This window comes from Pyxicephalus adspersus, chromosome 5 (genome assembly GCF_032062135.1).
Source record: "Pyxicephalus adspersus chromosome 5, UCB_Pads_2.0, whole genome shotgun sequence".
Lineage (NCBI taxonomy): Eukaryota > Metazoa > Chordata > Amphibia > Anura > Pyxicephalidae > Pyxicephalus > Pyxicephalus adspersus.
This window is the reverse complement of record NC_092862.1, coordinates 106,899,308-107,040,733: the sequence shown is the minus strand read 5'-3', so window position 1 is coordinate 107,040,733 and position 141,426 is coordinate 106,899,308. Positions and strand designations below refer to the sequence as shown.

General features: G+C 37.8%; 2 protein-coding genes across 2 annotated transcripts; one reads left to right on the top strand and one right to left on the bottom strand.

The window, feature by feature from the left end:
- Nucleotides 1–42,343: 42,343 nt before the first annotated feature.
- CMC1 (C-X9-C motif containing 1) lies at nucleotides 42,344–73,373 on the top strand. Its single transcript, XM_072412386.1, has 4 exons — nucleotides 42,344–42,478; nucleotides 47,603–47,695; nucleotides 69,832–69,922; nucleotides 72,204–73,373. The coding sequence occupies exons 1-4, from the start codon at nucleotides 42,460–42,462 to the stop codon at nucleotides 72,322–72,324; spliced, it is 324 nt and encodes a 107-aa protein (XP_072268487.1). The 5' UTR covers nucleotides 42,344–42,459; the 3' UTR covers nucleotides 72,325–73,373.
- A 9,657-nt stretch (nucleotides 73,374–83,030) lies between these two features.
- Nucleotides 83,031–115,333, bottom strand: AZI2 (5-azacytidine induced 2). Its single transcript, XM_072412385.1, has 8 exons — nucleotides 114,997–115,333; nucleotides 104,081–104,304; nucleotides 102,522–102,641; nucleotides 100,706–100,805; nucleotides 99,869–100,011; nucleotides 97,471–97,532; nucleotides 85,710–85,834; nucleotides 83,031–83,607 (listed from the first exon to the last, which is right to left on the bottom strand). The coding sequence occupies exons 2-8, from the start codon at nucleotides 104,297–104,299 to the stop codon at nucleotides 83,210–83,212; spliced, it is 1,167 nt and encodes a 388-aa protein (XP_072268486.1). The 5' UTR covers nucleotides 104,300–104,304; nucleotides 114,997–115,333; the 3' UTR covers nucleotides 83,031–83,209.
- Nucleotides 115,334–141,426: the final 26,093 nt, after the last annotated feature.

The window sequence follows — 141,426 nt, the reverse complement described above, 5'->3', positions numbered from 1 at the left end:
TCCGTCTGAGTCCTTCTGAGTACTCTGTGAGAGTCACGCCATGTGTGGGGATTTCTGTTTGGCAGCCATTTTAACCTGAGGCTGCGGGGTCTGAGATCGAGAAACCTGATCTTTTAGTTTGCCTGGCTTTTTTCTGACCATGTCTTGTGGGCGAGTGCAATCCTGAAAAGGCCCCCCGTCTGATGAGCCCCTGCAGCTGCAGAGTCTGCAAGTGTGAAGCCGGGTACAGAGCTAGAGAAGAGTATATCTGCCTACAGCTAAAGACGCGGGAGCATGCCTAAATACACAATTTAAATTGTGACTTAAATGCCTCCAATTAGTATCTATTTTTCTTTTTCTCAAAAGTGTTTCATTTTCTAAAAGTAAATAAATAATTAATCCCTGTAAAGGTATGTACATATTTAATTGTCATTGTCACATCTAATTTTGTAAGAGTTAAAGTGAAAGAAAGGGTTTTAAAGTTTAAAATGATTGGGAAAAAATGGCTGCCCAATCCACAAAGTAGAGAAGAAAAATCACACGAATGGCTAATTGTAGGAAAAAAATATATATCCCCTTGATGTGTCATTTTGATCGCAAGCCCAACTAAAAATAAAATATGCCCTGTTTTATTTGTCATATCATTCAGGGAACATGGCACTGCCATCATATTATAATGGTAATACATGATTACTTCTAGATTCTACTTATAAAATGCTCCAGTGCCATTAAGTCTGGTAGAGATGTACTGATAATGGGATTGAAGGACTCAATTAACACCTTTTAGGCTTTTCACGTCACACTCATAATTCATAATTTTTCTCACTTATGTATGTTCTCTCCCACTGATTGAATCGTATCACCATCAATGTTAGTCTTACTTTTACATTTAGTACCAGCTTTTTCTCCCTGCAATAATATGTAAAATAATTTTTACAAATTAATTAATGAGCAACAAAATGAGTAAATATAGCAGTTACTGTGTTACTAATATTGAAATCTATATGAGTTTATTTTAGGTCATTTAAAGGTGGTTTAGTAAATAAAAATAGCAATAATGTAGCAAGTTGGAGTACTACTCCCTTCCCCATTTTTCCCCTGCATTTCTTTCTGCAACAACAGGATCCCCACATAGGTTTGTATGGATAACCATATTTAATAACAAAAATTTAGTGTTTGTAAATGTTACACAATGAATGTTTGTGTAATGAATGAATGTATATGCCATATATGCAATTGCATAAGCTAATCTAACTCTAGTAAACTGAAATTTGATTAGCTGTTATGAGTCATTGGGCCTGATTTATTAAAGTTTTCCAAGACTGGAGAAAATACACTTTCATAGGTGAAGCGGTGATCTAGCAAACTCGGAATGGAATCTTAAAATTATTTGCTATTTGTTAGCAATTGTTTTCAATCCTGGACCAGATCCATTCCAGATTTTTGTATCACCCAGCCTCACTGATAAAAGTGTATCCTCTCCAGCCTTGGAGAACTTTAATAAATCCGGCTCTATGTCCTTTGCATAGCAGAATTACTGTTTATACAAGCCTGATAGTAGAAAACATATTAATAAGTAGGAGGGTGTATAGCAAGGGGTATAATCATTTCACTTGGAAAATTTTAAAGGATACCTATCATGGGATAAACTTGGGGGCCACAATTGCTGATCTTTTCCTCTCTAAATTATAATTGCTTGGTTGCAAGTTTTGACTTATCTGCATACTTGTTTCTGGAAAGTGTCTCAAAGAGCATGTAAACCATGGAGTCAACATAACTGTAATCATTTGTGACATCTCACCATAATTTGTCTTGTTGTTCCATTGGCCCTGATATATTAACCCCCCTAGCGGTATTCCCGAGTGTGACTCGAGGTGGATTTTACCTGCAAATAGCGGTAATCCCGAGTCACATTCGGGGTAGCTTTGAACTAAAAAAAACCCACTTACCTTGCTCCGTTGTCGGCCCCCGTCATCCTGCTGGTCCCCGCGGGTCCTGGAGACATGTCTTTCCTCCTCGATCTCCAGCCGGCCAATGCAGCGGCGATCTCTGGAGTTTCCCTGTGACTTTGGTGCACGTGTCGGTGCCAGCGGGTGGATCATTGGGAAATTCAAATAATTTTGAATTGGATTCAATACAAAATAGCTGTATTGAGTCCAATACAAAATAAAAAAATTCATATAATATATATATAGTTAAATTATATATATAATATACATATATACATGCTACTGTACACTTACATTACATGTTTAAATATTTTTTTATTTTTTTTAACAGATTTTTGTGTTTCGTTGTTTAAAGTTTATTTTTTAAATGTATTAAATTTATTAAATATCAGTGAGTTAGCGCTAGGGAGGGTAAAGTTCTCCAAGGCTGAAGAGAATACACTTTCAGCAGTGAAGCTTAGTGATACAGCAAACCTGAAATGGATCTGGTCCAGGATTAAAAACATTTGCTAAGATATAGTTAATGACTGAAATCCATTCCAGGTTTGCTGAATTACCCAGGTTCACTGATGGCAGTGTATTCTCTCCAGCCTTGGAGAACTTTAATAAATCAGGGCCATTGTATCAGTCTATAAGCACTACTTCATAAATGTGATTCTTTGCAATACTCTTAGGATGACCATCTCTATTGTGTTTCCCATTAATTAAATGTGGGGATTTTAGCCCACCACACCATAATGAACCATTAGGAGGTTGGTCAATTTGGAAGGAGGAGGAAGAAATGGCAGCCCATCTATTCTTTTCATGACATGTTACTTTTTACTAGACAGTTATGACAAAAACAGCATGAACTGTAAACTAAACTCTGAAATTTTATTTGCATAATTTTTTTCTTCATTTTTTTTTTGCTGCCATTTAGTTTGTACATCTTAAGAATTGGGATCCCCAACAACTGACAGTTTTCAAGGTACATATAGCTTAATTAGTATAGTAAGATAATCAACATCACTGCCCAAGCAATTACACGGACCTATAGGTTTGATTATGAAACATCAAAATAGAATGTGGTTGAGTAAACTATTACACACAAAGTTTGGGATTAAAAATGTATACTGAAATAAAATACACTATAACTCCATTTTAATGAAAACCTTTGTTGGAAGATATATGAGACAGTTGACTGATTCTTACTTCAAGCATGCAATGGACCTGCTTTATCAAAGATAGACTATCATGGGTGAACCTGGGCGATCCATCAAACCTGGAATAGATCTGGTCCAGAATTGAAAACATTTGCCAAATTATAAGAAATGATTTTCAGAAATCCATTCCAAGTTTGCTAGATCACCCAAGGTTCACCCATGATAGTCCATCTTCTCCAGTCAGGGTTTTAATAAATCAAGCCCATTGAGTGACTTACAAAATGCTTATCCTGTATACATAGAGGTCATTAAATCAGTAAACACAGAAACCCTAAGCACCTATTGTAATGCATTAACAAACACACTGCCATGTATCACAAAACAAGCTAGACATGGAATTGCTGCATTTTTTTGTTTCAGTAAGGGTGTTGTGGGTTACCGTGCATGTGTGTTGGCTGCTATTGTATTAGTACATTCAAGTGCCATTTAAAAAAGTGGTGTGCATCCTTTTGTGCTATGCTATAAAAATCAAGGCATTTAGATTTAGACTTGTATTGGACCCAAAAGCCCAAAATTGTTATTGCATATTATGTGCATATTCTTTTTTTGAAATTTTAGTTTAATCTTTTGTATTGTTGAAATACATTACGCGAGAATTATTGATTCCGATGCATGATAAACGTTTAGCAGAGAAAGGTATTTACTGTTACAGATCATTATATTTTCCTACACTAGACATTGCATGAACAGAAAATCAAAGAACAAAGCTTGTGTGACATGGAACCATACAGTGTTTATAATATAACCGGGATATCCAATAATTACAGAAGTAACAAGATACTATGAATAACAAGATATCTGCATATATATTCCATTGATATTAAAGATGTTAAATTGAACGTTGGCTGTGAAAGCAGACTAATGCATTTGCGCTCTAAAAAAGGTTAGCACGCTGTTGGCATGGCCGGTCATGCATAAAGTAATAGGCTTTAACTTTGCTAAGCTTTTCTGCCAGGCCCCCAGGATCCCCCACTGCTCTATTATATTGAACTTGTAAGATTCGTCCTCTGCCAGGCTCACCCAGATTATTCCTGCATTAAGGGCCCTGCTGAGTGACTAGTGTCATGATAAAGTGCTAAGGATGGAGCTCACCATCTTGGCGTCCTGTTCTCATCTTATTAAATTCAGCTTTGTAGAAGCAGGGAGCCTGCCTCTCATCCCTCCCTGGCCCCAGCTCAGGCCAACTGCAACTGTCTGACAATATGAAAATCGGGAACTCCATTGCTAATGGCAGGTGTTGTACCTCTGACAAGGGAAAAAAAATCTGTGAATGCTTTCTTCTAATTTAAACAGATAAAAGCAATGATTAACTCTTTAGGTGTCAATATGACAAAGTACACATTACATTAACTCACTGATGAAATAAAATACAATGTTGCATCTCGGAATGTGTTATAAAAATATAGAATAAATACTGTCCCACATTAGAAGGAATTACACTTTGTATTCACTTCAAAAAGTATGACAATAATTGATTGTTTCCTGTTTTTTTAAGTGTACATGCACCCATTTATTCGTTTAAACTAAACATAGCTACACTAGTCTACATTTGTAAAAATTTACATTTGAACATTAAACCATAAGATATTTGTTATGTCTCAATAGAAGTCATTCTCAATCAGTATTCCATGGAACCCTAAGAGGTTGCTAGAGGAACCTCTAGTTCCTCCAGAGGTTGCTAGTGGTTCCTTGGCCATTGGTTGATTGACTTCTCATCTAATGGTGAATGGATAGTTCCATGCCTTTTTAACTGTTTGCATCCTTCCCCCAAACTAAATTAACCCCCACCCTTTCACTGAAATCAAACAGCATCTACAGCCTCAAGTCCTAAATGCCCTGGCGGTGACTCCATATTACAGCCCAGACACCTAGAGGGCTGTGTCCTGGGGCTAGAGATAATTAAAAAAAATATTTTAATTGATTGTGAAAAAAGCTCTGGTGAACTAAAAAAGTGAAAGTGCAAAAAAACTAACACAAATAAAGTGCACAAGGTTGCTTTTATAGTTCTCCTCTAAAGAGAACTCACAGGCCCGAAGCTTTATTAGAGTTCATTTGACTTATACAAGAAATGCTTGGGGAAGGGGGGAGAGGGGAATGGGGGGGGGGTCCATAAGGTGATAGTCTGTGAGCAGACTGAGGGCCAGACTCCCAATAATGGAGAGCAACCAACCATAAGGTCATTCTTATAAATGAGTGCTCAGTGCAAAACTTGGCGGCAGCTAACTCTAAATGAAAGCAGAGTGCTGAAATTAGCTGTGAGCATGCCTAATGCACTAAAAATCTCCATGGGTGGCCACTCTCAAGGTAATTTTACGGTGACCCGGGTTAACACATTCAGGGGGACAACACACCACAGCATTCACCGCTTCTCTTGATCCCTGGCAAGATCGTCAGGTTCTGTGTCCCAGTCAGTGTGGATATGGGTCCACCTGGGAGCTCTTTCCCGGGTCCGGTCCCTGGCCTCCAACAGCCTCTCTTCTACAGGAGTTAGGCCTGGGTCCTACAGCCTACAGAGCATCACCATCTGGTGTCACATACTTTCATGCAGTACTGATCAGTCACGAACAGCAGTGTCGTTACCACTCCTGAAAATTGACAAGAACAGATACTACACTTGATTTTAGCCAAAGGGTCAGGAATAGATCATTTAAAACTGGTCTTATAGAAATTTATGGGGCTGTAGTGAACAATCTCAGCCAGGATAGTGAAGAGCTGTAGAATCCTGGTAAATATGCCACTATGGGGGAAAAGGGTAGGTCAATTTTGGTCAGTTAAATAGACAAACAGATTAAGTGCACTTATCCTTTATTATTTCTACATTCTTGTTCTTCCATATTATTATTATATTTTTATTATTATTATTAGTAAAAATTATAGAGATTTGTAGATTTGTAGTTAAAGTGAGAAAGCAGCTAATTTGATATCAACCACTAATGGAAATCATTGCCTTAAAACAGGCAACTGACTCTTTGGGGTTGGATTAATCAAAAAGCTTAGGTTGTACACCTACCAAGGGGAATTATCCTCATGTAAAGGATTACTGACTTGGCTTAGTAAAGGTGGTGTAAATTCACTTTGCAAATAAAACCCAATCACATGCAGGGAAATATAAACAAAATAGGAATTTTCCTTGCAAAAGATTGGATTGTTGCAAAGCCTTATCTCATTTACTAAGTTAAGTGAAATACCCTTTTGCCATGTTAACGGTCTATATTCATTTACAAGATCAACCTCACTGGGAAAAAAAAAAAAAAAAGAGGTAAAAAAATAATAGACAAGCCTGTTCTGCACAACTCACTCACATTCACACAGACATACACACATGAAAACACAAACTACACATATGAAAAAAGGAAAAGGTTTATATGAATGGAACTGGCTTGCACCACATCTCGAGCAAGTTTTACAAAACAATGGTTTTAAGGTGCACAAAGTGCATGCAAAATGCACTCTAAAAGTCCCATTGTTTTGTACAATTTTGCCACAAACTTTACATATATAAAAAAGATATTAAATACTTTAACACATACTGTTACTATTTATTAAATGTAGTGGATATCTTATAGGCGTATATAGTGATACCTGAAAACGTGTGAACTCTTTCAAAAGAACAAATATGATGGCTATTATATTACTCCATTAACACGGGAATGCCGAAGGAACATTTAAAGTAGACTTTGCTACCTTCTGAGTTAGCATTTAATTTGTATTCAAGCCAATTTCATATCAGAAGAATAACAGTGTTTTCAAATATATGTACAAAAATCAGAGTAATAGGCATATTTCAGAAGTAAAAAGCAGCACCCACAAAAAAACAGCAATATCAGAAAACAAAGAAAAGCTCCACTTTATCAGCATAAGTTTATTTGACAACTTTTTTTAACTCTTTCAATTAGCAGTGTAACTTTTTTTTTTAACAAATTGGATGAAAGTTGGCAGGTGGCATTAGGAAAAAGTGATGTGATATAACTGTACATCTTTTTCACGCATTTAACTTAAATGTGGCAGCTCTGTCAAAGCTGAAATGTTGTCCTCAGTTGGCAAAGTCTTTTTTTCTATAAAAGATCTAGAAAAATCAAAGGATTTTTTTTGTGTTTTGTCTCTAACACCTCCAAAAAGACAGCACTGCATTTTGCAAGGCATTCATAGAACGGCAAAGTAAAAGTCTCTATTATACTTTTGGTACGTACAGCATGTTAACGAAAAATAGATTTCAACGGCAAAGGGTTGTGCTTTTAATACACAGTGGATTATCATCTAATGAGAAGTTGTTGTGTAAAGTAGATAACAAAATAACAGTGATCAGAGGGGCAATTGATCTACTATAGACCTAATTGGAATAATTAATCCACCAATGATATACCACAAAGAATCAAGCGAAACTGTAACACATCACAACTCCCTTCCCTTTTTCCTGTCTTCTGTATAATCCTGTCCATAAGCTAGACATGTTCTATACTCATTAATCAGATTCAACACAGCTACAGCAATGGGTGATAGTTGTGGCACCTCGTCAATGATTGTTAGACATTATATACATGACAATGGTCAAAAAATTGCAAGTCACTTTAGATGACCATCCACTGTGCATTGGTATCATTAGAGTAATCTGCCTTGGATAGATTCTCCTCTTTTCCTATGTGGGTCATAAGTAAAGGAAGTGGGGTAAAACTTTCTTGAAAGGGGTACATAAAAAAACATTTTCACCTAATATTCAAAACCTTCAAACACTTCTTTCTTCCCTCTGTCTTTAACTAAGTAAAAATGTTTACCAGATGCAGGCAGAAGCTATCATGCCAATGTTATTTGTACAGCACTACAGATAAGGTTTTAGAGATTACTTAGCAAATGTTGGTGTCTTACACTTACCTTGTTAATGCATGCCAATCAGAACTGCTTCAAAAGATTAAAAACCAAAGATGGACCCATTAGGAAGATTACAATTGTAAATATTAGACTGGAACTTTGCTTCATTTTGCCCCACATCCAACTCTACCTCTATCTGGATGCAGGTGTGTTCACACTAATCAACCAGGACAGCCATATAGAGGAAACTGTGGGTGGGATTACATTTTTGACAGATCCCATACAAACTAGTGACAAGTGGTAGGAGAAAAACTAAAATCTCCCTTTTGAATGCCCATCTTTCATTTTCTCACCAGTGTTCAAAGAGTCTTTCAGATCAGGAGTGTGCCAGCATCACAACCTGTGCTGTTTGGTACCACCTGAACAATTAAATGTCACTTACTATATATGCAGTCCATTTTCACTCTTTTGTGAAGAATGTCACTGCTTATTATTTACCAGAAACTTCTCCATATACCTATACTCATAATTGTAACTGGGGCTCATTAGATGCTTTATCCCATCCTAATATTTTGACCTTCTGACCATGTCTACTAATGACAATGCCATCTTTAAACTTAATTTATCATCCAATGGATCAGCACTGTTAGCTCACATCATCATAAACATATTCCCATATGGTGGATCTGCAAAAAAATTCTGAGGTTTTTCACCAATGCAACACACCAACTTGGGAAAAATTTAGACTTGTTCCTTTATGCTTTCAAGATCCATGCATATCCAACTGCAATATTAATAAAACTAGAACATACAGTAAAGGACAGAGCTCAATAAAAAAGAAAAGCTTTTCAATAATTGTAGCACCAGGCTGCAATTTTAAAAAATTGAGTGAAGTAGGTCGGAATACTTTCTGAAGCCCCTAATATATATATATATATATATAATATTGTTATTATTAATATATATATATATATATATATATATATATATATATACATATATATATATATATATATATATATATATATATATACATATATAATATATATCTATTTATATAACATTGTATGTATGTGTGTATGTATGTATGTTTCTATGTTCCACCATCACTTGGAAACGCATCGAGACATTTCAACCAAACTTTCTAGACATATGACAGCTGATCTTTGTACAGTGCTGTGCTATATATCCAAGCTATATTTGGTGAACACTAGGAAACGCATGAAGACATTTCAACCAAACTTTCTAGACATATGACTTAGACTTATGTGTGTGCACCGCTAATCTTTGTACAGCACTGTGCCATATGTCAGAGCTATATTTAGATGTATGCATGTGTTATATATAAAGATGTGTGTATTTTATCACTAGGAAATGCATGGAGACATTTCAACCAAACCTGCTATGTTCCACCATTACTCGGAAATGCATCAACACATTTCAACTAAACTTGCTAGACATATGATCTTTGTACAGCGCTGTGGTATATGTCAGAGGTATATTTGCATGTATGTATGTGTGTGTGTCTTTGTATTGCTCAGTGACAGTGTGCCTTTTGGTTATATTTTTACATATTTTTTTTGGATTCTTTTACAAAATTTCTGGCCTGTAATAATGCCTTCGAGAAAATGTAAGGCAGTGGTCTGAGTGCAATCAAAGGCAAAAAAAATGAAAACACCGTAGAGAAGAAATTCCAGAGGACAGGAATAGAAGACTTGCCACGCTGCGCGAGAGAGCTACTACATCTAGAGCTTTAGAGACAGTACAACAGCGCGAGACCCGACTACAGGAAATGAGAGAAAGAGCTACTACATCTAGAGCTTCAGAGACAGTACAACAGCGTGAGACCTGGCTACAGGAAATGACAGAAAGAGCTACTACATCTGGAGCTTCAGAGACAGTATAAAAGGGGGAGACCCGACTACAGGATAACAGAGATAGAGCTACTACACCTAGAGTTTCAGAGACAGTACAACAGCGTAAGACCCGAGTATAGTAAATGAGAGAAAGGGCTACTACATCTAGAGCTTCAGAGACAGTAAAACAGCGTGAGACCCGACTACAGGAAATGAGAGAAAGAGCTACTACATCTAGAGCTTCAGAGACAGTACAACAGCATGAGACCCGAGTACAGGAAATGAGAGAAAGAGCTACTCCATCTAGAGCTTCAGAGAAAGTACAACAGCGTGGGACCTGACTCCAGGATAACAGAGATAGAGCTACTACATCTAGAGCTTCAGAGACAGTACAAAGCGTGAGACCCAACTACAGAAAATGAGACAAAGAGCTAATACATCTAGAGCTTCAGAGACAGTACAACTCCATGTGACTCGAGTACAGGAAATGGCAGAAAGAGCTAGTACGTCTAGAGCTTCAGAGACAGTACAACGGCATGAAGCCCGACTACAGGAAAGAGAGATAGAGTTACTAGTTCTAGAGCTTCAGAAACAGTACAACAGCGTGAGACTTGAGTGCAAGAAATGAGAGAAAGAGCTACTACATCTAGAGCTTCAGAGACAGTACAACACCATGAGACCTGACTGCAGGAAATGAGAGAAAGAGCTACTACATCTAGAGCTTCAGAGACAGTACAACAGCGTGAGACCCAAGTACACGAAATGACAGAGCCAGACGATCATTCATTCCATGGCTCACAAGAAAGCTCTTGAGGCCCCTCATTTCACGCTGAGAGATCTGAGAGGAAATGACCACCTGATGGGAGCTCTGTGGAGACTTTCGTCAAACTCTGCCCGTCATCCCAAAGTCAACAGCGGCTGATGAGATCCACACATGTTTACAACATTCATCTTTGTGGAGACATGTGCAACAGATAACTTTAAAGCAAAACATGAGAGTACATCTGGGGGTCGAAGGTGCTCTAATTTTCTCTAAAAAACTACTCAAAATCGGGCAAGATAAAAGTGTCATCCGATTTCTGTAATCCGGTGTCGTCCATTGCAGAGCTGATAGATGCAGTCTATCCAACAGTTTTACAAAACTATCACAATTTTACCTGGTTGCCAGAGAGGGACATTCTTGCTGCTAAAAATAGGAGAGGTCCACAAAATAAACAATCAAATACTTGCCATGTTACCAGGCGTAGTCACTGAATACAAGTCTACTGATACAGTAGTAGATGCCAATGAGGTCATCAATTTCCCAACAGAATTCCTAAACTCACTTGATCCAGCTGAATTACAAGCACATTTTCTTTTACTTAAAGTTGGCTCTCCAATTATTTTACTACACAACCTCCACCCACCAAAACTTTGCAATGGCACAAGGCTTTGTGTTAAGAAGCTGCTGGACAATGTAATTGAAGCCACTATCTTAACAGGAAAGAGAGAGGGTGAAACAGCTTTTAACCCACAGATACTATTCATTCCCACTGATCTCCCTTTTCAGTTTAAGAGATTACAAGTTCCAGTGAGACTTGCGTTCTCTATTACAATCAACAAGTCACAGGGGCAGACTATTATGTACTGGAGAGTGGATTTGAGATCACTATGTTTCTCCCATGAACAACTTTATGTTGCTTGCTCAAGAGAGGGTTCGCCCAAGAATTTATTTATTCTTGCTCCTAGAGGTGAAACTAAAAATGTTGTTTATAATCAAGTTTTGTGTTAAAGTAATATTTTAGTCAATTTGTCAAGGATTTTACATTATAGTTTGTATATTGTACTTATACTTTTGAAACCTGTAAAAAAATGTCTTCAATTTAACACTATAGCTTTATTTGATTCCTTTTCCTGTATAATATAAGATTGGAATAAATAATTACGCGGGCAACGCCGGGTAATCAACTGGTATATATATATATATATATATATATATATATATATATATATTAAAATAATAAATTGCTGGTATATAAAAATTGCTAATTGCTGTAAGGCTCCAATGTACAAGCGAAATCATTTCAGACACACCAGATCTTCTGGCACTTACCATAGTTGCCAGATGGCCAGTCTGGAACTCCTAGTAAAATTGGAATGTACACAGAATGCTTCAAATATGTCAATACCTTTATAAAGAAAATGTATACGAATTATAACAATCATATTTTTTTCTGTTTCCCCTGCTAAGCTGCTGACTGTACATTCTTATGTTACTTTCTGCAATGAACTGGCATTCTCTTTTCATCTACTAGAACCATATGGAAAGGTTGGCATCAAGATCTCCCTACAGCTGGTTTCATACAGTGCAGACAGTAGGATTTACTTTAACATACTACTTGATCTCTACCGACCAGATACTAATATTGAAGATGCAGACAGATATCTTTGGCTTGCTTCCTCAACTAGTTTTTAGATCCAGCTGGCATTTTGACCAAATGACTAATGCTAGCAAAGAAATATAAATTAAAGAATATTAAGACAATGCTCTAACTTCATGTTTGCTATTAGCATCTACAGGTAAAATTACAATGAAACCTCTAGTGTAATAATAATTTTATTCATATGCAATGTTATATCAATAAAACAGTGACATCTGTCATAATTAATCTACATTAATTTTATCAACTAAATCAACTACAGTTGCTAAATTAAAGTGGTCCTAAGATTAAAAAGTAAAGATTTTCTAATTTATGGGGCACATTTAGAAATGTTAATTGTGTCAAAGCAATATTAATCAACCTTTTTTCTGGTATTGCCTCCGGCAAAATTGGTATTGCCTCTGGCAGAATTTTCTGGTAAGTGAGTGTACCTTGGCACTACCAAAGCTACAGCCTTATAGGTGAGCATCTATAGTTCTCTGAAATTATCCCCTTTTGTTTTCTTTCTTTATCTATGATAAAGGTTTGTAGTAGAGTATTCTGGATTTCAATTAATTTAGGAGACATGTCCTACTCACAGAGTGGTAAAACATTTATTATTTATTTTTTTGTGTTGTGGAGCTAAATAAATATATTCCACTATCCAGCATAAAACTTGGACCTGAATCCGCGGCAAAGAAAGTTAGCAAATTCATTGATTCAATCATGAAAACTTATATTACCATTCTGGGTGGGCCTACATTAAAACTAGGTAGGTGCAGGTCCAGTTCATCACTAAGAGCTTTGTGTTAGTTCCCACCCATACTGCCATTTCTGTGTTGCTGCCCAGGCGGTCTTTAGCCTCGTTTGCCAACTGTGTAGAGGTGAGTGGCATACATGCCATATATAGTAGGTCAAAGGGCAGGGGATTCTGGTTCTCCTGTCTCTTAAGCCTGCCCCCTCTCCGTTGTGACCTGCCTTAATGTTTGACCCTTGATTGGCTAGTGGCCTATTTAAGGCTGACCCATAGCCCCTTTGGCTGTGATAGCATTTAATCCTGTACAGTGCTGTGTGCATTACTGTTTTCTGTTGCTAACCACCTCCTGCCAGACCCTTCCAGCTCCCTGCCTGCCCTGACCTTTACTTGATCTTGGTCCTCCTCTTGCTTGCCTATGATCCCTTTAGAGACCAACTTTGGCTGACCATTACCTGTAGATGATCCCAACTCCATCTCCTGACCACTCTATCGCCTCTGACTCTTTGGATACCACATTTGGCTGACCTTCATCTGTGTATGATCCCTGTCTCCTGAATTTTTTCTCACCTCTGACCCCTTGGATACTATGTCTAGCTGATTGTCTCCCGTGTATGACCCTGGTTCGGTTTCCTAAACACTCTTTTGCCTCTAACCCTTTGGACACCTCGTCCAGCTGACTGTCTCTCATCTTTGACCCTTGTATGGCCTTTTATCTGCCTTATTCCTGTGTTTTCTGGACTTTCTCGCCAAAAGTTCCGTCCTTGCTCCTTGTTCTCAGTCAGTCCTAAGGGCAACAAGGGTTGGGACGGTCCTACTTGTCTCCTAGTAAGAGCTTTCACCTACTAAGCTGGAGCTTTCAATAGTGCAGGTGTGCCATGGAGATTGGGGGAATGGCACCTAACCTACACTGTCACCAGACCAGGGCATAACACCAAATATGTTGTACGCATATAGATGATTGCACAATCCAGTATAAATGTTGCAACTCTTCTATTATATAAACTTTGGGTGCAAACAGGCAGACACATTTCTGATGCTGTATGATTAAAATAAATCAGAGATCGATTCATCACTTACAGTGTTTTTTAGATGGCTTTAGCTACATACAGGCTGACTTGCTGCATCAGTACACCCATTCAAATACAGAAAACTTAGCTAACAACTACATGGGTATACAGAAAAATGTAATGAGAGTACTGCTTTCTGGGTCAGATAGGCAAAAGATAACACCACAAAAAAACCAATGCATAACAATTGGCGCTCAAGACCTTAAAAGCTAAAGTACAACATTTAAAGGTTACAGAAATTTACAAAACATTCTTGAACAGTCTACTATTTCCTTAAGGTATTGGCTTCTTCAAGGCTTCACATATAACATGGAAATTACTTCAACACATTTTCAAATCTGTGTTATCCTATTTTTTTGTTTCTTTTAATAAGTCCCTTTACTTTTCATGACCTACGCAGGGACTGTAACATATTCCCTAATAACCCAAGCAGTTACAGATCGGACTTTGAGGAAAAGATAAATGCATTATCGTGTGAAATCAGTCCAAATGGGCCACAAGTTCAATGCATAAAAAGAATGACACTCCAAGGTTTTCAAATCTTTGGGAATTTGAAGTCGCTCTGTATTATCCCAGAGAAGCAGAACAGAATGCTAAAACCATACTGTATTATCAGATGGGAAAAGGGAAACACTTTTTTTGTGAATAAACACTTAGTGCTGTCATTCAGGTGTGATACAGTATGGCACTAATGTACAGACTGGGGCCTGTTTATGTCTTCATAAATTGCTTTGTTTGCTAGATTCAGCCACAAGTCATTTCCTTGGATACACAGATATTTTGGAAAGTTCTCAAACAAACATTTAATACTTTATAGCACATCAAGTGTAGTTTGCCTTCCATGCTCAGTTTGTCTGTATTTGATTAATGCCAACACTTGGACAACACTGTACACTAAGCTGACGTTAACTCAATTTGTTCTCAGAAATACTTCTTTATTTTGAATTTGTATGGGTTTTGTACTTTTTTATAATGAAAATACATTAAAACTGATTTAGCATAAAAAGTTTTGTTGTTACAAGTTTTTTTATTATATTAGTGCTGAGATTGCATTCAGAATAAAACCCTGTTGGTTTTTACAAAAATAACGAGATTCCTTTACCACCCCTAAGTTAATCAAAAAAGCCTTAATGCATTAGGTAATAATAAATATTTTGTGACTGCCCCTTTATTTCTGAAAAACATTTTTTTGTTTTGTTCACAGCATTGACTTCAATTTTTCTTGTAAACCATTACTGTGAAGATTCAGATGCCAGCTTACACCAGCCTTAGCATCTCCTTTCTCACAGCTACCATGTCATTGCTTACATGTGCAACTATCAGGGTAGCCTTGTGTGACTATCAGAGGTCCCATCACCGTTTTTATCAGCATTTAGGCTTTACAGCCTCTTTTATAAGGCTAGCTACACACATACAATAATTATCGATTAGAAACGAAGATCAACGATTATACCCGATTATTTTGAACGATCATATTGTGCACAATTCTTTTTTTTTTCAAATCAAATTTTTATTAAAGGTTTTTACTTTTTTAAACAGTACAATAACAGTAACATTAAAACAGTACAATAAAATAAAATAAGAAAACAGATACAAAAGAAAACATGTTAAACAAAATGTAGGAAAGAAAAGAAAAAAAAAAAGTTAACCAAAAGAGGTTCACAGTCGGAAACATTATATATCAAATAATTAATTTGAGTTTCACATTAAAGTAAGAATATGTTTTTAGGCAATATAGGGTGGGTTAAAGGACTTCATCCAACCACATTAGAAATAGTAGACCATATGCCCCATTGATAATAAATTTTTTTAGAAGTTGAATTACTATATGCAAAGGCTTTTTCATGACAGTATTGATAGTTGACTCTCTCTATCACTTCTAAAACTGAAAGGGTAATGTTTTGGTTCCATTTACTCACTATTGTTAGTCTTGCAGCGATTAAAATATGAGAAATTACCACCCTGTGAGAGCTAGGGAAATTATCTATTCCTATATTTAGTTGAGGGGAGATATTGAAGGTGCTACCGATAACTTTCTGTAACAAATTGGAGATTTCTAACCAAAATGAGTGAATTTTGGTACATTCCCAGAACATATGCATATACGTACCAATGTCCCAGCACCCTGGCCAACATAATGGAGAGTAGTTAGGGGAAAATTTTGCCAGTCTATAAGGGGTTCTGTGCCATCTTAAAAGCGTTTCTTGGTAACACTCCCAGTGGGATAAGCACTTAGTAAAGGAGATCATAGAAATAATGGCAGCTTTCCATTTAGGTAAAGTGATTGTACACTGCAGGTCCTTCTCCCATATCGAAAAAATTGGGAGTCTCTGCCATTTGTCTTTAGATTGTAAAAGGTTATAATAAATAGGGATACCCTGCTTATGGGATATGGTACCTTGACAACGATGCCAGACTTTAGATGGTACCTTAATGGTAGGGAACGAAGAGGATTTTAACAAAATATTGTGCACAATTCTGTACATGCTGTAACGATACGATTGTTCAAATCTAATACACCAATAATGTACACCCTAGATACATTCGTTTAAACGATCGTTTGTGAACGATCGTTCGAATGATGCAGGAAGTGACATGTACTCGAGAAAGTGTATCACAGAACAATCCACGATCACTAAACGACCGTAGACACAATAGATTAGGAACGATCTTCGCCCAATCAGATCCGCCGGGACGGTCGTTCGTTTTCAGCGAGATTCCTTGTTCGTTGGCAGTGTTGACCAGTCATTGTGCACTTTTTTTGTTAGCAATGATGGAACGATCTGTTGCGGATCATTCGTTTCCAAAGACAATTATTGCACATGTGTACGCAGCCTTAGCGCACATGCAAGGGATTTAGGAGAGAATCACTATAGTCACAGCTTTGAGACTACTGGATCAGTTGCATTCAAGATGGTGGAATCTGCAGTCCCATCTGCAGTTCTGGACATTCTAGGTAACATTCACAAAGGAGGACTGAAAAAAAAAACTAAATAAATGCTTTTTTTTTGGCAAGTGGACAAAGCTTGCAATGGGAAGAATTGTTTGATAGATTGATGTGGAAACAGGGTTGTTTAATGCAGACTAGGAGGTTGTTTGCTAAAGGAATATAAGTAACTATAATTTATAAACTATAAGTAACAGGTTCCAGGGCTTAAAGTAGAACTTGTATTGGGGAGAATTCAATTTACCTCCCGTGCCTGTAATTGAAAAATCTAAAACAAAAACATAAATTAAAATTACATAGTTAAAAAATACATAAATTAATAAAATATAATTAAAATTTCATTTTAATTAGCATGGGGCTGTAACTTACAACATGTTTTTTTTTTCTGAAAACGTTGCATGTAGGAGTTAGGGCAGTGTTAATGGCAGGCTACATTGTGTCAAATTCAAAGTCATCTAAGTTTGCCACAAGACTCATTAAATTGAATGGAGAAGAGTTAGAACCTGTTTTATTTTTATAATTGTCTGCGAGCCCTCATAAATTTATCCTCAGTTATGTTTAAAGGACATCTTTTGGGTCTATCTACTTAATAGATGTTCTGAAATGGTTTAACTAATTTGGCTATTCATGTATTTCTATTGACACCTTGATTTGTAACATAACGGCAACATTTAACTTTGTCTACTTCCTAATCATTAATATTTATATATGTTGTCTGTTTTATATTTATTTTATTCATATTTATTATTTAATATCCACAGAGCTAGCTACAGTTTCTGTCCTTCAACAGAATTGTTTTGGAGGTCTCCGAGGAGTTTGGGACAGCAGCCAAAGTTTATGCAAGGGGAAATGGGGGAGCAGAAATGAAGGATATATGAAGGAGGTCTGCTGAAGCATTATAAGCTGCTCCGCTGTGTGACTCATTTTATTATTAACCATGGCAGCTGTACACAGCAGATGTACAGGGCCTGTTTTTCCCAGCCCAAAGACCATTTTACCTATTTCAATCAATTGTTCTTATATATTTTGACAAACATAAAAAATAATCAGCAAGAGAATGCAAAGTTATATGACTACAGAAAATAAATATAGTCCCAGAAAATATTAGTAAATAATTGGCATGTTTTACCCTTTCATGACCATGGACTAGAGGCATTCCAAGCATAAAGCTTCTATAACCTAATATATATATAACATTTCTAAATATAGGCAATGCTTACTTGCATACAAACCTATTTTTAACTGTATAACTGACAAGTTAACTGAACATATATTACAGAATATGCTGTAGTTTAGCGGACATATATATATATATATATATATATATATATATATATATATATCCTGGCATCTGGTCTGGCTCCTCAGAAGATTTGATGCAAATAATGCAAAGAAGTATGGAAGAAGACCTTTGCTGTTGTTGACAGAGGAAGAAGGAGTTCTGTATAGTGTTGGCATTTAAGTAACTAAACCATATGTGAAATTGTTCCAGACTGGTAAACATCTCCCTTTGGAGTCAGATGGGCAATGCATAAAGACTTGATGTAACCATTTCTACAGGAGTTCTGGGTATGTTGTGGAAACCTGTTTGCAAAGCATAAAGAAATTAACCAAAATTCACATTTTTAAAGTTCCTGTAAATAAAATGGGTTTTAGGCTACAATATAAAGTAGGCATTTTTTTAGAAATTCTATGGCACACCATGGATTATGGATTGTGATTTAGAATGGAGAATATTGGACCCCAGAATGAGAGACCATCATTTAAGTGAAAGAAAGATGGTCTGTTCTCACAAGGGAAACTTCCAGAAGCATGGGTGACCAGGTAGCATTTGTGGCCTTCCAAATTGGCAATTGGCCCCTCTTTTTTGGCACTGTGCAATTTAATGTCCTGCTCAGTAAAGGCTGGTTTGCACCTTGAACACTCCACTTAGCATTACAGAGTTTCACAAATTTGTTGTAATTGTAAAATGTTTTTGGAAGTCATTTATTATTTCAGAAAAGCAATGCAAACATGCGTTTGTGCTTGCAGAAAGCTAGCAGATAAAACAAATATATTAATATATTAAAAAGTAGATTTTTAGAATTATCACCTAATATCAACCATCTAAAACTATTTGCACAGTAGCACAATAGGTGAGTAAAGGAAGGACTATAAATTAATCAGATCTCTCTTGACTTGCACATAATTAAGAGGTGATAAAGTGTTTACAGGGATAAAGCCCTTCATGTGTTTGGGATCTAAAGCTGCGTACACACGTCAGATTTTTCTCTGAATCTGGCGTGTGTACAGTCGGGGTCGTTCATCGTCCGTGGATCCGTCCTGGCGGATCCACGAACGATGAACGATCCTAATGCAAGGGAAGGGGGAGAGCGCACAGCAGGGTGCCGCTCCGTCGTTCTCCCCCTCCCCTCTCCATAGAGTAGAACGGTCCTGTATGTACAGCACTCGTTCATGCATCGTGTAGTCCTTTGTCGTTGGAAAGGATTGTGAAAGATCCTTTCCAACGACAAGAATTGTGTGTACACAGCTTAAAGCTCACTATAACTGGTTAAACAATGGGTGAACAACAGAATATTCACCAGTTGGAAACAAATATAGTGTCGCGCCCCCCCTCCCCAATATTTAAATCAAGCTATTCACTAGTCATGGAACCTGGCTATACAGCAAAATAGGGCCAGTCAGTGGATGCCTTCCATATCCTGGACATACCAGGCCTATAGAAATCTAGCTGCCCTGGAAATGGGGGTAGTGGAAAAGTGTACCCCTTGCTGGACATTCTAGATCTCCATGATCAACATAGTTGGGAGACCAATCCTTGTCCACACTACCATTCACCCAAAGATGTGGGGGTTTGTGAGTGTGGGGCTTGACAGAATTGATTATGTAGAACTTATGAAATTCTAAAGCCTGCATCCTAAAAAACATAACTTACATTAAAGAGGGTGTTACTTAAACACCAAATTTTTAATTGATGGCATATATGATATAAGTTACTCTTTTTGATTGTGTTTTCAAGTAATAATAAATACTTATTTGTTTTATCCTTTATTTGGTAAAAATTTGAGCTTTTGCTTTTAAATTAGGTTTGGCAATGTCATGTGTGTGATCCTGACACAGGGAATTAGCTCCCAGCACAAGCATATCAAAGAGTCTTCTTGCCAGAGATTTGCTCCCTTGCTCGCAGGGCTAAGTACATCACATCCCAATAACTAGTGATAGAGATTTGCAGTGTTTAGGGTCAACAATGGTGCATCTCATACATATGTAGGAGGAACGTTTTCCTGCATGACATCAAGGTTTAGGTAGCAGACCCCGTTATTGTCTTGGAAATATTAGTAAAAGAAACACATATCTCCTATGATAAAATTTCAATGCAGAAGTTATATTTATTATACTAGCATACAACACTTTACTAGCAAAAAAATCCAGTTTCCAGTACACTTATGAAAAGCATTAAACAACATTTAGCAACATGTAGTTACCGAACCCTTGTAAACAAACAAATAATATTTTTATGGGGAACAATAAATAATCCAACAAAGGCCACATAACAACTTATCAGTCAAGTCTTCCTTTCAATTTTAATGATTCAGATGCAATATGATTAGCAAAATATTGTAGAGCAAATGAAACACTTTCACGCTTCATTTGTTGTAGGTGTAGCAATGTATCGGCACCTTTAGAGAGGCGTGAAGAGATCTGTATGCTGCATACAGTAAAATCTGAAATACCATAGCTACATCCTATATTTTCTCAGGAATCCACCTACTTTACTCTGTCAAAATAAATGAAATCAAGCATCTGAAAATGACAACCTTATTTTCACAATTAACAGTTCACAACGACAGAATAAAGAGAGGATGATATTGAATATTATATTCATGAACAATCCTCTTGCTCTTGGGTTTGCAGGGCCATTTATACCATGAGTATATGTGAGAATCTTGTCTTAAGTGCAACCTGCTAAATCTTTGTTCCTTTTGCTCATGTGGTTACAAATGAAATTGTGCATTTATGATCAGTACATTGTGGAGATATGAAATTGTGGTCCTATAAGGCCCCTACATATGGAATGCAATAGGGCACCGTGTCACAATATTTATGATGGTAGAAGAAAGTGGTGTGACTAGAAAGAAACGGGTTGGACTGAAAGTATAATGTAGCAAGAGGGAGCTCCAAAAGACTAGAGGCAACTTGGCAATACAAAAAAGATGTAACTGAATAAAGCAGTTGGCGCCCTTTATTGTTTTACAAATGAGAAACTGGTTTACACAACTTAAACCATAGGTGTATCTTTTTAAAACAACTGTACAGGTTAACCTACCTCCTCTTAGGTAGTATCCCCGAAGACATATCTCAGGTAAGATGCAGTCTTTTGCTACATTGCCAGACATATGCGCACACAGAACAGTGATAACTTTCAGTTTTCTTCCTGGTGTCTGAGTTGTGGTGTTAATAACTGTGTTTTTAAATGTGAATTATGAATTTTTTTTACAATATCCTATTCTGAAGCGTAACTAAACCGTTACTTGCAATCATACAGGTAAGGGTCTGGATAACTTAACTCCCCACGGGAGTTCATTCAGTCCCAGCAGGCATTAGGTTGATAAGCAGATATGTGAACTCATATTAAAATCCAGGGGGCAACCTAGATTTTTTTTATCCCTCTCATCATGTCTTGCATAATCATTTACAAATCTCTCTTGATTCTTCTGATTATCTATAGACTTCACCCATCCTTGTTTTATTTTGTATGCCGAGTGGTATTCTGAGTATACAAAGTTTCAAAGTTAGGTTGAAAAAAGTCCATCAAATTCAACCACTAGGGAAAAAAACATACTAGAAACCAGCATTTTCCAGAAAGAACTATATATGCTCAACTGATCCAGAGGAAGGCAAAAAACCCATATAAAACATGGGTCAATTTACTCCAACAGGGGAAAAAATTCCTTCCTAATTCCGTGATGCATTGGGATGTTCAGTGGATCAACAGTCTCTGGTGTCCAACTTTAATACCCAGTTATGTTCTCTGCTTCTAGAAAAGCATCCAGCTTTTTCCTAAAGCATACTATAGAATGTGCTAAAACTACTTCCTGAGGGAGCCTATTCCACATTTTCACAGGAAGAAGAATGTGGTAAGAATGTGAAGAATCCCTTCCGTATATTGAGACTAAACTTCTCCTCCGGACGCAAAGAGTGCCCCTTGTGCTTTGCAATGACCTTAAATCCTTTTACAGCAAGTTCTTAATATAGACCATTTATATATTTATATTAGGTAATCATAAATGCCTTTTCTCTATAGGAATATATATAACTCAGCTAATATTTCTTCATGCCGAAGCTCCTCAATGCCTCTTATTAGTTTAGTTGCCTTTCTCTGCAGAAGATGGATGCTGCAAATTACCAAATACCATACCAAATACCTTTGTATGTAGTATAATTATTATTATTTTTATTATTGTTAACTAGTATTTATATAGTGCTGACATATTACATAGCACTTTACATTGGCTTATCACTAACTGTCCCTCAAAGGGGCTCACATTCTAAAGTTCCTACCGTAGATATATATATATATATATATAATCTATATATGTCATTATTAAAGTCTAAGGACAATTTTTGGGGATGTGGGGGAAAACTAGAGTACCTAGAGGTAACCCACGCAGACACTGGGAGAAGATACAAACTCCTTGCAGATAGAGTCCTGGCTTGTGTTGAGCCTGTGACCTAGTTCTACAAAGGTGCGAGTGTTAACCACTAAGCCAGCCAAGCTCAGTAGTTGTTCCCATCCAAAACCATCCTTGTCACTCCTAGAGTCACTGCAAAGTACATGGGTATGGTGAAAGCAAAATGCCAGGTAATTGTGATCCAGAGGTTTTTAGGGGTCTATGTGGCGGGTCTAATATCAGAATCTGAAAAAAGAAAAGTGTTGCCTGTAAGCTTTACTAACAAACTGTTACTAAGCTGGTGTGAATGTTAATACTAGTATTGAAGAAACACTCTAAAATGAGTAAAAAGCTTTAAACCCTGTGCAGCACTTTCCCACTTTTCTGGCCTGGGTGAGACTTGTGAATTATTGTGTTAAGATTACAACTTGTCAGTCACACCAACATAGTACCAGTGTGAAATCTAAGCCATGTACAGTATATCACTGACATGATGTACATTTCAGAATTTTGTCATCTCCATAGATAGTCAAGCATATTTATATTTACTGTGAGCATTTTTTCTTTATGATGTTTATGACAATCAAAATAACACAGGTAATGAATAAAATGCCTGCCTTCATTCAGTAACCCTGATGTTGTCTTTAGAATTCAAACCACATTGAAAAGCAGCTTCTGTGGTTTTACTATTGTTTCCACAACAGAAGCCTAAAAAAGCACTTCCGCTAGTTGGCCTAGATCTTTAATACACTGCTTTGGTATTTTTTATCTGATGTATGTCTAACATCTAGATTAGTTAGTCATGATAAAACATTGCATTACAATGACTTTTAAAATGATAAGATATTGCTATACAATTCCTTTTAAATGTACCAAATTAGAGTATATCTAAAGGTAGAACTTTTATTAGTTCTTATTAGTTTTATTATTTAGTTTTTGCTGTCAAAAATACTTACCTGCCTGTTCACTATATTCTAAAAGAACATACAATGCTGCTATAAATCGAGTATTGAATGTTACATCATCCCAAATAAGATGGCCAAAGATCTGGAAACTTGAAAAAAGAAGTAGAAGATGGAGGCACCCACGTCAGAATGAGGACAGGTGATTGCATTAAAAAATTTGTGATCAGGCATGTTTATTTTATTGCAGTTAGGGGATGCCTGTCCTTTAAGTAACTGGTTCTGCCTGGGCACATTTTTTTAATTTTTAAAGTGGAATTTTTATTTTAAAAATGTGTATCTTCTGCAATAAAACAAACTTACTTGCCTGTTTGCAATCTTTTCTATAATGTACACTGGGCTGTGCATGCCCCATGTCTTTCCTACCAGGCCAATCAAGATGATCAAAGATCCTGAACTTGGAGGAGGACCATGCGAAGATGGATTTTATTTTGTTCCAAATATAGAGATGCACATTCTCAGTTTTTAACTGAATATTTATATAATATTTACAGGTTGACAACCAAAAATCCGGCAACCTCCAGACCGAGTTGTGCCGGATTTTCGAAAATTCCGTTTTTTTATACTTACCTCCACACACAGACCAGCCTTCCTCTCGCAGCACCTGCCGACATCTGGCACAGTTCTAGAGACCAGACAGCAGGGACATCTTAACGTGTAATTAGTGTAGCAAGCAAGACCTAGCAGCTGTTTCTGGAGAACAGCGCCATTAAAACATCATTGGCCAAACGATGTACTGCAGTCCCTGTGTTGAAAATGCGATCCAAAATTCATCCTGGAAATCTGAAAGAAAGGGATTATCAATGGCCTGGTTTTCGATTGTCATCCTGTATATTGTTTCTGGCAGAACAAGTCTAGGTGTTATACACCCATTCAAACTGGCTTTAGACATAGTACTTATCATCATTAGATGTTACTGGGCAATAAGCACTATTTTTACATTAAACAATTTGCTGATAAATGTATATATACAAGAATAACTATGTTTCTATGGTTTGTAGCATAGGCTGCATTCATTGGATGTGAATACATAGTTACTTAGCCACTAGAAGCATAGTAAATTAGCTATAACCTTTGCCTTACTACAACAGCTATTCAGAATGTCAGTGCATTTTAAAAAAAAGTCAGTTGACGTTTAGCACTGCAAGAAGAAGCAGTAAACACAATCACTGAGTAGCACTGCAATACTCAATTAGATCTTGAGTACATAATCATTGGATTGGAAATTGGATTGGAAAATATGGCTGCCCTATACATATATAGATACTGTAAACCAGGGGGGCCTACACTTTTTTGGCTTGCGAGCTACTTTTAAAGTGAAAGTCAAAATGATCTACCAACAATAGAAATGCTAAACATGTATTTTTTTTTATATATACCGAGTATGACACAGAAGTGACTGGAGCTAATGAGACATTGAATGGCAGAACATTGCACAGACATTGCACTACAAGATTATAGTTACAGGAAAGCTACAGTTCATCTGTCATAGGAGAATTAGGTGCTGCACAAAAAAAAGAACTGCTAATTTGTACAAAGGTATCCAACCTAGCACTGCTCACCTCTCACCCTCTCTACCTTCTTCCCCACTCCCCACTGTTACACAAGCCTTCTCATGCACTGAAAGACATCCCCAGCATCCCTATAGATGTACAGCAGGGCTGCTGGTAAACTGCAAGGAGGGGTAAGGCAGGGATCTGCGATCGACCTGCATTGCCTTTGCAATCGACCAGTAGATCACGATCAACGTTTTGGGCACCCCTGCTGTAACCTTTTCCAGGTTTCAAAGTTTTTTGAAACAATAACAAATATTGTTAATAAAGTAATATAAAATTAATAATCTCAATCAGATCTTTTTTTATAGCTGTATTAAAAGATTTCAATGACAATATTTGTAATAATAATATTAACAGCAGTGACAAATTTTTATTTCCATGGATCCTGGACAGCAATCTTTCAACTGATGTCCACTGAAAACATATCACTCAAACTTAATTACTTACTGATGAATTGATGTACTTAATTACAATAAAAAAGATCATCTTCTCAATTTTCACCAAATGTATCTTTATTCAAGTTTTCAGATTTGACAGCTGATCCTTAGCACAATCACATTTCCTCTGATGGCCATATTTTTAATGCTGATCTTCATGAAAAAGGTCTGGAATTCCATTTAAAGCCCCTGGCCCTCTAGTTTACCACCCACTGTCTCTTTTGTAAGCCACAACTGGCTAGGAGATACAACAGACCATCTGTCCTGCTGGACCTAAGACAAGTGTCCACTCTGTCCATTAAACAAATTTAGATTGGCTCACCATGCTATCTTTAAAATAAAGGTATTTTGCCAATCTTTGCTATTACAGAAAATGAAAAATTTCCAAGATAAACTGAATTCCTTTCAAAATTATGTGTCTTACAATAGCTTTATGGTGTTAAATAAATAATATCTCCAGACAGGTGCAAAGAAATCACTGCTTTTTAATTTAGAAACCCATTTTTTTTAAGTAGGACACCAATCATATTAAAAAAGCTTATTGATTTACTAAGGAATTTTCTCAACATACATTTATTCCTGAATAATAAATTCTCATACAAGATCCTAAAAGGTAATATATTGATATAAATTCCAAAGTCATTTTACAATTTTGCAGCTGTAGCTTTAAAATATGAAATTAGAATTATGCCCTTTTGTATATTTGATCTGCTGTGTTGTTATCCAATTCTCACTTGGGATTGTGATGGAGAAAAAGTGTCCTATAGTGTTCTATATGTAGTGCTGCCATGGTCCACTGATGACATTTAGCAATGGTTTAACTGTAATAAATAGCAGAGAGCAACAAAATAATACTTTTCCCAATTTTTCTTACAGTTATTTTGGGTGTTCATGAACATCCATATACTTAATGATTCTAACTGAAAGCTAACATAGAAGAGAACAGGTGAATCACTCATTGCATTATGGGAAGCTTGATACTTTCTGGATCTGCCAAACAGTATTTGAACTTTAGCGATTTAGGCATGTGTTTATTGCAGAAAGGGGCAAATCATGTCTCTTCTGCAATAACTGTACTTACCTCACTGATAGCCACCCAGCCATCAAATTTTGCTGAGCTGTGCATGGTTTCCTTATGCTTGCTGGGAATGAATGAACTCCAGCAGGTCTACGGTATCCCAGCACAAAGGTCACTGATGTTCGTTGCAAAAGGATGAAGGAAGATAGTGGCACCCTGCAAAAAAATGAGTATAGGTGAGTATCGCGGGTTTAGTTCAGTGTTAAGGGTAAACCAGAAGCATGGGAAACATATATTGTATACACTTAAATATGAACCAATCCAAATATAAAGAGGTAACCATTTTAACCTAAAAAAAGGTAATAAATAAAGCTCTCCAAAACTGGAGAAGATAGAATTTTTTGGTGAACATGGGTGATCCACCAAACCTGGAATGATTCAGGTCTAGGATTAAAAACATTTGCCAGCAAATAGCAAATTACTTTTAAGAAATCAATTCCAGATTTGCTGGATCTCCCAGGTTCACCCATGAAAGTATATCATCTCTAGTCTTGGAGAGCTTTAATAAATCAGGACCATTGACTATAATAAACATCATGCACAAAATGCATCCGTCACAGCTAACATTCAAAACAGTAATCAACAGAAATGCCAAAAATAAAGTAATGCAAATAAATACATTCACAGTGTCTTATTGTTAGGAGAAAAATAAAATCACATGGGCTCGGACTGTTTATCTTTTTTTAGATTTTACAGAGTATTTTTTTTTACTTTTGAGTTGATTATAATTGGGTCACTTGCTCTTAAATGATTTTTTGTTTAGAGTTGTTGGTCACCAGTGGATGGTGCTGTGTTCTCCTATAAAATGTGTAACAAACAGTAATAATGTCTCAGACAGCAAGGGATTGTTGTACATTTTACATGAGAACACAGCCCCATCTAGTGGTGCATAAACCAAGATTATTTTATTGCGGCATTTTCACGTCACAACTCCTGGTTTATACAAAACTAAATATGATAAACATATTTGTTCTTGTATTTAATTAGATTATACCATGTGATACACTTAGATAAAGTTCTTTCTGTATAAAAAAAAACCAAACATTTAGCCATAGAAAAAAGGTCTGAAAAACATTTGATGGCTAAACCTTCTGTATTTATAACTCCTATTAAACCAGAACTGTCAATTTAATACAGCTGAATTCCCAATGTACAAGTAGAGTGAAATGTCTCATGCTCTGTGCATGAAAAGGAAAGCCTCACATACACATTTGAAAAATGTGTTATTAGCTCTTCAGATGTGTGGAAGTTTATTTTCATGTTAGTTAAAGGGTTAAATAACTTAAGAAGATGAAGAAATGTGTTTAGATCATATCAAGTGTGTCAGGAAGATTCTCTTCCTCCCTTCTGATATCCTGTTTCTCAGGTTTCTATCTAGGTGTCAAGTTTAAATTTGGAACCTGAAGACTGCAATGCAATTAGCTAACATACATCAGAATCTCTGATTAAGACTTCAGAAGTAGATTTTGTGTTAAGTGTGAGTCTGAGATTTTTCTTCAGCTGCCCCAACAGCTGTACAGTAGATGCAGCATTTTGTTTTAAACCATAATAATATTGTGGTTGTATATATGTGTTTGCATAATGGCATATTATATTTTACCTCTGTTTATTGAACTGCTGAGATATTCAAGTCAGTGTGGGCAGAGTTAAGGCAGAAGTGCTTGGTGTAGGTTAAACTGACCCCAAAATTGTATCCCTATTTTATTTCCAATACAGGCCCTTAAAAGTAGGCACAATTATCTAAACAATAAAATACACATTTTTTATATGTATATTATAAACTGCCTTCGTTTATGTCTGTTTTAATACAAATTTGTATTTACTAGTATATTTATCATAGAATTGATAAAACAATGAATCTGACATTTCCTGACATGTTTTAGGAATGAATTGCTCCAATTGAAACCCATGAATTCCACGAGGGAATGTTTAAGGAAATGCCTGATCTCCTGTTTTGGAAATAGGAGCCCTAGGTAGATTTAAAAAACACAAATAATGCAACTTTGTATTCATTATTGTATCATTCAATGTATGATTTCAATGCAAGAGGTTTGAGTACTTAAAAATAAATTAGTATCAGACTCAAGGCATGGAAGGACTAATCAGCACAATAAGTCAACCTATTTGTGTGCTTATAAGAAGACTGGGAGTGGAAAGTAAAGTGACAAAGAGATGAGTACATAATTTTTGGGAATTTTGCTTCACTGATGATTTTTTGTTGGTCACCAGTGGATGGTGCTGTGTTCTCCTATAAAATGTGTAACAAACAGTAATAATGTCTCAGACAGCAAGAGTTTGTTGTACATTTTACATGAGGAAACAGCCCCATCTAGTGGTGCATAAATCAAGATTATTTTACTGCTGCATTTTCACGTCACAACTCTTAGTTTATACTAAAGTAAATATGATAAACATATTTGTTCTTGTATTTAATTGGATTATATTATGTGATATACTTAGATAAAGTTCTTTCTGTATAAAAAAAACAAACATTTATTGATGGCTAAACCTTCTGTATTTATAACTCCTAATAAACCAGCACTGTCAATTTAATACAGCTGAATTCCCAATGTACAAATAGAGTGAAATGTCTCATGCTCTGTGCATTAAAAGGAAAGCCTCACATACACATTTGTGTGCTTATAAGAAGACTGGGAGTGGAAAGTAAAGTGACAGAGATGAGTCCATAATTTTGGGGGATTTTGCTTCACAGTCAATAGCTAGAGTTCATGGCAGCCTGGGCACAAAGGAAGTAGGTTGAATAGGTATTGCTCCCCTTCAATCCGCAAGACTGACAATATCAGTAGTAGTATCAACAATATCAGGCAGTAGTAGCAGAAAAACAGCATATGCAGGAACTGAAGGTAAGTATTGCAGCAAAAGCTACATTTTAATTTTATTTTGAATAGGCTGATGGAAAGGGGGCTGAGGTTCTTGTAAAAGTACTGTTTTTGACAGCACACAATACCAAAAGCTAGCTCAATTTCATACTTTTCTTTCTTTCTTTAATTTTTCCTATACACACAATTAATTATATGACACATAACATCTATAGTATGAGCCTAATTTATTTAAATTATCCAAGACTGGAGAAGATTCTCATGGAAGAACTTGGGTGATCATGAGTGATCAAGCAAAGCTGAAATGGATCTGGTCCAGGACTGAAAACATTTGCCAACTAATAGAAAATTATTTTTACGAAATACATTCTAGGTTCCCATGAAAATCTATCTTCTCAGGTTTTGGAGAGCTTTCATAAAGTAGGCTTGATGTGTTCTGTTATCTTTTTTTCTCATCCAGTTTTGCAACTTTATCATAAAAATGAAAGCAACACCTCCTTTCCTTCTCTACCTTAAAATTGCCTTTAGCTATGCTTCCCCATTACTCCGTACATAAAAAAGTATATTTAAACTTACCAGAAATTCACAGTATTTTTTATTATAACTATATTTGGCCTAATGATTAGTGCATGATGTCCTGTTTTCCCCCCATACATGGATGTACCAGGGCTTTTACTTTGTGAGATATGGGGGAAAGGGGACAATAATGTGTACTTATGGGTAAATTTAAGCACCAGTGATTGGAACAGATTAATTTGTCCTGCAACACCAAGTCATGTCAAAGAAAATAACCTCCTAAACTAATAAGTAAATGTTGACCATGGGCTTTACTGTGCACATATTACATTACATTTGCTCTTGGCATGTGGTACCCTTGTAGTCTGAGGTGTATAATAATTATCTTGGCATGGGATTTCTTTGTAGTCCAAAGTGTATAATGATTATCTTGGCATGTGGTATCCTTGAATTTCAAAGTATATAATGATTACATTGTGGTATAAATATCTAGGGCTGTCTTTTCATAAGCACTACACTGAGAAAAAAATTGCTGTAATGTGCATATCCCTCCTCTTTATTTCTAAATAAAATCTATGAATAAAATATTATACATCCACATCTGTTACAAAAATTAAATCCGTCTGTCCAAAAAAGAAAACGGTATGCTGTTGTAGATACATGTGGTAAGTAATTGGCCTGAAACTGGTACATCTGAAAAGAAGTCTAGAAGATGCAGTGTTTACAAGCTGGACTCCAAAGAGGCGCATGATAAACATTAGTTGGGGATTTATTAAACAACTGGCAACACTATCTAATGGCTTGTACATAAATTCTGCTGTCAAATGCTGAGTTTACACTTTTAAATTAAAATGCAGCACAGCCCTAAATTATGCCTTTAAATGCAAAAGGCTGTTTGATTTGCTTTCTGTGCAATGCAAAAACATATCCAAGAAAGCAGTGTAATACAAATTAAAATTATAATCCAGCTCTAATGTAGGTCCCAGAGTACCTATGCAGCAGTGACATTCTCCTTGTCCTGAGGCTTCCAGTCCCTGTCTTCCTGCACACAGAATCAAATTGGGTGGTGTGAGGTGCTCTGTCATGCTTTCATCCAGAGCCAAAGGTGAGCAGAAACAGAGATATAGGTTGTACGGCTTTTAAAGTGGAACTTTATTTAAAATAAAATACCACTTAATTTACTTCCGCAGAACCCTTGATCCCTCCACAGCTGGCCCCATTTTGGTCCCGCACCTTCCTGGATTCTTCATTTATCCCAGAATGGAGGAAGTGCAGGCCGCCTGTATCTTCTTCCTTCTTTTGCCTACATCGCCTGATCTTTTTAGGTGACATATCTCTACATATGCTCTAAAAAAGAATGCCGATCTCATTGCACATGTGAGAGATCAGCACTTTTTTGTCAATGCCTTGAAAAGCCCCTTTTGTACATGCCTGTTATTGGGCATGCCCAGAAGTAGCAGCCTGAATCCTCTTGGGATACATGACTTAGGCATCCCAGGAGGCTCTGCGCTCTCCTTCCCCCTTTTTTTTAAAGGGCATTTGTGTGTGTGTGTGTGGGGGGGGGTTGGACAACGAAATTTTTACTATATATAAAAGGGTTATCTAACCTTTTATACAAAGTAAAAATTGTGTTGATGGGTCCACTTTAAGGTGTACGGGAGTCTGTAGGAAAGTGAGGTAAGCTTCTGCAGGCCCTTTGTCAGCTGAAGATGTTAGTTTATTGCCCAGTTTGCCAACCCCAAAGCCAGCCCTATACATTGTTTCCTGAAAAAATCTTAGCATCCTGCTTCAATACTTTTCTGTTCTGATACAAGCAGGGGTGACACTTATATAAATATATGCAAATACCATATTGCCTTGATATATGAAGAGCACAAGGAGGTCCTTGCCAGTCATGCTTACCCATAGTGCAGTAAGCAATTCATATATGAGAATTTCCCTTTCCTAATGGGGTGAATTTAATAGCAAATGTCCACTTAGCAAAGTGATTTGGTTTACACTCAGTACTTTTGACATACGATGCATTTCTTCTTCTCATGCATCATATTTTTGTACCTGGAGTTTTTAATACAAAAAGAACTATTACTTCTCAGCCACCAATCAGCTTCAAACATTTATTCTCAACTTGTTATTTGCCTGTCCACATCTGGATGTAATCAGTGGCAATATGAGACAAGACAGCTTGTTCTTACCTGGGAAACAAAAACAAGAGTAATATGCACAAAAATATTCTCATTGCTGTTTTTGATACAATAAAAATTTACTTGAACAATTTCCCCAATATATACAGTATAATTTGCATTTCAAATGGAGATCAAATATTTATTGAAAAAATATTAAAGGCGCAATGACAAGTTTATATCTTTTAAAGGCGCCATTTAAATAAAAAAATCCTTTTAATCAAGTATCACACCTGTAGGCAGCCATAACCTCTCTTTCTTTTTTGATAACCAAAAGGTGTGGGATTTCTGCAACAGATAATTAATCTCTGTTGTTATCTATAGTTTCATAGTTAACACTGTCTTAAAAGTGTAAAAACACATTCACACCTCACAAAACAGATGATTAACTAATCAAATGACAATATGGATATTTGACTAGAGCTTTGGAATGAATTCTGCAATGAGAGTTCCAGAAGTAGCATTTTTCTTCTAAACTGAATATTGCATTTAATTAATTTTAATGTAAGATGGTGTTTTATTTTTTTCCCCAAATATTTGACTGGTGATGAAGGAAGCCTGGCTGATTTGGTGGAACAGAGACTAGAGTGGTAACATCTATCCAGTTTTTCATGAACTAACATAGCAGTTCCTTGAAGCCTCAAAGTAGTTGCCTTGAGAAATAATTTAAGATTAAGGGTATTCCTTTTCTGGAAGTACCCAAGGGGGATCCCAGTTTTATTCCTTGACTAACCATACAAGTGTATGGGATACTATTCCCCCACTCCTTTAGGGCCACAGTCAAAGACGAAAATTGTTGACCCTTTTCAACAGGCAAACATTAGTTCCTCCAAAAAGTGAGAGAAATAATTAAGAATTTACAGTCTACGCTTGCTACAGGGCTTGCTACCCTCTCTTACTTTCTCTTCTAAGGACCAGTCAGCAGAAAACTGAAGCTTCAGGCTCATAAGATTCAAAAGAGCCCCCACCATAAATTTCCTGTTATTATGGGGTTTCATTTTTACTTCTGGGTATTTTTACAATTGGGAAGGAAATAGAAAATTACCCCAAAAGAAGCACAAGTACTACCTTCATTACACTAAAGCTCCTCCTCTATTTTAAAATTTCTATATAAACATTAGGGATGAATGGAATAAAACAAGAGAGGAAACCAGGCAACACAAAATATTTATTAAAGCTTTATCCCATTAGACATTGTCTTTTTGTCAATACTGATTGTTAATGCATTACTGACAAGGCTGGTATGCCACTCAATCATGCTGATAAAGGATACAGTTTTAATAAAGGGTTTACAAAATAAGCAAATCAGCACAGACCTCAGAAATGTGTTCACTTCGCCAGTAGAGTCTGCACTAGCCTTGACATTAGTTACCAAGGTCATGCTAAATTCCAGTGGGGATACGGTAGACAAAATTAAGGTCTTGTGCATAGGATTTATTTGCTAATACCTCAAGTTACATTATTTGGTGGGCACTCTGAGTTATGTTGGCAACACAAACCCTGGTTGGTGGATTTAGGTTCAGTCAGTTGATGGAATGAACCACTATCTTTCAGGATCACAGTGCTGAGACTTTTAATGAGGGTGCTGCTTCTTATCGTATTCCACATGGGGTAAGAATTTACAATACTTAGATGACATTGTCCTATTTACCAAGGATGATTATGCCCCTCTCAGGTACATAGTTTTCACTACTGAAAAATTAAAATTTCATATACAAGCCATAGTGATGGAATGTACATTTTGGTACTTTTGCCCAAAACATGCCTAACATGCCAGAAATCATAGCTTCCTTTCTAACTTTCTGAGCTTTTCTCCATTTAGTTTAGAACAACAGAATGAACATCTAGCTGAACAATTGCATGGGAGTTGCATACATATAGCTTCAGTGGAATGATGAAACAACTCTCAGCCTGAGGATGATGCAGGAACATGCTAGAAACAGTCATGGCTCTGGCTTGGTCATTCCTGGAGGATCGGACGGCCATCTACATCTAAGTTAGTCAAAACCAGGAACAAATGGTCCCTGAAGTAAACAGTCTTCCTCATTTTAACCTAGACCTAATTGTGACAATATAAAACATTAAATGCAGTCCCTACCTAGATTGGAATAGTTTTTACATTGAATCCATTGCCCAGCGGTAACATAATGTAAATCATAATGCTGACATCTTAGTTCCAAGGTAAATTGATTTAAACTAATGATTACTATCATACCTTGGAACTAAGATGTCAGCAATATGATTTTTTCCAATACTTAATGTATGTTACCACTGGGCAATCGATTCAATGTAAAAATGCAAATTAATATTGGTAGTCAAACATCTTAAAAACATTGTATTAGAATTTGAACACAATTATATCATATTTTAATTTTTAATGTTATATGTTTATACTTTGTATCTGTACAACATATAAATCATCCAACCTCTGCAACTACATACCCCTGAGGAAGCCTATAATTGTCGAAACGCGTCAGAATTTACGTGATCGCAACTAGTCCTTTTTGTTTTCAATTTTTATATTGTATGATGTTAGAAAATTTATGTCTAGATGAAGTATCCAAACCCTGTGACATTAACAGTCAATTGGATATATGGTGAAAAATGTAATCTGTACCATTGATGCATGTACCAACTGCAAATTGAAAAATACACATTTTACTCTTTTGCACAAAAACTTTGAGCCTGAAACCTCTTTCTTTCCCCTGTACCTGCACAATATGTTCTAAACAATTAATAAAGAGGTGGCTCTACACAACACTTATCAAGCAGAGACAAGAACAAACACCGATTACGAAGTAATGTCTTATACATGTAAAACTAAGTAGAGGCACCAAAAGAGCTATTTTCCAGTAAGAACCTAATCTCTCAAGGTATTTTCTATTGCAACCTGTGGTCCACAAGAAAATTTTGGTGATCCACGGCTCTGGCAGCTGCAGATGCAGATGCAGCTGCGGGGCCAGGGGCACCGACCATGTTTCCCGTATGCATTGTAGGATAAGGGTGGTGGGTGAGTTGTGTCCAGAGACACTCAGAGCTGCGATGAGAGAGTAGGCGGATTCTGGCCTCATGACTTTACTCTGGGGGAAGTTTCTTCCCCTTTGAGTGACACACGGCTCCCCCCTGCATGCGCGATCTGAAGTCCGAAAATTTAGTGGTCTGTGACATCCAAAAGGTTGTGGACCAATGTTCTATTGCATGTACGAAAGGGTGCTGAGAAGTTCCTGGCTTTGCCCCCTTCCAGATGAAATAGAAAAAAGAGTATGGGGGCATATGACAGCCTAACAGCTTAGTATGTAACTGTGCAAATATCAGGTCTTTGTGATTCTTAAAACTGTTTTTTCTTTTAGTGAGAAACTGTGATGGCAGAGGCACAAGCAAGTTTTACGCCATTGGAGTTACGGGCCGTCATGAAGTTTTTGTGTAAGGACATTTACACTGAGATGTCACAAACCCTGGGGGAGAAGTGTCCTTCCTACAGCACTGTCAAAACCTGGATATCTCATTTCAAGACTGGGCATTTCACCATTGAAGCACCCCCAACCTCAACTGACACGGCAACCTGCGATGCTGTTCATGAGCTGAATATTGAAGACCGGCGAATATCTGCAAAAAAGCCCAGATACTTGCCCAGCGTGTTGGGTTTGTTCTCACCACTATCCTAGACATGCGCAAGCTTTCAGCGAACTGGGTGCCGAAATGTTTCAACAGTGATCAGAAGAAGGAACGAGTTGACACATCAAAAGCTGTTTGGGCCCATTTTGAAGCTGCACAGGACTTTTGGCTAGGTTAGTGACTGAGGATAAAACCTGGCTCCTATGATCCTGAAACCAAGGAACAGTCAAAGGAATGGCGCCACAGTGGGTCACCGAGGCCGAAAAAGTTACGAACCCAGAAATCGGCCAAAGAAGTCATGGCGTCCGTTTTCTGGGTCAAAGACAGTATTCTGTTGGTGGACTATCTACCTCAGGGCTCTAGTATCACCAGACAGTATTATGCTAACCTTCTAGACCAGCTAAGGAAGGCAATTAAGACGAAACCCCGTAGAAAGTTGACCAAAGGGATCCTTTTTTTGCAGGACAATGCACCTGCGCACACGTCAGACGTTGTGGTTGCCAAATTGAACACCCTGGGTTTCCAATTGTTCCACCACCCCTCCTACTCTCCTGACCTGGCCCCTTCGGACTATTATCTGTGCCTGAATTTGAAGAAACACCTGAAGGGGCAATGTTTTGAGGACATTTCTGAAGTCACAGATGCTGCTGAGAGCTGGTTTGCGGCCCAACCAAAGGACTTTTATTTTAATGATCTGGAAAAGCTGCAACTAAGCTGTACCAAGTGCATCAGTCTCAGGGGGAATATGTTGAATAAATGTGGTATTTCATAACTCTGGTTCCCTTCTTTCTGGGCAAAGGCAGGAACTTCCCAGCACCCCTCGTATCTACCCAGGCTAAAGCTGATGACTTGTAAGTTGAAAATCAGAGACTGAGGAGGATTTGTTGCTCAGAAAAGGTAGCCCAAACTCTACTGAAAATGCAAATAAGACAAAACCAATTCCACTGGCACTAAGCTGAACCACTAGATCAACTGCAACCACAGATCTCTAATGTTCTGGGATTTATTCAGGAATAGTAGACATGGGCCTAACAGTTTCTTGGAATATCAAAACCCGAAACAAAGTGATTGGCAAAGGGAACATCCGTGAGCCCTTAACTGTACACAGCAGAAAGCCCCTGAATGCTGTGTACATTAACACCTAACCTACAGCCCAATATATACAGTGGTACTGAACAGTGGTGAGACTCCTAGTTATGTACAATTTGGTCACATGTGAAAATATGTTTCCTCCTCACTTGTTTTGTAAGCAATGTAATATCAAGAATTGTCTGGAAGTGCTTGTGGGAGCCTGGTCTTGTTCGTTGAGGTTGTTTATTATATACATTTTTTTTTTTGCATTTACCTGGATTTTTTTAAACCTGTCGCATTGGAATGTAAAGTTTATGGCTGCTGATTTTCCTGAACATTGTTTTGTCATCAAAATTGTTGTACACTTAGGTAACCATATTGAACTTCTGAGAAGTTGTCAGTGGGCAGGGTACAATCATTCTTATTATTATTATCATTATTATTAATATTATTATTATTATTATGAATAGACAGGATTTATATAGCACCAACATATTACGCAGCCCTGTACATTAAATAGGGGTTGCAAATGACAGACTAATACAGACAGTGATACAGGAGGAGAGGACCCTGCCTCAAAAAGCCCACAATCTAGTAGGTGGGGGAATTTACACATAATAGGAGGGGAGATATGTAGTGGTGGGAGTAGTATTGAGTTTAAAAGGCAGAAGATGGGTAGGAAAGTTTGAAAAAATGGGTTTTGAGCGCTCTTTTAAATGAGCAGAAAGTAGGAGCAAGCCAAATAGGATGAGGAAGACCATTCCAGAGAGTTGGGGCAGCTCTAGAGAAGTCTTGTATCCGTGTGTGTGATGAGGTTATGAGTGAGGAAGTCATTAGTAGGTCATTGGAGGACCAAAGAGAGCGGCTGGGGGAGTATTTTTTTACCAGGTCAGAAATGTAAGTGGGACAATAACTGTATAGGGATTTGAAGGCAAAGCACAGGAGCTTGAATTTGATTCTAAGGTGAAATGGAAGCCAGTGTAGAGATCTGCAAAGAGATGTAGCGGAAGAGGAGCGGTGGGAAGGATGAGTCTGGCTGCAGCATTCATAATAGATTGTAGAGGAGGGAGCCCGGTTAGTGGAATACCAGAGAGGAGGAGGTTACAGTAGTCCAGACGAGAGATGATAAAAGCATGTACAAGGAGTTTGGTGATCTCAGTGGACAGGTAGGGGCGGATTTTGGAGATGTTGCGTAGCTGAAAGTGACAGGACCTGGAAATGTTCTGAATATGGGGGGTGAATGAGAGGGCCGAGTCAAAGGTGACACCAAGACAACGTGCCTGAGGGGAGGGCCGAATAAGTGTTGTTAACAGATAGATATATGTCAGGGGGAGATGCGGAATTTGAGGGGGGGATGATGATGAGTTCTGTTTTATCCAGGTTGAGTTTCAGGAAATGGTCAGACATCCATGATGAGATGGCTGACAGGCAGCGTGAGACCTTATCCAGGACTGAGGGAGACAGGTCAGGGGTGGACAGATAGATTTGATAGAATCATGTAATCCATTACAGTATACTGCTCCTTTAAATTAACTTTAGGTCTTCTACAGCTTTTACTGGTTCCTTCTGCTGACCTTCATGTCATTACTGTCCCCTGTAGTTATGTGAAGGTCAGCAGTAGAAATCAGTGAGAGCTCGTAGGGACTCGTAAGGGCTCGTAAGGTGAGCAACAATTTAGTGGATATTGGTGGCTATATTGTAGGGTTGCCATCTGGCTGGTTAAATTGGGACCTAGTGACAAATTTTGACTCAGTAAAGTTATAAAGGCAACCTTAAAGAGGAATTAAACTTATAAGACAAACGATGTGAACAAGCAGGGCCATTATTGCAGAAGGGACAGGTGATGCCTCCTCTAAATTAACATAAACCTACCTGCCTGTAGGCAATATTTTTACATACAGATTGAACAGTGGGAAGGAGAGAGGAAGGAAGAGGGGAGAAAGAGAGTGAAAGGGGGGAAGTAAAAAAGAGGGAGGGGGTGGGGAGAGAGAGGACAGAAGAGAATGAGAACAGAGAAGGAGAGAGAAGGGGACAAGAGGGAGGGAGGGAGAGGAGAGAAAGAGGGTTCTGAAAGGCAGATTGGAATGGAGAGCAATGATACCTTTGATACATATTTTACCATGCACAGATCTCTGCACTGTAGGTGACCTGAGTAAAATCACTTTCACTTGGCACAGTGCACATTTTCAACACGTGTTCATTCATACTGCTGTAGCCAATCAACATGGTCGAAGATCCCCAGTCTGGAAAAGACTGTGAGAAGATGTTGAGGCTGATGCAGGGACTTGGGGATGTTTAATTGATGGAGAGTTATGAGAGTATGGCTCTACTTGAATTTCAGCGGATCATTCCTGTAAAATGGAGCAGAGTTCAGGAACATAGATGTAGGACAAAATAATAGTGCTTACACTCTTGTTTTGCAGAATCTTTGCTTGGACTGGTATTAAAGGCAGAGTCAGTTTAACCCTTTTGCTGCCAAGGATGTAAGGGTGATGTTGTTACGGTAGCTTGGAGTGCATTCACAGGTCTTCAGCTGACTGTTGGCTATGTTGTAGATGTGACAAACCGTTAAGTCACCTGCTACATCTAGTAAAGGTTGGATGTGCTGCTCCCCTGTATCCCAAGCTTATCTATTCCTGCAAGGTACCTGGCACCTCCATGATGGGTGTCAGGAATGATAGTGGCAGGGATGCAGCAAGAATGTCAGTGGAATTGGTCAGCTCTGAGCACTTTTGGATTACAGCTATCATTCTAGAGCCAGGGATGGGGTAGAGAGTTGTGAGAGCACAATCTGTGTTGACACTGCAACCTTGGATGTCACCTTAAAGAGAACCTGTCACCTGCACAGTGATATTACATGAGGTGCTGAAAAAGGGGAACTTTTCTGAAAAAAAAAAACCTTACTTATCTTATCTTTACTAATGACAAGCCCGCGATCTGTCACAAACCCAGTTTGTCCCCTGCTGTTTTGTCTTCCCTCTTCTTTTTGGCACTCACTGTTGTATCCAATGCCGTCATCTTCTTTCCTCTTCTTCTGGGTTCTTATCACATTTACCTCTTCTTCACTAAACTGCAGATCCCTCTCTCCTGCACATGGGAGCAACTGGCTTTCGCTGCCAAGCTTTATCAGTTTCGTCCAACCCGACGGCCAATCAGAAAATAACCTCTTAACCATCTCTGGTTTGCCCAAGGACCACAACCTGGCAGTAACCAGCAGCACAACATCCTCACTCTGGAGAAGACCTGGTTACCACCTCTGCACCTTGGCCCTTCTTAGGTCTCACACCACTTTTGCGCAAGCTGTAGCGCCCCCCTAGTAGTCCTGTCTCCCCAAGCATGACAGTTGTTCTCACATCACCCAAACTCGCACTGTGCATGTGCGAAATCTGGTGACGTCTTCCTGAAAAAGTACAAAAAAGATTGCCGATCTTATGGATCAAGATCACGCATGTGTGAGCATTTACATTTTAGGAAAGCCCCTGATGAAGCATATTTAATCTTGGGCTAGCACACTCCACAGCCTCCTGGAATATGGGATGTATGTATCCCAGAAGGCTGTTGGACAGAAGGGGAGGGGACCTTCCCAAAGAAAATTAAAACAGCATTTACAAAAAAAAAAAAAAAAAATGATGAACCCCTTTAAAAATGAGATAATGTAGTTTAAAACGGTCCTGAACTCAACATTTTCACTTTACATAAAAGGGTAGACAACGAGGGACCAGATTTAGGGAAGGTCCAGCACCATCGAGGGATCTGCAGGATTAAAGGGAAGTGTTTTTTTTTTTCAGTTTAGTTGCGCTTTAGGCAGTACATTTGACTTAAAGCAGACCTTCTATTAAAATAAAAATACACTTTTACTACCGCAGAGCTCTTGATACCTCCACAATTGGCTTTAGTTTGGTCCCACTCCAGAATGAAGGGTCCAGCGCGGGACCGAACAAGCAGTTGAAGCCTTCTTCCAACGTCTTCTTCCTGCCTCTGCTTACCCCATCTCACAGTACACAGCTGCTTCCCCAGACGTTTTCTCATGTAAATGTAAAAAGAAAAATACAAATCTCACTACGCATGTGTGCAGGAAAAACCCTTCTGCACATACCTGATCCCGGCCATATACAGAAGGGGCTTTTCCCGCAATGTAAAAGGAGCAGTCGGAAGCCTCCTGGAATGAGTAATGTAAGTATCCCAGAAGGCTGTGGAGCTTTCCATTGAGTCTTTACTGCTGCGGTGAAAGAGACTTTAAAAAAAAAAGGGCCTCCCTTTTATTTAAAAAAGAAAAACAGAGTAAGCTTCCCCCTTTAAATATAAAAATGTGCTGATAGGTCCTCTTTACCCTCAGTATCACTCGGTATCCCCGAGTGTGGCTTGGGTTAATAAAAAAACAGCTGATAGTGGTAAACCTGAGCCACACTTGAGGTAGCTAAAAAAATAATGAATAAAGACTTACCTGGTCCCACTGGCGTCCTCCAATGCTAGTCTGATCCCACCCTCGGCTGCGTCCTCTACCTCCGACTATTGCAATGACGTTGCCCAGCAGTTCCCGATGACGTTGATGAGTGCGGCCGCCACGAGGGGGCGTGGCAAGAATTTCAAATTATTTTGTATTGGATTCAATACAAAATAACTGTATTGAATCCAATACAAAGTAATCATTATATATATGCTACTGTACAGTTATATTACATATTTCAGTATTTTTGATTTATTTATGCACCCTTGTTTTAACAGATTTTTGATTTTTAAAGTTTATTATTAAATTTAATTTATCCTTTTGTGTTTTAAACTTTATTATACTCAGGATGTCCACTAGACCCTTGTTTTGACATATTTCGGTGAGTTATGCCAGGCCTACAATGTAAAAAAATCGTACCACTTTTAGACATAAATCTGAGATGAACCACCCAAGAGTGCTTTGTTTGACAATTGGGTGTCAATATTGTGCAACATAAAAATCTGAAATAGAACCATTTTATTTAAATTTTCAGAAAAATTTAGTAATATAATTACACTAATATCTGTAATATAATAGAAAATATATTAATGTAAATGTTGGAGGCTTTAGGTGTCCCCCAGGGCTAACATGTAATGAATAGTAAAAATAAAATACAATGTAAAAATGACTCAGCAAAAGATGAGCAATAAAAAGTCCCACTGAGCACAACCTACATACAAGCAGAAAGGTGAACTGGTTGCATTAAAGAAAGCGCCCCAGCATACCTTTAGACGTGCACGATGAAAACTCCGCCCACGCTTTGATAACGTTGAGAAAATTGCTGGACGCCCAATCTCACTTTCTCACTTACATTGTATACCGGTGGCACGGGAGGAGAGGGAAGTTTTCACTTACAAATGAACTACATCAATAATGATTATTTAAATTCATGTAAAGCCATAGGAAAAAGGGGTCGCTCGTCTAAAGGAATGCCAGGGATGCCATTTTTATGTTACGTGCCGTAACCCGGAAGTACATGTGTAGGTAGTGTCTGACCCCAAACAAGGTTACGTGCGTGTGCAGTGATGCTGTAATGTACTGAAGGCTCCATAGACTGTAGTGTTGTTGTGTCTTCCCTGTCATGGACTCTGACAAAGCGGGTAAGCCCTGCTGGGTATTTACTAAACGTCTATGCTGAACGTTTTAGCAGGCATGGCAGTATGTAAACACAATACTTCACGATAGCTGGGATGTGGGATTCATAGTTTATGTTATATGCTGCAGCTCTGAACTTCTGGCTTGCTTTAATTATCAATTTTAGCTTGTAAATTAAAAAACCCCAAACAGTTTCAGCATAAAAATACTTCTGTTTAAACCACAAGATGGGGAGGGGGTGAGGGGGGCAAACAGTACAGCGCCACTGTATTTCGGAGGTATCAATAAGGAGAGCGGCTGTGATTGGTGCTCATTCTGCCCTCATCCAATCACTGGCCCTTCACAGAATACAAGGAGTCTGTGATTGGCCGGGGAGAGAAGATGTATAGTTTGTCAGAGCCCCAAAAGTACAGCGGAGTTTTACTAATCTCTGGAATGTAGGGATATTATCACAGTAATGTTTAATTAGTGAATTGTTTGACATATTTTAGTTTTCTAGCTGGAGGAATTCTTTAATTTACTGTGCATAATGCTATTTGATGGCTCAGAGGTTAGCCACTATGGCTTTTAAGCCCTAGGTCCCATGTTCAAATCCTGGCCAGGATGCTATCTGCATGGAGTTTGCATGCAGTTAGGTTAATTGGATCCCCCCCCCCCCCTAAAAAAAAAAAAAAATTATATATATTGGCCTTAGACACATGACTATGGTAGGGACATTAGATTGTGAGCCTCTTCGAGGGACAGTTAGGGACATGACTATGGACATTGTACAGTGCTGCGTTATATGTCGGCACTACATCAATACTGCCTAATATTATTGAGATGATGAGACAGATGTCCATGTTGGATAATTTGTCCCTCACCTACAATTGTGGTAACAATTGTAAAAAGTCAGTTTTTCTGTCGTGTTCTGTTCTTGTTTCCACTGTGTTCCAGACCTAGTGACAAGTCATCTTAGATTCTACTTAAGTGCCAGTGGCAGTGGTCAGCAGAACAAATTGAAAGCTTGAATTACAAAAAGATTACCTCCCGGTTGGTCTGAATAATAATTATTTTTAAATGTAAAAGCCGTACATTTAAAAATACTTGTTATTTTAAATTGCCCTCCTGGTCCCGCCCCCCCCAGGCGCACTCTCGTCCGTTCGGCATCTGCGTTTCCTGGCCTCGTGTCCCCACTGTTCACACCCCAGGGATACAGATGTCGGCAGGACATCGCCAGGCTACACAGATGGGTGGGCATCCCCAGGGGAAACACATAAGACTAGACATAGGCTTAAAAACTCTCTTGCAACTCCACCCCAACTTTGGCTCAGGGTTACTGCTTTTGGTATTGAAAATTAACCCCGAGCAACATTTGCGAATACCGACAGGGAGGTAAAGTTCTAATTTTCGATCACAAAGGGTATTGTTGCAGAAAGGGGCAGGCAATGTTTCTTCTGCAATAAGCAGAATACCTCCCTGATTACTACGAGAACTGTCAAAAACACTGAGCTGTGTGTTGGTTGCCTGGATATCTGGCAATTCTGGCTTTCCCTGCACTTGCCGGGACTGAATGATTGAGTCTGGTTTATTAAAGCTCTCCAAGGCTGGAGAGGATACACTTTCATCAGTGAAATTGGGTGAACCAGCAAACCTGGAATAGATCTGCTCCAGAATTGAAATCATTTGCTAAAAAATAGCTAATGACTTTTAAGAAATCCATTCCAGGTTTGCTTGATCACCCAGCTTCACTGATGAAAGTTTATCCTCTCCTTCCTTGGAGAGCTTGGAGGGTCATTGTGAGGGAGTTACATCATCACCACCTGATCCAACCTGGATCCAGGAAGAGAAGAAGGTAGTGGTGCGTTGCAACGGAACAGGGAAAGGTGAGTATAATGGGGTTCAGTTCCACACCTCTGAATGTTCATCTAGAACTTGTGTTTAGTGCTTCTGGGTGTCAATGGCTAGGTGATGGTAGAGGTTTCAAGGAAAAAATGCTTAGTTTTTCCAGTGGTTTGCAAATGCTCATGTTTGCATTTTTATTGTCTTACAAAGCCATAATTTGTGGGGAAAATATTCAAAAATATTGTGGTTCTCTCAAATGTTAAAACCACTCTTTAATAGGCCCAGGACCTCAGCTCCCGCTCTCCTATCCATATATTGTCCTCAGGAATCCGGCTTGCCAAAAAACAGGAAGAGGGCAAAAAATGTGTAATCCACTTTTCATTGGGCAAAACTAGACAAAAGTTATGTTTTTAGGGGAGGAGACTCATCCCCATAGCATAACCCCAGTGTTGCTTTTGGCTGTGGGTAGGATGCTTTTTGGAATCTGAAAAACCCTCTTTAATAAGGGGCCCCTCATATTTCTATCCTCTAACCCTCCCTCTGCCCCATGACTTGCAGAAGTGTTTGGAGGTGGCATTCTAACTGCATTTTAAAGCATTAGATTATGTAATATATGCATTAGTTGATGCTGTTTTTATTTGTCTTAAATTTTATTTTTGGAACAAAAAATTAACAGGGCCTCTTCCCTTCTGTCTTTATCTTGGACAAGGTAAAGACTGAAGTGGAAACCTGAAGCCTCCTGGGATATTCTAGATATTCTAGAAGGATGTGGAATGCTCTCAGATTTTGGCATTCATCAAAAGGAGCTTTCCTGTAATGTAAAAAAATGTATTTGGTAATTATTAATGGCATAACGAAGGATATACCCACACCAGCCCATGAAATAGCCTTTGTGTCAATTGTCCAATTACTTTTGAGCCCCTGAAATTATGTGATTGTATAAAAAAAAAGGCTTTAGTTCCCCACATTTTTATGCAATCTTTTGATTCTGTAGTTCAACTGCACCTGAGTTGTTTCATTTAAAACTAGCTGTGATAATGTACAGAACCAAAATTAGAAAAAAAGTTGTCTCTGTCCAAATATTTGTGGACCTAACTATATATATATATATATATATATATATATATATATATATATATACACTCAGTGCTCAACCCAGAATTTTTTTTAAGCCGGGTGGGAAGAAATTGTAGGTGGGTGGCAGCCCCTGTATTGTAACCACCGAAAAACAGCCAGGTGGGTGCTGAAAAGTGCCGGGTGGTGCACCCAGCTAAAAGGGCCTGGGGAGAACCCTGATATACTATATATATATATATGTATATATATCACACTTTTTTTTCTGTTTCAAAGTTTTGTACCGGTCAGGAGCCGGTAATTTTAGTGGTCTGCGGGACCAAAAAGGTTGGCGACCACTGCTCCAGATGATCAACTTTCTAGAAAGATATTGTTGCTTCTACTTTTTGTAATTGGGCTTCAAAGTTAAATTTCTTTAGCATCATCTGACTTTTTCTAATCAACACGTTCTACTTGTACAGTTGCTTAATCCTCATTTTCACAGGCACAGGTTTTAAAGCATACAAGTAATAAATAGGTTGCAATATAGGAATGAATCTGAGCAACCTTAGATTAGATGGGCTGCGCAGACTCTACAGAAATTAATGGATCTGGGTCACCTTGTAGCTAAGCCAGGGTAAACTTACTTGTTAAAGTTATGTGTTAATTAAGTCATCATTTTCTATTTGATCTCTAAATTGTAACATTTCCTGTTTCCTTTGGACTTGCGGACTTTCTGCCTTCCACAGCTTTGTGAATTACCATTAACTAGTTATATAGACTGACCTAACAGGAGTTTGTGAAAATTAATATTGGTGAAACTGGTTCACATAAACTTAGATGTGATCCAAATTATTCAGATGTATTTATTGTGAATACCCACAACTTTGGGTGCTTTGGGTGTTAACAAACTTTTTCCTAGACCTGCTAACCTTTCATGACCATGCTGCACTTTTTCACTGCCGGCGAGAAAGGGTTGTGTCATCAAATGTGACCCTCATATAAAAACTATTGCAAATTTTTATACACATATCTGTATATCTGACTTTCCTACTAAGGCTGCATACACACAGTAATAATTAAAAAAAGACTGAAAATGCATGATCGAGCAATGTACATACAGCATGTTCTGCTCTATAGAGAGGAGAGGAGTAGAACAACGGGGCGCCACCCTGCTGCGCTCTCTCTCTTCACTTGTATTACGATGGCTCGTTGATCCACCAGGACGGATCCATGAACGACGTCGGACAAGCGCTGTATTCACGCCAGATTCCCGTCCGATACTAGCCCTGAGGCGATTGTTGGACGAGAATCCCCTGACGTGTGTACATAGCCTAAATAGGCTTTTCATGCTTTCTGATCACATTGAACATTTCCTCTTTCACCACTCCGATGACTAAAAGATTTCTCCTTGCACCTGAATTGGGCAGCACATCAAAGAGATTTCCTCAGCCCTGTAGCCTCTGTGTCCTTATGCTACTTGCATAAGGATGCTCACTTTTGGAATAATCTTTAAGCTTCAGTGTACTGGACTATAGGCAGGTTTCATGAAAAGCAGCAGAGTTCCTCTGTCCTGGGCAGTGTATGTACTTCCGCTAGCAGATCAGATTTCCATGGTAGGTATTGTGAAATGTTTCTGCCAGAGCATTAGAGACCTTATATGAAAATGAAACAAAGTAGTGGAATTTTACTCCTATTTTTATAGAAAATGTAATATGAAAAGCCCTGTTCAGTATGATAAATTCAATTGTTTTTAATCAGGCTCTTTGCATAATATCTAATCATATTTTCACTGAATATTTATACAAATTCTTGTAAAAAATTTTCTTACCTAGCAAAGTATATTTAGAACTTTTCGTTTTTATTTAATGGCTAGTTTAACTGCAACCAGTCATTGGTTGATATTTAGGATCCGATTTCCTATATTAGTGAATCGTGTTCCTTTAAAGGTTTTTAGCCATGGGTATTTTCATCTGAGCAGAGTTTTATTATTCTGTGCTAGCACATTGCATGAGTATGAAAGTCTTAAAGCAAAGCAAAGCCTAACAAATTCAGTCAGTAAAGAAGGTGAAAATTAATTCCTACGCAATGAAAGAGTAATGAAATATGTTAAGCTTTGGCTTACTGTTTTTTTTTTTTTTTTACTTTCTTTAGTTGCTTTTTACTAATTGAAATAACACAAGTTCTCAAACTTTCTTTAGAGAAAGTGTGTGGTCAGTATCATCTGTTTCTTTTTATTTTTATAATTGCAGAAGAACCATATCTCCGACACGTAGAAAAAGATGTTCTCATCCCGAAGCTGATGAGGGAGAAATCCAAAGTATTATGTGCTAAACAAGTAGAAGGTAACACACATGGGAAAAAATCAGGCAAACCAACTGCACTACAGTTAGGCAACCACAAAGTTTATTTATCTGTGTTGTAACCGACTGAAGTACATGTCTTAGTATTGGTGTCCTACTGCTATTTGCAGTTTCAGGTGATTTGGGTAACACAATAAAACTAGTAAGGTCATTGTGGGAGGTGGAAAATTTGGTGGACATTTATGGATGACTAAAAAGTGGAATGGCAGTTTTGGGAGAATGGAATGGCAGATATTTTTTGTATCACATGTTTATTTGGGCCTTTTCAAACTTCTTTTTTATTTATTTTCTTTTAAATTGTTAATTGTTTTTCTTTTGTGTTTTCTTTTTTGTGTTTCTGTTATTCTTTTTACTATAATTATCTATTATCAAAATAGATGATAATGTATATATGTTTTAGAGTTTTTTGGTGTTTACACCACATTTCACTGGGATTGGGTTTGCTATCAGATGTTTTTTGTCTTTTAATGATGTTCGATATCTCCACATCACAGTCTGAATCCCATCAGATTCATTACATCACCTGATGATGTAATTTTTTTTGAGTCTGATAATAAATAAATAAGGTTGTTTTTTTATTTAACACACTTGTCCTGATTTACACATTTGTTCTGATAATTACAATGACCCTAAAAAACTGCAAACATTGCCCTAAATGACCTTTTTGGGTTGTTTTATTAGCATTTTGTTATATTTTGAATTTCAAGGTTACATGTGTGTTAACCACTAAATTTATACCCATAGAACCCTAAATATTTAGAATTATTAAAACCTTGTTCACTTGGCTCATCAAAAGTGGTTGTTAGCACCTAGTTATACATTAATTGGCTCCTGACCTATATTTTGTTTTTATCCTCTCCTACAAATAAAGCGCTTCATCCAGAAAATGTATAATAACTCATCACAAAAACTATAGGAAAGTCATGTGGATTTACCATCCAAGCACCTTGATACTTACATTGTAAATTTTAAATTGGAATATGCAACTGGGAATTTCAAAATTGTCCACTGCTGTCGTAGAGGCTTACCAAACTCTGCAGATAATGCAGTTCAGGGAAGTACTGTGTATTGTAAATGTGCCATATGCCAGCATTTGTTCTTCACAGAGCTGCAGCTAATTACTTTCAGCTCTATTGTCCCCATGCAGAAAAGTTTTCTTTACAACCCTTTACAAGCAGGTAAGAGCTTATAAAAACATTTGTGGAATGACTTATTTCACAATCAATTAGGCATTTTGTAGATGGCATGAAGATTTTCTTTGTTTGTTTTCACAAAAAAGCTACCTACCACCTCCATAAAAAATAGAGCTGTCTGAAATTACAAATTAACTTAGTCAACAAAATTCCTTCTAACGCTTTGAGTGTGCTAATGCAAAAATCCACCTAATTAGATCATCAAGCCACTATGTAGACTTTTACAAATCTATGTGATAAAAAGTCATCTTAATGTTTAAATATTGTAAACCAAAATTAAAAAACAATAAAGAGTATCTAGAAAAAAGGGAATTACAAGTGTGAATAAATTAGGGATTAGAGGGACATAAATGCAGTTTAAAACATCATCATGCCCAGGGCCATATATAGATATCACACTATCCCTAGGCACAAGTGAAGAATGAAGAGCTTTTTCCTTTTTTTTTTTTATAAAGTTATTACTAGAATATTTCTGTTCAGGGCATTGTTTGCCTACCTTACATGTAGACCACTAAATAAGGCTACTAATATCCAAAGATGGCCTGAATATGAAAACATTACCACATTATGAAAATATTTAGCCATGGTTCGGCCCCCCAACCCTGCTGCCTCCGACAATTGCCTCATCAAGACCTTCATAAGCAGGCACACACGGGAGCATGACTTATGACATACAAGCCTACTCCCAAGGGCACTCCAATCTCTCCATTGACATGAAAAGCTTTTTTTTTCATGTAGTTCTTTAAGTGAATAAATTAGCATAACATAACAGGGTCACATAAGTAACATAATAACTAAAAACAGAGTTTTTTGTTTTGTTTCATTTTAATGCCAGGTATGGCATTTTATCATATGTAGTATAATACTCTTTGTAAGTGTCTTTCACCAGACCAATGTTCTGTTTTATCACACTTTAACCCTTATGTGGAAAACTGGCCTTTTTTCTCTATATGACCAGATAGCATTTAGAATTATGGTGCTATAAACTGATATGTGATACACCTTAACAAACGACTATCTTTTTTAGGTAGAAGAATAAAGGTTGTTTGACAACACCCATGTTTTCCCATAGTTCTTCTCCTCTGGGCACAGAATGATATTTAGTAGAAATGATTGGCCACAACATAACTTCAGGCCTCCCTTCTCCAAAGGCTGGCCAGTGTCAAGCATGGTTTCGGTAACATGTGCTTGTTCAACAATACCTCACCAGTAAAGAACACTGTGTCCCTCAAGGGTTGCACTGGGTTAAGAGTAGGACATTTTCAAGTGACAAGAAAAGACCTATATGTGAAGAACAGAGCCGGTTTCCAGCTCTGCACCATGCATTTGTATGGCCAGGGGACAAAATAAAATGACATTTGATGGGAATAAGTTGAGGGGAATAGTTATGGTCTATTATAAGATATGGTGTAACAAGAGAAGTGTTAGATACTTGTCTGGTTTGGAACCTAAGAATATGGGTAGGTTGTGTCCAAGTGAATCAATTTGTCAACTATATTTCATGATACCTAGGGCATGTTTCTTTGTTGGTTTGCTCATCAGGTACCATTATGCCTTAAACTCTTTGTTTTTCTGTAGAAAACTTATACATGTGGTTGTTTTCATGGAGCAATGGAGCAAAGGTTCTGTAAAAATACCAAGATTATAGGCAAAGTTGGTTTCCAAAGTGTTTATCTTTATTTGTGGTTTCACCTTTTTGTACTACAAAATAAATCAGGTTTCATTTAACAAAGCCAACATTTCCACTGGGAATTCCTGAAAACCAGCTAGCTTTAAGGGCAATTAACATTTTAAAGAGGAAAAGAAAGGCTGGCACAACATAAACAATGGAGGTGTATTAAATAGTTAGCCTTATTGCTTGAATTTTAAAAATCAACACTTGTGTGTATATTTGTTTAGCAGATTGTGATTCAGCAAATAACAAACGGGGAAAAGATTAATTTAGGAAAAACATAAACGCAGGCATCATTTAATTTGTGCCTTTACATTTAGTGGTGTTGAGTAATATTGGTGTAAGATATTTAGGCCAAATACAAACTATGATTCTCCCCATCTGTCTTCCTCCAGAAGTTGTTAGGGGTTTCTTGAGCAATTTGTGCCTCTCAGTTTAAGTGACACCTTTGGTCTTTTTAGATATCTTTTAAGGGTGACATTCTTTCTAGTGGCCCACATTTTTCCTACTAACCACCATGCTGATGTACACCAATATACTCCATGTACTGTAAGCTGTGGACATAGTAATTATAGCAGGAGTTCCCTAGAACCTGAAAGTTTTCCGTTCATAGGGTTCCCCATGTAAAAAGGTTTAGAAAAGGCTGCTATAGAGTATGTGAAAATCAAAAAAATAGACACAAAATAGACATTACAACAAATTAATACTTAAAGCAACGGGGGCAGAAGTTCTAAAAACATTTTTATGTATCTAATGATATGTCAAACTTGAAAAGGTGGCTTACTCAATCATAAAAACGTAGTCTAACATGGTAATAGACCATTTTAAACCCAGACTGGTCCCTATAAATAAAATTGCAATTATGACAATAACCAAAGCCCACTTGACAAATAAGGACTTGCACGGGAGCTGGCAGGCGGAATTGCGACCAGAAGTAGGGAATGCAGGAATCCCACACACCTGAAAATGTCTGATGCCAAGGATCCCATAAAACCAATAGATCTTGAATTGAGTATGGTGTAATGGGACTGGTAGGAATTACCATTCCATTGCAATACATCTTTTTACTATTTAATTCTTTTAATGTCTTTGGTGACCTTATTATCAATTACTGGGGATGTGCAGAAATGTGTTAAAGCATTTGTTTCTACTAGAAAACTGGGGCTTGCACATAACTTTAGCTACCAGTACGCCTTGATTTTTTATTTTATTTATGTATTTATTTTTTTTGTGATGCTTTTAATTGAAAATATTTTGAATGCTATGTAATAAAACTTCAGTTAGGTTTGAAACCTAAACTTTTTTTTCTTTTGCTTTTGTCTAAATCTGTTCCACAGTACATATTTTTGTTAAGATAATTACAGCTGTATATTTCATCTTGAATTATTTGCTCATGTTATTTCTGCCTTTCTTTCCAGAAAACTAACACATACTGCAGCTGAATTTAAATTAGTAGACTTCTAACACCTATATGTAAATGTATCTATATGTAAGTGATTTAAGATTAGAGTCTGGCTTTATCCTTTTAGATTGCAAAATTAATATAATGTGAAAAAAAATCATAGAATAAAAATCATGCATAGAAGATGGGTATTTGTTCTCTAAAGGATCAGGCTGATTCAGTGCAAGGCTTTTACTGCAGCATGTAAAATATAATTTGGGAGTGAACTTTTATTCCATTTGATTTTCAATGTCATCTCAACCCAGCTTATCAGCAGAATTAAGAGAGAGGGGGAGAAAGAGCGCACTAGCACCACCATTACTATGTAGGGTGTTTTTTTAAGGGGAAGGAGCAGCTTTTACAAGGACAAAGAGACATGAAATGACTTTCAATGAAAGAAGCAGGCCTCATTAAAGCCACCAACAGCAGTTATTGACAGCTACACTTCCTATTAACAAGGAGCATTTAACTAAGAGTTTGGCTGTTGGATCTTTGGAGTTGATCTAATTTGCTTGCATTAATTAGTTTCTTTTGAGCATGGACACTTGCATTATTACTCTGTAATAATGGACAAAGATTAACGGATACTGGACAGTTATGCATGCTACACAACTATCTGATTTTTTGTAAAGCCTAAACATGCTAAATATTGAAAATTAAGTTATAGGTGGATTCTACAAGGCTTTATAGTACACTGACTTTTTTTCTTAGGACTGCAGTAGGGAAAACTCATTGCTTGAATATCTGGATTGAATATCCACATCTTCTCCTAGTTGGTTCTGGCTTCATTCTTTGTCATACAAAATATTCAAGAATGGCATAAGGTGTGGGCATTTTAGAAGTGTAGTGCAAAACCATGCACTTAAAAATCTTAACAGTTCTGTTTATAAATTGCATTTGTATGTGTTTTGACCCATTTTATTAATTTGGCTTGGTTTTGGTTTTGATGATTTTTTCCCCATGTTAAACCAGATTACTTGAATTTGCTGTAGAGGCATTTCACATGGACTCCATAGACTTGAAAAGGAGGCTTGGACTTTCTGAAAAGGAAATGGGGCAGTGAGCATGTGTGTCTCCTCTCCTGTAGTTGCAAGGACCGGAAAGAGAGGGCCTCATGAGAGAGCTTGTGGTCCAGAAGCACTCTTTAATAATGAGGTCTCCAGATACCTATCCCCTTCCCCAGGGTAATACGAAGTACCCCCTACCCATTCCCAGGAGGGGTTGAATAATACCTGAAACAGTAAAAATACAGTAAAATATAAGGGGCTTTCTAGGCATTAATATTCTTACACAAAAGAAAACAAAATTATCCAATGAACTGCAATAAAAACCAAAACCACAACAGAACCACACAAGCTTTATCAAGTAAAAACTCCAATTTACAAATGTGACATCCAATAAAATGCCATACATTTAGCATGATACATTCTTATTACACCCCAAAAGCTCAACACATTTTGCAGAATATGACTGCTTCTTCAAGAGCATCGTATATGAGTAGGATCATACATTTCTGAAAAATAATAATCAGATGATAAGTGACAAATAACCCAGATACAAAATATCATGGTATGCCACTTTAAGTTTACTTACAATAGTCACATTAAGCCAAGTACAAAAACTTATTTGTACCAGGGATTTTGGGACAGATTTTGTAAAATGAACCAATGGTTTTTATGCAGTTTATTGGATAATTTTGTTTTCTTTTAGGTAAGAGTATTGATGCCTACAAAGCCCCCTATTTTTTATTCCTTGTATCTTTACTGATAATGTTTTAGGGTGTCGCATAAGATGTTAATTATACCCATTGTCAACCCTTTTGTGTGATATACCTAGAAATAATTATACCACACCGCAATATCCACATAAAAATCTTACATTAGATGTACATTATTTCCCACAACAAATTATTCCAGCCCAAAACTGCTCCACGTCCTTCGCTGGCTGCTCTTCTCTTTACGATGACAGTTCTGTCTGCCTGAATGATAGTCTTTTCTTTTGTTCAACTGGGGCAGCCAGGGACAGCTGTCCACAGCTGAACTCACATGTGATTGGCTGAATAATTAAAAACCATAATGATGGAGTTCATGTCACCATTGTCTTCATTGTCATTTGGCATCAGATAGTGCCTGCTTAGTTTTGGATCCAGCGCTACTTGGCAGAGCCAGTAGCAAAATGCCTTAGGTCTTTTTAGCTGCCTGGAAGAATTAAGACCTATCACTTGGTATACTCAATGACCACCAATGTAAAGAGCATTTCTTACTGACCTCTGATTATTACTTTTACAGTGGTTCTCTCAGGCTTGTTTTTCAAGAGTTCCTCTGGGATAAGAAGGTTGAGAAACCTTGGTCTAAGGGGATAAGAGATGGATTCATCAAAGTACACTTTTCCTTTAGGTAGATAACATTTAGTTTCCCTTGACCAGCTTGATTTTTTAGACTATTAAGTTCCAGATTTGTATTTCACACTTCACTTGATCATCGCTCACAATGTGGTTTTTCTGTATGTGTGTGTGTTTTTTTGTTTGTTTTTTTTTTTTTTAACGAAAAAAACATGGAATGCCCAGGATTTAAGAGGGATTATAGACTTCTTTTGAAAAAAACTTGCTTGCAGTTTTGGCAAACTAACAGAGATGGTTTACCGTAAACAATACATTTATCGTGTCTGATATTTATGTTTAACTTATAGAAAAAAAGGATCATTCTATTGTGTACATTACCATTTGTACCCCCTAAGCAGCTTTAAGGCTACTGCATTTGGAGCTACCTGACTCTTTCATGTTAGGAACAAAGACTGTTTACATTGTGATGGAAACGCTTTGAAGCTTTAAGCTTGATATCAGGTTTGGGAGAGGTTTATGTTGTGAGTGCTTAAGCTGCGTACACACCTGCAATTTTTCTCGTTGGAAAGGATCTTTCACGATCCTTTCCAACGAGAAAAGACTGCACGATGCATGAACGATGCTGTACATACAGCACCGTTCATGCTCTATGGAGAGGGGAGGGGGAGAGCGACGGAGCGGCACCCTGCTGCGCACTCTCCCCTTCCCTTTCATTAGGATCGGTCGTCGTCCATCGTCCATGGATCCGCCAGGACGGTCGTCGGACGATGGACGACGACCGACTGTACACACGGCAGATTTTCGCCCGATAATTGGCCGATACCGATTATCGGGCGAGAAAAATTTGCCGTGTGTACGCAGCTTAACTGTTGGGGTTACATCAACTGTCAAAAGGATCCTACAGTCTTCTGGTGGGAACCACTAGCTAAAGTACAACTAATGTAGGTAGATCTTCCTGGTACTTTAGCCAAAACATTTATAACTGTGAGCCGATATAATGTAAATTACAAATACTAGGCACTATCAAAGATGCAAAAATAAGTGTCCTAACTTAAAGCTGGTAAAGCAAAAAAAAAAATTGTAGAATAATCTTTCAGATGACATTGTTCTATATTAGATAAAAAAAAGCAATACATTTACTAAGTATGTTGTCTGTTCTCATGGTTCAGTAGGTTGTTTCTAATAAAGGCTTCTGAATAAGGAACTATAGGGAACCATACTGAAGTTCAGCTAGCAGAAGAAGGAGAGAAAATGTGACCGCTGGTATCAAGGAAAGCAGTAAACACCTTGCATAGAAAAGGAAACCTTGCTCTTTTCAGAACTAAAAAGCTTTCTATTGTAGTTTGCTCTTTTATTTTTAGGAAATATGTTGGCATACAATTATATGAATAAACAATATGGGATGGTAAAATGTAGAAACCCATTCCAACAACTTTAGAAATTTCCTGAACTTAAATTAGTAAATGATTCATGTTGATTGGTTGCTAAATCTCGAACACTTTGCTTTTTAACTACATAAACCTGCTTGGAATTGTTTGGCTCACCTGTTCTGAACGTCTTATTGAAAGAAGAACTAGTAGAATATGGCCATATATCATTGCTAAAATTCATATAGACATACATTTTATAGATCACTGTAAGAGCAGAAGTTGAAAAATGATGCCACCCCTCCCACACACTGCTTTAATTATATTGTTTCATCTGATAATATTTAAATTATTCTCATTCTTCTATATGCTCCTGTTCAAATTAAAATAATTCCTTCTAATCAATTGTTATGCATGCCATAGCAGTAGAATTAATAAAAACAAATGCCCTGCATCTAACCAATAAGTCATAGGTTTTATTATTTATAAGTGTGATTTAAAAGTAAAATCAGAAATATTGATTTCTACTTGACTGGAGACTTGATTTAGTTGGAATATCAGACTGATCCTAATCAGGTGAGAATTAATTGAGTCGGAGGTCTTAGATATTCACTGATGTTAACTGAACCATGATCAGTCTAGGCCAGGATGGTTTGTGCATTACTATGACAATTTCAAGTAGCTCACGCACCCAGCACAGAACAATACACAGCAGTGTGTAATCTCATTCTCATGCTCATCTTCTCAACTTCCTGGCTCATTACATGCACCCACTAAAGATTCTCTGAGCGCTTGCACATTGTAGGTTGCAACATAGCAAACTAATCAACCTTGATCTGGCACAAAATTAAAGACATGCTAGCTTTGTTACGAAATGGATTTTTGGAATCTGCTATGGCTTCTTTTACAGCTCAAACAAATAGTATATGAAAGTGCTTCTTATATGCCAAATATGCAAGTTCCAGTTCTCTGTTACTAAGACATTACTGCCTTTTACATTTTCTAAAGTTCCTTATGTATATTAATGTTTGTTTTATTTGTGTTCAGTAAATTTCATTGCATTGAAAGTTTGCAATCCCCACCCCTTCATGTAATATTAGCACTACAAGAGTAGGCATTTTATGTAGAACAGAATGAGCTTTCTAATTTCGAAGCTTGCAGCAGGGGGTCGGTAACAACCCAAGTAATCCACACATACAAAGAAATCAAAACAAATACGTCTATAAATTAAGTTATGTGTAATAAAGTGGAATGGCACAGGGAATAAATATTGAACACCTTTAAAAAAGGAGGTGCAAAGAGGTATGGGAAGCCAAGAAACCTGCTGAAATCTATTAGTATTTAGAAAGCAATCTGGCCCCTTATCAGTGTAAATTATTATCAGCTGGTTTAGCCCTAAAGTGATGGGCTATAAAAATGTTTCTCATTACTAAGGTATTACACAAGAAGCATCTCATGATGGGTAAAAGCAAAGAGCTCTTTCAAGACCTTCATAACCTTTATGTTGCAAAACATACCAATACCATTGGTTACAGATTTATTCCAAGCTTCTGAATGTTTCAGTGAGCACCGTTGGGGCCATAATGTGGAAGTGGAAAGAACGTTATTTCACCCTAAACCGGCCACAACCAGGTGCTCCTCACAAGAATTCTGACAGGAATCAAAAATAATTGGAAGAGTTGTCCAAGAGCCCACGGATCATTTGCGGAGATCTTTAGAAAGACCTGGAATTAGAAGTCGTTTCAAGGAAAATATTAAGTAATGTACTCATCTGACATGATCCCAATACATGCTCATCACGCAAGAATCCACTGCTGAAGAAAAAGCACATTGAAGCTTTTTTGAAGTTTGCAGCACAACATTTGCACAAGCCAATGAAATACTGGTAGAATATAGTCTGGTCAGATGAAACCATATTTGAATTCTTGGGATGTTTGAAGAAGAAATGGCACTGAAGTTTAGAGGTGGGAACATCATGTTGCTGGGCTGCCAGATTTATAATATAAGACTTAGACATGTAATTGAAGTATGGATGAATGGAAAAATGTACCAGGACATTCCTGATAAGAATCTGCTGCCATCTACTAGTATGCTGAATGTGAAACAAGGGTGAATGTTTCAGGAAGACAATGATTCCAAACACACAGCCTCAGAAACTCTCTGGTTTTGGAGAAAGAAAAGAAAGCTGCTAGAATTGTCCAGTCAATCACTTGACTTGAATCCAACTGAAATGGTATGGAAAGTACCTAAGATCAGAGTTTAGAAGAAGTCCCAGGAACCTTTAAGATTTAAAGTTCTTTCAAGTTTGAACTCTTTAAGACTATAGTTAGCTGTCCTAGCATAGCTGCAAAACCTTGTAAGGAACCACATTACAAGTTTAGAATACTTGGGATTTCCCATGTAACCCACAATGTTGGAAGCACTTCTTTATTAAAATATTAAAGAAAACCTAAATTCTTCTTACTAGAAAAAACAAAAACTGGTTAGTTCCTCATGCTCGCCTGTTGTCAATCGTGAGATCTCCACTGGTGTACCAGCAGTACATAATCTCACATTCCTATAAGGTGGTCTGAATCAGATTTTGTAAGCCCAGGAGATGATGTTTGTGGCTCCCGCACTGAACATTAGGCCTGAGACTTTGTACTGACAACTATTAGTGCCTGCACCATACCTGCTGGAATCCCAAGCAGTCATTTTTAAAGTTAGACAGATCTTTATTAATCAGCGAATCATTAAATGTACTCTTAAGGTCCTATTTTTGGACAATGTGTATTATTATTAAATCTTTTGTAATCACCTATACAGCAGCACTTAGGCTGGAAGTGGGAGGGCAGAACAGAAAACGATTAGGTGTGCTGCATGCAAATGTTTGGAACCTGATCATAGGATAAGACAACAGGGGGCGCAAATGGGACTTTCTCTGCTTTTTTTTTTTTTGCCTTCTGCTTTTTCTCGCTATCCAGTCAGCTGGGTGGGGGTAGAGGTAATTACACCACTGTATTTACCAGAGATATGGTTGATAAATGCATTATACTGTGTGCATGTAGATCAGATTAAAAAAAAAAAAAAACTCCCAACTGCAGCACCTCTTTCAAAAAAGCACCTGTGTACCAAATAGGTAACATAACAGAATAAATTATTTTTATCTCATATCTTACAGATTTCAGTTTTCTGTGGGTTTGTGAAATATAGAGTTTAGTTGCTATAGATTACTGCACTTTCCAGATCCTAAAACTCTTTTAGTCTTGCTCTTCAATTTAGCATGAACAGCTGTCTTTGGACAGCATTTCTCTTGATTTTCTAAGACACTTTCAGCTTCCAAGAAAAAGAAAATTAACCTTTTACACGCGCTGTATCCTGCTAGCAGCTTGCAATGACGCTGCATCCTTCTCAGTGCTCCTATGCACTTAGCACAGTCCTCCACCTCAGCTGCTCTTTGTTTTAACGCCTGCAAATCATATCACTGAAAAGTGTTGAGAATACAGAAAATAAATAAATAAAAGTAGCCCTCCCTATTCATGGCAAACACTTTCATTTATTTGAAGAGTGTGATCACAATATCTTAAGTGTTGTGATAATATACATGGTGAGATGACACCTCAGTAGGGCCAGCTACTAAATAGAAAAATTGTAAAGATTTCCAAGCTGCAGCCAGGGCAATGCTGGCAAGTTTATGCTGATGTCTGTAGTTATGTTTTTAACAAGTTTCAGCCTTGCTGTTATATCTCAGTGGCTGTTGAATACATTGCTTGTGTCTTAGAACATTTCTTCTGATGCGGAACCTGACATTGCTTGCTGGCAAGTGTAATCATGACATAACAGAAGTACAGTATTCTACCCTTAAAGTGGACTTTCGACACAAAATGGAAGGTGCAGAGCATAACTGTAAACTCCTACCCCTATAAACTGAAATAGCCTGAAAAAGAAGTTTTCCTAAAATTAAGCTGTTATTAAAAAAAAAACATCAACCCTGTTCTCTGATGCTTCTGGGAGGTGTGAGTGATATCACAATACCTTACCATTGCCTCCAGGGCCTGCTTGGGTCTTCAAATCATGCAAAAATGCACTCTAGCTCGTAGCAGAGGAGTATTCTCACAGGATTTTGAGTGCTCTGCTATTCCAGGAAACAGTGGTGAGGCGTATTGGGGTCAGTCTCGCCTTTTGGAAGTGCTAGAAGCTGAAACTGGGGTTTGTAACTTTCAAGACTACTGTTCCCTTGCTTCCTAATATATCCCACACCTTGACAGGTGCCATTGTGATGAAAAAATCAATTTTTTCATGCCACCTGTCAGTGGGTTTAATGTTTTGGCTGATCAGTGTCCAATGTACATTGTATAGAAGTAGTGTAACAGCAGGGAATACAGGTAAAGTGTGTGGTATTTACTCTTTCAATATGTTTGGTGTCAGTTTGTCCACCAAAAATGGGCCAAGGAAAGTGAACTAGCAAAAGGGTCATGGGTGCCCTTGGCTTATTGATTCATATTAATTATAGGGGAGTTGCTATAGACAAAAAGGAGGTCTGTCTGGTCCATTTCCATTGAGGGGCTATTGATGCGACTCCAGAGCTGCGGGTTGCCAACTCCTGCTGGCTGTGATTAGGTGGATCGACCAGGGGGACATTAGGCCGGAACGGACTACTGGCTAAGCTGTATCTGGCCTAAAGGCCAGAGTTTAGGTGGCCTTCCCCAGACAGATAAGAGCTATTTGGTGGCACAAGAGGAACCCACACAATACAAGGCAGGTACATTTGCACTTTTTTTTTTTTTTACCAACAAAATATAGGCTGGTTTATAGCATTCTCGGCTAAACCAAGCCCAAGCTTAGTGTTGTCATTGAGGAATAGAAATACTCTTATCTGATTTATATTGTGATCTGACCCTTATATTGTGATTGTATCCAGCTGATTATATCACACTATTCCTCTATGACAACATTGAGCTTAGTTGGGCTTTTATAACAGGAGAATGCTACATGTTGTGATAGGTAAATATTTATATTTTGCCACAAAAAAAAATTCTCTTTTATTTTGGTATGGTTGTGTCTGTAAGGCTAAAGATATCTACCATACACATGTTGTATCTATCCAAAATATTTATTGAGTATCATGTTTAACACAAGGCTACTGTAAAATATAAAAAATTTACTTTTTTAAATTTCTAATGTTCTTGGTCCTTTTTAGCCGCCCTTTCGTGGTATATTGTATTTTGTAGAAAAGAAAGATCCTTAAAGATTTTCCTCACACCAGATGCAGGCTTTGCTCAGCTTTGGGTTCTGTATGGGTAATACATTTTTTTTACATGCGCTGGTTTTGTTACCCTTAAAGCTCTCTGGTTTACCAGCTCATTCCAATAGAAGGTATTGTGCAATTTCCTACCACCTCATCTAATGTGATGCACTGCTGGAAACCACATAGATGTGCACAGGGCGTTAACATATCTAAACTATGCGGTGTCCTTGGCCAATAGATTGTCAGTGACCTGCATTTAGGTAATTGCATAGCTTGTGAAGTTTATATGTGTTTTATCTATAGGGATCAGTAGGCAACTGGGGGGAAAGAAAAGTGCAGATTTGGAAGAAAAGCTGCTACTAAAGTTATAGGGAAACTGATGCAAGTCTTTCTCCATAGCTAAAGGAAAATATGGAGGCTTTCCTGATCTGCATATCTATTGGAATAGAGATTTTATGGAACATCATAGCATCCTGGCAAACAGCATTTATTTCTCATGTTTCTTTAATAACAGGCTTACTTTAGGTGAATGTTTCCTTTTTCAGTTTTCTTTCTGTTTATTGTTGTTTGTTCTGAACCTAACAGGAGATGTCTAACTGTCCAGCAGGTAGCTCTGGAAACGACATCAATAACAAGGGTTACCAAAGGGATGTTTCAAATATTGAAATAAAAATGATTATAAATAATAACAAAAAAATAATAATATTACATAAAAGCATCAGCACAAAAAATAATAAAGGTAGCACTTGTTTGTTAAACATGTTAAATAAAAATTTCAGGATGACCTATGGCAATAGCATTGATTTATGTAGAAAGGTAATAGGAAAAAAAAGTACAGCTTTGTTTTATTTGTGGGTATTAGCACTCAACTTGTAGTTCCATAGCATAATGGTTTATTTTATCACCTGACAATGAATCTGCTGCTGTACTCCAAGCAGGGCTTTTTTTATCACTATTCTGAAGCAAGCTTGCTGCTGTATCTCAGGGTCTCTTCCTAGGATATCGCACCTTTTAACCAAACAAGACTGGTGACTTAACAAGTGAGAGGGACCTCCCGATGGCTTTGCTAAATAAAAGCAGTCTTCAGAAGCGTCAAGAGAAATGATTTCTTTACCGAAAACCGTTCAGCAGTCATTTTCCAGTGGGGACCTCACATCATAACTTCGCTGGTCTGCAGCTGAAAAATATACCCATTCTGTACTTTTAAATATAGTACTTTCCGTAAAAGGAATTTATGGCTGTGTAATACTTTTATGGTTTAATCCCAAATACATGGGATTTAATTTCAAATCTTTAGAATTAAAGATTTTTGTACTTGGTAGAAATGGTCAAGTGACATAAAATTAATAAATTATTTCCAATCAATCAGTAGGTGAATGCCCATATTTTTAGACAGTTTTGAAATGTTATTGAATATAACTTAACAGCCTCGGTAAATCACAAAGCTCCCTTACATTGGAGCTTTGCTACAAACCAAGTCATGCTGCATCTAGAGTATGTACAGCAAAGAATGAAAGCAAATAGAATGAAAACATAACTATAAATTGATAACATATGCATTCACTGCAATGTTTTTTCATATTAACAAGTGTTAATAGTAATAATTTTTTTAAATGTCACTTCAAGACTTTACAAACCATAGCAAGCTGCTTTATCTTAATTGAGTGAAATATTTGACTGCTTGATGATAGTTTTTGCACTTTGTGGTTTTCTAAAGTGGTAGTTTTTCCTGTCATGGGAAACCTTTGGTCCCTAAAGCATCAGCCTTAGAGGCACTACAAATAAATACATTCAGCATATAAACTGTACAAAATGAAACTTTCCAGTAAAAAAAAAAAATACTTTCAGGTTAATGCTGCAGTAACAATATGTCATACTTTTCCTAATAAATCCTTGCCTAAAAAGCTCTGGTTTGAAAATAGTCTCCTGTATGGTTAACAAAACTGTGTTTTGTGCATAATTCTCCATTACACTAATCAATAGTGATAATTAACACGCCATCCTATGCAACCAAAACGGCAAGGTAAATATACCAAATATAATGACACAATTACTACACCGGCCATTTTGTAATTTAGGGTTTTGCACACAGCAGGCCTATGAAATGCCCCCCAAAACTGTGGATGTTCTGCAGAGACTTTCTTTTGTGAGCAGTGTCTGTGCTGGTGCTTATAAACTGCACTTTTTTCCAATGCAGTCAGTGATCTCAAAAAGTGTTGTTTTGTATGGATGTTGTGGTGTGCTAATATCATTAAAAATAATAAGTATTGATTTTAGAGCCTTGATCTTGCTTTGTATAAGATGTTGTGTTTGCACATAAAACATGCAATGTAACCTTTTGAAAGCCAGTCTTACTTTTAAGAAAAGGTGATGCTTCCATCCTGAGATTTTTCACCCTGTGCTTCCCTTTCTGAATTTTAGAGGGGGTCTTCTTTGGCTGTTCACATCAGTTCTTGTGTGATGTGAACATTACCTAATAACTGTGGACATCAAGAAGACATAAAATGCCCCCACTCTGAAAAGCCAGTCCTTTCCAGTCAGCAATCAGAAGAAGAGTTGGGTTTCTAAGGGGACCAGAAGAGTTGGCGCCATTGCAGTGGTATCCAAGTGGTTCCTCCAAAATATGTGTAAGATTGTGCCACCTCCCCATGGCATCCCAAGCATATATTGGAAACAGCTTTGTAAAAAGAATCATGGTGGGGGCATATAATCTAGGGTTTGGAGGGTGGTGTATAGAGGAAAGCGTATAGGGAGTCTATGGTTGATTCCCCCCACACGTAATGACTCAAACACTCCTTTCATGGAGATTTCCATTAATTACGGTCAAAAGGGATAGTTTGTTTAAGAAAGCTTAGTCTCCTCCACACCTGTTAAAAAAAAAAAAAAAAAAAAAGGACACAGAAAGTTGGTCTGTGTGAATGAACTCAAACCTGAGTAAAAGGTTGCTGAAAGCTTTGTTTGGAGCTGACAGGGAGAAGCCCTCCAGCTGATAGACAGGCACGTCGGATATATAGTAAGTGCTGGACAGGTGAGGTTTTCTTTTGCTATTTTTGTTATTTTATCTGCAACCTTCAAATAAACCCGACTACAGGTCAGCTTAACACCTTTACCTCTGTGTGATCTGAATTGGATGAATCAGACAAGTGTCCTTTGACCCCAGCAAATGTGATCCTGAGCTTAACCCCTCACAATATATATAAATAAATATATATATATATATATATATATATATTAGTGTGTGTGTGTGTGCTTCCTCCTAGGAACTATAGCTACTCTCTGCAGTCTTTCACAAGGAATATTATAATACCCACCAGCAGTTCTAACCATACAATATCATTGTCTATTTGGTTAATAACATGATGTATGTAGTTGCACACCCATATCATAAGATTGACGTATTTTTAAATAAAAAATAAATGGAAAGCTATATATAGACATTATGCAGGATGATATGCATACAAACAATGTAATTGTTAAGGGTTTAATACTACTTTTAATCAAGAGTTTTTGTCTAGTTTAAGAAATGTGTTGGTTTCACATAGTGAATTCTTCACATAAAATGTATTAATTTTCTAAATTTATAATTTATCCTAACATGTAATGCATTTATTTTTAAACAGGTTTTTTTTTTTTTTTTTTTTTTTTTTAATGAAAAGATTTTAAACATTTCTTATATTTTTTATATATATATTACAGTGCAGTGTTATATGCTGTACTGTAAACAGCACAGATAAGCTAAGAGTTCTGACTACAAAAAAAAACAAAACAATGAATGCATCTTATTGACACAGAATAGTAGTAAAGCCCAGAGCTTTCCTCTAAGTTAAGGATAGATTCTTTCTTCTCTTAAAATGATATAGCAACCACACAAGAATCTTTTGGAGTACCACTGAAGCATATATAAACCTAAAATAAAGAAAAAGTATAATGTTGCACACCTGTCCTGTTTTTTTTCACCTGGAAATCCTGCAAGTAACACACTTTCTGTGTCTGGGAGGTTACACTCACTCCTCCACTGTATGTATAGAAAGAGTCATGTTGCCACTTAGGCTGAACATTAAACACTTCTGCCTGTGTTCAGCTTTATTACCTGAAAATGGGGAGATCGGTAGTTTATAGAAGGAATTCAACCCATAGGAAGTGACAAGGACATCATATTTTTAAAAAGGTTCAAATGATATTTCCTATACATGCTGAAAATGTTCTTGGCTTGAAAAAGGAGAACCTATGCATCCACCACAGGACTTGCAGGAGTTGAAATATGTTACATTTTTGTTATTGGGTTCCTACCCTTTAAGATTTGAACTAATAGGGAATTTTTACTGTAGTCAAATATCAAGTTTTTACAGGTAAGCCATTTCTTTGTCATTCTGAATGATAGTGCACATGCTTGTGTTATCATTTATTTTACGCAGTTCCACTAATCCTGGTCATTGGGACAAAGCAAATGGAGTCTTGGGTTAATAGTAATTTCTAACATTACTAATAAGTAACAGGTAAAAGAGTTTGTTGATTTGCTATTTCTGTACCTTAAATTTGTAGTAGTGTAGAGGAATGCTAACAAAATCTAATTATTTCTTTAAACCAGTGCTTCTCAACCAGGGTTCCTCCAGAGGTTGCCAGGGGTTCTTTGATAAATGAGCAATTTGTTCCTCTCAGCTCAGTTACTGCTGACACCAGACATCTTTTTGCTTATCTGTAAGGGTGACATTCTTGGTGGGTGACTATTGGTATTATAGCAGGGGTTCCCTAAGACTGTACATTATTTTTAGAAGTTCCTCCATATGAAAAAAGTAGAGAAAAATGTGCAAGGAATATAAAAAAGTAGAGAGAATGTACAAGGAATTTATATACATTATTATTATTACACAGTATTTATATAGCGCCATCATATTACGCAGCGCTGTACAAAGTCCATAGTCGTGTCACTAAGTGTCCCTCAAAGGAGCTCACAATTTCATGTCCCTACTATAGTCATATGTCATTAATGTAGTCTAAGATCAATTTAGGGGGGAGCCAATTAACCTAACTGCATGTTTTTGCGATGTGGGAGGAAACCCACGCAGACACGGGGAGAACCTGCAAACTCCATGCAGATAGTGTCCTGGCTGGGATTCGAACCTAGGACCTAGCGCTGCAAAGGCCAAAGTGCTAACCTCTAAACCACCGTGCTGCCCATAAATTCCTTGTACATTCATATGTACATGTTATATTAAGTATTGCTGGCCCTATATACAGAGACTTCTCTGACCTAAGGTGAAGAGATATCCCATAGCTCGTTAAGAAATACTGTTGCAGACATTACGTTTTCAGTTAATATGTGCAAATGTTCTACAAAAGATATAGTGACCCAGTTTTGGCTGCCTAGCAAGGAATCATTAGCATGGTGTAACTTCTAATAAAATCAGTGTTCTCCCCAAAATCGTTTTTTTTTTTCTTTTTTAACCTGTGTGGGGAGATGCTGCGTGTGGGAGGTCAAAAAGTGGGCAGGGCAACACATGACAAATTTAATGTTCCCAGTTGTTGCCATAATAATCCTGTAACTCATATAATTCCGACAGCTCTTTGGTGCCCCTATACTTTGTTCCAACCTCCTAGTACCCATCTTCATAGTATGTCCCATTTTCCCATCCCATCATCTTTGTAACATGCTCCAAATGTCCCGTGCCCGTGCATTGTGACCCAGCTTTTCAGTAACCACCAAAAAAAAACACAGGTGGTTACTAAAAGGTGCTTGGTGGTGCGCCCGGCTAAAAAAGGGCTTAGGAGAGCACTGAAAAATATACCTTTTGGTTTATAAGTTTGAAAGGAATACTTCTTTGCCCATTCCACATTTTTGGGGTTGCCTAACTATCTAAATTCTATATTTCCTATTTGAAAATAACCACATTGCCCACCCATCTAGACTGCCAGAACCCAGCTAGGAGATAAACATTGTTATTTGCCATCTTAAAAATGGCAACATAATTAAAAAAAAAAATCTATAAAAACCTCAAATGGACCAATTCTGATGCACCAGTTCTTAAAATACTAATCTAAATGACAAATTTAACATATACTTTCAATGTATAAAAAATACAGCATATGATTTTGTATTGGCGAGCACATAAAGTAAAAAAGTGTGACACAGAGAACTCCACAAGTCTACTAATACAATGTAAAAAAACATAAAAGGCCTGCATCAATCAAAATGAATAAGAGTGCAGTTATTATCTGATATGAAAGGAAAGATTCTAATTAAATCCTTGTGCTAAATAAACAAAAAAGACCTTACATTGTGTGGCTGCAGGCCAGCCATGGCGAGACTTGAAGATTCGATTTGGTCAGTGAGTGAGAAAATGCTTACAAGAAGGATTAATTTGTTGATCACAAAGCTATAACATTGTATTATAAGCCTTAGTCATGTGTAAACCAATTTCAGAAGCTATAAATTCAGCTTGTGCTATCATGCAGAATCTATTGGTCCTTCCATTTAATTGCATCTTATATTTGTATTTTGCATCTTATGTATGTCATTGAAGGATATCGGGAGCATAGAAGTTTCATTAGGTAAATCGCTGAAAGTAGAGTTTGCTTTCAAAAAACAGAAATGAAGCATTGTCAAAGCTTGAATGAGGCTCAGTTAACCAGGATAAGATTTTTTGTCTCCTATGTGTTCTAACCTGAAAATAACTTTTTTTGTTTTATTTTACCAAGAATGATCTATTTCCTACTTTGTTAGCTTTGTGAATTGAGCCTTAGGCTAAGCCTATACAGACTGTTTCCCCAGCATTTAAACGCCATGTTTGGGGTTTGTGGGCAGTATGTTTTTGAGCAGTAACCCCGAGTGTTACTCGGGGTAAACAAAAGATGCTGAAAGCGGTAACCCCGAGCCACACTCAGGGTAGCAAAAACAATAAAAACAAAAGTAAATAGAGCCTTACCCGATCCACTGGTGTCCTCCGCGATCCCCATCTTCTCGCTTCCTCCGACCAGCATCCTCTGCATCTGATGGGTCATCGGAGAGTTCCCACTGACGTTGGTGCATGCAGGAATTTCAAATCAGTTTGTATTGCATTCAATACAAAATAACTGTATTAAATGCAGTACAGCGGAATTACAGTTGGGTCCATAAATATTTGGACAGAGATAACTTTTTTCTAATTTTGGTTCTGTAAATTACCACAATTAATTTTAAATGAAACAACTCAGGTGCAATTGAAATGCAGACTTTCAGCTTTAATTCAGTGGGATGAACAAAAAGATTGCATAAAAATGTGAGGAGCTAAAGCCTTTTTTTACACAATGACTTCATTTCAGGGCAATGACCAAATACAGACAAAGCAACCCAGGAGTTTAATAAATCAACAAAGTGTAATATTCTTAAATGGCCAAGTCAGTCACCTGATCTGAACCCAATTGAGCATGTATTTCACTCCGGACAGAATGGCCCACAAACAAACAGCAACTGAAAGCCACTACAGTAAGGGTCTGGCAGAGCATTAAAAAGGAGGAAACCCAGCATCTGGTGATGTCCATGAGTTTAAGACTACAGGCTGTCATTGCCAGAAAAGGGTTTGTAACCAAGTATTAGAAATGAACATTTTATTTTCAGCTTTTTAATTTGTCCAATTACCTTTGAGCCCCTGAAATGAAGTGATTGCATTTTTATGCAATCTTTTTGTTCAACCCACTGAATTAAAGCTGAAAGTCTGCAGTTCAACTGCATCTGAGCTGTTTTGTTTAAAATATTTGTGGTAATGTACAGAACCAAAATTAGAAAAAAGTTGACTGTCCAAATATTTATGGACCTTACTGTATATGTGTTAAAGCAGTACATTGTCTTTCATGAACATTATATTTTACAGTATAATATAATAGTATGAGAGTGTGCAATTCCGCAGCTATTCCATCAAATTGCCTGATATTTTTTTGGGTGATCGAAAGCCGAATTCGAACACCATTAAAGTCTATCCAAGAACACGTACAGAACAGCAGTTTATCTGCAGTCACAGCTAATTGGAAGCACTCTCGTGCCTCCTCCAATCAGCTGTGACCGCAAAGTTCCCACGGTCATTGGACTCCATTGAGAGTTCATCTGCAGTTCAGTTCTCACGGTCACCAGGCTGATAAGTATAGCCCGGTGACTGTGGGAACTGAACTCTCAATGGAGAACTCTCTATACGAAAGTAAAGGTCCTAGAAAATACCTGGTAGATATTTTTGTGAGTGGCTCTGCCATAGTAGCTGATGATATCCTCTTGAGCAGCATTCACTTATTTTGGAGCTTCTGTTTTCTCAGGGTCTACCCCTTCTGTTTTCTAAAAAAAAGTTTTTTATTATTTCCATCCGGCATTCTCTGTGTCCATATTTAGATCTTTTATTTCACCTGTGCTTTCCTCCCCTTTCCTGCAGGCAGCAACATCCCTCCTCCCTCCATAGGGTTGAATAAGTAGCTGATAGCTAGTGTCCGTCAGTTGGCTGGACAGGTATACCAGATGGTTGGTCATCCTGGCTAAAATGGCCTGGGGAAGGACACTTCCTTCTACTTAAAAGATTTACCCTGATGATGGTTTTTTGTTCAGCTTAGCTTTTTGGTCAACCTGCAAAACATTTTTTTGTTTGTACTAGGTTTCTGTGTAGGCATCTGCTTGATCATTTTTTCACTTTTTTTTTAGTTTATCATTAGTATTGTATATAGCCGTTAAACAGCAGTAAAAAAAAAACATTGTTTTCATTTTTAGGTGTGACAAAGCATATCCCATTGCAGTCCACTTGTTCTGAGGTTTATAGCAAACCAGATGTAGCATTTTAACCACTTCTGGCTGGAAAGATGTGACAAACAATGGAGATTTACCAGATATGAACTAACTATTTATTGTGGCTTTTTTATCTTCAGCTTTTACAAAATGCTGTCAAGAAAGCGGTTTACTTATGGTGGTAAAATGTCGAGAAGAAAACGCAGCACTGAAGGAGTGTCTCACAAAGCAGTAAGTGGTTCTTCCTTTCCCTGTCAGATTAAGTGTTTTTTCTGGTTTGCAGAATGACTGCCCTACTATCTGCTACGTGTGTGACATTTGTCTTCTAAGCTTCAGTTACAGCACATCAATAGGACCGTATCAGCTCACTTTAATTTCCTATTACAGAAGAGATTGAGAGCAATGTACAACTCCTATTTCCCAATTATATGATAGACACTTGGGAAGAGTCTTTCAAGTGGAAAAGTGACTGATAATCTTCAAATAGAGAACAGGATTTTTAAGAAAACCCACTTACGGCTGCAGGAGAATGTATGATATCTATACAAATCGTGCAAGTAGAAGGTAAAAAATAGGTAGTGTTGCCAGTGCAACCATTTGGTAGAGTAGCCAACTAAAGTGCCACTTTATGTGGTATCAAGCAGGTTCTTATTGCACAAAGAGATAGGCAATGTCCCTTTTGCAGTAAGTATTTACCTGCCTGATTGTCGTTCATTGGTCAAAATGCCTTTCCTTTGTTGCAAGGGATGTCAGTAATCCTGGCTTCCCTTGTGGGTGCTGGGACTGAATAACTTCCTACATGCCTGCACAGCAGTTACAACTTCCCAGCCTGGCCAATCAAGATTACCAAAGATCAGAATGTGGAAGGGGTTAGTTAAACTTTAAAGTTCCTGAATAGTACACTCATGCATTGAATTAAATTCTAGCAGTCTTTCTCCCTGCTGCACATACCTTCTCTTTGTTCCCTTGCCAATGCAGGAACTGGGAGAAGAAGCCATGTGAAAGCTAATTTTGGGTAGATCTTAGGGGCTAAAGACCCCCCAACCCTCTTAACACTGAGGCATCCAGTGCTGCATTGTGGAAAGAAAGGGAGTAAGTCACATGATACCCATGATACCCAGAAAAAAGATGAGTGTGTTCCAGAGAGAAAAACCAAAGATAATTACTTATGTCGTTGCCAAGCCAATAATATGATAAACAAGTAGGGGGCAGAGAAAGAGTGGCCTTTTCAGGAAAAAATATTGTTGAGATTTTAAACTACTTTATTTTAAAATACTACAACAATGATTAAAGCATAAAATTGCTAGGCAGAAACAGTTATACTGATATAAGTACTGTTAATCCTATAAACAATAACACCTCCTACTTTCTGCTCATTTAAAAGAGTGCTCAAAACCCATTTTTTCAAACTTGCCTACCCATCTACTTTTGTCTTTTGAAACCATCACAACTTCCCATCACTACATATCTCCCATCCTATTGTGTGTGAAATTCCCCCACCTACTAGATTGTAAGCTCTTTGGGGCAGGGTCCTCTCCTCCTGTATCACTGTCTTTTTTAGTCTGTCATTTGCAATCCCTATTTTATGTACATCGCTGCGTAATATGTTGGCGCTATATAAATCCTGCCTATTATTAATAATAATAATATTAATAATAATATAATAACACAATTGGGCTTCTCACATCTACATAATGAATCTCAATTTATCAAGACCATTCAACATAAGTTCAAACTTTACATATAAGCTGGAGTCTCATTCCTGATGTGTTTCACACAGTGGCTTCCTCAGGGGATATTGAGACCAACATTGCCTGTATTAAATAAACACAATAGTGGTAATATAAGTTTCAATCAGAAATATCATAAATTAATACCAATGTATCATATGTTATCATGAATAATCTGTCCAAGCAGTTAAGAAAACTGAAAACCTATATTGTAGTTCTATATATCAATGATAATAATAAGTGCTAATATTGATGTTGACATAACAAATCAACTCATATCAGACTTCAATCAGTAGAGTCCTATAAATCTGAGTTGGAAAAGAAAGAGATACCTGACTTTTTGTACCATCAAATACCATATTTATCGGGTATAATATTACTAGGTATAAAATGATACTTTTACCTACAAATGCAGATGTTTTATCCAGGTAGTGGTGGGGGAGCGAAGGAAAAAGGCTAAGGCCAATTTAGTAAGCTTTGAGCTTTTGTTCAGCATAGTAGGATGTAACACCTTCTCTAAGTTTGCCAGCAGGAGTTGCTCTAATATCTATATACACAGGACACAAACAGTGCTAGGGTTTAGCAGAACCAAAGTACACTACAGGAATGGAAAAAGTCAGCATTTGCATAGGTTGTACTTACTTTTTCCCATGACTGTGCAAATGTTATATAAATACTTTACAGTATCTTGTGTAAAAACAAGACGGTTTATAATCTTTAGTTTCTAGAGATTGCATATTTTATGTACATAACATTTATAAACATTCTTCTCTGTTTTCTAGCTATGAAGATCCAGTTTTTTATGAAGAATGTAAGCAAGAATACTTAAGGGAAAGAGAAGAATATCAAAAAACTGGAATTTCATCTAAATACAAAAATCAGAAGTTACCAGCCAGCATGTAATTAAGCTGAATACTTAGATTACATGGTGATTGCTGTATATTATTTTTACTTTTACGAATAAAATTGTTTTTGCAAAACATTGAAATAATCCCATGGTTTACACACATTGTACAGTAATACCTGATCCATAAATAGTAATGTTGCACTTCAGTTTTTGGCCTGTAACCACTTTAAATTTTAAATATTTTTTTTCTGATAAAAACTTTTGTCTGCTGGCATCAAAAAGTACATTACTACTGTGAATCCTGTTATATTTTCTATAAACCTACAACCCTAAAACCAGTACCCCCTCATTTGTAGTGACTCCATACTAAGTCTCAATGTTACAGAGCAGCCTCACTTTATTCAGAAATCAGTTTCATATTTTCATAGTATTATGCCAACTGAACCAACAGAGATAATTCAGGAATTGATTTATTTTTTAATACACCTTTGCAAAGTGTTGTATATGTTTAGATTGTCAGTGTTGTTGTGTGGCTGAACATACTGGAGAATATTTCAGCAGTTTTTTTAATTACAATTGGGATGTACATTTATTGAGGGTCTAAGGAAAAGTCCAAATTTCAATAAGATAAAAAAACTGGTAAATTTGCATTTCAGCATTGTGTATTCCTCAGGAAATAACCCTATAGTTACAAAACCAAAACCAAATCTAGAATTACCTAATGGTACAATTTTTCAGTTTAGTCTCTTGACTAAAACAGCTTTTAAGACAATAAAGGCTGTTAATTATATCAAGTTTAAGGCAATGTATTTCTTTAAATTTATTTTTTTCAGTTGAATATTTAAAAATGTTTAATAAATGCTAATTCTAACCACATCTCCAAAAAAAAAAAAAAGGCTGGTTTACAGCATAAATCACATATCGCAGGAATGACTTTCTCCTTGTCCCAATCCTGTAAAGCTCTGTATGGAGTTTCAATATTAATAAATAAACAAAAATACATAAATGTGTGTTTGTACAATAAGGATTATAATATTAATAGTAAAAAATATACGAAATGTAAAAAGCTTGTAAGTATAAAATAAAATTAAATATTGACCTCTAACCATTTTTTGGTACTCTGAATTATTTATAAAATCGGGAGGTTGATCCTTCTGAGGTACAGACCTGATGTAAACATAAAGATGAATTGCACAGACCATGAGGATAGTGAGGAAGTTCAGAGGTGATCTGATGCTGAAGAGATCTGGACAGTTCACCAGAAAAGTTGAAATTTTAGTGCAGCCATTCTCAACCAGGCTTCTGTGGAACCTAAGGGCTCCTTCTGAAATTGTTAGGTGTTCCTCAAACTGTAACTTATTGACCTCCCATTTGATGATGCGTGCACATTCCTGCTAGAGCGTTACAGCATGATACTCTAGCCACCTTTTGTAAGGGAGATATTTTTTCCACTGGCCCCCAATATAGTTTTTTTTTTTCAACTAACCAGAATAAATTGGTTTTAGCAAGGGGTTCTCTATGACTTGAAAATTATTTTAGGGGTAAAAAGTTTGCAAAGTCTTCTCTAGTGTATACTGAATTGTTTAAAGCCATGTGCCTATGGGCTTTTTGGGGGAGGAGCAGGAGCGTTCATGGCAGAGGGAGGTCAACTGCAGATCATCAGTTTCTCAAATGTCTGAAAACAATCTCAGCAGTAAGCTTTATTTTAATATACACACAGACCCCATCCAGTAATGTTAGTGATTGGCCTCTAGGGGTGCAGAATAGAGAAAAGCAAAAAAACAAAAGTGTGTATACAATACAGTAGTTGAAACAATTGATTCTCAAAAACACCAAAAGCAATCTGCTTCCTAGCACCTGCTAAACAATGCAGTACAAGTAAAAAAAATGTTAGCACTTTGGAAAAAAACACTAATGGGTGTTAAAGGTACACTTTGTAAACGGTAAAAATATGTTCTTCTATTGTCCATACTGAGTTTTATTTCCCCAGATTTTTGTAGTTGGCCTCCGTGTTTTTGGAGGAAATAGTTAATGACCAGGTAGCGGTATGCAAGGGGGCAATCATATCCATGGAACTGTGTTGGGCAATAAAGGGGACTGTTTAGGGGATCCTATCCACACTGTTGCATCTGCCAACCAATCCTACACAGAACAGAGGGCAGTCGTTGGTGGGACTAAGAGCCCTGAACTTTTTATCATGTAGCTGCCTAAAGCATGTAGAAAAATTAAATGTTACCTGTGAATGAAAGTTGCAAGTGATGACCTCTTCCAACAATGCTTAAGGTCTGGCTGTCATCCTGACCAATCCAAAACCCCCTTTACTGACCCTGAACAGGCTTTCAGATCTGTAGCTCTGGCTTTACTTTGCTTCAACCCCTTCCAAAAACTGAAGTCTAGCATACACATAACGATTTTCATATCAAAATCCAAAGATCCAAAAAAACCATTTGGATTTGAATTTAATCTGAAGGGAAATTGGTAGCCATACAAGCATTTCCATTACATTTTTTTTTTGTGTTTCTGATAATTGGTAATATATTGGACATGTTGGAAAATATTGGTCAAAAGCACACGTCATTTGTATGAACAAATGCATCAAATCTGATCAGGATTATATATAGTGGAGTAAATCCATTTAAAAGGTAGAATAAATAAAAGGCAAATCAAAAAATCGTTCATATCAGTCACTAAAGTGCAAAATTGCTAGGCCATATTCTCAACTGTCCAGGGCCCTTCTAGATCCATGTGGCCAGCCAATCGAGAACCCACACAGACACCACTAAATCTCTTGGAATGTATCTTGCTTCTTTTGTCCACTGAATTGTATTTGAAAAATATTTGAAACTATTTGAGAAAGACCTTTTGTATATGTGCAGTCATACATAAAACAATTTTTTAATCATAGAGCAATCAAGGTTTATTTTCTCATTACCTTTGAAAATCGTGTCCAGTTTATTAATTGAACAAAGAAAAATTAATGATCAGAAGCAGAATATTTTCATCCGCTAGAGAAAAGGTTTCCTCTGCTTTGTTATTACACAGGTAGTTGATTCTATCAGCTAAAGCCTAGTGAACAGGATTTGTTTTATGCATATTGAGTTCTGTTCTATTACTTTGTTGGAAATTTCAATCCCCCGAGTCTGCCGTGTTCACTGGTCACGATAAGTTTCTGTGCCTGATACAGCTCCCATTATTTACAGACTGTAGATGTGAGCAAGATAATGAAAAGCTACAAGATATCAAGAGAACAATAATATATGGTTTATAAAGAAGACAAAACATCCGTGTTTCCTAACTACACAGGCTCACAATGGCCATACTTTTTATGTACTATGAAAAAAACATCCAGCCAATATGGAAAACTAGATAAAATGTGATTTGTGGATTTTTTAATGATTTTATTTTAAACTGCAATAGATTTGTGTGTTAATGGAGGTATTCTGAGCCAGTTAAGGACAATTTATAGCACTGATTTATATAATCCCAGCATTTCCAGAGTACATAGATTAATTCACATTGGTCTTCTTGCTCCAAACTGCTTGCCAATTAATATAGATAGTAGTACTGCAATATGTGCCATTCGGGGAAGCTACCTTCTTTGGCCCAAACGCGCTCATAGGCCCATGACTAAGGTGAAGTGCCCAAGTAATAAAACAAGATGAAAAGCGCATTTTTTGGCTCAAAGTGCAGGTGGGTGTTAAAATGGTAAAGTTTCCATCACCTTGGACAGATGGTATGTAGACACCAACACAGGTTTTAATGTAGCCATTCTGGTGGGTTTTTAATTCTGGTGCTGATATGTTTTGGGCTAGCCAGATCTTGTTGAAAACTAAACCAAGTAGGGAGAATGATCCCTCCTTCCCAGTGATAGTAACAATGACTGACACCAGTGACGGGACCTTCCTCCATCCACCAGCGAACAATGAACAGGGTAGTAGGGTAACTACTAATTTTGGCTGAAATCTTGGCACCCCATGATGACTGTTGCAAGACTTTTTAGATTGATGTGCCAGTGTGGTCAGGCTATGGATATCAAAATATTTACATACTCTTAATAAGCAGTAATTGCTTGATTATGAACGTTGAAGAATAATTACACCACAGTGCCTGCAGCTACAGAGAAATGAAAATGAATTCCAGCATTTCTAAGATGACAATTCCATACTACCGGTAATTTAAACTGCGGTCTCCAAAACCTGGAAGAATACCTCATGTGGTCACTGAAGCATTGAAATAAGAAAAGTTGAGTTATCATTTGGAAGAAAGTTTAATTTCTAAATGTAGTTCCACTTTATGATGGCACAAATAAAGACATTTGAAACATTCTCATTCCAGGATTTCTTTAACTGTAACAATATTGGGGGGTGTAGCTACACTAGTTGCATGCTAGTTGCTGGAGCTCCCCGATATCCGAGGCCTTTTTTTACCCTCCTGTGTCACATGGTAAGCGATTGCACGGCTCCTCCAGGACACTGAGAAGAACTGGACTGTCACCTGCTTTCACATCCAGCACACAGAAGCCTAGCACTGATTCCCATGGGTCTCCAGCTTGCTCACAGAGCTCAGGCTTCTCTCAACCCTACTCTCCAGTGGTGCTCAGTCCCAGCCTCTTACCCCTTTAACACCAGAACTGTAATATTATTATAAAAAATTGGTATTCTTTTATGTGTACATATCATCAGGTACTATGTCTCCGAGTTAGATTGGGTCTATCCACTGCAGTATTGATGTGGTCTTTTTTAACACTAGCAAGAACACCTAAATTACAGAATATTGCAATAAAACAAATACATTATAACATCAATATTTACATATACATATATTTATATCTACTGTGATCTACTGCTGCTACTGCCATGAAATGTTAAATATATCACAGGACCTATATTACATAGAAGCATAGAGATTGGGTATGTCTATATTTGCCTTATTTAGGCCTCAAGTTCCACAAACACTTATGGTAAATGTCTATGATGTTACTTGGAATGTAATTCCAAACTTTGTATTCAGGTTGATTTTTTATCACTGTTCACAGGGAATACTACACTTATCGATCACTGTGATCACATCCAGTGAGGCTTGCCATCAGCAATTAAATATGACCTAAAACCAGTCCTTATCTTCCCAATGTGGCTGAAAAAAATTAAAATAATAATTAATGCTTTACATTGCATGGGATGTTTAACAGGATAATAGCTTACAGGTTCACCATGCAATAAAAGATATTCAAACTTGTATTAAATTTACTTGTAATCTCCTGCAGATCACAGCAGATCATTACCAATTTCTTTAATGTCAGGAGACATCTGTACTCACTCTAGATTAGTGTTTCTCAACCAGAGTTCATGCAGAGGTTGCCGTAAAGTTCCTTGAGGATTGAGCAATTTGTACCTTTCAGGTCCGTCTACATGACACCAACCCTTTTCTCATTCTTTGCACTGCCAGCAATATAGGAGCCATTCTTCCCACTGATCACCAAACTAATGTACTGTGGATATTGTAATTATAGAATGGGTTCCAGCATAATCTACAGCAGGAAAAAGCTTTCTAATAAGGTAAAATAAAATACCATTTTTATTGGCATTTGTAAAAGTCCCTAAAACACAAATTAAAAAGGGAAAACAATCCAAACCCAATAAAACCTTTTACAAACATGAAGGTTTAAACTTATCAAATAAATAAATTAACATAATTGGGTCTTTTTATAAATACTTTGCTCATCAATTCCTATTTTTTCTTTTTAATGCTAGGAATAGGAATAGTGTTTACTTTAATGACTTCTATGCTCTTTGACAATTGGCCACTAGGTAGCTGAATAAGACGTAAATTTAATAAGCATTGAACGGAGCACTGAGTGTTTCAAATGCATCAAAACAGAAAAAGCAGCCATACTGACAAGCAAAGAGTTTATAAACTTAACCCAATGGGCAGAACTAACAATATATTCACACCGAGGTGCACACCTTACCCCATCCATAATGTAAGTTGGTGTGTTTTGCTAATCCACACTGAAATGCAATGCTAAAACATCTTGTAGCAAACCTTGCATATGATGCCTCCCAAGCACTTAATATTCAACCAAAATGATTTTATTATAAAGGGAATTCAAATGCCCAGGAAGCAGCGTTGACATAACCTTCACCACCAGGACCTGATGGTATTAGGTCTTATATTTTTCAAAATCAAGATGGCGGGGCTATCATTTGTATGGAAGATCAGCTTTATTTTTATCGACTCCAGCAGGTTGCAATACACTTTAACATTTTGGAATGCTCTTCCCTGTAACAAAATGCAGCCTGCCCCCATTTGAAGTCATCTTGCAAATTGTCTTGTTCTTTGCTGGCCTCTGACATCTCATCGCTGCTGGTGTTACCCTAACCTAAGGCTCCCTCTAATAATTCCGACCCAGTTCTTTAGATAAGAGATAAGTACCATATAGCTGGAAACTGTATGTAAATGTGACAATGCATAATAGAGCAATTGTGACTTGTGCATTACCTGCTACCTTTAAAGTAAAACTAAAGTTAAAATAAAAAAAAAATACCACTTACTTTAACTCCTGCAGATCCCTCTGGAGCTGTTCTTGTTTCGGTCCCACACTGTCCTGGTTTCCTCCCTCTTCCTGGTGCGGATGCGCAGAAGGAGCAACCTGAAGTCATCTATGTTACAAATCCCAGGAGGCTCTGTGCTCCCATTCAGTCCTTACTGCCGCAGAAGGGGGAGGGGCTCAGGCATTAAAAAAAAAATACATTTTTCCTTTATATAGAAGGGTCATCTACCCTTTTATATAAAGTAACAATTGTGGTGATAGTCTGCTTTAATCTAGGAATGATTCAAAAGAAGCTGATACCTCGGATAGTGAGAAAATATTATTCACCATACTGCAAGACATAAGACACTTGGGAGATGGTCCTATCCAATGAAAATGCCCCAATTATACTATTGTATACCAGAGTATTGGTTCAGAATTTTCAGTATGAATAGGCAGTCGCACCCATCTAGAACATCATGAGCTTGATATAAATATCTAATCAGTATGTCAGCTACTTGGATAAAAAAAACTCACTACAAAGGGCCAACCAACCCTAAAGATTTTGAAGGAATGTGTAGTCTTTACAGAACTTTTAGGAAAATGTGTAAAAGTGATCAGCTGAATGCTATACAATTGTTGCTCTTTACTGCTTCTTCTTTGATACCATTCTATGTGTAGGTTTACTCACCAAAAATCATGCACTTCCTGTATGGCCAATACCTCATTTGTTGTTAAGATAGGAAGCTGAATAAGGCTACAGACATGACTACAGGTACAGATTTCCTGCATTTGACATGCATTTGCATATGTAGGTCAGCAACATCCCATTGACTTACGGTATTCTGGTCAATACACATGGCAGTTCCAAGGCTGCGTTTTACCAGCTTTGCATTGCACAGATACAGAGCTCCCTCTTATGGTTAATCTACAAATCTGTATATATAACAAAAATTAAATAAGAAAAAAACAAATCGCTATACAAAAGATAGAAGAGACTTTGTACGTCTCTTCTGCTAAATAATTACGTTTCCTACCAATTATATTAGTTTTGCACTATGGTAGTTTCACTATGCAGCGTACACTCCTAGTCCATTGCTAGTATTTGTGCCATCATCCATCTGGGACAAAGTATTCAAAAATGTGGCCATCCAATGGCTGAACAAAATGGTAACCAGCAAGAAAATGTGTGAGAGCCGAAGCAACATAGGACGTCTCCAATCTGTTGGGATAGAAGCCTAGGCGAGTCTGCCATTATGTACAGGTATGATGGGTATGTCTTGCACACTATAGTAAGAGCAGGGGCACTCCAGTTTTGTATATTTGTTTTTGCTTAACAATGTAATTGATGTTATCTCTGTTATCTTTACTTTATAGCTATAACTGGGTATTAATGCTTTAAAGTATAACAGACTGTTGATCCAGGAAACATCTAATTGCCTCATGGAATCAGGAATTTTTTCCCCTGGTGGAGTAAATTGTACCAGGGTTTTTTTTGCCTTCCTCTGGATCAACTATGTCCATAGGGTTTTATATCTGGGATATGTTTATTTTCCTAGTGGTTGAACTTGATGGATTTATATCTTTTTTTTTTCAACTTATGTAACTATGTTGGCTACCAAAATATTATTTCAGTTATCTGAAATAACTGCGCTTACTAAGTAACTATAGTTTGGTAGGTTGGTACTTTCTGGGTAAGCTACATGGGTTGCTGTTAAGCCTTATTTTTCCATCTCATATATGCCATTTGTTTTTCTGTTTGTTTGTTTACTGGCCATATGGAAACATTATTGTGTGTGTGATTCAGAATCATCATATCTTCTTTTATAGTTTAGTATCTGAATCGAAGAATAGCTTTAGGTACCATGGCATCTCATTTATTAAAATCAAATTCAATAGATTCTAAGACATTTACTGTTTGTTCCTTTAATGTTAGGCAACCCAAGGGTCCACACACTTTTTTTCTATTCTAGACACCTGTAATAGAATGTGATTGTATTTTTATACAATTATACATTAAAGGGTATATTTATTACTTTTTAAGTTCACCCCTAAAGGCTCCTGCTTCCCATCCTGAACAACACTGTTTTTAATCCCCATAAACATACCCTATTTCTGTTTTCGGGCTGGCCCAGTGGCATTAAAGGCCCATAATGTTCTCCAGTGGGAAGGGGGGGGGGGGCATTGTTGCTCTTTAGTGCAGTAGTACTGTGGGCCCTGCAGATGCTGAAAAAATGTTCCAGCAAGTGATATAGCACAACATTAAGGCATTTTGGATTGCTGTGGTATGTGCCCCGAACATATCCACCTATAAATCCTCACTAACCTCCCTCAGCCCTGTTGCTCTGTATGAACTCCTTCTTCTCTCATCATCTCCATCTACTACCTGTCTGCTTGACCTAACTCTCTCTGTATCCATTCCTCCAGCCTGGCCCCCGCATTAACCAAACTATTCAACCTCTCTATTTCTACTGGTATTTACCCCTCTACCTTCAAACATGCCATTATTCTCCCTATCCTGTGGAAACACTCACTAGACCCCTCCCTACCTTCTAGCTACTGTCCTATCTCCCCTCTCCCATATGTTTTCAAACTTCTCTCCTTGACTATCTTCAGTCTGGTTTGCTTCCTACTGTTTGACAGCTCCTCTCAAGTTTCTTTCATTGGTAATTCCTCCTTTTCCCACTCTCCTCCCTGTTGGTGTTCCCCAAGGGTCAGTCCTTGGATCAGTTCTCTTTTCTCTGTACACCTCCTCTCTCGGTAGTCTCATATCCTCCTTTGGTTTACAGAACCATCTGTATGCTGATGACCCTCAAATCTATCTGTCTACCCCTGACTTGTCTCCCAGTCCTGGGTAAGCTTTCATGCTGCCTGACGGCCATATCCTCAAGGATGGCTGACAGATTTTTGAAACTCAAACCTGGATAAAACCAAACTCATCATCTCCCCAACATATTTCTGTATATAACAGTTTTTCGTCCCTCCACTCGGGCACGTTGTCTTGGAGTCACCTTTGATTCTGCCTGCTCATTTACACCCCCCATATTCAGAACATTTCCTCTTTCACCTGCATATCTCCAAAATCCATCCCTACCTATCCCAAGAGACCACCAAACTCCTTGTACACGCTCCTCTACAATCTATTATGAATGCTGCAGCCAGACTCATCAATCCTTCCCACCACTCCTCTTATGCTGCCTCTCTTTGTAGTTCTCTTCATTGGCTTCCATTTCACTTTAGAATCAAACTCAAGCTCATGTGCTTTGCCTTCAAATCCCTCCACAGCTCTTGTCCCACTTACTTTATGGACCTGGTAGAAAAACCCTCCCCCAGCCGCTCTCTTCACTCCTCCAATGACCTACTAATGACTTCATCACGCATAACCTCATCACATGCACAGCTCCAAGACTTTTCTAGAGCTGCCCTGACTCGCTGGAATAGTCTTCCCCGTCCTATTCAGCTTGCTCCTACTTTCTGCTTCTTTAAAAGAGACATTAAAACCCATTTTTTCAAACTTGCCTACCGTATCTTCTGTATCCTAAAACCCTCCCTACTTCTCATCACTTCATATCTCCCTCCCCTCCTATTGTGTGATACTTCCCCCTCCTCCTAGATTGTAAGTTCTTTGGAGCAGGCTCCTCTCCTCCTGTGTCACTCTCTGTAACTGTCATTTGCATCCCTATTTAATGTACAGCGCTGCATAATATTTTGGTGCTTTATAAATCCGGTTTAATATTATTATTAATAATAATAATAATAATATTAAAGTAACCTCCCAGTTGTCCAAATACACCATATGGCCATATATGTAATATACATGCCTTGGAGCACAAATGCATTAAATTATGGAAAGTTATTACCAGGACTGGACAAGGCTAAACAGCTGTTATGATCATCTCTCCACCTATCCAATGTAGATGTGTGCCTAGCATTATCTGCAAGTAAAGCAAGAAATAAATATACGTATCTCAAACATACATACTATAATATAGATATAACCTTTCTCCATAGCGAAGTGCAGCATAGCAACCTACATTTTTGACCAGGGAACGAAAGGTGAAAGAGGGAAAACAGCAAACTCAGCCTTGCTCACAGGCTTATGTGTACCCTATCAGAAACAATTATAACAAACTTTTAAACACCTAAAATATTACATATCACACAACTCCAGTGTCTTTTGTTTGGTATAATGATCACATATGCATTTAAGTGAAAAATAAAATAAACCTTAAGTAAACATAGCCTATTTAATTAAACAAAAGAAAAAAAAATCTACAGTAAATCTACAAAGCACTCATTCCAGAGGGACAGAATGACAGCTGATCAGTTTGCAGTTGTATATATTACCTATGTATGTGTGAAAATATTTTAGAAGGGCAACCCAGTTCAATACTCCCAGGCATTACAAATATTTAGCTTTTAAATGAGTATTTTTGATTGTAATAATGTCCTGTATTGTTTGGTGAAGAATTACTTTTTGTTTCCCAAAAAAGTGTTTCACTTGGCTTTGGTGGGCTTGGCATCACCCAAGAGTTTTCTTCTAAGGAAGACTTCTGGTATGAGTCAGGGTCCTCACAGTCTCTTTCACCTACTGGAATTGGCCTCTCGTTTGTCCATTGTGTACGGCCAGTGTTTTCTTGAAGTGTATTGATCGTTACATGTGGTGGAGATGCAGAAGCACCATCACAAAGAGTGTGTTTATTGGATGATACATAGGGTGCTTTTTCATATGTAACACCAGATGCTGATATACGCAGTATACTGCAATTCTTTTCCAAGTCCTCTTCACATTGTACAGGGCCACGAGAACCTGACAAAGAAAAGAATTTATAATTACTACAAGCATAGAGAGGTATGTAATAGCATTGTGATAGCTGTTGTGTGGATGGTCAATACTACCCGGATACGTGTTGCATGAGAAGCTGTGGAAATGTTGTTATTGTTACTAAAAAATATAAGTTTGGAAAGGCTGCGAGTGTCTTTGTACCTCTGCTGGAATGAAAGTTCTTAGAACTTTACAAGTTTACAGATAATTATATATATATATTATAGAAATACCTTATATCTATTTACATAGAAAACAACTCGACCATAAGAAGTCTGCATGACCCAGTCATGATGCAGTGTCCAGTTACCCAAGTATATTCTGCATATATCCTATAATGAATATTACCACTTTGCACTTTGTTGCACATTATTAAAAAAAAAAAAAAGTCAAGGTACAGAGGTGCTCAAATTTATCATATACATATTAATTTACAAATTCTGACCATAAACATGGTATAAAGCCTTGAGAGTAAAAGAAGAACTAATGCTTCATATTTTTAAATTTTAATGGAGACATTTAATATGTGACAATGGATTCTTTGTGCTCTAAAGGTTAGTAAAATATACAGCTTAGCATATCTGGATCTCAGCCAAGATCATACAAGAATTGGAGCTATGGTGTAAGAAAGCTGTACTGGTTGCACCTTATTGCTAATGCTACTTACCTGCAAAGGAAGACCATACTCACGGAATTGTAGCCAAGATAAGATATTTCCATTTTTGTATATAGAAAATGTGATGGCTGTCTATAATTTAAATTTTGTGATTTGGCAAAGTGCAGAATTTTGCTGTCCATTGATTTATTCCTAAGGGCCTTTTACATCAGTGTGAGGGAGAGTGTTCTTTTTCAAATCACTTGCTGGAAGCTTTGTTTTAAATTATATATATATATATATATATATATATATATATATATATATATAAAAACCTCAGCGTTTCTACGATCTCACCAAAAGGTCTGACATGTCACCCTTGCCAAGGCAGCATCAGGAAAACCTTATTTAAAGCGGAACTTAAAAAAAAAAAAAAAAACTTTCCTCTAATTCCACAGATCCCTCAATTGCGCTGGACCTTTCCCCGATCCAGTCCATCCCCCTCCTGGAATTCTTCTTTATCCCAGCGCATACCCTAAATCGGGAATCCAAGAGCCCCCCCCCCCCCCGGATGCCTGATGCAGGTATCCCTGGAGGCTCTGCGCTCCTATTCTGCAATCAAGAGAGAAAAGGGAGGTGCTGCACCTTTATTTTTTCAGTGTTAAAATGCACAGTGAATGTTAGGGAAGGTCCAGACCTGCTTCAGATATATATATATATATATATATATATATATGGCCAGAAAATGTAGAGATATTTAATAGGATCTCAAAGATCTCATGCACATAAATAATATTACTACTGCTCCTAATATTTGAGGAAAAAATGCTATGCAATGAATACAGCAATGTTTTTGTACAACATACAAAATAAAACCCATAGAAAATATTACCTAAATCTAAAGCTCTCAATTATAAATAAACCGTAAAGCTTGTTTTAAGTTTGTCACAATAAAATACCATTCTTACAAAATTCTTAACAATTAGGAAACTCAATTCCTTAATTTAGAAAAGTGAAAAGTCTTTCTTTACTTAATTTACTTAATTAAAACATTGTCATTTGTGTCCCCCCCTCCCCCACAAAAAAAAAGGATCTAGCAGATGACAATGAATATCAAAGTATGCATCTTGCATAAATATGTGAAATGTGTGCATTGTTTTTACATGAGGCAGATATGGTAAAAGGTCAAATACAAATAAACTGTTAACACCTCTGCCTGTACACTTAGGCTGGCTGAGAAAAAAAAGCCACAAGGGGGAACGGAATACAGCACAGCAGAAAAACACATCAGCAACACCTTTATGTGTGAACTTGACCAGTATGAGACAGAAGCCAAACCAGAAAACGGGTTGGCTGCAGCTCTAATATACTCAGACGCATAAGCCTCACACAGTGAGATTCTGATGAGATATGATAGCCAGTTGCTCTTTAAATGGCATTGCAGGGATTGGGGGTTTTGAGAAGTCCTATTACAGTAGATAATGTGACTTGCCTTTCTTGGTAGCAGCCACTGTTCCTTTCAGCTTTCTTAGCACCTCAGCTTGTACTTCAGTCACTAGATGTAAATTAGACATTTCCTTCTTCAGCTCCCAGTACGCCTGCCGCGCGCTGATCTCTCTGGTAAAGACAGAAAATAGAAAGCTATCATTTGCTGCGGTATCATCTTTCTTTCATCTTCACATCAACATCGAGCCACAGACTGTCATATTTTATAGAATGTTGTAATATAACAGTTAATTTTAACTTTGAATATACCAACACCATCAATTATATACATATATGGTAATATTTCAAGTTCTTTTTAAATGTATGTCCGCTCTGTTTTTTTAAAACACAATATTTCAGTAATATAAAGTATACACAAAAGAAAAGGACTAAGAATTTTCAAGAAAAAAGTTTAATTTTTTTTTTTTTTTTTATAAAAAACAATTTTATAATACAAAATTTGTAGGGTGCCTTTATTTCCTATAATAACAAAAGTGTTTACCCATAAAGGTTGCTAAAGTGTTTTGTGAATAATGAGTTAGAGCTTAACTTCAAACCAGTATATTATTGTGGTGGTCAGTAGGAATGTCTCTTACATTGCTGGCCATTAGTAAGAATGTCTCCCTTACAGATAGCCAAAAAGATCATTGGTGTTACTTAAACTGTCCTGAGAGGCACTAAACTGTCTCTCAAATATGACAAATCCCTAGCAATCCCTGGAGGAACCCTGGCTGAGAAACACTGGTCTAGACATTTGCAACCCAGGCACTATTACCAGTCTGGAGTATCATATGGTTCTTCATACCTGGAAGCATCAGATCTGTGGTTTAGCTGATGGCACTGAACAAAGTAACGGTGACATAAAGGAAATGCAGGTATATTTTGAAGGGGGTGGAGGCGTTTAAGTAAAGCACTTGCTTTGTTTTTTTTTAAACTACGTTCTTATTTACAAAGACAGAAAAGATCCATAAAAGGCTAAAGAAATGAAATATTAAGTTGAAGCAGCTTGAAAGGAGGTTATTAACTATGTCCAAAAACTATTCAGAGTTTTCAGTTTGATCACTAGGTACACACAGGGCCTGATTTATTATTATATTTGAAGGGGATACCCTTTTATCAGTGCAGCTGGGTGATCCAGCAAACCTGTAATAGATTTCTTCAAAGTCATTTGCTATTTGCTAGCAAATATTTTGGCTCCTGGACCAGATCCATTCCAGGTTTGCTGGATCACCTTGCTTCACTGATGAAAGTGTATCCTTTCCATCTTTGAAGAGCTTTAATAAATCAGGCCCACAAGCCCTAACATTGTGAATAGTAAATAAATTAGAAAATGCAGGTATGTTTTAGAAGTTTATACAATTGGGTAGACTAGGTGACCTCTGTTCCCCATAAGAAAGGTCAAATGGATATGTAAATGTCTGTGTGCTCCTTACTCCTCCAACCCCTTCCAGGACCAAAAAATATATAAATGTTAATGTAAACTCTTCAGTGCACATATGAGTAGTGAGATCAGAACTTTTTGTTTTACATTTTCAAGAAGTAGCGTCATCTGTCACTGCAAGATTGGGTAGGGCCAGCAGAACCTGGAGGAGGAAAAAAGAATGTCCTATTCGTGCAGAATAGAAGAGAGAAGCCAGGGACAATGAGGGACCCAATGGACTCATCTCCGGAGAGATTGAAGGCTTTTCAATGGTAAAAGTATTTTTTTCATTTGTTTTTTTAAATGAAAGTTTTAATTTAAGGACAGTCAGATCATCCCCACACAACTTTTTCTTTTCTAAGATCTAGGCATCTAAGGCACACTAAGTTGGGTACATATTCCAAGGTAAATATTATTTATGCATTGCTAACCATCACTGCTTAATTAACATTTTTTAGTTGCCACTTTATATAGATTAGGCTTTTTCTAACATGTATAATAAAGTCAAGAACTCTTGGCTGGGTTGCTACTGCAGCAGATAACTTGTTGTTTTTAAGTCTTCTGTAAATACTACAATGTCTGTCATCTTTAGTAAAAAGGAAATGCTACAGGTACTGTTGCAGATGTGCAATCAACACTAAAACATCAACTTTCACATTTATTCATGTAAAAAATTCCACTTTATTCTGACCAATTTGATTGTAACAAATTTTCAATCACTTACATTGAAGCCTATGGGCACATTTTAGGTAATTTCCAGTTAATTGCAAAGCCCTTGAACATAGGATTGTCACTGAAATACCTGGGGAGGAACCATAGGGATGGATTTGCAAAGGCTTGCAGGTTATTACCATCTCATTGCTTCGATCTGCAATAGGCCCCTAATTTTCCTAGGAGATACAGAAATCTGGGGAGCTTCAAGTTTTTAGCATAAGCTTCCCCCATCCCAATAAATTACAACATCTTTTTAGGAGGAGAGAATGATCAAAGGAGCCATATCCCTCATCATTGCCCCCCCCAAATGTTGAAAGAAGCTGTGGGTTTTGATACATTACAGGCAGGGCACACTTGCTCGCTGCATACATTTTTCCTGGCTATGCAGACTTCATGTCACACCATGCACAGCTTTAAAGCATCCACCAATCATGTTATTCAAACAATTTGGGTAACTACGTCATCCTCAATGCCAAACGTGTCAACTATTCGATAGAATAGTTTTTTCTACTCTTTGTTAATGAAAGTGTAAACATTTAAATAAGACTACAAGTTGACTTGACTCTACCTTCTGTATTTTATGCTTATACTAAACACCTGCTTTATGCAATGATAAAAATAAAAGGGTTCCTTCGGAGTGAGCTGGCATTTCCTTGAGCAATGAGCAGTTAGCACATCTCAAGTCAGTTACCACTGACACCAGTCATCTTTTTGCAGGGTGGCATTCTTCCCATTGGTCTGCATTGTAAGAAGCATTCTCGGGCATGTGCAGAAGAAGCAGCTCGAAGCCTCCTGGGATACGTGACATAGGTATCCAAGAAGGCTCCACTGCTGTAAAGACAAAAAAGGGAGGGGGTTAGATTTTATATTTTATTTTTTTTAAAAAAGGCATTTAAAAAAAAAAAAAAACTTTATATATGGTTATCTACCTTTTTATATAAAGTAAAAATTTTGGTGATAGGTCTGCTTCAATGTATATGGGAGCATGTGTTGGAATCAATCTATGCTGTGATCTCTCAACAATAAATCAAGTGGTCTTGTATAATGTGCAAATTCATTAGTGATAAAAGATCCTTACTAAACGTAACTAATGAATGTGAAATTATTAGGGGCAAGATGTAAGATCAAAAAATAATTTTAATGGAGTACTTAAGGTCCATACACACATATGGGTTGCTTCCACCCACCTCTTCATGTTGTCTATTTTTTAGCTGTGTGAAAAGGTAGTTCATTTATTTCAATAAGTGGTCCAATGTTCCACATCCATACTAAAATTGGATCTGCACTATTTTGGAGAGAAGGCACAGCAACATGCTTTTCAGTGCAGCACAGTGTGCTCCAAAAGGGAGTTGGGGGGCATTAAGAATTAGATGGATTTGGTGGGTAGCAGATTTAACCATTTGACAATTAAGGTAACAACATTTGCTAATATTGTAACAAAATGTTTAATAAACAGACTGAATTGCTTAACTACTGGAAATACCTCTTACGCTATAAAATTATGTTGTTCAATACATACTTAAATTATGTGCTTGTAACCGTACTGGAGTAGTGGATTGGAATGTTCATGTACAGTTGCTTCATATTCATATTCATTAACACTGTTACATGCAGTGCCATGGTTTGACCAAAAAACAAACAACCAAATAATGGAACGCATTCTCACAGGCATTTACCCAAAGGTTTATAGAGACACTTATTGCCGCTTTCGTATCTCTTCTTGCCCAAGCCTGCTGTTGGCAGTTTGGCAAAATCCAGTCTATTTCAGTCCCCCTCCTATTTAAGACACTGGCAAACCAGTCACCCTCTGAGAGCATGTATTTTTCCCCCATAAGGAATCTTTGGAGACAACTAGTCTTTGGTGTCAAATTAGAAAACTCCATAATGAAAAAAAAGTCCAAACTGAAAATCCATAATATAGGGTCCATATCCAAAAAAGGTAATCCAGTGCTGATGAGTTGGGTCACAATATGACTGATGAGTTGGGTCACAATACTGGGGCTGCCATCCACCTACAATTTCTTTCCACCCAGCTTAAAAAAAATTGTGAGTTGACTCACAATTTTTTTTAAGCTGGGTGGAAAGAAATTGTAGGTGGATGGCAGCCCCAGTATTGTGACCCAACTCATCAGTAACCACCCAAAAACAGCCGGGTGGTTGCTGAAAAGTGCCAGGTGCTGCACCCGGCTAAAAGGAACTGGAAAGATCACTGTAATCAATGACCCAGTATATGTGGAATTAATCTCCTTGTTATTTCATATAAATGTTCCATGTTATTGTAAAGGAAAAAGCATATAATTAAGTAAAATATTGAATGCTGGAGTAGCACCAACATTTTAAATGAATTTTTAAACAAATCCTTTGATAAAACCAGAGCAGTAAATAAGTAAATGCAGTTCAAGAAGTCAGAATGAATGGCACCATAGCACACACATGCAAGATTCATATCCTATGTGCGATATAGTACTGTGTGCAGTGAAGCACCGCAGAGATGTGCATGGAGCCTAAATGTGAAATCATGGTATTTGTCTTCTGGTCTACTAATATGGCAATAAGTAAATTCAATTAAAACAATACAAATAGAAAAATTAACCCTCCCAATTGATAAAAAGATCACACAAACTGCCACATCCCTGAATTTATTCAATACAAACAAAGCAAATCATATATGAAACAATAAAGGCAGCACAAATAACATTAGACTTATTTTAGTATAATAAATATTTTAATTAAAAACAAAACAATATTTATTATTCCTATGTTAAAATACATCATAAGAGCTATCACCATAAAGGTGTATAATTGATTTACCATTATGGTGACAGCCCTTATGATGTATTTTAACACAGGAATTATAAATGGTATTTTTTAATGCTTTGTTTCATTTAAAATATTTATTATACTAAAATATGTCTAATGTTATTTGTGCTGCCTTTAAGTTCCCATATAAGTTTTGCTTTGTTTGAATTGAAATACATTGAATAGGACACAAAAGTGCTGCAACTGCAACAAGCAAGTTAGAAAAAACAAAAAGATGCAGATTTTTTATAAAGGTAACCCCAGAGTGCATTTTTTTATACAAGAAATAAACCAAACAACAAAAAAACATTACAATTGCAGGAGATCAACAAATAGAGTTTTGGTTGTTTACGTCTTTTTTTCAGAGATGGACTTGCTGATTAAACAGTGTGGCCACAAACATAAATAATTGCTAATGTGTGATCAAGGAAGCAGATACATTAGGTCTGGTGGAAAGTGTGGTCAGATAAATGGTGATGGTCAGATAATTAGGATCAAATCATTGAAACACCAAAATCCATTCCTTTGTAGATCTGTAGATACGATTCTTCTCAATTAAATCAAAATGCTGTATTCTATACTGTCAAAACGTGATGTAAAAAAATTTCAAAAAATAAATACATTTTTGGTGCACCATGGCTCATAAACACATATCTATGGTTTGAATTTTACACACCTCAATAATTTAGACTCAGGTAGACAACCCTTTTATGTAAAGTAAAAAATCTGTTCCTTTTTTTTTTAGTGCAACACCCTGCGTGTCTTATATGATGTGAAATATACTACACACAATATATGTTAATTTGCCAGAAAAACCCTGACCCTCCTTTCATTCTTCATTTTTTGTAAATTTGGGTTTGGCAAAAAAAAAAAAAAAGGATAGCTAGGTTTTGTTCTGTACTTTGCTTTGTCTTGAGTTATGGGCAATAGTTGTATACTGCAGCATGTAGGTTTTGGCGATACATGTGTTCTAAGCCAACACAAGTAGACACCTGAAAGTCCCCACTATATTTCCTCATTCTCAATTGCAGTTAACACCTTATGTTTCTTTGCCCTCCAATGTGGGAAAAAGCTATTCATATTAATGTCCCAGTTTAAACATATCTGTTCTTTGAGTGGCAACCCCAGAAAAAACATTTCCTGGCTGTGATTTAAAAAATTATTACAATGAAGGATGTAAAGGAGCTCAGGTAATACCCTAAAAATCAGCAAAACAACAATTATATGCAATTTTCCAGGCATTTGTACCAGCTATAAATGTAATCAAAGCCTAAAACGGGCCATTTTATAAGGCAAGGTGGGTCTGTGGGTGTATATAAATACTCTCAGCCTATAAAATATTTCATATACTTTTATCCCAGGGGGTCAATAATGCTAATATCAGAGGCAAAATGCTGCAAAAATATGAAACTATATCAAATGTTACCATTACTCAATATTAGACTTAACAAACCCTGTAGACCTTTAGATAGATATTTTCCCTATCTATGCACCACCACCTTTAAAAATAATAGGTGACTACAACCAATTTGACTGCAATATATAAAACTGTGTCAATAACCAGGATGCCAATTAGAATATTTTCTTTGTTTTGAATATTCAGATATTGAGCGTCAAGCTTTTAATTGTGCTACATAAATAGCTAATAAATGTAGAAATACTAATATAAAAATAATCACTAAACAACTAAAAAGTCTAAAAAGAGGCATGGAAATAAATCCAGCTTTCTTAGGCCGCAGGTTGTTAATTAAGAGGTTTACACCTATGTTCAAAACACTTTGGGCTTTTTAGAGGCAAACAGATGTTTCTGTAAGGCAAGTAAAACTGCACAATCTGCAGCACAGAACATTTGTTCTCATTTATTTTTAGTGGTTTGCATCATTCTTTTCATCTTGGAAGATAAAATAGGATATAGAGCCATTTAGGATGACAGAGGCAGTGTGAAGTGCTAGCTCTCCCCCTTGTGGATAAAACTGTGCACTGAACAATTTTACTTTTAAGCATAAATTTAAATTAACACATACCAAAATTGGTGCTTTTATGTGCCATATTTATCATTCAAGTGTTTAGAGAAAAGAAATTGTGTTCAGCATGAAGAATCTGCAGAAAAATCAAGAGCAAGGAATCTAAATATTTACTTATATAATATTTACTTTACTTTAATGTATGGAAGCTGCACGTGGGAAGCACTTAGATTTTCCGACATGACAATGATACAAAACACAAGGCCATGTCGACCCTTTGGAGGCTACAGCAGAAAAAAAGTGAAGGTGCTGGAGTGGCCATCAGTCTCCAGACCCTAATATCACTGAACCACTTTGGCAGATCTCAAACATGCAGTTCATGCAAGACAATCCAAGAATTTACAGGACCTGGAGACTTTTTGCCAAGGAGAATGGGCAGCTTACCCAACTGAGCAAAATGAAGGCCCTCATCCACAACCAAAACTACATAACATTGTGATGTTAAATGGGTAGTATTAAGAATAAGAACTAAGGGTATGTAACCATCTAATTGTTTTATTGCTAAGTTTTGATTTCTGCTTGTGCTATTTTGTGATGCCTTAGAGAATAATAAATGCCTTAATATGTTTGTGACCTTTAACGAATAGTAAACATCTTACAAATTCTGCCAGGATATGTAAATTTATTTACAAACATACAGACAACTGTATATAACAATACAGTGTATCATCTACAAAATGGTGATGAGCACCAGAGTGGTGGTTACAGGGGAGCCTTGATTCGGAGTCATACTTTACCACCTGAATATTTATCCCTCCTAGGATACATGACTCAGATATTAAGAGTTCATATTGTCTACACAAACAAGCTATTAATACTGCAATTTGGCATGTGAAGTCTGTTCATTATGCTTACAGATCAATTCAGATTTTTTTTGTACACAGATCTGGGACTGGCACGAACCTTTAGAAATGACTGATAATGGGGATTTCTTTCGAGTATGATTTTTTCACATTATAATAAACTTTTCCATATTTCTGGTGGAGGTCACAAATACCTTATTGTATTGACACCTATGTATATAACCACTCCATATAGCTACACCAAGCTGTACAGCAACATGGAGACCTCTCTAAAGCCATTCTATTTAAATAGCTGTACATTTACACAAAATACAGTTATTTTACTTCTCCCTGTTGACATAAAGTAACCTACTCTCCTTCTCCACATAATGGGCCCGATTTAATAGAGCTGTCCAAGGTTGGAGAGAAAACACTTTCATCAGTGAACTTGGGTGATGCAACAAATCTGGAATGAAATTCTTAAAAGTAATTTGCTATATTGTTAGCAAATGTTTTCAATCCTGGACCAGGTCCATTTCAGGTTTGCTGGATCACCCAGGTTCACCAATGAAAGTGTATCCGCTGCAGTCTTGGTAAGCTTTAATAAATCAGGCCCATTGTATTTACCAAGATCCCAAAGGTTCTTGGTGGCTACAGCTTCTTCTCATTGTTTACATCCAGCAGTGCCCAAGCAATAAAGCCTCTTAGGCTATCATAGAGCGGATAGAAGGTGTCCCAAACAAGAAACATATTCCTTTGTGTGTCTTCAATTACCTGAGACAGAAAGAGTGCTACTGGCAGAATCACCAGAAAAAATCAAAATAGAATTCAGCCACCACATCTGTTAGTTACATTTTGTGGTTTTAGTTTTTCACCACTGCTTTTTGAGGAAAAAATGAGGAAGGTTATACAAATTGTTGCACCGCACTGTAAGCTTGAAGACTTCTTAAAACCCCTCTGTAAACCTTATTTAGAAAGCTGTGTCTAGGAACTGTACCAGCTCATCACTGATTAGTGTATTAGGGTATTAGTGCTCCTGTATAGAGAATTACAAGCTGAATTCAGATACCTTTGCCAGCTATATGACAAAATAAATTTCATATTTTGTAATATGTTATTAAACTTTGTTTTATGTCTGCCTAGAGCACATCTTTAACATGTAGTAAAATAATTGAATCTAGTGTAAACATAACATTTTTGCCTAATCATTCTCTACAGGGTATGAAGAAAAGATCACTTTTAAAAACCCTTTTAAAACAATAACAAAGCTGCTGTCCTGTGTGTGAGGTCAGTATGGCCCAGAACCTGTGTCTATAGGCGTTGAAACACAAATGCATCATTTTATTTGTTTTACAAAAAAAGATTTTTATCTATTTCCAGATTCATGTGTTACAATAGTAGTAATTGATTCCCATCAGGGAAAATTTAAGGACATGTCAGATTCCTTTTATTTATAATGGAGCCCCAAGAGTCATCTATCACAATTTTTAAATTGACACATAACATGTCACATGACTCATTCAAAAATAAAATATATAACATAAATGTGTGGTCAATGCAATAATTTTTGTGTACAAAGTGTAAAATATTAAATAGGTTGAGCGCTATGCATTAGCTTGAGTTGTTTGAATGGAAGTTATGTAAGCTTCCTGAACTTGCCGTGTGATGACTGATGTGTAGTTGGGTTTCACTTTTAAAACCGGCAACAGGATATCAAAAATTGTTTATAAAAGGTTCACATGAACTCATTACCTTTTTACATGGGTTTTTGCTTTTTGGGAAGCAAGCAATTACAACTTTGAAGGAAGAGCATGTCTGTGCATGACTTTGGGGGGGGGGGGGGGGGGTAAGTTAACTTAGTTACAGCCGTAGAGAAAATGTAAAATTGTAAAGAGGCATATCAAGCAATATAGACATGTGTGTAATAGTACATTTACACAATTTAGTAAACTATTAGAAGAAGACTTTGAGAATGTGCTTCAAAGGGTGAATTTAAAGCTGAACTCTGCGCACAAAATACTTACCTTATTACTGTTCCTATACCCTCTTCTCCAAAACAAAGATTCTTTGATTCAGTGTAATCTTCATCTGTAGCAGCAGTATCTCTGGACCACTGTGTGGTGAAATCACAGGACTCCAGTTCCATCCCCACCTCCCTCTCCTCCTGGCCATTCCTAAACATACAAGCCTAGACTTCCTGGAGGGGAGGGAGCAGCATAAATAAGGAGAAGGAAAGAAGTAAAAGGGGAAAAGCAAAGAGAAGGGGAAAGGCAAGCTGGTATATGAGTATCTTCCTGCGCCCACTGTAAACATGTTGTTACCATGAACAAAAGAGAGGTGTAAATGCTTTAGGCATTAGCTTGAGATGTGGCTGAAATCATTCTAAGATAATTGCAGGTGCAGTTGACCTGTATTTGCCTTCTTAGATGCCTTGACTTCCACAAAGACATGTATGAGGAGAGAAGTAGACCTAAACAAACATTAGCTTGTTAACATCAAATAATTTGTCTTATTTTATCTCTTTTGGGCTGATAAAAATTTACTTTTGGAAGTATTTTGTTATATCTGACATACACAGTGTTGGATTGGGACGTCCTTTAACCCAGTGAAAAGTTAGCTGATAATCATTAATACCGAAACATGCTTTAATCTATTACAATTTTATGAAAAAGAGTGGGCAATCTAAGAGGTTAACATACTGTAATGGGGGAAGCACTTGGTGGCACACCCCCATGTTGACTCATTTACAACCGATAAAAAACAGAACTGTAATGTTACAGTAAGACTAATTGTGTGAATGCCAACTACACATTTTCCAATTCTGCAAAAATGTACAAAGCTTCTTCATAAATATTAACAGTATACTTAAAATGAAACACATCAGAAACTTGCCTTCCTTTATCAGGCTAAGAATAACTCCAATGTAGCACCGTTGGCAAGTCTAAAGAAACATGTCAGCGTGTCAGATGAGCAAATACCTCAAATGTTGTTCATACTATCCTGCACTAACCCACATAATAAACAAGGGTGTGGTGCAGAACCACTGGGTGACATTGTACAAAACCCAATAGCAAAGATATCCACACTAATATTTCTATGAAAACCCCTTTACTGTTGTTCCACACCGATTGCAGTACAGGGATTTTAAAACTGCTGACATCTTTGCTTTTGAGATTGGCATATCTGACCCGCTTTCAGGTGTAATTAGCTAGCTTTGGTGATCAGTTTAATATACATCTAACATCCTGAGCTGCATCAAGTTGTTCTGGGTTTTTATGTTTGCCCATGGAAACCAATGCTGAATTCAGCACATGATAAAGTTCTGTTTTTGTGCAACCCTCTAAAAGGGACTCTGCAGCTAAGGTTCTCTTTAATTTTATTTGGGCTCTAATTGCTTAAAAATTGTACTGGAAATCGGCTTTACTCTGTCCATTTAAACCCAACCTATCCACTAGTTAATTCACTGCACAATAAGCATTGTTGTCCTCCTATTATGACTCTGTAAATAGGAGGACTCTGGTACCATTAAAATTACATTTTGTTATTATTATTACCTTGTGGTCTTGGAATTTTAACCTTCTTCCTTTAGTCTTTGTTAAATGGGTCCATTAGTTTAACAAAGCAGTTTGTTAATGCTGCATAATATTTATTAATCATATTTGAGGAACAGATCATAATCTCAAAATTCTATTGCTTCAATGTGGTAGGGTTCCGCCTAGTGTGCAATAACTCAATAAATCTGAAAATATATTGAGATGTGTCTTTAGATCTGTGGTACTGTGGTTATAATCTACCATAATTTCTGTGTAAATAAAATCAAAGACGAGAAACACCAGAACAAAGCTAAGGAAAAATCTAGTACTTCTGTACGGTCTGTGACAGCTCAGGAGCTTAAAAATATCTATGATGATCTAGCTGAATTTTCACTAATAGGTTGAAAGAACAATTGTGTGTTTGAATGCATATTTCCTAAGCATGAAAAAGTGAGTACAATAATGCATATTGTTGTATTATAGATAAAAGGCTTACCTTTCTGTATAATTGGCCTCATTATACTCCTCAACAAACAAGCTTTTGTCAGTAGTCATATTCTATGGGAAAAATGGATGTAATATTTGAAAAAATATTTACAGCTCATCACCTAAAAAGTTAACTATAAAGAGGGGCCCTAAAGTTATTCCTCCAAAAAACGCATATACACAGTTTATAATGTATTTTTTTATTTTTATTACTATTTATCTTCCCTGCACCTCCCTTAACAAATCAGTTCATTTTCTTTGCTCAATCTGTTTATTCCATAACTTTTTTTTGCTGTGGAACCACGGAAGGTGAGAGAACAAGGTATTCAGCTAGTTTATTTGGCTTCCCCCCATAAATGACCTTAGACTGTATTAAAAACATATGACTATGCTAGGGACATTAGATTGTGACCTGGTTTGGGAGACAGCTAGTGACATGACTATGGACTTTGTAAAGTGCTGTGTAATATGTCGGCGCCATATAAATACTGTATAATAACAATAATAATGGGGGTGTTCCTATTAGGGAAAATTTCACTTCATGTACTGTGAGGACAAAATATGATTGTAAACCTATTTAAATCGGACACAGGTGTGAATAAAGCCACAAAAGAGGATGTATTGGAAGTTCTGAAAATATTTTTATTGCCATCTATGCCTTCTTGTCCCTGTAACACACCAAACGTTTCTTCTACAGGTGTTGCAAGGATAAGCAAGGATGTTCTTAATCAGGTTACAGAAAAAAATAACACCTGCCTACACTATTCAATACAAAAAAAAAGGCTAAGCACAATTTCAAATTATTTGGAGCTCCTGTAAATGTCTTTTAGAGGTTTGCTTTTAGCTCTAAGGGAAAGCAGCTAATTAACACAGCTGCAAACTACAGGGAGCTTATCTTTAGTTCCAACTGCAAGCTGGTACAACTTTTATCTAGAAAGAAGTATTCTGCTTCAATGTGCATTATATTATCTCTGTTCACCCTGTGCATGCTGCTTCAAAAGCAAGGTTACATGTGGGCTTAGCAGATTACACTTACCACTGTCCTAATGCACATTTCATATCATTCAATGACTTACCTTCTTGTTTTAGTAACACTTTAAACCATAATCAGAATTAACCTTTTTTGCCCTATATTGATGGATTTGGTGCCATCTAGTGGACACAAATGTTAAAAGATTACATTTAAAAAAAATACCTATTAATGAAAATATGAGAGTGCTTATGTAATCAATATCCCAAAATTATCTTGATTATCTGCAACAGCATATGAACTTGTAATGTGTCTCCACATCCCTATTTAATGTACAGCGCTACGTAATATGTTGGCGCTATATAAATCCTGTTTAATAATAATAATAATTTGTAATACCATACTGCTAACTTTATTTCCCCATAAACCTGTGATAAAAACTAGCATATGATAGGGATAGCTTTATATCTTACAGCCGGGATGGCATATTACATTAACACAGTGCAGAAGTATTTTATGGTCATTATAAATCTCCTGCATTCTTAATAGTTCCAAATTTGGCATCATAGCTGTCAACATTCTGGAGACAACCCCAGCCTCCCTTGTGGGTGCTAGGACTGAATGGAGTTACATCATCCCAGGCTGACCAATCGAGATGGCAGAGTATGTGGATGCGGAAAAAAAGAGAGGAGATGGCAGCACCCGAAACAAAACGTTGACTTGTGAGAATACCCTGGGTTTAGTTCTGCTTTAACTGCATATACATCCAATATTTAGGAGTAAAAGGGGTCTTATTTAACCCCCCAAATAAAAATGCAAGTATTGGTTATCTGATGATACACCAATATATTGAATGGTGCGGTGCTTTCATATTCCTTACATTTCTAGATTTTTTTTTTATGAAGTGCCATCGTGAGGCACCTTCATGTTTGAGAGCTGCCAGATTATCATGGCTCTGACATTAGTCCAGTTTGTACAACTGGTCTTAGGTTGGTTCCATCACCTTTCATTTGCACACCCTAAAGAGATAGGCATCAATCATTCCTAGAGGAAGGTCAGCAATGGCAGCAACCGCTTTCTTTTAGTACACATATCATGCAGGTAACAGCAAATTATTGTGTAGTTTACATCCCCAGATATTGGTCAGAATACGTAAGTAACCGCTGACTGTTGTATTTGGAAATGCAAAGGCATTTCTGTATAGTCTTTACTATTATCTGTTTTCCTAGCAGTTAATCCAACGTCTTACAGTCACTGAGCCTTGTATTAAAATCCATATGTATAGTCTTACAAGCAAATAGTTTGCTGAGACTAATTGTGGGAAGTGAAATTGATTCCTCTATAAAGAGCATCTGCCTAGAGCGGAGATCACAATAAACTCTTGATGGCTTTATGCACATCAAGCTTTCACTGCACACTTCTCAACATGGACAATTACCTTTGTCCTTTGAAGTTCTGCTCGGAGGCGTCCGCATTCTTCCTGAAGCAATTTAAGTTCTTGCTCCACTGACCGGATTTTCAACTCGCTGTTCAGTTTTTCGATCTCCCAGTCAGTAGGAGTTTTGCTTAAGCTTTTCATCACTGTAAAAAGAGAAATGTTAATCCATCCTGAACAGAGCTCCTCTACTAAGCGATGAATACATCTGTGCCATGTTTTGCTAATTCAATTTAGACATAAAAAGACAGCAATTAGCAAACCTCTTTCTCCAGTTTCAAACTACCCACAGCACTCAGGCTTTTTTCAGACTTGCAGTAGAACTCTGCTAAGCACTAGCTGTATCTAAATTGGCCAAGAAACCCCCTTATAACTGGAGAGATACTACAAATTCCTCTGTGACTCTATGTAATTATATGACATTTTTATGCTGCTCTCTGTAAGTAGATTTGACAAATCACGATAACATAAACAGGATGGATACACAGAAATGCTTTGAGTTTTTATGTAGTGAAATACAGAGCTGATTTAACGGCCATGTTACAGGTGCCAGTGCACACCAGCAGAAGTCACCATTTCTCTGCCAACACACTTTGACCAGCAAAACTCAATAGTACTGGCTAGTGCTGGGCTTCCTTTCTTATCCACCCTCATCCACTCCTATTGGCTCACCACTATGATTGTACTAACTTTCCTCTAACTAAAAACTATATTTTGCAGGTTTGAGATTATCAAGGTAGAAGATCCTGACATATCTGTTCTAGATAAGCCACAGCAGTTATGCTTAGACCACACACTACTAAGTAGTTGGATGAACTGCAGTTATAGAATGTACTGTACCTTGGTGGGTTTCCAATTCAGATTTCAATTGCAGAAGCTCTACTTCTTTAGACTGCAGCTGTTCATTTAGGTGCTTTGTGCATTCATTTTTTTCTTTTTCCTGTAAATGAGAAATGCCACGTATAGGCAAGAACAAGAAATCAGCACCATATAATTCTAAAGAGAAACCCTTGCAAGCCTAAACAATCATAGTATGGAAAAGGAAAGCTGAATTCCTAATTCCCTACAGTCGGTTGAGCTAACAAGGGGTATTCCGATAGGAGAAAGCAATGTGAACATGTGCGCCTTCTCCGCCTTCACTGTCCAAAGGCTGGGAACAGGGAGATCACCAGGGCCTAAATATCTCACATATAAACTAATAATATTTCTAATTACAATTTAATGTTTAACACTAAATTAAAAAATGACCCCTATATGTACACAAGATTATGTGTTTTCTGTTTATTTAGTTTTGATAAGTGTGGGAAAGTTTTGAATAATGTGGGAAAAAGATGGAGCCTCAGTCAGGTTTTCATTATTGTCTCTATCCCTTAATGGGGAAAATTTTCATCAGAATAGAAAGTACTGACAAGTGATTGGTAATCTCTCCAACAGTGAAGTGTTGGCACTTTGGACAATGTTTTTCTTCAAGTTTTTGCTTTCCAGTTTCACAGAGTACTGGACCCCAATGACTTTTATTGGTATCACAGGGACAGAAAGTTGAACAAAATTTGCTGAAAAAAATTGCAGACACAGGTTAATTTTAACTCTTCCCCACACTGGAATTTGGATACAGTAATTTATGATTATTCACTGTAAAGTGTTACTTGTATTGCCTACAAATAATGTGAGGACATTGATTCATCACCCAGTTGGTAGCCCCAGCTTAAGAACAGTATACTTATATAAATCACAGCAAAGTACTACCTTCACAAGACGGGATTTTATATTGGTAGAATCTGACAACAATAGCAGAATTTCACATCAGCAAGAATCTAATTATCAGAATAGATGGATAAAAACTATCAAGTAAATGAACTTTTTCTATGATACTTGCTGCAAGGTGACCTGAGAAATGTAGTATCTGTAAATCACAGGAAGATGCCTTGCTAGCCCAGGTTCTAATAGCCAAAACTTGATTCTATCAATTAAGGAAAGTTTCCCGCTAATGGAAGTACATTTTCTCTTTTAAATATCCCTAAAACAATGACTATATGACGACCATGTTGTGAACAAAAAATGACTGTCTTCACGATAGCCGCCCATTAAATGAGGGGAGTATGAGGAGTTTTAGAAGTTGTGACTGAACTCACATGTTCATCTAACCACACACACCCACTATCGGTACATTAGACATACTTCACCTTAGGCAAGGGAGTAATAGACCTGAACAAAGGACTTCAGTGTTAGTACAGACTAGTGCCTCAGTTCATATCTATTTAAAGACAATGCAAACCTGAGCAAAATAAATGCTTTTTTAAGCTATACATCTAACCCAGTTTTAATGCAGCAGTGATAAGTGAGCAAATTATGCATTAGAAGCAGTCACTTCTGTGAAGAAAGCCCTGTAGATTTTACCTCAAAGCAGAACTAAACCCTAAAATACTCATCCGTCCCCGTTCTATTGCAGTGCCGTTTAACTTCTCTTCCTAGTTGGGACCTTTGGCCATCTTGATTGGCCGGGCCCTGCAACCGTAAGGCAACCAACTCTGATTTGCGCATGCCCTGCCCAACCCGATCACACATTTTTGCAGTGGAACTTTAGTTCTGCTTTACTTGTATGCAGGTTGTATGACTACTAAACTATTAAGAAATGAAGCTTAACAGCTATACATACCAATGAATTTAGCAGTTTCTGTAGACTGTCTCGCTCAAGAGAAATTTCACGAAAGGCACTGTAAGCTCTGTTCACTTTGTCACTCTCTTCTTTGCTGTGATCTTCGCAATTACCACAAAGCTAAAAGTAAGATGAGTAATAATATTTATGTACTATATGAGCAAGATGTGAATGTCTGCAATCATCCAAACTAAATACTCAAGTTTTTATAACAGTGGTAATATGATGCAGAAAATGATTATTGGCTATATCAGTATCCTAGGTCACTCAAACATCTCATATAACACAATCATAAAAAGATTCTATTTGTATTTCATTTATGAAGCTGTGATTAGTGCCAATGAACAAAAGCTCTGAATAAATATCTAGTCCATCCCTAATTATCCATCCCTCCCTTGTTTTATATATGTTATGCCAAAGCTGGAATACAGAAGGACAGCAGTTTATACATTAAATTGACCTGTTGTGTAGTGTTCAATTTAAAGCCCTATTCCTGCCTAACCTGTCGAGTGTATGAAGAACAGTTCATTCAATGTTTTTTCCAATCAATGAAAATGCATACATTGCATGTCAGCCTGTATTAACGTGCATTCTGTTTTCAATGTGTATTGCACTTTGTGTTGAATGCCAACAAGCATCAAACTTTGTAAAGGTTCTATAACTTTCCCCCATCTCTAAATTATACATGAAGGGTGAGTACATTTAAAGGTACGTATTAAGTCCAGAGACAGACATTAAAGGAAAATGTCTTGTGTTTTAGGTTTTCTGACAATTCTGTTTAAGGTAAACCCCACCAAAACAAACTCAGGACAAAACAATTCTGATAAAAGGTTTTAATATAATTAAGATCAATGTATAGCTAGTACTGGACTTGTTCTTGTAATATTTCTTAACTTTCCATACTGAACTGATGAAGCAGTGAAGTCTTCAACATTACAAGTCCAGTTGAATGTGACTAACTACTACCAGATGAGACAATTTTCCCTGAAGTGCTACTTTTTTCTACACTCCCTTGGGAAGTAGAGGAGTCCCTGCAGAAGTTTGGCATGCTATCTATTGAGTCAGACCTTTAGCCTTGAAGCAAGGAGATCTCATGACTCTGGAGAGAATACACTTTCATCAGTGAAGCTAAGCTGTGTAATTGAGCAAACCTGGAATGGATTTCCTAAAATCAAGCTTTTTGTTAGCAAATGTTTTCAATCCTGAATCAGATCCATTCCAGGTGTGCTTGATCACCCAGCTTCACTGATGAAAGTGTATTCTCTCCAGCCTTGGAGAACTTTAAAAAAATCAGGGACATTGAGAGAGGAAGAGCCCATTACAGGCATTCTGGCAAGGGACAGACGTTTTACTTACTTGTTTTAGCTGCTTTTTTTTTTTTGTTTTTTAAAGAAAGGAAACGTAGGAGTTTGCACCCCTTTTATTTTGTGTACCTGAAATGTATTTATGTGATATAAATTGAATTTACACAGAAAACAGTCAAATATTTTCACCCATCTTCAACTCCAAAAATGGCAGTTAGAAGAAAAAAAATAAAGTTTGCCTCATAGGAATAGTACCTTTTCATCCATTTGTCTTAGCCTTCTCTTTAAAGCGTAATTCTCCTTTTCAGTATCCTTCAGTCGTTTCTTTATGTCTTCATATGCTGTGACCAGGGCAAAATGTGAGGCCACAGATGCCTCTCCCGAGGAAGAAGAAAAAGGGGTATCTATCCTCTTAGTAAAATCTTCTTTTTCATGATTCAGAATACAGATATCATCATCAAGTAGGGAATCCATGATCACTTCAATAAAGAAAAAAAAGAATGTAATTTTCCCACATCATGTACCAAGTGCATATAAGAAAACATTGTGCCATAATAGATTACTAGTGTTGGATAAAGGGAAATATCGCTATCCCAACCATAACGGCCAGTGTGCACAGGTGAAGCTATGATGTTTACGGCCCGTCACACTTATAAGTTTCTATAAAATGCACATTACCTTAATGTATGGCAGTACATGAACTACAGCCGTTCATTTTACATGGCACCCAATTGCACTACAACGTATATGCAATATGCAGATATTGTGCAAAGTGTCATACAAAATGCACTAATTATTCAGATATTTCTAATATTCACAATGTATTTACTATGGCGTTGTTACTGCAAACAGAACGTGTTACATCTTTGTGTGTTGGCCAAAATTAAATAAAGGCCCCCAGGGATCTCTGACCCTCTTCTGCAAATGCTGCTTGTCTTGATGGTGTGCCGACCCACAGGCTTCAATATATTCACCAATTCACATGTATGAAAATCTGAAATCCTTTTCTGTCTGATTCTAGGTTAGTGTTTCAAAGTGTTGAAACACGAGAAGAACAGCATTTAAATTAGTGAAGTCCGTTAAAGGATCCACCATGTTTATTTCATAAAAGGATCAGTTATACAAAGGCAGAGGGTCAATTCCAGTTTTTACTTCTTGCACCAGGACAAGCAGTTGATTGCAAAGTAACTTTTTAGTCCTGTCTATACTCCATGCATTAAAGTTTAGCTGTGGTAGATATTTTTTTCCCGTATTTTTTACCTGGTGATCCTGCAAGTAAGATGAAGTACAGTGTAATACAGAGTAGCAGAGTGCCTACAGATCACCTTCTCCTCAACATTATTATTATTGTTATTAATAAACAGTATTTATATGACGCCAACATAATATGCAGCGCTGTACATTAAATAGGGGTGGCAAATGACAAACAGATACAGACAGTGACACAGGAGGAGGAGAGGACCCTGTCTGGAAGAGCATACAATCTAGGAGGGAAATAATGTAGGTAGTATGTATGCAGCACAGGAAAAGACCTTATTATCAGCTCACAAGATTTCTGGCATGATGATGATATAACATAGCAATTTCAATGGTATGTGCAATGGGCCAAATGTGATTTAGTGATACTAGGGCATGTTTTTCCTTTTAATACCACTTGGAAGATTTTGTATTTTGTTCTTGCTAGTAGAACTGTTAGACAAACAATTCGTTAGTTTTGGTGCCAACCTTTCACCTTCTACAGTAAAATACCTACAGAGATATCTCCCTTGCTGCTGGCACCATCATCTCAGTGAATAGCAGTACTTAGCTCTTCCCACAGCCTGATAAACTGACAGCTTGATGATCTATTTGCAGGAACCGAGGGTCGATTCACATTGGCAGCACTCGGTTGAACTGACCTGCGGAGTAAAGGAGCAAAAGCAACGCAATTTGGCTTATGTCCCATTGGTATAGCTAACCTGTGTTTCTCAACCAGGGTTCCTCCATAGATTCCTAGAGCAATGAGAAATCTATCTCTCAGGCCAGTTTATTAGATGCCAATAATCTTTTTACTATCCGTAAGGATAACATTTTTCACACTGGCCTGTAATGTTGGAGACATCCTTCCTATTGCCCACCACACTAATATACTGTGAGCTGTGTGATGTAGTAATTATAGTAGGGGTTTTCAATAACTTGAAAGTTATTTCAAGGGGTTCTCCATATTAAAAAGGTTGAGAAACACTGACCTAACTCATAAAAATTGCACGTTTAATTTTTGCACAGTGCATTCTGATATGCTGTAATGGATCATAATGTCATTGTGGAAGTGAATATCTGCAATGTGTTTAACAATAAATTGCAGTGCACAAACACTGGGGTGTAAACTTAGGGAAATAATGTCCTGGACTTCACCCCATCTGTTCAGCACTGTCCAGAAAGGTGAAGCAAACGTCCAGGCCGCCAAGTGTATTTATCATTTAACAAAAATTACATGATTTACGTTTCCTTTAGAAAAAAAAAAAAACATGGCAACTTGCCTTATAAACTTTATCACTGGGAGAGAATAGAAACTGAACGTTTTGTATAGACTTCAAATTTATGAGACTATTTTTAATAAATGTAGGTGAACCTGCTACTTATATCACAAAGTCCAGCCAAGTGAGAAAAAGAAGTGTTCTCATATCTGCATGGCCCATTGCCTCCTTCTTGGCACTGACTTCCATTTTCACTGTTTAACACTCATTTGCATTGTTTGATGTAACTCCCGCACAGTTCAGTGAATACTACCAAGGGAGTTCTGTTCTACTTGTGGTGATTGCAAATCCATGAAAACAGAATGTGAGCACAAGGATAGCGCCCCATTTTAACTACTTCTTTTGGATCCTTTTATTTAGCTTTTTAACATCCCCGAAAACATCAATATAGCTAAGTGATGACATTTAAACAAGCCTGAAGAGCAAACAAAAGTCACAAAACCCGTGCACCAAATCAATACTGTTGCTATATACAGAAGTAGTTTCCGTCTAAAGTGGTATTTAAATAAAAAATGAACAATTCCCAGGTAATCATCAATACAAGCTGTCCTTAGGTTCCTAAAGTAAAACTTTACTTAGGAAATCACATAGAATGTCAATGCTGAAGAATCCAAAGCTCTATTAACCCATTTTGTTTATTTGTTGACACACATTAAAATGCAATGTTGGTCTGAAGAATACTTTTAAGACCCAAAACATTATAAACTTACTGTAGAATAAATCCATGGCAATAAACATTTGTATGTTAAATAAATACACAAATGTTCACCTAAAATGGAGTTAAAGTTTCACTTTGAAATACTGACGATCAGGAAGGTGTTTATTGCAGAAAGAGACAGACAATTTCCCTTCTGTAAAATCGGTTCTTACCTGCCTGATCGCCACCCAGCGAGCTGTCTCGTGTCACCGCTGTGGCCTGGCCAATTAAGATGGTAAAAGATCGTCTCCAGAAAGAGAATAAAGAAGGAAGATGATGGCGGCCTTCGATGGAATGGCGATGGCCTCGGGTTTAGTTCTGCTTTAAATTTATTGTGAATAAACACAACATAATCTGTAATTTTTTGTGAATTATTAAAGATAAGACTGTGTGGAATACACAACAGATATGTCAAACCTCTAATATTGCAAATAGCAAAAAATAAATAATGATATATATGATTCTCATTTGTGAATCATTTAAAACAATGCTTCAAAAAACCTTTACAGGTTACTGTACCCAAGCACGATTCTTCTCACTCTGCTGTGCAATACTTACCGTGTATTGTTCGATAGTTTACACATGTATGTGTGGTATAAGTGCAAGGGTACTTCTTAGATTGTAAGCTCTTTCGGGCAGGGTCCTTTTCTTCAATGCTGCTCTATGCATCCTGCTTTATGGAGAAGAAAGGTGGTAGAATGACGAAGCAGCACCACGCTGTGCTCTCTCCCCTTCACTTGTATTACAATCGTTCATGGTTCATGGATGTGCCAGGACGGATCCATGAACGACATTGGACGAGCGTTTCACACGTCAGATTCGCATCCGATACCAGCCCTGAGGGCATTATCAGATGAGAATCATCTGACATGTGTATGTAGGCTAACAGTAGAATACAGAATGATTAGGGTAAATTTTTATTTTAAATTGGACCCTCTAAGAACTTTACAAGTCCACACTGTAAAACAATCAGAGATGTCACAATACGCTGCTACAGAAAAAATACACCCCATGCCTCTGGAACAGGGGTCGGCAACCCGCGTCTCTTGAGCCTCCTTGTTGTGGGTTCCTTCGGCCTTGACAGTTATTTGCCATGGCCGGCGTTGACACTTCCACTGGCGGGGTATAAGGACACTGTCTGTCCTCCGTAAGCATTGCGTGGGTGATGTTAAATAAATGTGTTATTTCATATTTCTGGCTCTCGTCTTTCTGGGCAAAGCCAGGAACTTCTTAGCACCCCCTCGTACATCGCAAAAAAGAAAAATCCCGGAAGAAAATAGAGTTTAATTCTGCATCAACAGATTCCTTTGCCTTCACTGCCAACAAAGCTGGTTTACAACAAAAAATGTAACGTTGATATTTTCAAAACAAGCATTTTCTGAAAAGTACCCACCTGAATGTGGGTGAAAGAGAGCGATTTCGGAACTTAAACGGAAAGTTGAGCAACAAACACCACCAGTAAGCAAATTGATGACATCAATTCAGCTCAAGCATATTCATTTGCCAGTGATGGATCAAGTGATGTAAACGATATTGAGCAGACAGCACTGTTATGCAGATATGTGAACTCCGATTGGTCGTAGGAAAAACTGATTGAACTCATACCGCTAAAGGGCCAAACGCAGAGACAGGACATTTGTGAGGCTGTTTTGAGTTTTCTAAAAGCCAAAGGAATAAACACCACTCACCTGGTGTCAGTGTCTACTGATGGTGCACCCACTATGACAGGAGCACAGAAGGGCTTTGTGAATTTGTTTCAAAAGTCAAGACCTGGGTTTGCATGTCACTCAGAGGTGTTCTGATCCAGGCCAGAGTTTGTTTTTGACTGGTCTTGAATTACTGCACAGCTGTGAGCAGCAGGTAAGGAAAAAAAGGGAAAGGAAAGGAAGAAAGCTCTCTCTGACCTGGGGCACAGGAGACATTGCCTGTGAGAGCCATTGTGGGCCACATGTGAGTAAGGGTTGCTGGAACGTTTTGAGTGAAGTTGGCTGGGTTTAGCCCTCCAACTGGTAGAGAGGAATCAGCCAATTGTATTGTTAGTGCCTGACTGGCTAGGATTTTTTTTTCTGAAAATGCCGAACCGCTTCTCTGCTTGTCTGGAACATGTGAAAACCTTCTTGGAAAGCAAAGGCCTCATCCATCCCAAACTGGGAGACCTTGATTGGCTGGCAAAGTTTTATTTCATGGTGGATATGACTTCACTTAAACACAGTGGATAAAAACTACCAGGGAAAAGGAAGCATGGCCCTGCGTTTACCAGAGATGTACAGAGAGGTACGCTCTCTCACTTCCCCTCCCTGAGAGTTCAAAGAAGAGAAGAATCACATAAGTTGTGATTATTTGCACTGTGCAATTATAGCAATGCAAGCTGCATTTGGAAAAAGATTTAGCGAGTTCATAAGGGAAAAAAAACCACTCAGTCATTCTATATCACACCGCTGGACATCGACCCATCCCTGCTAAACATATCCGCATTCACAGGGATACGTCAGCCCGATCTTGAAAATGAACTGGCGGACATAGCGGATAAAGACTTATGGGTGTCCAAGTTCAAAAGCCTGACAGAGGATCTTGAAGAAGTCGCCCGTCAGAAGGCCACTTTCGCTAAAGAGAACAAATGGAAGGATATTGAAAAACCTCCCCAAACCCAACGAATTTGTTTTTGAAACATGGAGTGCCATTCCTGACATGTATATGAACATGAAAAAGTATGCATTTGGAGTCCTGTCCATCTTTGGCTCAACATACTTATGTGAGCAAGTTTTCTCAAACATGAACTTTATAAATATAAAATATATACAAATATCGCTCCCGCCTCACAAATGAGAGCCTATAGTCCTGTGTGAAGATCAAAGTCACACCTTACAGCCCCGACATAGGAAAGATCAGCATCGAGCCTCAGAAACAGAAGTCACATTAACAGGTAATAACACTAGCATTTAATAGGCTATTATTTTCCACAAAAAAAACAATTATTTCAGACTCGGAGCGGATGTAGTTTTTTTATTGTATGTTCAGGTGCTTCGGTTGATTGCTGGCCGAGATAGAAACCCGAAGAGGATGAGAGCATACTGAAATGGACTTGTCAAGAAACGTTCCTAATTTTATGTTTACTTTTTTAAAACTGCTGCAACTATATTTTTTTTATATTAAAGTTAGCTTAAGTTTAAGTTTATTTCAATTTTACACAAATACGGAAAGGACTCAAAAAGGCCTGCATAGTTCAGAGTTTAATTTATTTCAAAGTAGACCAACACATGCACACTGCACTTCTGTTTTTTTTTTTGTTTCTGTTGTACCAGGTAAAATTAAAAAAAGATTAAAACTTTTAAAAGTTTATAAACTGTGTTATGTTTTGCAGCTCCAGACTATTTTTCATTAGTGGAAGAGGGGGCAAAATGTCTCTTTTGATAGTAAAGGTTTCCAACCCCTCCTCTAGAAGGCAGCTCCAGTCAAGTGACTCGAAATCACATTGGCTGGGATAATACCATTAATCTGCTGCAGGCAGGAAGAAGCATTTTCACAGTCATATTTTCCCCAGATTGCAACAAGTCACACACAGAGATTGTAACTGATCTGTGCACATTAGAATTCAGGCCTCACAATGGCTGTGAGATGCATTTTCCAAAATGTTTGTGCTACCATGTGTTGTGTTTAGCTATCCATTCATTTAAATGGAAAGCCAAACATATTACATGGAAATGAGTGTTCAATGCAACACAGTAATGGGAAAAAGACAATAAGGCTCCTTTCCAATAGTGTGTTGGAATAGTGCACACATTTACACAGATATGTTGGTGTGCTGTATTATCATTTATTCTGAATGGTACCTTTAGAAGAAAATGCTTTACCAGCGACGGCAACTCATTGCACAGCAACACACTAGCTTATTATTTTTCAAAGCCCTGTGTGTTGTGGTGCGTTGGCGGCCAATTCACCTGAACCCCAAACCACTTTCCTGGTGCACTGTAGCATAACAAGAGGCAATGTACTGCTGTACACTAATGTTACCTAATATAAGATAGGTGTCACCCTACCATGCATGACAATGTACACGCCAGTGAATGTGAATTTTTTAAAAAATGTATCAGACAGCCCAGAGTTAGGAACCATGATGATGCTTCAGCAAAAAACGGTATCACCATCGTTCTGGAAAGAAAACCAGGTGAAGGCATTGTCAGGCAGTACTGTTATTTCGGTATGAGGTAATACCGTATTTTTCGGACCATAAGACGCACTTTTTTTCCCCCTAAAGTGGGGGGAAAATCAGGGTGCGTCTTATGGTCCGAATGCATATTTTTTTACTTGCGGAAAACCTGGTGCGTCTTATAGTCCGGAGCGTCTAATGGTCCGAAAAATACGGTAAATACCTAAAACAGTTACCAACATAATACAAGAATGCAGACATTTTCTGTCTACCTACTTTTAGTGACTGCCTATATGTTCCAGTGACTAAAAGCTCAGATGTCAAAGGAGCACATGACATCCAAGCAAATAGCATACTTTAGATCAGTGTTTAGATCAGCAATGAGAAATCTGTGCCTTTCAGTTCAGTTTAGGTGACACCAATGATCTGTAAGGCTGACATTCTTCCCATTGGCCAGTAATGTTAGAGGCATTGTTCCATTGATCACCCCGTTGTGAGCTGTGTATATAATAATTATAGCAGGGGTCCCCTAAGAACTGAAAGTTTCCCCCATGATAAAAAGATTGAGAAAGGTTGTTAATGATGATGGCTGGTAATGGCCATCCAAAGGTTTCTCCCATGATTGGTTAAATTTACGTCAATATTTTTTACTGTATACAAAACATATACAGGTAGTCCCCGGGTTAGGGACATGTGACATATGGATGTTTTCTAGATACCAACAGGGGTTCCTGCTGGAGGCTTGGAGGGAGGAGTGGTTTGCATGACTTGCAGAAGAAATCTTTTGCTAAACACAGCTAATGTTGTGGCTGATCTTAAGATCTGAGCTGTAACATCTTGTAACTCTTTAATGACCAAGACAAACAAACCAGCTTTTTCGTTTTTGCATATCAAAGCACAGCTTGCTTCAGAAATTAATAAATGTCTAGGCTCCATAAAGTTTTTTGCTTTATTTGTGATTAACTCACAGTTAGGATTTTATACAGTAATGACACCATGCTGCCTAATAATATGTTGAGACAAACATCTGTCCTAATTGCATTTATTAAATAACTGTACATGTTCTGACTTACATACAAATTCAACTTAAGAACAAACCTACAGTCCCTATCTCATATGTAATCCGGGGACTACCTGTACACAAAATTCAGCACAGGGTGTGTTTCAGGACTTTCACATTTAAACAATGGTTCTTAGAATATACTGTACTGTAGACTATTTTCCAATAGAAACACTAGGGAGAAAGAAAGGAGTGGAATTTTTCTTACAAGAAGATCTGCAAAAATAAAAAAAATCATCTGCCTTATGGCAGGGTTAGACCCACTTTGGGATCGAGCAATCCTGCACAGCTCCTGGCGGCTGGCACCTTGCTGCTCAGGACGGATCCAGGAACGACTGATGGGGAATGATCGCTATACAAGTCAAGGAAGGAGAGTGGGGGCCACTTACTCGTCCTCCTCCATACAGCAGAACATGAAAGATTGTAACCAGTTATGGAAATTGTACATGAGCATGCAGCAATAATCTCTGGATATACAGATTATGCATCACATGGCCAGTCTGAGGTGCCTACAAATGGGCATCCATTTAGCTAAAAGTTTCCCTTTACACTATGAAGAAACAGAAGTATGTACTTACCATCTATTTTCTCTCCCATTATTCTTATCCACCCTAAATTCAGTAAAGCGATGTACATTCACCCAATCTCAACAGATTACTTTTCCCAGCTTCACTTACTTTCCAGAGTATCACTTTCCTTAAAATTGTCAAAAATAGATTTGGTAAAAAGAAGTCACTCACTGGCTCCAATTCACTCCCAGAAGCTCTGTACCCGGGTGTGTGTCCCCAGGAGATATAAGAAGCCAGGGAGTGACACGACCCACCGTTCTCCATCCATCGGATGCATTGGATTGACCGGACCTTTCACATTATACCAGCGCTTAATCAAGGAACTGCTAACACAAATCCTCCATCAGAGTTCACTCTCACCATTGTAGGCTCAAATTATTTGTAAAGAACATTATTCCCAATGTGAGAAACATCCATAGCAGTCAGCTGTGAGGCTAAAGAAATTATTTCCCTATATTCCTCTTCTGCTGTCGGGCTGACAATGGTGATTCTACCTAATGGGCAGAGGCAGAAAAACTTGACAGGTTCTAAGACTTTGTCACAATATCCAGATATAAAAGAAAGTTTTGCCTTACTAACACCGCACGACTGTTCAGACACAAACAAGGAAGTGGCTGGGTGATAAACTGCAGTTATAAAGTGCTAAAGGTGACAGCAATGCACGACAATCCCAGACACACAGCGCCATTGTATTGTGTCATCAGAGCACAACTGTCACACTATGCAGCCTGGGACACACAACACACATATATCTGCTGCAGAGAATAATGAACCACAACAGTGTGACAAAGATACAGATAGATCCAGGGCAGGAGGGAGAACATTGCATATAAAAATAAGAAAAAATACAAATATTTGTATAGGAAACCTCACACATGGGATGAAATCACGCCAGCCAGGAAGCACAGGACAGAAAGTGACCCCAGCACGGGGTATATGAGACGAGGTGCCCCCAGCACGGGGTATATGAGACGAGGTGCCCCCAGCACGGGGTATATGAGACGAGGTGCCCCCAGCACGGGGTATATGAGACAAAGTGCCCCCAGCACGGGGTATATGAGATAAGGTTTCCCCCAGCACGGGGTATATGAGATAAGGTTTCCCCCAGCACGGGGTATATGAGATAAGGTTTCCCCCAGCACGGGGTATATGAGATAAGGTTCCCCCAGCACGGGGTATATGATATAAGGTTTCCCCCCAGCACAGGGTATATGATATAAGGTTTCCCCCCAGCACAGGGTATATGATATAAGGTTTCCCCCCAGCACAGGGTATATGAGATAAGGTTTTCCCCAGCACGGGGTATATGAGATAAGGTTTCCCCCAGCACGGGGTATATGAGATAAGGTTTCCCCCCAGCACGGGGTATATGAGATGAGGTGCCCCCAGTAGGGGGTATATGAGACAAAGTGCCCCCAGCCCGGAGAATATGAGATAAAGTGCCCTCAGCACAGAGTATATGAGATTAAGTGCCCCCAGAAGAGGGTACATGGCAAAAAGTGGCCCCTGCAAAGGGTATATGTCATGAAGAGGAGGGTAAAGCAGAAGGTACATGGCATAAAGTGCCCCCAGCTGAGGGAACATCAGTTATAGACACCCCCTATTATAGGGTTTAGGGCATAAAGTGCCCCTGCAGAGACAGTTAAGGTTACACACACACGACATTATACAAAATGCCCCCAACAGAGGGTATATGGCATAAATTAGCCCCCAGGGAGAGTAAATGAGATAAAGTACCCCCAGCATAAGGTATAAAAGGCCCCCCAGGGGAGGGTAAATGAGATAAAGTACCCCCAGCATAAGATATAAAAGGCCCCCCAGGGGAGGGTAAATGAGATAATGTACCCCCAGCATAAGGTATAAAAGGCCCCCCAGGGGAGGGTAAATGAGATAATGTACCCCAGCATAGGGTATAAAGTGCCCCCAAGGGAGGGTAAATGAGATAAAGTACCCCCAGCATAGGGTATAAAGTGCCCCCAAGGGAGGGTAAATGAAGTGACTGCTGACCTCTTCCCTCCCTGAGCCCACAAATGACTGGGCATTGCCCTCACTCGGGGTATTTCTAACACTTCCTGGTCACACTCGGTGCCCCAACTTTCTATAAACATTCATGTCGCACATCCCCGACCTATGTATGTGGATACTTCCACTGGTAAGTGATCGGTATAGGTCGGCCCCTTACCTCCGATATGTGGCAGATCCGCACCGAACGCCTTGTGCTCGCTGTGTCACCTACATAGGATGAGCCCCCCCATACACCGAGCAGACCCCCCCATACACGGCTCCGGCCTGTCAGTCAGCAGCGCTCGGGGGGCGGGGCCGCTCCTCTTCCGGACACAAAGGTTACTTTTGGTTTTGTTTCCTCCGGTTGTGGACCTGCAGAGTCCGGAGACCCAGCACTGCAAATGTCTGCTGACAGGCCACACAAGCCGGACTGCCGCCCCCTCCCATCTCTGCCGCTGGCTGCTCACAGGAAGAGTTTCCTTGTGTCAGCTCTGTGCGGCAGGCTGGTGTACGGATGGGGCATCCCCGGCATCCCTCCAGCCGTGCGGGCTCCGGGGTTTCCCTGTCACAGCATTAGGACTGGGGGTGCTCTGTCAATATATAGACCTGTATACATGGTTAGCCCATACTGAATTATATGGAATGCTTAAAGTAAATGCATGTTGTGTTGTGGTATGTGTGTGTGTTGTGGTATATGTGTTTTTTGTTACGTGTGTTGTGTTATGTGTGTTAAGGTGGCCTGTTCATTTATTCAGCTTTCCTAACACACAACAGACCAATAATAATGGAAGCATTAATTTCACAGCATTGCGTTGTGGTCTATTCTCAATGAATTGCGCCTCACAATTGTAGCGCATGTTGCTGTGGGTGGCAGTGATGTGAGCGTTACCACAGAACACATTTTACCCCTAAGGAACCCTTACAATAATGTTCTGGTGTCAGGGAAGCCCTGTTATAATCAGTAAAGGGGAACTTCCATCCATCATCTTATAGGAGGCCTGTCAGCCTCAGCTCAAAGTATCAATGGCAACTTCTGGAAGAACCACTAACCCGACTCTCTCCTCTACAATCTATTATGAATGCTGCAGCCAGACTCATCCACCCTTCCCTCCGCTCCATCTCTTTGTAGTTCTCTTCATTGGCTTCCTTTTCACCTTAGAATCAAATTCAAGCTCCTGTGCTTTGCCTTCAAATCCCTCCACAGTTATTGTCCCACTTACATCTCTGACCTGGTAAAAAATACTCCCCCTGCCGCTCTCTCTGCTCCTCCAATGACCTCTTTGAAGGACAGAACTTTGCTTCGTAGTGCAAGGTCTGCTTTAAAGACGATTTTTATTTTCTAATGTTATCTTTATTGTTGAGTAAACATTAATAAAAACACATCCCCATCAAATCCCACCTTTGCCTATGTTTCCCTTCCAGGAGCCGGCCAGGCTTGCAGCCCCCCTGGTAACATGTTGTTGGATTTGGTGCAGCATGGAAGTCCAAGGACCGAATTATTAGAAGACCTCCATTCTGTATGAAAGCTTCTGCCTCCTGGTATATGTGATGTGGGTGTCCTGCATTAACCCTGCCAAGGTGAGAAATTGGGGGGGGGGTAAAAGGTAAATAAAAATCCTATGCCATCCACCTCCAAAATTAAGTATGCTGTGTCCTTGGGTTTCTATATCCTATTTTGATACCCCATTTTTGTGTGTTTTGTTAGTAAAGGTGCGTACACACTTCCAATTTTTATCGTTCCAATCGAACGACGAACGATCGATTGGGCAAAAAATCGTTCGTAAAAAAGTAACCAACGACGCCGACGAACGAGGAAAGTCGCTGGAAACGAACGACCGGACCGACGGATCGGATTGGGCGACGATCGTTGAACATCATTCGTGTGTACGGTCGTTCGTTGATCGTCCATGTTCAGAGCATGCGTGATGAACGACCGTCCGTTCACTTTCCTGTCGTGCACATAGTTCCTCTATCGCTCAAACGATCGTATCTATTGTGTGTACAATATCTACGAACGATCGTGTCGTTACCTCTATGTGCAGGATCGGTGCTATACGATCGTTCATATATATCGTGCATGAACGTTCGTCGTTCGTTTTCCAACGATAATAATTGGAAGTGTGTATGTAGCTTTAGTCCATACATTTTGAATGTGCTTTTTAATTGGAGACACATCAGTGCAGCTTTGTGGTGTGAATAGGCAACAAATTATGTGTCTAAGCCTTTATTACTTTTTTAAACTCACATGACCCACCAGATAACATGAAAAAAAGTTAAGTTTAACATAAAAAAAGATATCTTGTGATTATGTATTTTTTTTTCTTTTTTACAAACTCCAATAAACATTTTATATATAAAGAAACTTGCTCAGCATAACTGAATAATTGATCCAGCAAGCGAGGTCTTTACTATCTATTGGTTATCACCAAGGGGTAAAATCATTCACGTCTAAAGGGATACTACTGGTAGGTGTGCCTTTTCAGCTCTAGCTTGTCCCACCCACACTGCGTTCCAAGCCTCGCTTCAAGTATGATCATGTGACTTGATTCTCATCCATTCATTGGCCATTTGTTCTTTACAGCATCTTTCACTTCTACCATATAGCAGAGACTACAACTTATACTGCTCTCTATATGAAAATTTATTTACATACCTGCTAATTATTGTTGCTGACTAAACCTAATTTACAAATACAGTCACAAATGTTAATTTATTTCATTTCATTTCCCTGGAAATTGAACATTTTTTTAAAGTTAAAACAACGCCAACAAATGTTGATTCTCAAGTATAGACCTGGAGCAAAAAAAATGTATGTGGTCTGATGACATTGACCTACTAAGATGAACTACTTAGTCTTCAGTAAATCGACAAAGATAAAGAAGGAAAAAGTGGGGTTTTGGCCTTGGTTTCAAACAAGAATTATGTATTGTGTAATCACGTTCATACATAATTAATAACAACAATAAAGTAATTTACCCTGCCCATTATATATCATGGACTAGGGTTTTTTCTACTATACATAAATGCGCTAGCATTTAGTGTTCAACCATTTTGCCTTAATAATCCAACGCTTTTCGCCACTGTGGGCTTCCTCAGGGGTATGCAATGTCGACTTTTACAGTCTGGAAGATAGGTATAGTACAGTAACATAATCATATTTCATATGAATCATGTAGATACTAGTAAGGTTAGTGTGTATTCCTGCTTCCATGCTCACACACATACATATATAAATAAATACATGAACATGTGTACACACATACACACATATTTATAATATATGTGGGAACACATCTAAACATCCATGAGTTATAAATAAGTCAAAGTGATTACCAAAACATTAAAGAAGTACAGAAAAATTCATATGCATATATTAAACCCAGTTAACTACATATCTTTGTTCCTACTATATACCAGGGGTGGCCACTTTGAAACCTATTGACTCACACAAAAGCTGAGGAAATATATTTTTCTTTCCTTTTGTTCATGCTTCAGTAGATTGACATCAGCCAGTCTATTAAAATAGACCTATCACAATATTTTTAACATTATATAAAAAAGTGGATAACCCTTTTATATAATTATAAAATGTCTTTTTTCCTTATACCTTCTTTTTTACCATATCTGTAATGACTGAATGGCAAACCTTGAGTTTTCTGGGATACATACATCACGTATCCCAGGAGGCTTTGACTGCTCCTTGTGCCAATGCCAGAGAGAAGCAGAAGGGGCTTTCCAAAATGTTAAAAAAAGTTCTGATCTCACACATGCGCAAGAAGATCAAAACATTTTCAAAATAAAATTTCAGAAGGAAATGTCACCCGATCTTGCACCTGTGCAGTGCAAGATCCCGTGATGTAAGCAGAGGAAGACGGAAGATGATGGCGGCACCCACTGGTTCCCTTGCATTGGAATTTTAAAAGAAATCCAGGACGGCGAGCGACAGACTGGAATCAGATTAAAGCTCAGCATAGGTGTAATACTTTAGGAACCAAGTATGTGTTTCTCAGTGACTACAGAGAATATTATGAAGAGAAAAAAAAGGAGAAATACAATGTCAGTATCATCACTTTCTGTATACGACTTCTGTTCATTTAACTTGCTGTCTGTAGTTTCAGGTCATTTGGTGTTTCAACACAGGGATATGTGCTTGGCTATACATATGGCTTGTGAACAGTTCCCCTACATCCCTGTTCATGAGAAATGAGGGTTTAGATAGGAGATTACTACAAAAGGTAAGCAGATGAAAATGTATATACATTTTTTTCAAGATGCCACTGTTTTTGTCTAAGGAGAGGAAAAATTAATGTTCATTATGGTTAGTGCATGTATTTTGGTTATATGGGTTATTGGAGTAACCATAATTGAATGCTTTAAAGGTTGAGGACCCTCTTACATTTGGCATTTTTGCCAGCTACACCCAATATAGATGGTGTCATCATATCAGACAGTCAGCTGGAGCAGAACTGTGACGTTCGCAATTCCCAGGACTAAGGGGATAACATGGCGGGTACATACAGACTTTGTCTTTCTGAGGCAGCCAGTGTTCCAATAGATTTTACTACTTATAATGCTGAAATCTCATAGCATTACCAAATCTTAAACTCCAACCACCACTTTTTTGTTCCTACCCCTATGGGCTTATTTATACTGGAAGCAGAAACGGTGGTTCTTTTTTGGTTCCCAGCAGCTGTTGAGGTCCCTCACCCCCACCATTAAACATTTTATAGTGGGCTGAACCTCTCATCACAGCTCCCACTTATTCCCATGGGCACAATTTAGAGATGTGAGGAAGCAGTAAAACCTCACTGCCAGATTGAACTAGTTTTATCCCCTCTCTGCCCTTTGCCTAACCTTAACCTTATCCTGTCCAGTGCCCAACCTCAGCCCTCCTTGCCTGGTGCCTAATCTAACTTTTAGTTATTTGATCCTACGAATATTTGATTTACAGCAGTTCCATCATCTACCTCATATGTTATTACTGAATTGACTTGAAAACTGCAGGAATTCTTTTACTATCTATGGGATTATATGACAATAGAATGCTATTGGTAGATTCCCTCCTAGCTGTATAGGATTGGCTACTGTATAGATTTTATTGTATTATGGATTCATACTACAACACCTCTGTCATGATTAAGTCTGACATGTAAGCACAATGATTACATAATATAAACATTTAATATCTTAACAAGGAATGACTGGGTTCCCCCATCAGTAATTGATATGTAGGTTGCCACCTCCCGAAAGAATAATATAGGCATTTTTATCCCTGTCCTCCTAACATTTAATATCTGTTTACATCTGTTCAACATGTGTGGTTATATCACACCATTTACTGTGAATCTATTCACTTTTTGTGAACATCCATGCATGAGAGAATATTATTGGGTAAAAATATAGCAATTACTCTGGAACAAAAAACCTTTTTAACATGGGGGAACCCTGAAAATAACTTTCATGTCCTAAGGATCCCCCTTTGATAATTACTATATCCACAGCTCACTGTATCATAGCATAGTGGACAGTGGGTGAATGCATCTTACATTGCTGGCCAGTGGGGAGAATGTAATCTTTAAAAGATCATTGATGTCAGTGGTCACTGAACAGGGAGGCACAAATTGCTAATTGATCAGGGAACCCCTAGCAACCTCTGGAGGAACTCTAGCGTTCCACAAAACCCTGTCTGAGAAACACTGCTCTAGAGATTACCCTGTGAGGCCTGTGCTTAAAATTTTATGGGGAAAATGATCTAGATACTTACAGCCCTACTACAGAAAGGCTGTTTGTCAGCTTTCATTAGTGGTGTATATTTATCTAGCCAATAATTACTTTTGGATAGAAGGAGTTACCACCTTGTCTTTTAACATATATTTTGTACCATTTATATTTTACCCTAAAGATGTAGAAAGTTGAAGTATCCATCCAACATTTTGCTGCAGAAAAGTCAGGCATTGATATGTTTCAAGTGATTCTATGTAAAAAACTAATAAGAACATAGTAAATCAGGCCCAATAATAACGCTCTCAAATGCTGGAGGCTTTCATAAGTGAAGCTGGGTGATTCCTAAACCTGAAATGGATCTAGTCCATGATTCAAAACATTTGCTAGCAAATAACAAATGCCTTTGAAGAAATCCATTCCAGGTGTTGGATCACCCAGCTTTACTGGTAACAGTATATCTGGTGATAGTATGTGTATCACTTTAGCTTCTCATGATTATAGGATTACAATGATGAATATCAATTAAATAATATAAACTATAGTTTGTGTTAAAGTGGTATACAATCTGAAGGTCTTGGCATACATTCTATCTCTTCCTATAGCCAAGATGTACTAAACACCATAGTAAAGTAGTCAGTAAAAAGAAAAGTAGTTGCATCATAAGTAACCATAAGACATATTATGCTCCCACTGAATTTAAAAAAAGGTTAGTTTTTTAAATTCAGTGGGAGCTGACATAACAATTATTGGTTTAGTAATACCATTCTTTAAGTTCTTTATCCAGATTAGCCAGTACATTAGCTTGCTGATTATTGGAAAGGGAAGAATGCCACCCTTACACATAGCCAAAAAGATCATTGGTGTCAGTAAAAGTGACTGGAAGGGTGCAAACTGTTCACTGGTCAAAGAAACCCTAGCATGCTCTGTAGGAACCATAGGAAACACTGCTTTTTAATGTCCTTAATATCTTTTACATTAGTGAGGATTTTAAATTGGTGTGGTGCCAACGATAATTTTAGGGTATTGTTATCAAAACTATCCCACAATAAACCCTTGAACATCAATGATAAGATGTACTAAGTTAACAGAACAATTTGTTAATTTTATAGGTCTAACATTTAATTCAGTAGGTCCAACATCTCTTTTTATATGCTTTTGGTGTGGGAGATTTAAAATCTGTAAGGTATATTTTAAAATAGTATAGATGGTATGTCTGTGTGCAAAGTAGAAGGTAGCATCAGACAGCAAATAGTTAAAATATACCCATAGTTTATGAACAGAGGATTTTTATAACCTTATCCAGCAAATGCCACTTTGTGGTTCAATTCACTGCCAGCTGCTAATGTTTCTTCACTCTTAATAGTAGTGCTGTGGTTGCTCTAATTTCCCCTCGAGTATTTATTTCCTGTTAAAAATTCTAGTCATTTTTCATCTCCAATAATAACCCAGGAGATCCACGGCTGTGTGCAAAATGCTTATATGTAACTTACCAATTAAATATTAATTGATCATTGTATCTGCAACTGGTAAATGTTTAAAAAGTTTAGGGAAACTTGCATAATACCATATCTGTGTTTGTGTATGTTTTGTGTATATTACAGCAGCAGATTGCTACAAACATGTAATGCTGTGAAAATAAATCAAATATGCCCTTGTAAACAAACTCTGACTGTAATGTTATTATATGAAGAAAACAGTAAGAAAAAAAATAAGAAAAAAAGTAGCAGCAACGTTGGTAATACAATGATAACTCTCAAGGCAAGAAGATAAGCGTAGTATAGAAATTAGTAAACCCCTCCCCCCTCACATGTTATATTTACACAACCCAGCCACCAATTAGGTCTGGGACAGGTGTTACCTTTTCAGTAATTTATTGTTAATTAGGATGTCTATACCACAATATCTAATTTTATTAATGAAAATGTATCAATACATTTAATGATTGCTAAACTGATATCTTTCTAAAAAGTATAGTTGTCTGGCTGCCATGCTGAGCCAATGGTTTTATAGTTAGGAGAGTCACTGATCTAAAACAAGCTTGCTGATTAGGAGTGGTGGCTGAACTAAATGACTGATATTACATATAATACAATAGAAAAAATATAAATAATACATATTATTTATATTTTATAAATAATATGGGGCAAAGAGGGCACCTGTGTTACTGGGTAAAATCTTGGATGGACGTTATGTAGGACCTACATTTCTCAGGTTTTACTATTGAGATGAAACCAGTGGAGATTTGTTTGCAGGGAAGCTCTAGCTTTCCGTGCCGGTTGTTTAAAAATTTCTGTCCCAGCTGGTTTTACTGGGAATCTGCAAGAATAGGGTGAGGCAGATTCCCCATTCTAGGTGTCATGTTTTCCATGGCCCACATGCCTAAATTGCATAACTGGTGCTAATCAGCAGGGCCTGTGACTGTGTTAACCAGCTTTCTCTGGTTGATCACCTGTGTAAAGTGAAGCACTGGTTTGGAAGCAAGTTTGGACAGTTGGTTTATGTTAGCCAGGAAGCTATATTTAATACCACCCCAGAGAGGAAAGGCTGTTTTTTTTTGCCATTTTCGGGCTTAACCTCCCTAGCGGTTGATTTCTTTCTGGATTTATATGTCAAAAAGCGGTACATTTTTTTCATAAAAAATTTTTTTTATTGTAGGCCTGTAATTCTTAGGCATAACTCACCAGAATATGTCCAAACAAGAATCTGAGTAAAATAAAGTTTGAAACACAAAATCATGTCTTAATAATAATAATAATAATAATTAAATTTAATAATAAACTTTAAATAAAAAACACAAAAATCTGAGGTTTTTATGATTTTTCTCATAAACTAATAAACAACTAATAAACATCCCAGGTGTGATATATTTTGAAACAAGGGACAGCACAGCATCACAATCCGGGCAGTAGAACCGTGTTTCCTTTCTTATTTTTCTCCCAGTGTCATCACGCTTAGCTCAACACACCACGCACCTCCTCGTTGGCTCTTCTTTTCTTGCGCTTGGTGGTATGTGGTCCATAAAGTGGCGACCAGTCAGGCATTCGGGGTTCACCACCGTGGTAGCACGGTGTCCAACTCTATCGGTTTCTGCTCTTTGATATTTTAGACATATGGCCTCACAAATTTGCCAGGTAAAAATCATGGTGAAGTACAGGCCTGTCATTCTTTGCTTTGAAAAGAATGAAAGCATTCCAAAGACATTGTTCCACCAGATGTCTAAACATTTTTTTATAATATTTTTTCTGTTGTTTTCTAACAGCAGGATAAAAAGTGATCGCCTGGTCAGCTCTATCAACACCCCCCATGGTACTGTTGTGATCCAGAACAACCTGGGGTTTCAAAATGTCTTTCCCTCCTCTTGTTCTAGCTATAGCAGTGGTGGCGTTGTGTACAGTGCTCAAAAGGCACACTTCTTTTTTGTCATGCCATCGCAGGGCCATCATTTTTCCTTTTTGCCAGGCAACTTTTTCTCCAGTTTTCAGCTTTTGTTTGCTGAACATGGGTGGCATTTCTCGACGATTAGCTCTAACGGTGCCATAGGCATCTGTTTTATGCTTGATCAGGAACTCAAATAATTCAGGGGAGCTGTAAAATTTATTGGTGGTAACACAATATCCTTGATTCAGCAATGGCTCTATTGGTGAAAGCACAGATGATGTCACCACTCCATAGCTGCTGAATCTGGGGCTAAATGTTGTGCCTCTCCCAGTGTAAATGATAGTGTTTCATATGTACCCTGTTGCTGATTCACACAGCATGAAGGACTTGACTCCAAATCTGGCCCTCTTAGTTGCAATATATTGTATCCAGCTCCTTGTAGGCCATTAGGCTTTCGTCTATGCTTACTTCTCTTTGGGGGACATAGCTGTCTCTGAAGTTCTCCAACAATATCTGATACAACTCCCAGATTTTTTTCAGCTTGGGCGCAGGATGTGTGGTCTCATCAAATGTTTTATTATTTGAAAAATGTAGAAACTTCATTATTAGGCAGAAACGGTACTCAGACATGACTGTTCCAAAAAAAGGGGTAGCGATCAGCCTATTAGTGGACCAATACCACTTCTGCAGGGGCTTCCCCACCACTCCCTGCAGAATAATTAGGACCAGAAACAGCCAAATGTCCTTTTCAGTGACAGGTTCCCATTTTGTGGTCCTGGAAAACCTGCTGGATGTGGCAGCTGAGTGTTGCTCGGCATACCTGTTGGTTTCCTCAACAATTTTTTGTATGGCTTTGTCATTCAGAAATAGCTCCAGGTACGCCATGGGGTTGTGCTCCACCTCTACTTTCAGACCAGGCTCCCTAGTGAATGGGAATCTTGGGGGCACTGGCTGAGTCTGACTGATATCAATAGAGCACCAGATGTGGATGTCACTAACCTCAGTGTCCGAATCGCTGTCACTTTCTGTGTCCGATGACAGGTTTCCAGGGTAATCACTGTCACTTGACTTCACTTGCAATTCCAAGTCGCTCTCGCTGTCTGCAAGTTGTTCATATGCAGCTTGACTTGAGAGACGCTTTTTAGATGCCATGGCAGAGGTCAGGGCTGGCAGCAGGCATAAACGTCAGAATCCAGGCAGAGGTCAGGGCAGGGGGCTGGCAGCGATGTCAGAATCCAGGCAGAGGTCAGGGCAGGCGGTAGGCAGAGAAGTGGTCAAAGTCCAGGCAGAGGTCAGGGCAGGTGGCTGGCAGAGAAATGGTCAAAAGATCAGGCAGAGGTCAGTAATCAAATGTATTGGCAGGTAGGCAGTGCACTGTAACAGTGTATCTCTCACTCCAACGCTCAGAAAGATACTGTCTACTTTGTATTGGATTCAATACAGTTATTTGTATTGAATCCAAAACAAAAAAAACTGAATTACCTGCTGGCCACGCCCACCGGCAACACCCGCTCGGACATCACCAGGAACTCTTCTGGTGACTCATCAGTACAGAGAGGCTGTTGCAGGGGGAAGACAGGAAGAGAGGAGCCTGCAGGAAGATGCGATCGTTGAAGCAGGTAGATGCGATCGCTGAAGCAGGAAGATGCGATCGCTGAAGCAGAACGGAGGAGGATGCCGGCAGATAAAGTAAGACTTTATTTATCATCATTAACGTTGCTTTACCTACCCCGAGTGTGACTCGGGGGTTACCACTTTTAGCAAGTTTTTTCTACCCCGAGTCACATTCGGGGTTACCGCTAGGGAGGTTAATAATTGTGGGCAAGACCCTCCACTGATGCCTGGAGTTACCTCATTGGCAGCTTGCAATTTAATGCTAATCTCACACCATTTAAAAAATACACACACCCCACTTTGGTAAAATTTAAGTAGGCAGAATTTACAAATCCATTGGCAAAGTACAGCTAAATAGGTTGTAAATAATGTAACATGCAGACAAGGGAATACATGAAATGTATTCTAACAAGCACATTTCTTGTTGCCCATTACACTCCTTTTTTATTTTTGGAAATGTAATTTTATTTCTTGAAGCTGACTGGTTGCTACAGGCAAGTCATATTCTTGTTAGAAAATATTTCATACAGTGGCCTTGTAATAATGTTTGTAATAATGAATTAGATCAAAAATATAGAAAAAGATATCAAGTCAAAAATGTGGGGTATTAATATGTTAATACCAATGACATCCACAAATGTCCTACTGAGCCATGAAATGCGAGCTGTTCAAATTACAGATATGAAACAGTGATAACTAAGATTGTAAAATATATGATTCATGTTTCTGCAATGAAATGCTTGAAATACAGCTGGGGTCATTACACAGTTTACTGCTCCTGACTGAATTTTCCACTTCTAAATTATTCATATGCTGTTCAGTTATAGTGCATATGACAAAATTGTCCTCACAAACTTCAAGGTTCTTTCAAAAATGCTGCTCATTTGTTTGTTGTATAAATACAGTAGCATACAATGATTCTAAATAACTACCATAAGTACTATATTCTCAAGAAGTATGGGAACTTGTAAAAAGTATTATGGAAAATTAGAAGTAAGGGTCCATTTATCAATGTTTTCACCCAAGATTTTTACAACAATAATCCAAGATTCACCCAGTGTTCTAATTGAATCTTAAGAGGGAAAACATATTAAATAGGCACCATAGTCTGTATATATTGCAATTTTATGTAATTAAACGTGTTGTTAATGTACTGTTTGTCTAAATAATTATTTTTCAAATGTTTGTGGGGCAATATCTGTATCTTTTACAAACATGAACCCACCTACCTATAAATTGGAAAAATCAAAACTGATGTTGAATTATTGTCAGTTAGTAAATCTAGTATTCTCCCCAGAAATTTTCTTAAGCTGGGTGAGTAGAAGCTGTGGGTGGGTGATGGGGCTTCTTTTTGGAGACTCAATTTTTCAGTAACCACCAAAATATTGCTGGATGCCACGTGGGCCTGGATAAAAAGGGTTGGGGAGAACACTGTACATCTATATATTAACCATAGTTTTATCAATCTAACTGTACAATCTAATTTTGATTCACAAAAAACATGTAATATATAGGCCTACTGACACCAAATCAATAGCATCCAATCATGAAGGTCTTCATACTACATACAGTACGTATTACTGAATCTAAAGGGGATTGTACAGTCAAATTGTAAAGCCTTAAATCACTTATGTAAAAGTAACCCAATTACTACTCACTCTTTGAAATTATGGTACTTATGGGTTCAGTATTTTGATATATGTCTCTTTTCTTCTCACATCCCACTGCAATCTTCCCTGTGCAATCCCTCTTTCTCTTGTAGCCTTGAATCCCCAGCCCCTTTTCATTGTGGAAGAAGGTCAACCTCACTAAGCCTATAATTTCTATTCTATGTTGAATTTCAAGCTCTTTCAGCACTTTAGAAACACCTATAACCTGCCCTCTAGGAAACTCTTCGGATATCTGCACATCAAACCCTACCACCAGTTCTCCTCGCTGGTCCCTTACATCCTGTGAAACCAAGTGCCCTGATGATATTGGGTGCAGGCTTAATTTCTTTACTTTACCTTTCACTGATACTGTATACCCCCCTCACTCCTCTATTCTCTGATATGCACCTGCTTGGTATGTGAATTTAGAGTTTCCTTTCAAAGAACAGGTAGGGCACTGATTCTGATTAACCACCAAGTCATCCTCCATGAATGAAGTTGCTCTAGAAACACATTACAAGCTTCTTTTATGTTGGTACGGTATGCCTGTTCAGTTGGCTATGATTTTCCTGGGCACTTCTCCCTGCTGCTGGGAATTTGGGTGTTTGGGTGCAGCGCGGTGGCTCAGAGCTTAACACTCTAGCTTTTGCAGAGCTAGGTCCCAGGTTCGAATCACGGCCAGGTTCACCCTATGTTTACGTGGGTTTCCTCCAGGTACTCCAGTTTCTTCCCACATTCCAAAATAATGCACCTAGGTTAATTGGCAGCCCCCAAAGTATTATATCTGGATGTGCTGCCCAGTGCCACCAGATAGCTACATTATCATCCTGTGTAATTCTTTACCGATAAACCCCTAAAAGGCCTCTTTAGGGTTACTGTCAGTGCTAGTACTGCTTCACCACACTCCCCTCGCCTTCCTACATAGCCTTTGTTACAAGACGAAGGGTAAAGGAAGTACTTTCATGACAACTTTGAGGGCTACTGAAACCACATTGAGGTGCCTAAATTGTTTTAATAACAGGGTCACTCTAGGTTATCAAAAACAGCACCACAAAGTAACTCTTTAAGCTGCACTCCAAGTAATAGCTGTATAATTTACCAGTTACATTTGATATATCTGATATTGATATTTCAATATATTTATAATGAATCCATAACTGCATTAATTTGTGGTTATATCTGCTTGAAGTTCAGCAATAAACAATAAAACCAGTTAAAGATTTTCCCAATGTTTGCAGTGACCATCATGTTTAGCAACTACTTGTTGCTTGTGATTCTGTGGCATAAAGGAATCATCTAGTAAAGTTGCCAACACCTTCCAGATAAAAGTATAAAATATTATAGCATAAAATAATGCTATAACAAGACATGCAATAGTTTAGTAGTGTCATTTGTGCATTGTGTTAGGCAGCTAATTCATTTAATTAGGCTGCCAACACACCACAATGGACCAAAATACACACCAGCATTTTTCCCTATGCAGCACTTCACAAAGAGGGTTGATTTACTGAAGGCATTTAGGAAGTTCACTTAGCAAAGTTGAATTATCACTCTGCAAATCAGCTGAAAATTTACTTTGTAAAGAATACCTAACTATAAGTAATGTGAAGTATGATCTTATTGTTAGGGTTATAGGATAGGTAAATTGTTGCTGTTAAATACAGTACTAGAACAACTAAAGTTGGGGTGGGGGGAGGGAATTAGAATACTGTAAAAGTCAGTGATTGAATTAACCTCCCTGACGGTATAAATAATAAGTATTTTGAAATGTAAAAGCAGTATATTTAAAAATACTTAGTATTTTAAATGTCCCCCCTGGTCCCGCCTCCCAGCCGCATGGTCCCTCCCCCAGCCGCACGCTCGCATGCAGATGCCCAGCCAGGAACTGCGTCCCCTGGCCCTGCATCCCCAACGTTCACACCCCGGGGATGCAGATGTCGGCGGGGCATCGCCAGGTTACACAGATGCCTGGCCAGCATTGCCAGGGGAAGAAGATGCTGGGCATCGCTGGAGGACGCCACGGGCACCGCTAGAGAATGCTGAGGGCACAGCTTACCAGGTAAGCTTTTTAAGCTCCCTGGCAATTCCACCACGAGGGATTACCGGCAGGGAGGTTAAAGAAAGGACTAGCATGAGAATTAGTGTTGGGATAAATGTAAGGGCAAATGTTAGGGTCAATGTGTATGTCAAGGGAAGGTATTTTGTGAAGGTCAATATGTTGGTTACAGGGAGATTTGATGAATTTGATAAATAAAAGGGGGATGATGATGGCTAGACCATACAGTGAAGTTTTAGGCACTCTACTGAAAAAGTGGCTACAGTGGTAAGTGGTAAGAAGATGGAGGAGAATGATAGCATCCCAGCAATGGTTTCATGATTTTGGTAAGTGGCTACTTCACACTTATAAGTGATTTGGAGCATCCATTCTCAACCTTTTTACCATGGGGGAACCCCTCGAGTTAACTTTGAGGTCTTTAAGATATTACTATATCCACAGTTTACAGATCATGAGCGTGGTGGTCAGTGAGAAGAATGACACCATTACAGATAACCAAAAAGAAAACTGATGTCAGGTAAACTGACCTGAGAGGTCCAAATTTGTCATGGTAACCTCTGTAGGAACCCCAAGGTTCCAGAGAACCCTGGTTGAGAAACACTTTTTTAGAGGATTACAAGTTTTTTTTCTGTGTGACATACCTCTCATCTTTTATATTTAAATTACATAGATTCATCCTTCTTACCCATAGTCATTGGAATCTGGAAGGTTAAACAAATTACCACAATGAACAAAGATATTCAGCCCAAGACGAACATATATTGGCATTTGAACAGAATTGTTTTAGACTGATGTTATTTTGGCATATTTATTATCCATGTCTACATGCTGTTTTAGCACACAGTGTACCAAACTCTTAAACTGCAAACTAGTTTGACATCATTGACACCTCTGCATTTTCCATGTGCTACAGCTGTAGTGTGATTCATTTAGATGCATTTAACATGCATTAGCATTCACTGCTATAAAGGTGTGTTCCACTTAAAAGCACTCCAAACTGCAGAAATGTGAATGTTGCTTAACCTCCCTAGCAGTACATTTCTCTCCGGTTTTATATGTCTAAGCAGTGCATTGTTTTTCATGAAAATTTATTTTGCAGTATAATATAATAGTATGATATAATAATGTATGAAACACAAAATCATGTAAAAATAATACATTAAATAAATTAAAAAATATATATATTTATTTTTTATTTATTTTTTATTTTTAAAAATAAATAAATATTATACTCATACTATTATATATACTGTAAAATAAATGTTTTTTAAAATAATGTACTGCTTCTACACATATAAATACAATGTATTGCAATCAATACAGTTATTTTGTATGGAATGCAAATGAATTTCCCGCCCCGCCGGAAACGTACACACGCATCGACGTCACTGGGAACTCCCCCGGTGACCCATTGTGTGCAGAGAATGCCGGAGGAAGAAGAAAGAAGACAGGGATCACGGCGATGGACAACACGGGACACGGTGATTTAGGTAAGGCTGTATTTACTATCTTTTTCCATAGGTTTACCTACCCCGAGTGTGACTCGGGGTTACCGCTTTCAGCAACTTTTTTCCACCCCGAGTCACACCCGGGGTTACTGCTAGGGAGGTTACAGCTGATCACTAAGCAGATAAAAAATACATAAATTGACACAACTCTATAATAATATTACATTTATGAATGCAGTGCAAACATCAGGCCTGATTTATTAAAGCTCTCCAAGGTTGGAAGTTATACGTTTTCCTCAGTGAAGCCAGGTGATCTAGCAAACCTGGAAGGGATTTAATAAATCAGGCCCATCATCTCAGGTGCTGTACAGAGTCTACAGGTATGTCACTATCTCTAGAAGACCGGGTCCAGAAAGACTTGGGTTAAAAAAAGGTGGATTGAAGGGTGCCAGCCGTCAGACTAAGTAAATATCACAACACTACTGCAGAGAAATTTCTGAACTGATGATGAATATTGCAACAAAAGTTTTTTTTTGTCTGCAGTTTAAATGTAATGTTTTGCTACAATAGTTGTTTGATTTTTTTTTTATTTTTGGCTGTTTTTTTCTGCTTATCTTTGCTCCCAACTACAAATAAGCTTTGTGCCCACATTTGACAGTACATTTTTCATTTTTCCTTAGTCTTTGCTTTTTGTATTATCTCACGAGAAAGGAATGGCTTCATAAAGATAATTTTCACAGCTTACATTGATGAATCTGATCATTTCTTTCTGACAACCCCAAACATGAACTTCTCCCCTCTTGTGCTTTGGTGTCATTCTAGGTTCATGTTAGGACATCTCTTCTGAAAAAATTTTGATAAGAGTAGGGGTGGAATACACAGGATTTAAGTTATCCTGGTCTAGCCAATCAAGATGGCTATAGATCAGGAAATCCCTCAAACAGAAGAAAAAGAAGATGGTGGCAATCACAGTGGAAAAGTGGAACAAGTGAATATATTTCAAAAATTGCGATCAGACAAGTATTTTTTTTTTTATTGCAGAAGGGACATTGCACCTTGTCACAATTTTGTTTTAATTTTTTTTTTGGTGAAGTTTGTTGGTGAAGCATTTAGCACTTCTTCAAAATTACTTTAGAATGCTAAAGGGTGTCATACTTTCTTTACTTCAAAGTCTATTTTGTTCCATTCCTTTTGTGTATTCCCCAACAGTACTAGCTTGAGACCGGGACAGTCACATGTGCAGATAGGCATGACCAGACCAACAATATAGGCGAGTGGCCTCATGGGGCATGATAAACATTATTCAAAACAGGCCTAGACTTTTTGGCTAATAAAGGTAATATTACCCATCTTGCTGAATGTGCTGGTGACAGGACATGTAGTCAATGTTCTCAGGGAGAAGGTGTATTTGGTCCATTTAGAAAGGGAAGAGTAATAAAATTGGGTGTGCTGAGTTGTAGTTATTGGTGAAGCATAAGGGATATCATTGGGGTAGCAGGTGATGTGTATTGCAAGCTGAAAAGCTGGTCTTCTCATGCTGAATTAACTTCCACCAGTTCTTGTAGCCATGTTTGATCCTTGTTCTCTATGTGGCAACAGTCCTCTCTCTGCAAATGCTTGACAAACCCTTTGTTGAGTTAAACCTACAGCTCTGTAACCAAAGTCATTTTTATATTTCCAATACTTAAAATTAACTTAACTTGACTATAATAACTTTGTCATTATTTATTATAATGTTAATTCCTTTAGGAAATCAAACCATTGTGTATTTTAAAAACTAAAGGAATGAAAAAATACTAATTTATGCCAGGTTGACAGTTTATCATATATAAACACCATAACATCAACAAGATTGTATCACCATAAATACAAATTATTAATTTCTTTAATTTGTCATGCTAAAATTATGTGTTTAGTAAGAAGCACAGCATATACAATTGAAAAAAAAGGCTCAAACCCTGCACTGTTCTGGAGAGTCTTTTTATGAAATATGAAATACTCACTCTTCCCAGAACCTTGGGAGAAGCATCATGAAATCACCTTCTTCAATGCCTGGATGAAGGAAAGTATATTTAAGTTTTTCATATTTTTTTTACACTTTAATGTGAACATTTTGTGTGGTTGGTGCCCCTGATGTAATAAGTGAATCTTGCCTTTTATTACAAGGTCTAATTTAATATCAATAGAGATTCAGTTACTTACACTAGCTCCAAAAAATGTATCATTGAATCATCATTATGTTACTTACATTATAATATTATATATAATTTTTATATTAATATTTTAGTTATTGATATAATTATTTTAAATTGAATTATTTTCTCAATAAGTACAGAACTCCATTAAATTGTGTTTTTTATATCTCCTTTAAGTTCAGCTTTAAAATTATATATTTTTTTTTTTACTGTAATTCTGCTTTAATGACTGCTAGTGTTTGTGGATTTCGTTATTTACCAATTGCATCTTTTTAGCTTGGTATGGATTTTGGCAGCTCAGCAAGATCGATACTGAAGCCGCATTTTTCTTTTAGTGTTTATAAAGTTCATGTTGTTTTGGGTATTATTGCAGTGAAGCTTCCAGTTGTTACTGGTATTTGTCTGTGTTGACATTGATGATTGTATTAGTATTATTAAGCTTTATTTATGAAGCTTCGACATATTAAACAGTGGTGTACAAACAGGGGCTGCAGAAACATATTTACATATTTAGGAAGTACAGTGACACTGAAGAGGATCTTGCCCAATGGAACTTGCAATCTAACAAATAGGAGAGAGTAGTATACAATAGGCGGGTTAGGAATGGTGGCTAATTAGTGATGGGTTAAGAGGCAGATAAAGTTGAGTAGACAAATCTAAAAAAAAGATGGATTTTAGGGCTTGTTTATAGGTGTTAAAGTTAGGACTGAACCTAATAGGACAAGGAAGTGAGTTCCAGAGCGCGGTGGAAGCTTTAGATATTGTTTCATCTAAATTTGTTGTACAATTGATCTATATTCCAGCAGTTACCTGTCTACCCTTCTGTATGCTATAGTATAAAGGATGACTATACAGCCACCCTAGTCCATTTGTCTTGCCATAATTTTGTATTTGGATTCTGTCTCCTACTTGTTGACATTTTTACTATGTATAGCAGTTCTCTCATTTATTGGCTGCATCCAACCTTGCAAATATAACAAAAATATGTTTATTGACAAGATCAGTACTATCAGGTTGAGATATTTTAAAGGGTAATTGCACTTTAGACCAAATGGGGTTTGTTTTCTTTATGTGTGTTACAACATTACATGTTATATCATTGTGCACATTTTCCTAAAATTTGGATAAATATGAACAGGGAAAATGTCATAAAAAATTAGAAATCAAGTAATAGCCATATGAAAATGTGTGGTTTGATGCCTTTTTTTAAACTCCAAGCAGCAGAGTTGGAAGCTTTGTGCATGGGTCCTGACTATACCAAATTTACATACTGATGCTAGATAATGTTGATAAAAATCCCAGGGGTGGCACCATAACATCCATAATATGAAGGATAATAAATTCAGTAAAGCATGACATCACAGGCCCTGGAAAACCAAAGACATCTGCAGATGGAAAGGAATTACTGCACATAACAATTCTGGAATAAAGGTAACCATTATTATTTCTATACTGTATTTATATAATTCCAACATATAATGCAGCACTTACATTAATAATCAAAAACTTTTTTTTTTTTTTTTTATCATTACTGGGCTATTTAATCATGTTTAGCTGGAGTTCAGATTTAAGCAAATATGTATCTTCTATGTTCAGATCATGTAATTGCCAAATTACGTTTTATTTTTATGTCCATTTAAAATATTTTACATATGTGCAATACAGTGCCATACATTTTTTTTAATTCAGAAACAGACAAAAAAAGGAAAGCGTAGAGATGCTACAAAAGAACATTAGAGGAAGTTGAATAATTATTTTCGGAGCAGTGCAGCTGAATGGAAGTACATGCACATTTAAAAGAATAAAGCAATAGTTAAACAATATTTAAGCATCGCTGCCAATTGTCTTTTCATTGATAAAGTATTACAAGTGCATTTGTTACAGACAAGCCTGGTGGGGCTGCCTATTGCTTCCCTGTACATGTTGTTTCTTCATACTAAAGTTGAGGAAATTTTAATTTAGTTCTAGCAGAATAAACAAACATAACAAAACAAGCAATATAGAAGCCCCCCTAATCAGGCAATTGAATAGAACACAAATATAACCTTTTTAGACAACAAAATTATAACAAAAATAAATAAAAACGGGGATAATATCAACAAAAAACAGAAAAGACATTGAGGGGTAAAAAAGGAAAGGAAATGGGGAGAAATACATATCTAGAATATCTGTTAATAAAAAACTAAAGCCATTAAGAACCCACTGTACGTTTGCCATGGTTCCCATATAAGATTAAATTTGTCTAAGGTATAACTAAGAGTGTGAGACAGTTTGGTATTAACCTTATTCCAATCCAACTTTGAAGTTAGGTGATCCCTAGGACACCTTATCCCTGTTCTTTTTTTGGACACCACATTATAGAATCAATTGCTGCCATTGGAGTGGCCAATGCTTCTAATTTAACCCATTGGGGTTTGGCTCCTTGTATATTACACATGAAAATTTGCGCTATATGGGCTGCTTTAGCATATTGATGGAGAATAGGCACCCCTGGACCACCTTGACAGTGTGTCGTATCTAAGGGAAGCTTTTTTGAATTCTGCTCCTCTTCCCTCCTCAGGTGAAATTTATTATTTGGGTTTGAAGGTGATTTAAAGCTGGACTAGACACCGCTATTGGAAGAGTACGGAAGAGATACAAATTTCTCGAATGCACATTCATTTTACAGTAGCTATCCTTCCGCACCGTGAGGGTGGAGATTTAAACCATCTCTGTAAATCAGATTCAATCTTTCTAAACATAGGCAGGTAATTAGCCTGATAAAGCATTTGATATGTTGGAGTGAGTTGGATCCTCAGACATTGTAACGATTTTTCGCCTCATTGAAAGTCAAAGTTTGCTTTGATTAGGTCTACCTGCTCTGCTTATACGTTAACATTGCTTGTGATTTTGAACTATTAACCCATAACCCCGAGACTTTGGCAAAAAAATTTGAAGAAATTAGGAAGCGACACAAGAGGAGATAATATAAGGAGGTAATATACAATAGTATGTCATCAACAAAAAGGGCACATTTGTGCTCGATTTCCCCACATCGGATACCTCTAATGTCCTTACAAGAACGGATGGCTATTGCAAGTGGCCCTATGGCCAAAGCAAACAGCAAGGGAGAGAGGACAGCCTTGTTGAGTGCCTTTCTTGATAGCTATAGGTGGAGAAAGATGATCCCCCAACTAAATTCTGGCTGTGGGAATGTCGTATAAGGCTTTCGATAAATTTGTGAAATATGGCTCGAACCCCATTTTGCCCAATAGGAGAAATAAATATTGCCATGACAGACTTCTGTAAATCTAAAGACAACAGCATGGCTTCCCTTTTAGGACCTTAGTCCCAATTAGTATGCAGTAATAAAATAAGGTCAATAGACCTTCTTGTTTGGTCCGGGGCTTGTCTATGTTGTAAAAAGCCCACCTGGTCCGGATTTTTTAAAGTCCCTCAAAAAAGAATTAAGGCACATGGCTAAGATTTTAGTTAATATTTTAAGATCACAATTATTTAGTGAAATGGGTCTATAGTTGGGAACTTCTGTTGGATCTTTACCTGGTTTGGGGATGACACTAATGAATGCTCTGTTCGCGTCAGGAAGCAAAGCGTTCCCGTTGCTTATATAATTAAAATATTCTATTACATGTGGGACTAAACTTGACCCAAAGGTTTATAATAAATATTAGAAAAGCCATCCGGACAGGGTGCGCTATTAAAGCAATCAGGGGAGCGGAGCTGTCAGGAAACCAGAGCTCCACTGATTGCTCTGCTCCCTGATTGGCTGAGGAAAGGGAAATCCTGATGATTCTTAGGCTGTCATCAGGGTTTCCTATTTCTCAGCCAATCACAGAGCACTAGAGATGAATGGGAACAAGTCTCCCTATTCAAGTCTAGTGCTGAATGGCTGAGAAACAGAAAACCTCAGCCAATCACAAAGCACTAGAGGTGAATGGGGAGCCTTGTCCTCATTTAATCCCTAGTGCTCGGGGATCCCTCACTGTCAGGAGGAGTCCCATGGCTGTGCTCATGTCATGATTGCAGCCATGGGAATCATGCTGTCATTTGGATAACCTGTAAAATGAAAAAAGTTTAGTTACACAAACACACACATTTAATAAAATAAATTAACAATAAAGCCTCGTCCTATTTTTTACACATATTTTAACCCTTTCAGGGAATGAGTAAGGGGTTTTATGATACCCTGTACTCATTCCCCAGGGTTGGGTGGTGGAGATCTGGGAGTCTTCCTATTAAAGGGGGCTTCCAGATTCCAAAGTCCTATGTTTACCCTGCGTTTCAATTTTTTTAAACGTTGCAAGCAACGTTTAAGATAAAGCTCATTAACATGCCTGAAGGAAACATCCTGGTGTAGATGTCCTGGTGTAGCCCATTGGAATGCATGGGGATTTCAAACATGGGCTTTAAAAGCCTCAGCTTAAACACTGTTGAAACAGTCCGTGTAGACTAAGCCTTAAGGTTTCCTCTGTAGTTAATGGCTTTTCCAACAGCTCTGTGTGTTTCCTTTTTAACTTGGTATAACAATCTCTTTAAAAATTGCTCTGCCTCTAAACTATTACACTTTTCTACTTTACCATAAAGTTGATCATAGGAAGCTTGAAATTCTTTCATAATGTTGACAGGGTTCTTGGTCAGTTTACCGTCCTTAAGCTTAATTTTGGGTAAAGTGTGCATTTTCGTTATAGGATTAAGTATGTTGGCTAATAATCTACCTGGTTTATCACTCCAAGTAAAAAATTTATGGACACCCCACCAAGAAGATTTTTCTGTCCTCGTGGTAATTAGTAAATTGGCTGCAACAAGACCAAACTCAACAAACTTCATAAAGTGGCAAAAGGCAGACTACAGCAGACTCTCTCAGTCAAAGGACTTGCCATCCACGAGCAAAAATATAGCCAAGGGAACCTTGTAGTACCGTCCGGCTGTTAGCTTTTGGGCCCGGATTTCGCATTCTGCCATAGTGTATAAAGTGGAGCTTTAGCACCATCTGTTGATGTTGAGGGGCCATGTGAGAGCAAATCCAACTCTCTTAGAAGCCCTTCTCCTTCCTGAAAAGTGGAGAAACCCATATGTTTTCTTATAAATTAATATATATATAATTATTACTTTAAGTGGGAAGGCCCAATGGTATTTTATGTTTTGTGTTTTGAGAGCTTGTGATAATGGTTTCAAAGCTTTCCGCCTCTAAATTGTGAACAGAGAGAGAAATCAAAGAAAATTTGAACGAAATCTTTACGTCATAATTTCTTCCTTCTTTCTTGTCACTCTGATCCCTGCCTCTTTAATTGTAAAATAGTGTGGTTTCACCGTTATGTCACGTGGGGGGCCACCTGGTTTAATGGCGGCTTGAACACGATGGACCCAGTCCAACTCAAGACAGGATTCTGGGACATCCGGAAGAATAGATTGAAGAAATCTGAGAGTGGCTGCAGAGACATCCTTTTTAGATTCAGGAAGGCCGCGTATACTTAAGTTATTGCGCCTTGTCTCCGTCAGTGGAAAAATGGAAAACTGAAAAGCTTGAAATTTGTTCTACCTATGGTATGATGAGAGCCCAAAAATCATCATAATGATTGTATTTTTGTGCTATGAATGTAAAAGGTTTCGATTGTTACAAAAAAAGCAAGTGGGAGTACCCTGATTTGGAATGAGCAGGACGACCTGATGGTCCTGATGTTCCCATACGACTGTTTAGTACACTCCCTGATATTCCTGTATCCGACATGGAGGATTTACAGGGTTTGAAGTGTGATCCAAGAGTTAGCAGTAGAAGTGAATATGAAGGAAGTGTTTCATCAAACCAGAAGTTCCCCTAAGAAGAGCTTAATGATTTAATACGTGACCTAAGTCTGTCAAAACAAAGATGTGAACTTTTAGCATCCAGGCTAAAAGAAAAGAACTGTCTGAGACTGGAAGTTAAAATAACAGTATATAGAACAAGAGAGGTGACACTCTTACCATATTTCAGTGAAGATGGAGACTTGGTGTACTGGTATAACATCCCTGGACTACTAGCCCATATTGGAGTTCCAGAATACTGGCAGTTTCCATAGACAGTTCCACTTAAAGTTTGTAATCCGTTTTACTGCATAATGGCAACTGCTATTCATCATTTCCAACTGGTCACTCAACAAAACTTAAAGAAGAATATGAAAATTAGGGATAAGCGAGAATGCCCCCGGCATTCTTGCAAAAATTTCCTCCAACTTCCAATGGTTCTGCGAAATTTCGCGAACATTTTTCGCGAACCATCGGAAGTGGAAATTAAAACAGGAGGTTTCACAGAGCTACATTCAGCCCTGGGAATCTCCCTGTTTGCCATTCCTGGGGTGCTAGAGGTTAATGAACCTCTAGTGCCCCGGGGATCGCACACTCTTCTCAATTATTGCAGCCACAGCTTTGATTTCATTGATGAGCTCAGTGTGCGATCCTCGGGGCATTAACCTCTAGTGCCCCAGGGATCGCCTGCAGTCACAGCTATGACTGCAAAGTTCCCACAGGCATGTGACTGTGCACTCTTCAGTTCCACTACGATCCCCGGGGCACTAGAGGTTATTTAACCTCCAGTGCCCCGGGTATCGCACACTTTTCTCAATGATTGCAGCGTGCAGTCCATGGGGCACTAGAGGATAATAAACCTCTAGTGCCCCAGGGATCGCGCACTCTTCTCAATGAATGCAGCCACAGATCATTGAGAAGATGCCTGGCAAAGGAGAACCTCCTGACATTGTAATATAAGTTTCACTTCCAAATGATACATTTGTTCTAGATACATGTTATGCATGATGCAGCCCTCGTCCTCTCGGAGAATCAGAAGGCTGTTCTCGCTTACATTTTCGGTAATCGAGAAGGCCTGATTCGCCACAAGATTGAACTTTTCTCACTATTTTCTCGCTATATATTCTCCCTAGCTCATCCCCAATGAAAATATCAAAATGGTCTTACAAAAGCTTTGCTATCATGAAAACCAATGTTCCATATGTGTTGATTTAAAAATGTTGAACTTCCTACATAGACAGCAAAGTGGATACACAATGTACCCATGTTTCACTGGAAAAAAGTGACATGGCCTCCATGGGAAAAACTTAAAAAAAGGTGCAGCGAACATCATTAACGAGCCAATGGTTGACAAAGAAAAAATTATTCTCCCTCCACTACACATAAAGTTGGGATTAATTAGGCAACTTGTTAGAGCTCTGAACAGGGATTGCTTCAAATACATTTGTAGATTCTGCCCTGGATTGAGTACTGAAAAATTAAAAGCAGGAATCTTTAAAGGACCCCAGATTCGGAAACTGATAAATTACTCACATTTCACAAGTTACATGACTGATACTGAAGCTTCTGCCTGGCACAGGTATGTCATGGTTGTCCAGAACTTCTTGGGTAACCATAAAGCACAAAATTATGAAGAACTGGTACAAAACTTGCTTAAACTTTAAAAATTTTGGTGCTACTGTGAGCATAAAGGTACAATATCTGCATAGCCATTTGCAAAAACTTCCAGAAAACCTTTGCAATTTCAGTGGGGAACAAGGGGGGAGGTTCCATCAAGATATAAAGGTAATGGAAGAAAGTTATCAGGGCAGATGGGATAGACCAGACATGGGCAAACTACGGCCTGTGGGCCGTATATGGGGATGTCTCTCTGGGTGTTCCACGGCTCTGGCCGGTGCCATCCCAAGCAGGGTCAGGAGAAGGACCCCGCCGGGGGGGGGGGGGCGAACCGGCCAGAGCCGTGGAACACGTCCCTGGATCTGAGTGATAAGAGAGTGGGCGGGTTGTGTGCAGTGACACAGCCCGCCCACTCTCCCATCGCAAGTTCAGAGCCTGCGACGGGAGAGTGGGCGGGTTGTGTCCCTGCACACAACCCGCCCACTCCCATCGCAAGTTCAGAGCCTGCGATGGGAGAGTGGGCAGGTTGTGTCCCTGCACACAACCCGCCCACTCTTCCATTGCAGGCTCTGAGCTTGTGATGGGGGAGTGGGCAAGCTGTCACTGCACAAGCTGTCACAAGCGGAGTCCCTCTTGGGTGGAAAGGATATGTTATCAGGCACTTTTTATCCAGTCAAGGCATCAGGGAAGATTTAGAATTTCCCCAAGTAATCAAGGTTTCATGGGCATGAGATTGTAGTGATTGTAGAAGGTTAGAGTAAAAAGGTAGTTGCTTGTATTAAAAGTGCACTATGAAACAACAGTGATTTAAGCACCAATAAAATCAAGCACCTAACTTCTAGGTCAACTACTTGATTGTACACTTTATTCTTGACATTCTTATGGAAACCTGTAAAAATCCCCTTTTGCATTACAATAGTCTTAGAGTTAGAGACATGGAACTAGGAGGAAGGGAATTCTGTTTCTTGTAGAAGGTAAAATACCAAAAGTCTTAGGAGTGCTTTTTGGAGAAATGTAGTACCTGCATATTGAGGGACAAGGAAGTAAGTGCCATACATGATACATGTGAAAATAAGGAGTTTTTACTGTATACAGTAGAACACCTGGAAAACTCAAGTAAAGATGAGTGCAACCTGAGTGGATATG

What these genes read in the sequence shown, in the direction of transcription:
- CMC1 (XM_072412386.1), top strand. An exon ending in ATGTGCTAAACAAGTAGAAG is followed by an intron (nt 47,696 to 69,831) that starts GTAACACACATG and finishes TTTTATCTTCAG; the next exon opens with CTTTTACAAAATGCTGTCAA. An exon ending in AAGGAGTGTCTCACAAAGCA is followed by an intron (nt 69,923 to 72,203) that starts GTAAGTGGTTCT and finishes TCTGTTTTCTAG; the next exon opens with CTATGAAGATCCAGTTTTTT.
- AZI2 (XM_072412385.1), bottom strand. Translation starts at nt 104,299, where the DNA reads ATGGATTCCCTACTTGATGATGATATCTGTATTCTGAATCATGAAAAA. An exon ending in TAAGACAAATGGATGAAAAG is followed by an intron (nt 102,642 to 104,080) that starts GTACTATTCCTA and finishes TCTTACTTTTAG; the next exon opens with CTTTGTGGTAATTGCGAAGA. An exon ending in AGAAACTGCTAAATTCATTG is followed by an intron (nt 100,806 to 102,521) that starts GTATGTATAGCT and finishes TCTCATTTACAG; the next exon opens with GAAAAAGAAAAAAATGAATG.